Below are 141,264 nucleotides of genomic sequence, written 5' to 3' on the forward strand. Positions count from 1 at the left end.
CCTGTGCCCCCATACTCAGCAGTCATCCCGAGGAGTCTGGTTACCTCTCCCTTCTCAGCTCTCCCAGGCTCCTCTGCATTTTGGAAATGTCCCTTCTCTTCTTTTTGTTTTTGTTTTTTTGTGTTTTTTTTTGAGACTGAGTCTCACTGTGTCTCCCAGGCTGGAGTGCAGTGGCTCGATCTCGGCTCACTGCAACCTCCGCCTCCCGGGCTGAAGACTTTCTCCTGCCTCAGCCTCCTGAGTAGCTGGGATTACAGACACTCACCACCATGCCCGGCTAATTTTTTTTTTTTATTTTTAGTAGAGACGGGGTTTCACCATGTTGACCAGGCTGATTTTGAACTTCTGACCTCAAATGATCTGCCCGCCTCAGCCTACCAAAGTACTGGGATTACAGGTGTGAGCCACTGCGCCCTGCCTCCCTTCTCTTCTTGAAGCTCCTAAACCTATTGAATTGAAAACCACACACAGTAATGTGTGTATGAGAATCACATATTCCCCATTGGCAAAATCTGTGAGGAAAAGATTGGTGAGCTTCAGAACAGAGAGAGCCCTTGGAGAACAGGAACCCAACTCTGTTCTTCACAGTTGGGGAAACTGAGGCCCAAGGAGAACACGTAACACAGAGAAAGGTGGCTGTTCAGTACCACCTGTCTCGGATGGGCAGACTGATCAGGCCTTCACTCTGGGGGATGACATGGGAGCAAAGGGTGGCCGAAGGCTGGGAGTGGAGGCTGTGGCACCGGCTTGTGAGTGAGGGGTCTGCACCATGATCTGTGAGGTGTTTCCTCTAAAATCTGGCCAGTAGATCACCCACAGAGAGAAAAGATTGAGCTTTGGGCTCCCAGGCTGCCATGGTGCCTGACTTTAGGTCATCACATGTGGTCTAGTGAATAATACCCATGGAGTTGTGCAGTACACAGCCTGAGCAGCCAGTCATGGCTGTGCCAGACTTGTGGCATGGCTTGTGTCAGACAAAAGCTGAAGGGAGGCAGTGAAAGGACTTTCACACTGCCAGGAGAATCCAGGTACAAGAGAAATTGTTACCAGGGCCCAGAGAGGATGAGATAAATCTTCAGAAGGTGAAATCCAGATGGGTTGTTACCAGCTCTCAATCTCTAGGGGAGATTTCAGTTACACAGACAGGAATCATTTATGGTGGCACCGGTCTAGCCAGCGACAGGGAAGCTGGGGGCAGGGGTGGGGAGGATTCAGAAGCTCTGTGTAGGAAGGGATAATTTACAGGACAGAGCTACCCAAGGGGCAGAGAGGCCAGTGAGTGGCTTGAGACAGTGAAGGCTGGGTTTCTCTGGGAGATTGGCCCTAAAGGCTAACAGAGTTTGGATAGAAAGGTGGCCAGGGCCGGGTGCAGTGGCTCACACCTCTAATCCCAGCACTTTGGGAGGCCAAGGTGGGTGGACTGCTTGAGGTCAGCAGTTCGGGACCAGTCTGGCCAACTTGGTAAAATCCCGTCTCTACTAAAAATACAAAAATTAACCAGGCGTTGTGCCACGTGTCTGTAGTCCCCGCTACTTGGGAGGCTGAGGCAGGAGAATTGCTTGAACCTGGGAGGCGGAGGTTGCAGTGAGCCGAGATTGCGCTACTGCACTCCAGCCTGGGCAATAAAGTGAGACTCCATCTCAAAAAAATAAAAATAAAAAGAGAGAGTAAGGTGGCCGGGGCAGGCTTCCAGGTGGGGGTAATGGCTGGAACAAAGGCTGGGGGGATGGAAGGGGAGAGGCACATATGGAAGTGTAGAGGGGTTGCTAAGGGTAGGGATGGAGGGTGGGCAGGAGGTGCCCAAGAGTAAAGAAACCTGAATGGCTGGAGTGGAAAAGTGCAGAGGGCTACAAGGAACTCCAAAGAGCATGAAGGCAGGAGTGCTGTGATAAGACTTGGGTGTTTCGACAGAGCCCTCTGGCTGGGACGCGAGGGCTCCTGGGAAGCTGGAGAGAGGCCAGTCTGGTGGAGCTGCCTTTGTTGGGAAGGGTTGGTTCTGGTTCCTGCCAGCCACACTGCCCCTCCCTTCCCGTCTACCTCCCTATGGCCCTCCCTCTGCATCCCAAAAGGCTGCCCCTCTCCCCCCGCTGGGAGAATGTCAGTGGGGGGCCCCAGGTCCCCAGGCTACATTGGAGCAGAGTGAGCAGCCTAGAGGGTCTTGACACTTCTCAGGGTGGGGCAGGGATGTCTGCAGAGACAGGGCTGAGGCCACAGGGCTGGGCAGCCCAGGCTGGAGGAACCAGTTTATTCTACTCTCAGGTGTTGGCCTCTGCTCTGAGGGCCATAGCTGGCAGGCTTCTGTGTAGCAAACCTAGTAATTTGAGTCAGTAAAATACTGATCTTACAGTGTTAGGATGGGAGGGAACATTTCCAGAGACCATGTTCCAAGTCCTCGTTGACAATGGGTCACTGAGGGCCCGTGAGGGGCAGGTATTTGGCCAACATCACAGAAGGTGATGGCAGAGCCTGGGTTTCCGGAGTCTCTGTTTGGACCTTGCTCTGTTGAGTCAGCCTTCTTTGGGGTCCTCCTGGAGTGCGGCGTGTGTTCTTACATCCTCCCAAAGCCAGACCTTCTCCTGGACCTTTTACTCTGTGGCTTCCAGGGACAGGGACTAGTGGATAGATCACTCAAAGGAGGAAACATCTGGAAGCTTGGAAAGGGGACCAGAGCAGATTTTTTTTTTTTTTTTTTTAAGATGGAGTGTCACTGTGTTGCCCAGGCTGGAGTGCAGTAGTGTGATCTCGGCTCACTGCAACCTCCACCTCTCGGGGTCAAGCGATTCTCCTGCCTGAGCCTCCTAAGTAGCTGAGATTACAGACACGTGCCACCACGTCCAGATAATTTTTGTATTTTTAGTAGAGACGGGGTTTCACCATGTTGGTCAGGCTAGTCTTGAACTCCTGACCTAGTGATCCTCTCAAAGTGCTGGGATTACAGGCATGAGCCACCACACCTGGACAATGCTGGGATTCTTAAATCTTTGGGGAGGTGCCAGGGGATTTGAGGCATGACTGAGAAACACTGGGGTACTGCATATCCTGGGAAGGGCATTGCATTCTGCAAGGAGATGGAAAACTCACCTTCTGTGGTCCCCAGTGGAAGTCTATGGTCAAATCAGACACCAGCATCCAGACTCCAGGCTTCTCAAAAGCTTTCCTGGGCTTCCCTGGAGTCTGGGATGTGCTGGAGCTGGGACGTGCCTCGTGTTCCCATGCAAATACCGCCGGCCTCTGTGAAATCACCTGTCACAGCAGCAGACCTGGCAGGTCCCAGCCTGAGATGTTTGTTGCCTCTAAGTTCTGAATGTGGTGTCCTTGTTTGAGCCAAGAATGGTGCAGCTCAAACAGAGAGGTTCCACCTTAAGCCTGTGACCCTGGACCTGGAACCCCTTATGTACCATTTGAGGCTTCTGGGACTTCACCTGTGTTTGGAAGTCCAGTGTGGCCGGACACTGAATATGAGGACTTGGCTGGACAGTGTCACTGCCCCAGCTACTCGCCTGTGCCACGTCTGGGTCAGATTGGCCAGAGCTGTGATGTTTTCTTACATGCATCTTCATATATTACAGCACTTCATGGCTGGAGGAGGCCTGGTGATCTCTCAGTTCTACCTGTTAAGCAGGTCGGGAGATGGACACCAGAAAGGCCAAGGGTCCTTCTCTGAAGTCCGGCATCATTTATCCTTCAAGGACAGAGAGTATGAACTTTCAGAGACCATGGAGGCTTTAGGGATTGGGGACTTCCTGGTAGGACCCAGCTGCCTTCCAGGAATTCTGAGATTCTAGGATCAGAGTTCTCTGCTGGGACCGATTTGGCTCATATCTTACAGCAGCTTTCAGCATGCTTTTCTGTCCAATGGCTCAACAGCATCTCTGAGGCAGAGCCAAAGTTATTCCCATTTTATGAACGAGAAACTGAGGCCCAGAAGGGTTAACTGTCTACTTCTAGATTCACACATAAAGTTAGAGGCAAAGCTGGAATTAGAGCTTATGTCTCTTCTATTCTCAGAGTCAATTTTCCTGGGACCTCACTTGTCTAATAGCAGAGCCCTGGCTCTGCCACTGATTGACCTTGAACCGCCCCCTTTGGCCTCAGTTTCCTTATCTGTAAAAGGGAAAAGGAAGAGTATGGGGGTCAGGATGGGCTTCAGGCTCTATCCAGCTCCAGCACTGCTCTCTCCTCTTCAGTGGCCTCCCTGGCTGGAGGTTTTACTGTGCCCTGAAGAGGCCTTGCCCCATCTCAACTCTGACCTTGCATTGATCCTCCCAGACTTGAGGGTCAGTGAACCAATGGGGAGCTGAGGACTTGGACGTGGAGAGCTCGTGCCTCCTGGCAGGCCATCATCATTTCCTCTGCAGCCAGGAGCCCGGAAGGAGGTGGCCAGGGTCCCCGCGGGGGAAGGGCTCGGTGTGGGAGGGGGGAGGATAGAATGCGTAACAAATGAGTTTGGAAATCAAATGAGATCTGAGCTCCCCACCCACTCCCTCAAATCTCTCTCCACTCTTTTCTCTTTTAAAATTCCTGTTTTCTAAAGAGAAAGAAAATGCTCAATTGCACCCGCTTTTGCAAACGGAATAGGAGCCTTAGTGAGTCACTCCGGAGGTAAATGCCACCTCCAGGGCCCCACGTGTGCCTGTGGAGGCCTGCACAGCTGTGTGGCCACCAGCCCCCACAGGGTATGGGTGTGGCAAGGGTAGACAGGGCAGGAGGAGCCTCCTGTCTGTTCATGACTCTGAGGTGGGAGCTGGGTCCCAGCAGTGGTGCCCCACCCAGCCCACCTGCTTCCCCAGGCTCTCCCACAGCTGCATCGTGAGGCTCACATGTTCATGGGGCCACAGCTCAGACTGGGCCAGGCTGGAAGCCCGTGTGGTCACTGCCAGCACTTGATTTGAGGCTGGAGATTGGGTGCAGGGTGTGGTAAGTTGGGGTTCAATCTGTGGCTGGAGTTGGCACAGTGTGAGTGACTTTGGGGCTCCAAGGGATATAGTCCATGTGGCCAGGGCTCGCAGGGGGCTGTGGAGGGGGTGCATCTGCCTCTGGAAAGCAGGCTTCTCCGGTTTTGTGAAGCTGCTCTCTCTAGGTGTCTTGGTGAAGCTTTTCTCCAGGGCTGGTGAGCAAGACAGCTTGGAGTGAACCACCTACCAGGAGAAGGTTCCTGGGGGTGTTGGAACCCTCATCTCTCTTTGGGAGGGTCAGCCTGTTTATTAGTAGACCTGGGACATGGGAGGCCAGAGAGGAGGTGTTCCTCCTCCCAGATGACCCATTATTCTGGAAGGAGGGGAAGTAGCCGTCTGTTAGCTGGGAGCAGGGATGCCAAACAAGGGTTGAAAGCAAAAATAGAAACGTTGGGCTCTGTCTGGGAGGGGCGTTGAGTTCTGGTGGATCCAAGAGGCCTCTTCTGAGCTGTCAGCTGCTGACACGGTGTTTGCTTGGCTCTGGGTATTTGCAGAGCACGTCACGTCCTGCACTCCTGCCGTCCTCGGGGAGAGACCTAGGTGTGCAGGATGTGGGGCTGTGAGCTCTCGGGGCTGGCAGCTGGAAGGCTCTAGCTTGTTCTAGAATCTGTCTTTCAGAGATTCTGAGTGTCTGTGGCTTCCCATCACTCATGCGCCGTTGACCTTTCCTGATTGTTCTGGATTGGTCCAGATTACCATCCTCGACAGAACTCCTTCTGGCCCTGACATAGCTCCTGGGGCTTCTTTCTCTTCCCCTTGCTCCTACTTCCTGCCCCCCATGAGGCTAGTCCCAGCCGAGCAACTCTGGAGTCATCCCTTGTGGTAAAAAGCCATGTTCAGCTTTCCCATTACTGCCCTGTTCGGGTGTGTGTGTGTGTTTATCCCTTGCAACCTTTGTGTTTCCTTCTTGAATAGTATAATCTGGAGCAGCGATGACAGCATTATCCAGCTCCGCCTCTGAGGCTTTGGCTTGCAATTCCTGGCACCGTGCTTTGGCACCAAATGGAGGGGTCTGGGGGCAGAGGCAACCTTGGGCCCTATCTTTGCTCAGTTGCAATCCAGGAGTGGCAGGTGATATGAGTCGAATCACCTGCATGGGGTCACATTGGCTCTTGCTGGCATGAGGTGGGGAGCTACTACCCTCCTGCTGTTTGCTCCAGGCTCATGGCAGCCTTCGATGCACTCGCCAAAATGCTGGTCATCTCATTGAGGCAGTGGTCTTTGAAAGAGACCCCAGTGTCCTTTGAGGAGTCTGATTCTAACCTGGCCTCTTGTTGCGTGGGTTGGTGCCTGGATCTGGAGACCCTGTTCTCCACCGTCTGCAAGGGGGTCCTGGGATGATGGGAAGGAACGCCTCCCTCTGTCCTGTCTTTTGGGTTGCCCTTCTGGGGAGCCTGTGGGTGGCAGAGCCTGTCATGGCACAGTGGCAGGTGCTACAGGGAACTCGTTTTAGAGGGAGGAGAGAGTCTCCTCCTTATGGAACAGGAGTCTGGCGGGACATAGGGGGGACAGCTGGGCCTTGGGAGAATTGTTCCAAATAATTCTGAACTGTTGGGAGCCTAATTGGCAGAGCAAATGAAAGTACAATAGATAGCCAAAGCTATTAATCACTAATTATCTCCTAAATAAAGTAATTAATGGGTATTTAAATAGCATACTTATGACATACCAGCAGGTCTTCAAAAAGCACATTTTTCCCAAAGCAACTGGGTTGGCCAACTGGGCCCTGCTTGGAGACCCCCCTTGCCCCTAGAAACAGGCGGCGTGACAGTAGGAAGTCGGTTTTCTTCTTTTAGCTTCAGTTTTCTCATCTGTCAACAAGAATCCTGACTGACTTCCCTGGGCTATCATGAAGACAAGAGGCAGCGGAGGCTGTGGAAATCCCAGGCAACCGTATGCAATGCTGTACAGATTTGAGATGGAGTCTCGCTCTGTCACCCAGGCTGGAGTGTAGTGGCACGATCTCAGCTCACTGCAACCTCCACCTCTTGGGTTCAAGCAATTCTCCCTGCCTCAGCCTCCCGAGTAGCTGGGATTACAGGCGTGTGCCACCATGCCTGGCTAATTTTTGTATTTTTTAGTAGAGTGAGGATTTTGCCATGTTGGCCAGGTCTTGAACTCCTGACTTCAGGTGATCTGCCTGCCTCGGCCTCCTAAAATGTTGGGATTACAGGCATGAGCCATGGCACCTGGCCTCTACAGACTTTAGAGTGAACATACCCTTCAAGTTACTTGATACAAACCCTTGGCTGTGCTGGGTGCCATTCTGTGGCCAGGGTTAGGGCTTAGTCTGTGGCTAATAGTGTTGTTGGTCTGTGACTGAGTCAAGCTGGATCTGTGGTCAGGCTCATGGTGTGGCTTGAGACAGGGGTTGTGGCCTGGCCTTTTCCAGGGTTATGACTCAGTCTATGGCCGAGCTGAAAGTTGAGGCTGACAGGACATAGTGGGGACAGCTGGTTGACGTCGAGATTTGGGCCATGACTAGTGTCAGACCTGAGCCACTCTCTGGACAATTCTGCAACCTGAAGTCAGCCTGAGTCTTGGAGTGCATTACCCATGGATGGATGGACTGGCCTGGTTGCCCTGGAAGGTGAATTTCTTCCTGGGTCTTTTAGGATGTTGGCTTCAGATGCTGGGTACTCCAGCAGATAGACCCTTCCAGGGCTCCTGGCGTGTCCCCTGAAACAGACAAGCACATGAGCTCATCGGTGGCACATATAGCAGTTTGGGAGATCGTTAGGACATGTTTCTATAGCAACCAACCCCCAACCAGCACTGGTTTCCTTCAGTCATGCATTTTTCTGGAAGCAGCTTCTCCTGGCCTCTCATCTCTCCCTGGACAGCCACTCTTCAAGGCAGAGGATGGGCTAGCTGGCCCTGGACTGGTCTGGCCTCCAAATTCACCCTGATCCAGAGAGGAAGCCTGAGGACATTCCCTATGGGATGCTCCCCTGAGAGAGGTCCTTGCTAAGATCGCCCCTGTGCTGGGCCACCCTGAGCATAATGAGAGTCTTCTCTGTGCCCAGCCCTGACCTGGCGAAGGATAGGGGCCTGGAGAGGATTCCCACCAGATGTCTGCCCAGGGAGAACCCACAGCCCAGTGGGGCAGGCAGGCCTGGACCCAGTCTGCGAATAGGTCCTCTGAAGGGCACAGACACTGGACATGAAGGGAGCACAGAGAAGGCAGGGGCCCAGCCTGGCATCAGGGGCCAAGAAAGACTTCCAGCTGGTGCTTCAAGCATCAATAGGAATTGGGGGTGAGATGAGGGGAGAGAGGGCATTTCAGGCATCAGGACCTGCAGGAGCAAAGGCCTGGAGAGGAAGAGGAGTGTGGTATGAAGGCCTTCCCAGTGGCAATGTGTTGCTGAAGCCCAGGCTGGTGGAAGGAGACACTGGGAGGGGAGAGCAGCTCCTGGTCTGTAGTAGTTCAAGTTTAGGAGGCAGACAAGGCAAGAGCCAGGGATCTGTGATGGAAGGGAGGAGAGAGGGATTGGCTCCATGAGTGTGGGCAGGGGCAGGCATTTCCAGCCTTTGGGGAGTGGAGTGGAGAGGCTCCCATTCCAGGGGGCTGAGAAGAAGGAGAGGGGCCTGCCCTTGGAAGCTGCCCTCTCATTTCTCCTGGGACGGCCCCTACGTATGAAAGAAGCAAAGAAAAGCCCTTGGAGAATCACAGTTTATTATTTTATTTAACACACCCTTTTATATCACTGATGGCGTCTCAGGCACTCTGCTAAACCTCTTTCAAATGTTTGTTCATGTAATCCTCACTGTGGTACTACGTAAGCCCGATTATCCTCCACCTTTCACAGAGCAGGAAACTGAGGCATGGAAGGGTTTGTGCCATTTAGTAAGATCACAAATTGGTAAGTGGCAGAGAACTGGGACTGGAATCAGCCCAGGAGGGAGAAGGAGGCAGAGAGGAGGTGGGCCTTCAGTCACCTGCCTGTCTGCGGGAGCCTCGCCCAGGCTGTTGGAAGCGCTGTACTCTACATTCTGTGTTCGGACCCCAGGGACCCCAGGGCAGAGCTGAGAGCACTGAAGTGTGATTCTGAGTGTGTGTGTGTGCATGTGCATGTGTGCGTGTGTGTGTGTGTGTGTGTGTGTGTGTGTGGCTAAGCTCTACATGTGGGCTCTGGGTTCTACATGTCTATGGGGCTCTCACTGCCCGTGGGACATCCCGAGGCCTGATTATTTTCAGCTGCATCAGCTGCCAGGAGTTAGACCTGATGCTTGTGCTTATAGAACCTGCTGTTCTTGTGTGTGTTTGTGTGTGTGTGTGTGTGTGTGTGTGTGTGTGTAAGAGAGAGAGAGAGTGAGACCATTCAAATGAGCCTCAGCCTTGCAGCCAGGCACTGCTCTCACTCTTGGCTCTTCTTTTCTGTTTTTTATTTTATTTTTATTTTTGTGAGACAGAGGCTCACTCTGACCCCAGGCTGGAGTGCAGTGGCACCATCATGGCTCAATGCAGCCTCAACATCTCAGGCTCAAGTGATCCTCCCACCTCAGCCTCCTGAGTACCTGAGACTATAGGCACATGCCACCATGCCAGGCTTATTTTTTATTTTGATGTTTTTGTACAGATGGGATCTCATTATGTTGCCCGGGCTGGTCTCAAACTCCTGGGCTCAAGCAATCCTCCTGCCTTGGCCTCCCAAGGTACTAGGATTACAAGTATTTGCTGCCATGCCTGGCCTTCCGCTTCTCTTCTGAGGCACAGATTGCTTAAGTCCATCCAGCATTGGCAGGCCGCAGTTTCTGATAGAGCCATAGGCAGGGCTGGGCATACAAGCTGTGGCCACAGGCCAGGAGGTGCAGGTGCCGGCTCAGTGCTGTGCACCCACCAGGGCCTTGCTCAGGGGCACTTGTTCCTCCCTGGAGGTCTAGGAATTGCACGTGTTATTTGAATATCCCTGGAGCTACAGCTGCCAGCAGACACCCATGTGCCCTCCTTTGCCCTGATGATCCTTACTCTTAAGAAAGTTCTAGATCCAGTTTTCCCTGTAAATGGCTCGATTATTTTGGCCTATGTCTCTCTCCCATCCTCCCACCTGCCCCAGGCTGGCCAACCCTGCCCACCCTTTCCCTGAAGGCTCAGCTTGGCTTTCCCTCCCCCGGAAACCCTCTGGGCGTCCTCGCCAGTCCCTGCCTCTGGGAGGTGTAGTTCCCACTGGCCAAGGGACAGAGCGGGTGCAGAATTTCTCACGGGCCAGGCCAGGCTACCTGCTCCTCTGTTCCTCCTGTGCTCTGTGCAGGGAGCATTGTAGGGCTGTGACCCCGGGGCTGGCACTTCTGAGGGCAGGGACTGTTCCAGTTCAGCTCTGTCCCCTACTCCTTCCTCCTGGGCACCATCTGGCCCAAGATCTGGCCCAAGAAGCATCAGCCAATACCTTTGTTCTGCATCTGACTGTCAGGGTACTCCTCACTGTGAAATGTCTTCCCCATCAGACGGGGCTCCTGAGCACAGGGGTGGCATCTCCCTTCACCTGAGGACTCTGTCCCTGGGCTGGGGCTGCTTGGGGTCCCCGATATAGAGCAGAACACGCGTAGGAGATGCCTGTCCATCTGTCTCCCTGTCTGTCTCTATGTCTGCTATTCCGATGTCCCTGGGTGGGAAGGATGGCCAGGAGGAGCTGACGACCTGAGCAGAATCTTTGGCTGCACCCATGCTAGGGAGGCCCAGGCCCATGACAAGGTCTAGGAGACCACACTGGACCTGAGGTGGTGGGTAGGGGGGCCAGGAGAGGGAGTGGGGATGGCTTCCAGCAGCCCCTCCCACTGAAGGGCCCAGCTCAGAGCTGTGCTAGCATTGCTGGGGTGAAGGGTCATTTTTTTTCTCTTTAAATTGCTAGGAGAAGATTTGGGATATTCCGCTGTTTTTTAATCCTGACTTCAGATTTTTAAATAAATTTGGGGCTGGGTACAGTGGCTCACTCCTATAATCCCAGCACTTTGGGAGACCGAGGTGGGTGGATCGCTTGAGCTCCGGAGTTCGAGACCAGCCTGGCTAACATGGCAAGACCCCGTCTCAATTAAAAAATGAAAAATAAAAATATAAGTAAATGTGGTAGTGAAGGTGGATGGAAGGAGGGCCTTTGGGAGGAGGTGGGCTAGGACTTGGAGGACACAGGTAGACCTCTGAGGCCATGGGGAGGGCCCCTGGCAGCTGCCTGGAAGCCCCTCAGGTAGGCTTACCTTGCCTCCATCCTTGGTCCTGTAACTGACAAGGCCACCATTTCCAAGTGCCAGGCAGTGGGCTGGATCTTGGGGCTGATCTCATTTAAATCTCCTAGCAGTGGGGTAAGGATTATGATGCTCATTTTACAGATAAGACAAGTGAGGCTCAGAGAAGTTAGCTTGCTTCAGGTCCTAGATTAGCAAATCTAACAGTGCACCCAGATTTGTGTTTTTCCAAAGCCCCTGCTCTAACCTCTGCTACGTTTTCACCCATGGCTGGAGCTGATTTGCTTGTGTGTGAGGGCGAGAGCGAGAGAACTATGGGAGTGTGCACGCATGGTTCATAGGAACAGTATTAGGAGGGGGGTGGCAGGTTGGTAGGCTCACGCTCTCCAAGGAATGTAGACACGCACAATAGCCATGCAAACACAGGGACAGATGCCCATGTAACACTAGACACCTCTACACAGGAATGCAGACATCCATTTGGATTACCAGGATATCCAGACACTGATTTGTAGACCTGATGGGCAGATGGTTCTAGAAGTGGGACAGCTGGGGGGCTCAGCTGTCCCACTTCTAGAACCATCTGCCCATCAGGTCTACAAATCCTGATAGGACCCCCTATCAGGTCCATGAAGAGCCAGGGGCAAACCTCTGGCCCCTTACCCAGCTGGCCAGCAGCAGGTGGAAGGGTTGCTATTGCCAAGAGAGCAGGCAATGGAGAGAAGAGGAGACTGAGGTCCCCTGCCCTGCGATCTTCTGCAGAGCAAATGCCTTCCTGAAACATCCCTGAGCCTCCATTTCCTTAACTGTAAGGTGGGGATTCATTATATCTGCTTTGCTGGGCTTGGTTAGGATGACTTTAGATAATGTCTCAAAAGCAGCTAGCAGACTGTCTGGCATGCTGTACTCGCTAAGCAAATCATTTTTATTCATTTACTTGTTTCTCAAACAGTTGCTGGCCCTCTTCTGTGTGGGACCTTGTGCTGGACCCAGAAAATGCAGACAAGTGCAGGGCAAGGACCTGCCTCAAGGATGCTGCTTCTGAGCCTTTCCCTCACTGTTCCAGGGTCCTCATGCCCACCTGCTCTGACTCTCAGGAACCTATGTGGCCTCTAGCACATCTGACTGGTGGTCCCCTCTCCAGGAGATTTTCTGACCCTCTTTGGCATCTGTATTCCCCTCCTCTTGAAGTTTGCAGGTGATAGAGTCTGGGCTGTGGGAGGAGCCTTAAAACTCACCTATTCCAAGCTTCCATCCATGACAGGTCATACCTTACCTAGTCCGGGTCCATTTCCTCTCTCACCTCCTCTATTCCTGTCACCCTTCAATCATGGCTCCAGCCACATGGATTTCTTTCTGCCCCTTGGACATACCAAGCTCATGTGGGAATTTACCCTTGCAGTTCCTTCATCCAGGAAGGCTGTTATCCATGGATTCTGCCCTGTCCATCCCACACATGGATGTGCATGAGCACACGTGCAGACACACACATACCCACACACACATGCTTAGCATGTCTGGTTTTTCTTATTATTCAGGCCTCTGCTCACTTGACACCTTTCCACAAGGGTCTTTCCCTTGAACCCCTCCTGAGACACTGCCCATTGCTTTTTTCCTTCTTGGAAATATGACCTTTGTTGTTTGCTAAACAATCTGCATGCTGGAGGAAGAGATGCAGGGAGCAGTTCCCATATCCCATCTTAACAGTCGTTTTTACTGATTCTTTTTCTACAAGTGTATATAACTGAGGTTCCGCACACCCCAAAACCTTTCCAAAAGTTGGGCTGGGAAACCCCTGCTGAAAGGAAGGGAAGACAATGTTTCCAGTATACATTTAAAAATCAAGGCAGGGGCCGGGCACGGTGGCTCATGCCTGTAATCCCAACACTTTGAGAGGCTGAGGTGGGCAGATCACCTGAGGTCAGGAGTTCGAGACCAGCCTGGCCAATAAGGTGAAACCCCATCTCTACTAAAAATACAAAAATTAGCTAGGTGTGGTGGGGGCAGGGTGTCTGTAATCCCACTATGGAGGCTGAGGCAGGAGAATCGCTTGAACATGGGAGATGGAGGTTGTAGTGAACCGAGATTGTGCCATTGCACTCCAGCCTGGGCAACAAGAGCGAAACTCTGTCTCAAAAACAAAATAAAACAAAAAAGCCAAGGCAGATGTGTGTTTTGAAACCAAGTAGAATAATAATAAACAAGATAAAATATGCATTTGAAAAGAAATTTAAATATATATTTTGACCACAAAAGAGAGTCACAATAATAAAAGGGAGACACCGTGTTAGTTCAGCATTGGTAACTACAGTAGGTGACAAAATTCTTTTGATGTCTGAGGCTGAGTTTCCCCACCATTTTCTCCTCGTGGATGTACAGATCTGCAGGTTCAAGCCTGTCTATTCTTTAGGCTGTAATTACCATATAAGAGACACTGGAGGAAGGAGGACATGGTGTAGGAAGGGAGAGGTTTTAGGCTGAAATTATCTTGGTTGTTTATTTGACCCGGGCTGGCTTTTCCTTCCCTGCCTGCAGAATGTAAGCATTCCTGTCCTTTTACTCCCCACGGTGTTCCCAGTACCTAATATAGTGTCTGTGGAATGAGAGGCTCCCTTTGATGCCCACCAGCCCCTTCCTTTTCTGCTCATCTGTAGCTGAGAGAACTTGCTCCCTCAAATGGAGCTGAGGGGCCTCCCTGTAGCCTTTCCCTCTGCCCTAGACCTCCCCCTAAGACCCCTGCACATGTCATCAGAGAGAATGCCTCTGCCTTTGTTCTTAGATGGATCTAAACTGTGCATATATAAGGTCACCATATAGAGGAGCCTCTTACTGGGCTCTTGCTGTTCAAACTCAGGAGCCAAATGGATCCAGATAAATCCTCAGCTGACTCCATTGCTACTTTTTTTTTTTTTTTTTTTTTTTTTTGAGACAGAGTCCTACTTTGTTGCCTGGGCTGGAGTGCAGTTGATCTTGGCTTACTGCAACCTTCGCCTCCCAGGTTCAAGTGATTCTTCTGCTTCAGCCTCCAGAGTAGCTGGCATTATAGGTGCTCGCCACCATGCCAAGCTAATTTTTTGTATTTTTAGTAGAGATGGGGCTTCACCTTGTTGGCTAGGCTGGTCTTGAACTCCTGACCTTGTGAATCGCCCACCTCGGCCTCCCAAAGTGCTGGGATTACAGGCGTGAGCCACCGCGTCCGGCCTCTGTTGCTACTTAAACTCTTTCTGCTTACTATCTAAAACTCCAGAGGTGAACAGACGGGGATAATAGGACTTTCCTGACTATCCAAATTCTTACTTCTTAGAAATGGAATAGATTTGAATAGCAAGGGATATTTGTATATTAATATAGCACATTCACATGGTATGTGCAAATATAGTAGGCATGATAGATCTTATACCTTTGGTATCTGTTGATTGAGAAAACATGCAGTTAATATAATTCAGGAAGAATTTTAAGTGATTGTATTTTTTGAATCACATAAATTTTTACATATGATTTATGCCTAAGTATTCTGTGTGTGCTATTGTTAACAATATTATCATTTTCAAATTTCAGTTCATTTATTGTATCTAGGAATGCAATTGACTTTTTTTTTTTTTTGAGATGGAGTTTCACTCTTGTTGCCCAGGCTGGAGTGCAGTGGCGCGATCTCAGCTTACCACAGCCTCTGCCTCCCGGGTTCAAGCAATTCTCCTGCCTCAGTCTCTTGAGTAGCTGGGATAACAGGCATGCGCCACCACACCCGGCTAATTTTGTATTTTTAGTAGAGATGGGGTTTCTCCATGTTGGTCAGGCTGGTCTCAAACTCCCGACCTCAGGTGATCCTGCCTGCCTCAGCCTCCCAAAGTGCTGGGATTACAGGCATGAGCCACTGTGCCTAGCTCACAATTGACTTTTGCATACTGATCTTGTATCCTACAATCTTGCTATACTCAGCAGTTAGTTCCAGTAGTTTTTTTTAACTTAGATTTTGTAGAGTTTTGGTTTTCTGTGTAGACAATCATGCCACCTGGGAATAAAGACTATTTTATATCTTCCTTTCCAACCTGTATCCCTTTCATTTCTTTTTTCTGTTCTTATTGCAATAGCTAGAATACATTTGGAAAATAGTCCTGTATCCGTGTTAGGAACACAGTTATGGTGCATCTGGACTCTCAGACCCCTTGCTTGAGGGCCCAAGAGTGGGACATCGGCCCACAGTGGTCGAGGCAGGGGATCAGAACCTTAGGGAATCAGCCTTGTACCTAGAGGTGACTACTGAGTTGGTGCTCACTGTAACCTCTGTCCTTTTGATGTCTAAGAATGTGTTTTGCACTGGGCTCCAAGCCATGGAGCACAAGCTGGGTGTGTGTTTGGGAGTTTGTGGTGGGACAGGTAGGAATGACAGGCAGTGTGTCCCTGCATGGTGTGGGCTGGCCCTCTCCCTTCAGTGGCAGTTTATGCTCTGGGATCTGGACTCAGGGCAGGGAACAGTGCCAGCATCCTGCAGGGTACAGGGTGTGGCGAACTGGGACTGCAGCAGGTATCTCCAAGGACTGCACCGTCAGGCTCACCTGGCAGTGTCTGGGGAGGATGTCCACCTCCCGCTTGTCTATTGACAGCTACTGCATGCCAGGCGGGCTCCTCAAATATCAGTCAGAGTAGAAGAGTTTCAAAGGACAGTCTCTGCCAGGATTCTCACTGTACAGATGGAAAAACTGAGACGGGGCGTTGCTGATACAAGAACGCAGGTCTCTCTGGGGACAGGGCATGTGTGCCTGGTAGCCGGGGCCGGTGAAGTGTGAGCAGAAGTGTGTCATTTCTGGGCAGAAGCATTTCAGACGAGGTGAGGTTTTCTGAGCCATTCTCCCCTGCTTGGCCAGACCTTCATGTCTCCTTTTGGGCTGGTGACATCATAAGGTGGTGGCGCCTTTGAGTGACCGCAATGAGCAGAGCTCCCTTCCAACCTGTGTGTGAGTGAGAAATAAACCACTGCTGTTTAAACGTCTGAGCTCATTTGTTCATACAGCAGATCTCCCCCTCTGCTGACTGAGACGTGACTTGGCAAAGTCATCTTGGCAAAGGCTCATAATTACCACCGGCCTCAGTTTTAGGACGTGCAAAATGGGCATACTCATTCCTGCTCTGCTGAGCTTACACAGAGAGGTTTTTGAGCTTCAATGAAGGCACAGGAGAGGGAGGGCGCTATGGGGTCTGAGGCCTTGGAGGGAGAAGGCGCAGATGTGCAGGATGCTAACTGGTCTTTAGTCCAGGGGGGTCTTGGATCACCTCCCTCATACTGGGACACCATCTCGGGCTTGGTTAACAGATATGTTCCCTTTAACAGGTGGCCCTCCCCCGGGCGGCGGTGCCCCCTGGCACCTTCGAAATGTCCTCAGTGACTCTGTGGAGAGCTCAGATGATGAATTCTTTGATGCCAGAGGTGAGTGAACCCCAACCTCACATCACTGGCTGGGTGACCTTCCTAGAAGCCCAGATCCTCAAGAGAATCCCGATTAGGGGTTCGCATCCCTCACCACTCAGACGTGGTGTCTGCAGCTCCACATTCTGTACTTACCCATCCTGTGAGCGTGCCGAGAGCAGGGGTTCAGCATTCATCTGTTCGCTATTTGATATATTTGTTGAGTCCCTAACATGCTGGGAGCTCTGCTAGGTTCCAGGGATCCTGCAGCAACCAGTCAGCACGGTTGCTGCTCTTCTCAAACTTACAGCCTTGCAGGAGAGGCGGACATCCAAGAACGGCACAGACAAATACAATTATGAATGGGGAGTGACGCCGCCAAGTAAAAGCGCCGACTGTTGGCTGGGTGTGGTGACTCACGCCTGTAATCCCAGCACTTTGGGAGGCCAAGGCAGGCAGATCACAAGGTCAAGAGATCAAGACCATCCTGGCCAACATGGTGAAACCCTGTCTCTACTAGAAATACAAAAATTAGTTGGACGTGGTGGTGTGTGCCTGTAGTCCCAGCTACTCAGGAAGCTGACGCAGGAGAATTGCTTGAACCCAGAAGGCAGAGGTTACAGTAATCTCGCCACGGCACTCCAGCCTGGGCGTGAGACTCCATCTCAAAAAAAAAAAAAAAAAAAAACAGTGCCGGCTGTTATAAGAGAGAAGTCAGAGGGGCACCGAATTTAATGTGATGAGGAGGTAGTTGACACCCTCTCTGCAGAGCTAAGTAGACATCAGCAAGGTGAAAAGAGGAAGAAAGAGCCTTTTGGACAAAGGACACAACAGGTGTGACGGTCCTGAAGTAGGAGAGACTAGAGCATTCCAGGAACTGGAGGGAGGCCGAGGGGAGAGGAGGTGGTGGGCAGTGGGGAGGGGGTGAGAGGAGATGCTACATGCACCTGTGATCCCATGTGACTTAAGATCAGTCTCAGCCGGGCACGGTGGCTCAGACCTGTAATTCTAACACTTTGGGAGGCCGAGGTGGGCAGATCACTTAAAGTCAGGAGTTCGAAACCAGCCTGGCCAACATGGTGAAACCCTGTCTCTACTAAAAATACGAAACATTACTTTGTATTTTGGTGTGGTGTGGTGGCAGGCACCTGTAATCCCTTCTACTGAAGAAGCTAAGGCAGGCGAATCACTTGAACCCAGGAAGCAGAGATTGCAGTGAGTCAAGAACGCGCTGCTGCACTCCAGCTTGGGTGACAGAGCAAGACCCTGTCTCAGAAAAAAAAAAAAGGTCAGCTAACATGGTGAACCCTGTCTCTATTAAAAATACAAAAATTAGCTGGGCATGGTGGCAGGCACCTGTAATCTCAGCTACTTGGGAGGCTGAGTCAGGAGAATCGCTTGAACCTGGGAGGCGGAAGCTGCAGTAAGCCGAGATTGCACCACAGCACTCTAACCTGGGTGACAGTAAGATTCCGTTCTCAAAAAAAAAAAAAAAAAAAAAATCAGCCTCATAGACGTAGATCCAGAGTGTTAGCAAGACTGTTGCCAGTGTTCAAGTGAGAGAGAGCGGGTGGGGAAGTGTCCTCTGCATCTCATCATGGCCAACCCAACGAGACATAGCAAGGGGCACTGTTGACACTGGGATTGGAAAAAGGGGCATCCAGTGGGGTGGCATTTCAGGCAGAGATCTGCCTGAGCAAGGCTCAGAGGCATGAGCACCCACTCAGGTGTATGGGCATGGGAAGGTGGAGTCGGTCTGGAATTGAGCAGAGAAAACCCTCCCCAGCCATGCTCAGCTGGGCTGCATGGGAGTCGGGGAGAAGCACCAGTGTCCTGCTCCACAGTCCAGGACAGTCCCCGGCTCTTGCTTGGCCTGCGTGACTCCACTCTGGGAAGTCATCGTATTTAGGGAATTGACTGACTCCTGAGACCAGGCCGGCTTTGAAATGCCTGGCAAACAAGGTCTTGGAATAGAAACAGACTACATGCTGGGAAGACATCTATACCTGGAGCAGGGCACTCGGGATGTGGTCTCAGCCATGCTGTCGACTTGTTCTGTGACCTTGGCAGGTCTTTCACCTTCTCTGGGCCTCAGTTTCCGTATCAGCTCTGCACCTCCAACAATGGAGAAGACTCAGTTTGGGTGATTTTCAGGGAAGCGTGGCTGGGAGGCGGGGAGCTGTCCTGACTCAAGCCTTCCTCTTCTTGGCTTTGGGTGGGGAACCCCTTGCCTGATGCCAGCCCTAAACCAGCCCATTCGGGGCCTGTCTCCCATGGGCATCTGATTAGAGTGGCTGCCGGGGCTGAATTTCTCCATAGCAACTAACCCGCAGTGAGACAACAACGGCTTCAATATTTTGATGCTTGGAAGACTTTCATTTAAAACATGCTTGCAGTTCATCAGGGCTCTGCATTCCGAGCTGACGACAGAGGCGTCTGTGGATGGTGCGAGGGTCAGCTCTATCCCTTGGGGCCCCGCTCACCTGCTGTCCCTGAGAGCAGCTGCAGTGCTTCCCACAGCTGACAGTGTCTCCCCGGCCGCCTCAGCTGTCCCCATCCTTTCCTCTTCATCTCATAACTTGTTCTGTCATGAAATTGGCCCCACTTCTCACTCCTATGGTGCTGGTGGCCCTACCTTCTCTGTCTCATCATCTCTCCTTCTTTTTTTTTTGTTTGTTTGAGATGGAGTCTCACTCTGTTGCCCAGACGGGAGTGCAATGGCGCAAACTTGGCTCACTGCAACCTCCACCTCCCAGGTTCAAGCAATTCTCCTACTCCAGCCTCCTGAGTATCTGGGATTACAGGCATGAGCCACCATGCCCAGCTAATTTTTTTTTTTTCAGTAGAGATGGAGTTTCACTATGTTGGCCAAGCTGGTCTCAAACTCCTGACCTCAAGTGATCTACCCACCTTGGCCTCCCAAAGTGCTGAGATTACAGGCCTCCCAAAGTTCTGAGATTACAGGATAATTTTTTTTTGTCGTATTTTTAGTAGAGATGAAATTTTACCATGTTGGCCAGGCTTGTTTCAAACTCCTGACCTCAAATGATCTGCCTGCCTTGGCCTCCCAAAGTGCTGGGTTACAGGCATGAGCCAGTGTGCCCGGCCACCTCCTTTTCTTCTCCCCACTCTTTCGGTATCCCAGACTCTCCCCTGTTTTCCCCATCTTCTGCCTCTCCACACACCCTTCAGGACCCTGTATCTCTGCCTCCTCCCTCCCATCTGCCCTCTTCCAGAGCATCTGTATTCCTAAACCACAGGATCTGCCCTACAGGCTGCTGAGACCCTCTTTAGTTCTGATTTGCTAACTCCCAACCTCCTTTCCATTCCTCCCTGGACCAAGGCCTTTGCGTGTTTCCTTGGCTCAAGCCAGTGAGAGGTGAAGCCATCCTTTCTCTTTGTCCCAGGAGTCTGGTCCAGCACAGCCCAGCCAGATGCTCTGTGTCTGGGGCCAGCCCTGGGCTTCTGAGCGTCCCTTGAAGGGCTGCTTCCCTGCCCTCTGCTCTCCAGCCCAGGCTGAACCCTGACCTTAACCTTGGGTGTGGTCTCTGTCCTCTGCTCGAGCAGGGCCTTGCATCCTGTGGCTTCAACAGTTTCAGCTATAGTTGTGGTGGGGCCAGCACCATTAAATCCAGCCCCACACAGACATCCTGCACCAGAGCCTTCAAAGCTCCCTGGGTTTCCCCCATGAACCTCTCAGATGACTCCTTGGCTGCCACAGATGTCCAGTCCGGTGATTCCTCCACATGCAGAGATCTTCACAGATGACCTTCTCTGTGTCTCCCTGCAGAGACCAGCTGGGCACTGGCAGCCAGCTCCTGTGCTTCAGGCTGCCCTGGGTGCAGCCTTCTGTCCCTGGGAGCTCCCTCATGTGCTCCCTCCTCTGCCTGTAACCCCTGTCATGGTTCCCCACCCCTGCCCACCTCAGCTAATACAAAAACGACCAGAGGAATGAGAAACCAAGTGGCGTCTAAACTGGAAGAAACTGCATTGCTAGAATCAGCACTGACCAGGCCTGGGAACACTGTATCTCCTTCCTCTGCAGTGCACTAATGGGAAAACTGAGGCCACAGCACAGAAGGGACCTCCCCAGCTCACACATCAAGGTGGGAGTGGAGGGGATGGAACCCAGGAGTTTAGTGTCCAGGTCAGTCCTTTCCCTTTGACTTGTTACTGACATTGGGACCATCCTCCCTCCTTTGCAGCCATCAGCCCCAACCCATTGGCCCAGCACTGGGGTTCACCTGGTGAGGTGAGAGGCTCTCAGAGCTCATGGTCTGGGAGCAGAGGGAAGTCCTGGGTTCTGGGGTCTCTGGTTGTGTATGGAAGGCATGGGAGGGATTAGGGGACAGTCAGGCAGGAGTATGGAGCTCTCTGGATCCATAACAACTGGCTAGGGTGCCAGCTTCTCCGGCTAAGGTGGCAGGCCTGGGGCTCAGGGGTGATTAGATGCTGCAGGATGGGCTATGGGGTCCAGGCTCCCAGATTCAAAAGAGGTGCCATTCCTTCTCCTGTCGAGACAGGATATCTAGGGGGCCATGGCCCAGCAGTGCTGAGGTTAGAAGATGCAGAGTAAGGGAAAACCCAGAGTGGCCAGAAGGGGCTGTGGCTTCCAACCCAGAACAAGCCAGAGCTGGGAGGCCCCTCTAGGTTTTTGAATCTAACACCTCCAGCTCACTTTACAAAATGAGAAATGGAGGCCAGGGAACCTTGTTCAGGGCTACACAAAGAGGCAGAGCAGGAGCTAGAATTCAGCCGCATTCGTTTACTCTTTCAGCAGTATTGATTGTTAATCTGTCCATCAAGTGTCAGGCACTCTTCTAGGTGTGGGGGATATAGGAGCAAGGGAATCCTGCCCCAGCCCATGCAGCTTATAGTCTAATGGTGGTGGTGGGTGACAAATAGGAAGACAATATACAAGCAAATAAGTTTTATTAAGAATTACCATAAATAAAATAACACAAAGGAATAAATGCTGCACCAAAGAAGATACATACCTGGCAAGTAAGCGTGTGAAAAATGCTCCGGCCGGGTCGGCATGGTGGCTCATACCTGTAATCCCAGCACTTTGAGAGGCTGAGGCTGGTGGATCACGAGGTCAAGAGATTGAGACTATCCTGGCCAACATGGTGAAACCCCGTCTCTACTAAAAATACAAAAATAGCCAGGCTTGTTGGCGGGTGCTTGTAATCCCAGCTACTTGGGAGGCTGAGGCAGAACAATAACTGGGAGGCAGAGGTTGCAGTGAGCCAAGATCATGCTGCTGCACTCCAGCCAGGTGACAGAGCAAGACTCGGTCTCAAAAAAAAAAGATGCTCCACATCATTTATCATCAGGGAATGATGTCATTATTGTAAATCAAAACCACAATGAGATACCACTACCTACTTGTTAGAATGGCTGATTAAAATAACTTACCAGGATGTGGAGGCATTGGGACTTTCAAACTCAGCTGGTGGGAGTGAATGATGGTACAATCATTTTGGAAAATCTACTGCAGCTGCTTAAGAAACTCGTCATACTTAACTACCATATGACCCAACCCTTCTGCTCCTTGGCATTTCTCCAAGAAAAAGAAAGCATTTATCCACGTGAGGACTTGTTCATGAATGTTCCCAGCAGCCTGATGGATTACAGCCCCACCACTGAAAACAACCAAATGGGCATCAGTGAGTGAGCAAACAAATTGTGGTACAGTTAAGAAGGAACGGACCGCCGATATATGCAACAATATGGATAAATCTCAAAATAATCATGCCAAGTGAAAGAAGTCAGACTGGAGCAGAGTACATCCTGTATGATTCCATTTATACAGAAGTCTAGAAAGTGAAAACGAATCTGTGGTGCCAGGAGCAGATCAGCGGTCGCCTGGGGATGGGGAGTTGGGGGAGGAGGGATCATCAGGGGCAGGAGAAAGCCTCTAGAGGGGATGGGTCCTTGTTCACTAGCTTGGCTGGGGTGATGGTTTACAGGTGTGTATGTATGTCAAAACTTACCCAACCACGTGCTTTAAAGGGGTGTAGTTGATGGAATGTCAATTGTACCGCAGTAATGCTGTTTAAAAAATGGAGACTTTCCCCACCATATAACATAAAGGATGTGATAGAGTGACTGCGTGGCTGCAGGAGGGGCCCACGGGTGTGGCCCTGAGCTGAGAGCTGAGTCATGAGAAATGAGCCACCTGTGGGTCTGGGGGGAAGAGTGTTCTGGACAGTGGGAACAGCCAGCCCAAAGGATTTATGGGAGGAATTAGCTTGATGAACTTTCTTTTTTTTTGAGATGGAGTTTCACTTTGGTCACCCAGGCTGGAGTGCAGTGGCCCGATCTCAGCTGACTGCAACCTCCACCTCCTGGGTTCAAGCAATTCTCCTGCCTCAGCCTCCTGAGTAGCTGGGATTACAGGCACACATCACCAGGCTTGGCTAATTTTTTTGTATTTTTGATAGAGATGGGTTTCACCATGCTGGCCAGGCTGGTCTTGAACTCCTGACCTCAGGTGATCTGCCTGCCTCAGCTCCCAGAGTGCTGGGATTACAGGCGTGAGCCACTGCACCCAAGCTTGGCATCTTTGGGTGGCCAGAGTGAGCCAGGGAGGCAATGGCTCAGTGCTGTGGGTTCACAGCCCCAGCAAGGAGAGAGAGGGTGGACTAGACCCAGTAGTCCATATTGTGGAAGGCAGAGGGTATCCTCTGGACATGCTTTCCTGGCCAGGCTCAGGATTGGCCCTGGGTACCCCTGTCCCTGTCCCAGAGAAGGCCAGAAATGCAGAACTCAGAATCTCTAGTGCAGGATGGATCCTCAAAATGGAACCATGCCTGGACCTTGAATGAGCTCCTCATTGCAGAGGATGAAGATGGCTGGGTGACAGGTAGTCTGGCCAGAAAGCCATGGGTAAGAAGAGTGTAGTGGACCAAGGAGGATTCATTGACCTGTTGAAATAGCCCAGATTTCCTAGGGTTCCTGGCTGTGAAATGCTAAGTTCTAGAGAGAAAATGAGACTGTCTTTTGAAGTCTTCATCCCTGAAAGGATACAAGGTTGGGATTAAAGCGGTCATTATGGCATTGGGATTTGGGATTTGGGATTTGGTTGTATATGTCAAGCCTAGGTCACTTTATCTTCTGTTTTTATAGCAAAATGTGTGTCTTCATTTAGAAAATATCAGATGCATCCTTAACTTTAACCTTCTACTTAGATGGAAAGAACACTCCAGTTAGAGCCACCAAACATCTAGGTACAAATGAAGGTATTTTCATGAAATTAACTGCTGGAGATAGTGTTATTGGAAGTGCCTTTAATTGGCAGGATCTGAATTCTTGGCCCAGCTCTTCCCCTGAGGTTCTGCATGGCTGTGGGCCGGTGACACAGCTCTGCACCTGTAAAATGAGGATGCTGGGCTTCACCTCACAGGCTCTGCCAATGAGGCTCCCAATAGCCTTGCAAGGCTCTGTTGGCTGTGAGGTCCGGGTCCATTCCCTCACGTGAATGGGAATACTTCTTTTCTTTTGGTTTCCCTACCTGCTCCAGCATCTAAATAGCCTTCCCCCCATGAATATGCATAAGTGGGCCAGGCCCTGACAGTTGCAGCGACAAATGCCATCAGAGCCAGGAATGGGGTGGGTATGGTGGTGGTAGTGGTGGTGTTGGAGCTAGGGTTTATTGTCAGGGGTCATCTGGCACTAGGTATCTGGATCAGAGCAAAGCACAAGACTGTCTTCGTCTGCAGGGCTAAGGGGATCATCTGAGCTAGAAGCTGAAGGAGTCCACCTTTCTGCATTTACACCCCTGTCTTCTATGTCCTTGGTTTCTTGCCCTCTCAGTGCCTAGCCTGGCTGGTCCTCCCATCCACCACTCCCCAAGGTGAGAGGCTGAGGCCTGAGGAACTGGGCTCTGTGTTGCAGAATCTGCTTGTGCCTCCAACTCCTGGTTTCCCATAGCAACTGGGAGAGGAAGGCAGTGCAGGGCTAAATCATCCCATTTTGCAGGCAAAGGCTCAAAGTCAGGGCCAGGTCTCACAGAAAATGAGGGGCACATGCCAAGCTTTCTCATTTTGATCTGAGCTTTCCCTGTGATCACTCAGCCTCCCGGGAGTTTCTGACCCCAAGGGTGAGGGAAGGGGGAATAAGTAGAAAATTATATGTGTCCCCTGGACCTTAGAGGACCAGGTTTTCATGCTGGTTGTGTCACTGACTGGCTGCTGTCTGATCTCAGGCAAGTCTTGGGTCTCTGAGCCTCAGGTTCCTCATCTGTAGAATGGTAGGGCTAGAATTGTTTGTCTCCTGGAGGGAGTGGAAGGATGTCACTGTGGGAAGCTGTGTGATTATTCCTGGGCCTAGGAGCCATCACAGAAGCAAACCACAGGTGTGCCACGGTCCCCACTCTCCCTCTCCCTTTTTCCCCATTGAGGGAGGGGAAATGGAAAAGGGGATGCCACAGAACCAACCCCAACACGTCTGGGGAGGGGCTGTGTGGGGACTGCCCCTTGCAAGGAAGAGAGTTCTGGTATTGACTGTAGGTGGGCCATGGGGGCACACGTGGTAGGCAGTGCAAGGTGAAGGTGAGCAATCTGGTGGCCCAGAGCCCCAGGCAATGCATATCTAGATTCTTGCAAAAATCCATGTTGTGGGCCTGGTGATGGGTGGTACTGGATGGGCCATCTGGAGAATGTGACCAAGCCCTCGCTTCCATGAGCTGGAGGTGAAGCCTTCCTGGCATGGGACAAGGAGATTCTTTACTCTGGAATCCTGTCAAGCCAGTAGAAGCAGAGACCCCAGAGTAGGAAGAAAGGCTTTCCTTATGGCACTGGAGGTTGTGCCTACAGGAGTATAACCAGGCTTTGATCAGCGTCAGAGTCAATCTGTGGTTGAGAACAGGTCTGTGGTGACAGTGGGTGAGGTTCAGCTTGGAGCTTCATCAGAGCTGGGTCAGGTCTCAGCAGGGTGAAGTACGTGCTAAAACTATGTCCACAGCAGAGGTCACCAGGATGAGAATTAGCATGCAGGAGACAGTCACCAGAAGGTGAAAAGCAAAATCAATAACCAGGACATTTATACAAATGAGTGCGGTGTGGCCTCCACAGTTCTTGTTGGAGGCATGTCCTACAATGTGGGAAGCAGGGCAGAGACTTCGAGCCGAACCTGCAGCTCCCCTCTTTGCCTGAATGGCTCCAAAAGGAGATATTGCTGCTGCTGCTTCCGTGTGTGTGTATGTGTGTGTGTTCTTGTTGTTTCTCAGGGGACAGGCCCATTATTGCCAGAGTGAAGATGTAAAGGCTGAGTGTGGGAGAGAAAGCATGTTAGGGATTTGGGGGAGGTGCACAGAGCAGCAGAGAGACAGGGATGGGCGGAGGGGCAAGGGAGTGTGAGAACGCCAGAGAAGGTACAAGAAAGCAGAGAGTGAAAGGGAGCAGGAGGGAGAGAGGGCCATACACATGCACGTATGCACACAAGCACGGACATACATGCACACAGACACACACATGCACACAAGCGTGCATATACACACATGCACACACATGCACACACATTCACACACATGCACACATTCACACATGAACGCACACATGTGCACACACTCGCATGTATGCATGCCCATGCATGCATGTGCACACATGCACACACTCATGCCCATGCACACACTCACATGCATGTGCACACATGCCACACATGCACACAATGCACACACATGCACACAGGCATATGCACATACTCACGTGCATGTACACATATGCACACATGCACACACACATGCATCTACACACAGGCACACACAAGCATGTGTGCACACACTCACATGCACGTGGATACACGCATACACACATTGCAAGGGAGAATGGGGACCAGAGGGAGAACACCCTTAGGGAGCAAGGGGCTGGAGAGATCCTGAGGACAGGGACCCAGGGAGACAAAAGAGAAATTCTTAGAGAATGAGAGAGAGCAAGAAAGAGACATACCCAGTCAGATAAAGTGAGACCCAGAGAAGGGATAGAGAGAAAGACCTTGAGGTGAGAAGAGAGCAAGGCAGTGCATATGTGTTCCACCCAGAGAGGGGGATGGATATGGCAGGCAGCACTGGAGAGCCTGGGAGAGGCCAAGAGAACTACAAGGACCAAGAGAGACACAGACCCATAGAAAGGGATCCAGAGAGCTCTAATCTGAGTGGGACAGGGCCAGATATAAAGCATGAGAGAAGCATGGTGAGACTCTGGGAGAGAAATATATTTGATCAGAAACAGACAAAAGATCAAGAGCCAAAGATGGAGCAGGGTTATACCGGTGATTAGGAAAAGAGAGGAAAGAGTCCTGGGCCGTGCAGGAATAGGCATGCTCAGACCTCCAGAGCCCTGGGAGACCCCACTGAGACAGGACTTATGGCACTGTAGAAAAAATGGGAACTAGGATGTGCTGAGCACCTGCTGCATACCTGGCTCTCTCAGCTTAAGTCAGAGGCATTTCTCTCATGTTTTTCAGAAAACTGGATTCCAGCAGGAGGGAGGTTGTGTCTCACCCTGCACACAGTAGGTGTTCAGAAATCTATTCACTGTAGATTGAATGCTAGAATGAACAAATGGATAACTCTGTGCTTAAGTAAGTGAACCAGGAGACAAAGAACTCAAGGTGGTAATCAGGCTGATGCTGATGACCTTACACTGGAGCTGGGCTAGAATGTCATAAAGGCAGACAACAGCAGGATTGGAACCAAGAGTGAGTGTAGGGCATAGCACCCATGCTCCTGCTGCTGGTGGTGGTTGGTGATACCATCATGTGATAGCATCTCAGTCTGTGCTTTTACTGTGTTGGGGGAACTCTTATAAACACCTTACCTGCATCCTTTCACTTAATCCTCACAGCAATCCAATCACATAGGCACTACGATGATATCATTTTTTAGATGAGGAAACTGCAGTTGTATTGCTAGCAGATGGCGGGTCCAAGATTGAAAGCCATCTATCAAACTCCAGAATTGAGCTCTTAACCTCTATAATTCTGCTTCCCCAAGGATAATACCACCTTATATTTGTTTATAGCACCTCGACTTCTGTAGTGTTTTCAGATGCACTATATTATTTGTCCCCACAGCAGGTTGCTATAAAGAGCTATAGTTATTGTTGTTTAAAAGATAATAAAGCAGACACAGTGGTGGAGGGTGTGCAGAAGCACAAATCTCGCATGCAGCAGAGAATCTGCCCTGGAACCTGGTGAGGGCTCTGTCCGGTATGCAATGCTGTCTACAGGTATAAACCAGTTCCCAGATGGAACACACCAGGCTCAGGAAATTGTCCGAATGTGTGTGGTGCCTGGATGGAGTGTGGGCAGCCAATACAGGATGTCCAGGGCAGGCTATCAGGGTGGCAGGATTTCAGGACTCTTGAAATAGTATATCTGGTTTTGGATCCTGGCTCTAGCCAGTGACCTTGGGCAAGAATTACTCAGCTACTCTGTGTCTGTTTCCTTGCCTATGAAATGGAGAGAATAATAATTGTGCCTTTTTTGTATTGTTATAAGAATCGAGTTAATATTTGTAAAGCACTTATAATAATCTCACTGTGTATCAAGGATTAGATAAATGCTGTTAAGTAAATCAAATAGATAAATAAAATGAGCCAGTAGGAGCTGTCCTAGCCAGAACTGGGGTCTGCTCCATTGAGCACAGTGAATCAGAACTCTGGACAGCTCCCAAGGCTTCAGATCCGCCATATTGATTCCTTCTGCTAGGTAAAGTTCTTTGGCAGTGAAATGGATCTCAGCCCTTTATCCTTATTATCATAAGCTTGGAGATTGTCCTCAACACCCTTTGATGTCTGTTCTGTGAGGGAGAGCACAAAGCTCTTCACCAGAAAGACACATCTGTTTTCGGGCAAACTGTGGGGAGGAGAGCACGCATGCCTATGGGTTTGTTCTTGAAGAAATGTCCCTTTGTAGGATGAGGGATGGTACCAGATGTGTGTATCAGATGTGTGGTACCCAGGACTTGTGTTCGGTGTGGTTGTGGAATAATAGCCCCACTGATTTCTCCCAGAGGAATAACTATGCTCAGACAAGGAATGAACAAGGATAGAGACAGGGTTAAGGGGAGGAGTGGGAGAGAATGGAGGCATTAAGAGGGTCATAAGGTTCAGATGGGGGCTAAGGGTTCCATACAGCTCAAAGCTTGCTTAGATCCAGAAGGTTTCTTCTCCTCCAGTTACTCCAGAGCTGCTTCTGGAGCACACAAATCCTCATCCACTCAACTCCTGATGGTGAGTTACTTCTCATGTGAAGAAATCACCATGATGACTGTCATCTATGAGCACCTCTGTACCAAAACCTTTACATCCATTGTCTCATTTAATCCTCACAAGAATTCTGTGGCTAGATCCATTTTACTGATGGGAAAATTGAGGGTCAGAGGAGTCATTAACTTAAAGAAAAACCGTTTGCAAATGACAAGGTTTTGCCCTCTCTTCCCAAACACACTGACTTTCAAGAGGTACTGCTCTCAGTGCTAGGAATGGTACTTTCTATGGAGTTTCAGCCTTTTCATTACTTTCTTTTGCTGTAGCATGTGGAGGCCCATTAGTGCCCCTTCTTGCAATGACAAATCTCTGACAATCTTGTAACCATCTAGCTACAGATGTCTTCAAGAATTGAGGTCTACCTCACTCAAGGAAGAAACAGGACAGTAGAAAATGCACCTCAGACAGAAGCTCCTGATAGGGATGCCTATCCCTAGACACACCTGCTCATGCTCACCTCTGCTTCTTCCCACAGAGGAGATGGCTGAAGGGAAGAATGCCATCCTCATTGGGATGAGCCAGTGGAACTCCAATGACCTCGTGGAACAGATGGAGACCATGGGGAAACTGGAGGAGCATCAAGGTGAGATTCTGCTTCTCTCATGACCAGAATGTGCACATAGGTGTATTGCAGGGTGGGCTGTAGGGCTGGCGGTTGAGGCTGGGACTTGGGTCTTCTGTGAAGAGTCCATCTGCCTGGGTATCTTCCTCATAGCATCCCTGAATTCTGCCACCTACAGGAACTCTCATGGGGACTTCTGTGGGGTTTTCTATGGCAGAACAACTCCAGGGTACTTCAACAGAGCTTCCTTTGTCCATAGAATGACCACCCCAGTGGCATGGGTCATTCATGACAGGTGCCTGACTTTGAGCAGGGACAGGAGCTGAGGTCTAAGGGGAGAGAGGACAGCAGTGAGAATCAGAATTTCCTTTGGCTGAGTTGTTGAAGAAGGAGTATGTGGCTGGGGATTAATCCAGGAGGCTTTCTATGGAGAAGAGTTTTGACCAGGAGTATGATCAGCCTACAAAGCAGGATGATTTTCTTCAGCATCCATCTTTCCATCTGTTTGGCTATTGTTCATCACTAACAGGTTTGTTGAGCACCTACTGTGTATAAGTTCTTGGCAGGAGTGACTAAAGGTGATTCATCTGAGGCCTCTGTCTTGTGATGTGTGACACAGTCTAAGTCAAGACATATGGGATCAGGCTTAAGCTGATGGCTGTTAGTTCAGAGGGGAGGGGCCTAACTTTCAGGAGGCAGGAGAGGGGATCCTGGAAGGGCTCCCGACAATGAATCAATGGGACAAGGCTTTAAAAGGCAAATGGACAACGTGGCTGAAGAGTTCATAAAATCTGAGCTAACATATTGGGAAACTGAGCCTCCGAGATCCTCAGCTGAGGACTGTATTTGATTATGTTGCAATGGAGTGAGAAGCAGAGCCAAGGCTAGAACCCCATCCAGGATGCAGGGTGCTAACCTCTGTATCTGTTCCCCTCAGGTTGGTTTCTTCCATCCCTCCCTACACACCCCACATACCACACCTCCTGCTTTATTTCTTCCTCATCTTCTCCTTCCTCTCTTGTTCCCATCATTTGTAGTGATGCTCTGGGCCAGAGTTGCCGAGTGGGCAAGGCCCACTCTCAGGAGGTGTTGATGAGATAGTCCTGGCGCAGCCCACGAGAACAACCATCTTGGCAGCTGTCTTGGTGGTGACCACCTTGCCCTATTCCTGTTTCTTTTCTCATGCCCATCCCTGCCTCCTTGGTTCAGAGCTCTCCTTATGCCAGAGCACCCATCCTGAGAAATGCACAGGCCTGATATGGTCATCCCATCTAACCAGCGAAGAACCCAGGCTCAGAGAAGCCACGTCTTGCCCAAGGTCCTCCAAGCTGGTGGCAACATCAGGCTCAGATCCCTGGTCTTCTGATTTCCAGGCCAGGGTTTCACCTCTCATACTGGACTAAGGCTTGGCACAGTTCTGGGCCCTAACAAAGTCAGGCTTGAGGAACCATGAGTCTTAAAGGAAAGACACCCTGTACCACTGTCCTATCCACAAAAAGTATATGGGGGAGCTCTGAGTCTGTCCCCCAAGGCCAGTCCAGAGACAGCTTCCCAGTGTTCATAGCCATGTATCTGCCAGTACGTCCTTTGCTGCTCTTTCCTTCATCCCAAGAACCCCAGAGAGGGCCTAGAAGGGGTCTTAGATCCTAGGTCCTGCCCCACGACAATGCTTGTAGCCTGGAAAAGACAAATCTGGATTGGTACCACCCATTTGGCCATCCCCTTCCCATTCCCCACCCCCACTTGTCTGCTAAAGAATGTATGACTCAGACCCAGTGTGAGCTAAGGGCAGTCAGTCATGTGAGCCAGAGGCAGAGTGAGCTGGGAGGGCACGGGAGGGCAGGGGACAAGGAAGCACAGGGGGAGGTCCAGGAGAGAGGCAGAAGCTGCAGTGTTGGAGTCAGAGAGGCCTGAGTTTGAACTTCAGCCATGCCACTCCATAGCTCTGTGGTCAGGAAAAGTCCCATCACCTCTCTGGGCTTCCGTTTCTTCATCTGCAGAGTGGAGGACTAGTGAAAAAGCTGTGAGGATTAAATGAGATGATATTTGCAAAGGCACTCCATAGCAGGTCATTCTTATAATGATGGAATGGGGAGAAGCATGACCGGTCTTGCACAAATATTTCCTGGTGCTTATGCATGATTGAATTAACGGCAGTGCTTGCCTGAGTCCAAGGGCTGGTGCTGTTTCCTCCCAGTACAGAACAGAGAGCAGGAAGAAGAGAGGAAAGAAGGCAAGAGGAAGACGAAACCAGTGGGATTTCCAGCTCCTTCTGAGTCCCATTCTAGTATGGATTCATGACGTGAATTCTCACAACAGGACAGAACACACACATTCATTTCAGTAATCATTTATGGAGCCATTACAGGGGCTCGACCCTGTGCTCAGTGTGGGGAAACAAAGACAAGCAGGATGGCCTTGTCACTCCTTAGAAGCTCGCAGCAGAGTGGAAGCAACAGATCAGAGCCAGGGGTTACTATGCCGTAAGACAGGCTGGGTGAAGGCTCTGAGAGGCTCTTGGGGAAAGGAAGATCCGTGAACTCTTCCTGGAAAGGGATGCAATCAAAATTGGTGGCATAGACAGAGCATATCCTTCTGTCTTCTTCAAGTTTCCTGCCCTTAGACACAGGGCTCATTCCAGGGGCCTCCTGTCATGCTCGACACCGTGGCCAGTCACACTGTCTCTATGCATGCTCCACCCACCTCAATGACCACTCCCTGGTCTATCTCCAGCCAAGATCTTTCTTCTGGGCTCCATACTCATATTTTTGGTAGCCTCCTGTTAACCTCTACCTGGATGTCCTAAAGACTCCTTATGTTCCACAAATTCCAAATAGAGCTGACCTTTTTCCTTTTAAGCCTGAATTCTGTTTTGTGTTTCACCTTTTCTCTCCCTAACCATTTACATCATATGTTTCATCAGCACTTTCAGACTGCTCTCATTCCTCCAGTTCTCAGGGGTGCTAATTCTACTCTGTGTGTGTGTGTGCGTGCGCGCGACTGTACCTCATGGGTTTTGTTTCTCATTTGTTATTGTGAACTCATCTTTTCACACATACCTCTCTCCTTTTTTGGGGGAGTCTTGTATGCCCTAGGTTGGGAAAATATCCTCATAGAGACCAGCCTTGTGTTCTTTTTTGCCAGGCCTGAGTGTTTCACTGATCTTGAATATTTTATAGGCTAAATTTATAGTTTAGAGTTTCCATTCTACATGGGTGGTGTAAATTTAGACCCTACACACAGAAGTGGCACAGGCTTAGGGTTTTAATTACTCATGTGTGAATTTTCTCTCTCACTGTCTGTGAATGGTTTCTTTGCTGCTTCCGCAAAGAAGGTTCTTTTTTTAAGTTCCTATAAGGATGGAATAGCCCATCAAGGATCCCTGCTATAAAGTGGGTGCCACATCGGCTCCTTGCCATCCGCAGGCTGAGGTCAGGTTGGTGGAGTTCACAATGGCCTGACCTTGGAGCTTCTCCCTTTATTCATCTGACGCACGAGATTCTCAGATCTCCTCTATCTCAGCTTCTGCTTTCATCTCCAGGTTCCTTTTTTTGTTCCTGGCACTGTGTATTATACATTTTTTATTTTAAGCTTTGTTATATATTTATCTTTTTTGGCAATATATTGCCCAGTACATATATATATGTATGTATATACACATATGTATGTATATATTTTTAATGGAAAGGGATCCTTTAGCACCAGCTGAACACCCAGAAGTGTGTTATTACCATTATTTTACAATTGTTCAAATATTATTATTTATTATACTATTATTTTGCAATTGTTTTCCTGTTATTTTTATTTAACATTTCTTATTGTAGTAAAATATGCATAACATAAAATTTACCATTTTAACAATTTTTATTTTTTTGAGACAGAGCTTCACTTCGTCGCCCAGGCTGGAGTGCAGTGGTGCATCTCGGCTCACTGCAACCTCCACTTCCTGGGTTCAAGTGATTCTCCTGCCTCAGCCTCCTGAGGAACTGGGATTACAGGCACGTGCTATCATGCCCAGCTAATTTTTGTATTTTTAGCAGAGACAGGGTTTCACCATGTTGGCCAGTCTAGTCTCAAACTCCTGACCTCAAGTGATCCGCCCACCTCGGCCTCCCAAAGTTTTGGGATTACAGGCCACCACTCCTGACCCATTTTAACAATTTTTAAGTATACAGGTCAGTGGCATTAAGTCCATTCACACTGCTGGGCAACCATCACCACCATCCAGCTCCAGAACTTGGTCATCCTCCCCAACTGAAACTCTGTACCCATCAAAGACCAACTCCCTAGCTGGGCACAGTGGCTCATGCTTGTAGTCCCAGCACTTTTGGAGGCCAAGGCAGGTGGATCACCTGAGGTCACGAGTTTGAGACCAGTCTGGCAAACATGGCGAAACCCCATCTCAATCAAAAAAAAAAAAAAAGAAAACCAATTCCCCATTCTACTTTTCCCATCTCTTGGTAACCACCATTCTACGTTCTGTCTCCATGAATTTGACTTCTCTAGGTACCCTACGTAAGTGGGATCATACAGTATTTGTCCTTTATTTATTTATTTTTAAAAATTATACTTTAAGCTCTGGGGTACATGTGCAGCTCATGCAGGATTGTTACATAGGTATACACATGCCATGCTGGTTTGCTGCATTCATTCCCCTGTCATCTACATTACATATTTCTCCTACTGGTATCTCTCCCCAATCCCTCCACCCACTGCTATCCTTGCCCTCGCTCTCACACCCCCCAACAGGCCCAGGTGTGTGATGTTCCCCTCCCTGTGTCCACCTGTTCTCATTGTTCAACACCCACCTATGAGTAAGAACATGTGGTGCTTGGCTTTCTGTTCTTGTGTCAGTTTGCTGAGAATGATGGTTTCCAGCTTCATCCATGCCCCTGCAAACTATGTGAACTCATCCTTTTTTATGGCTGCATAGTATTCAATTGTGTATATGTGCCACATTTTCTTTATCCAGTGTGTCATTGATGTGCATTTGGGTTGGTTACAAGTCTTTGCTATTGTAAACAGTGCCACAACAAACATACGTGTGCATGTGTCTTTATGATAGAATGATTTATAATCTTTAGGGTGTATACCCAGGAATGGGATTGCTGGAACAAATGATGTTTCTATTTCTAGATCCTTGAGGAATCACCACACTGTCTTCCACAATGGTTGAACTAATTTACACTCCCACCGACAGTGTAAAAGCATTCTTAGTCTGGCCTATTTCACTTAGCATAATGTTTTTGAGGTTCATTCCTGTTGCAGCATGAACCAGCACTTTGCTCCATTTTGGGGCTGGGTAGCTTTCCATTGTATGGTTATACCACATTTTCTTTATCCATTCATTTGATGATGGATGTTTGGGTTGCTTCTACCTTTTAGCTACCATGAATAATGCGGCTACAAACATGATAAATATCCACCTTATTTCTTAAATTTGTTGTCATTGGAAAAAGTCAAACACAGCAAATAAAACCAAAGTCTCCTTTAATTATTCCTTCAACTACAGACCTCCTTGAAGAGTTGATTAATGTAGAGGGTATCTCTAGAGGTAGACAGTATTAGACATGAGTGCTGCAACCTACCTCTTCCCTCATATTTTTTTTTAATAAAAGGAAGAAAGAAAGAGAAAGAGAAAGGGGGAGAGAGAACGGGAGTCTTGCTCTATTGTCCAGGCTGGAATGCAATCTAAAAATATGTATTAAAAACCTCTTTTATGCCAATAATTGTGCTTAACAGCAGATACAGGAAGGAATAAGGGAAGAAGATAACAAACAAACAGCCAACCAATATTTCATTTAAGTCTGTGAAATGCTATGCAAATGCTGAAGAGTGATTTACTTCCAATTATGTGGTCACTTTCAAAATAGGTGTGATATGATACTGAGAAAAATGTGTGTTCTGTGGACCTGGGATGAAGAATTCTATAAATATTCACTGAGTTTACTTGTTCCAGGTCTGAGTTCTAATCATAGATGTCCCTGTTAATTTTCTATCTCGTTGATCCATCGAATATTAACAATGTGGTGTCAATGTCTTCCAGTATTATTGTGCGGGAGTCCAAGTCTCTTTATAAGTTATTAAGAACTTGTCTTATATATCTGGGTGCTCCTATATTGGGTGCATATATGTTTATGATCATTGACTCCTGTTGTTGCATTGATCCTTTTACCATTATGTAATGTCCTTCTTTGTTTCTTTTAGTCTTTGTTACTATTAAAGTCTATTTTGTCAGAGATAAAAGTTACAATTCCTGTTTTGTTTTGTTTTGTTTTGTTTTTGCTCTCCATTTGATTGGCGAGTCTTCCTCCAATGCTTTATTTTGAGTCTTTGTGTGTCCTTGCTTATGAGATGGATCTGGATACAGTGTACCAATGGGTTTTGACTTTTTATTCAATTTGCCTGTCTGTGTCTTTGATTGGGGCATTTAATCCATTTAGTTTAGGATTAATATTGATATTTGTGAGTTTAATATTGTCATTTAATGCTATCTGGCTATTTTGCCCATCAGTTGATATAGATTCTTCATTATGGAGATACTCTTTACCTTTTGGTAAGTTTTTGGGATGACTGATACTGGTTGTTCCTTTCTGTGTATAGTGCTTCTTTCAGAAGCTCTTGTAAAGCAGGCCTGGTGGTGATGAAATCTCTGAGTGCTTGCTTGTTTGCGAAAAATTTTATTTTTCCTTCATTTATGAAGCTTAGTTTGGCTGGATATGAGATTCTGGGTTGAAAATTCTTTTCTTTGAGGATATTGAATATTGACCCCCACTCTCTTCTAGTTTGTAGGGTTTCTTCCGAGAGATCTGCTGTGAGTCTGATAGGCTTTCCTTTATGGGTAACCTGACCTTTCTCTCTAGCTGCCCTTAGAATTTTCTCCTTTATTTCAACCCTGGTGAATCTAACGATTATGTGACTTGGGGTTGCTCTACTTGAGGAATATCTTTGTGGTGTTCTCTGTATTACCTGGAGTTGAGTATTGTCCTGCCTTACTAGGTTAGGAAAGTTTTTCTGAATAATATCCTGAAGAATATTTTCCAGCTTGGATTCATTCTCTTCATGACATTGAAGTACACCTATCAAACGTAAATTAGGTCTTTTCACATAGTCCCATACTTCTTGGAGTCTTTGCTCATTCCTTTTTACTCTTTCTTCTCTAATCTTGTCTTCTTGTTTCATTTCATTAAGTTGGTCTTTGACCTCTGATATCCTTTCTTCTGCTTGATCAATTCGACTGTTAGAACCTGTGCATACTTCGCGGAGTTCTTGTATTGTATTCTTCAGTTCCATTAATTCACTTATATTCCTCTCTAAATTGTCTATTCTTGTTAGGATTTCGTCAAACCGTTTTTCAAGGTTCTTAGTTTCTTTACATTGGGCTAGAACATGTTCTTTTAACTCACAGAAGTTTCTTATTATCCACCTTCTGAAGCCTAATTCTGTTAATGGAATGCACTCGTTCTCCATCAGGCCTTGTTCCCCTATTGATAAGGAACTGTGAGCCCCTGTAGAGGGAGAGGCATTCTGATTTTGAGTATTCTCAGCCTTTTTACACTGGTTTCTTCTCATCATTGTGAATTTATCCACCTGTTGTCTTTGTAATTACCGATTTTCAAATTAGGTCTCTGAGTGGATGTCAAACTTGTTGATTCCCAGTGCCAGAATCTGAGCAACCCACTGCGCCAGCTGAAACAGCGGGATTAAGATTCATGGTGCTTTTCTGCCTGGGAATCTCCGGTCTGGCTTCCCTTTTGAGTCCCTTTTTCAATCAGCTGAATGGGTGACTCTGCCTTTCCGGAGCTCCAAACGTTGACCAGAAGGGGACCCAGTCCTGTTTACTCTACACCGAGAACAGCTGCACCGGCCACAGGAGTTGCACTGGCGACCCATGGGGCTCCTCTGCTGGGAATCTACTGGTCCGTGAGCAACAAAAATTCGTCTGACAGTGTGGCGTCCTCTCGCTTCTCTGCGCTTTCACTGGGAGCTATGATCCTGAGCTGCTAGTAATTGGCCATCTTGGATCTCTCTCAAGATCTTGGAGAGCTTTTCATATAAGTATATATAGATTCACTTTGTTCTCTTTATCTATACCGTAGTATCCTCTACCATAATTTTACCATAATTTATTTAACCATTCTGTAGTGATAGACATTGGAATCTTTCATTATTATAAGAATGCTTTATGGGTTTAAAGTATAAGCATTGAAAATTACAATAGATACTGTCAAATGGTTTTCCAAAAAACAGTGCAAATTTATATTTGCACACCAACCATGGATTAAGTTAGCTATTTCACCACAATGTGTTACCAGATTTGATGTTATCAAACTTCAACATTTTATCTAATAGCTGGGTGGAAATGTTTTATTGTTTTGCTTTGTCTTTACCCAATTTCTAGTGAATCTGAATATCTTTTCATAAATGTGTGAACTAATCCTATTTTCTTTTTTTCTGATTTTTTTTTTGTATTTTGAGATGGAGTCTTGCTCTGTCACCAGGCTGGAGTGCAGTGGCGCAATCTCGGCTCACTGCACCCTCTGCCTCCTGGGTTCAAGCGATTCTTCCGCCTCAGCCTCCCGAGTAGTTTGGACCACAGGTGTGTGCCACCATGCCTGGCTAATTTTTTTTTGTATTTTTAGTAGAAATGGGGTTTCACCACGTTGGCCAGGATGGTCTTGATCTCTTGACCTCGTGATCCACCCACCTCGGCCTCCCAAAGTGCTGGGATTACAGGCGTGAGCCACCGCACCCAGCCTCTGAATTTCTTAAAGATAATTTTTGCCCATATGCTATTGAATTGTTTATCCTTTTTACTGGATTTTAGGAGATCTTCATATATATCCTGGATGTAAATTATTAGTCTGCTATGTATTTGAAATATTGCCACTTTGCTGATATTTCTTATTGGTTCTAATAGTTGCTCAGTTTATTCTCTTGAGTTTTTTCTAGTTAGAGAATCACATCATTTACAAATGTTTTTTGTTTTTTTTTGGAAAAGAGTCTGCTGTGTCGCCCAGGCTGGAGTGCAGTGGTGTGATCCTGGCTCACTGCAATCTCTGCCTCCCAGATTCAAGCGTTTCTCCTACCTCAGCCTCTTGAATAGCTGTGATTACAGGTGTGGGCCAGCACTGGCTAATTTTTATATTTTTAGTAGAGACAGGGTTTTCACCATGTTGGCCAAGCTGGTCTTGAACTCCTGACCTCAAGTGATCTGCCTGCCTCCACCTCCCAAAGTGCTAGGATTACAGGTGTGAGCCACTGTGCCCAGCCTCGTTTACAAATCTTAACAGTTATATTTTTTGCCAGTATTTAGTCTCTTTACTTATTTTTTCTTTTAAACTACATTGCATGGGATCTCCGGGTCAATGCAGAGTGACAGGAGTGGTAGAAGGCTTTCTGGTTGGAGGCTGACTGTAGCGCTGTGATGGAAATATTCCAGTGTTTTACCAATAAGCATGACCCTCATCCTATGATTCCAGAAATATTCTTCATCAAGTTGAAAACAATGAACTTCTGAAGGTTATGTCTTCTTCCTCATTCCCCTCAGTGTTTATTTGTATTCTGTCCCCCTCCCTCCATCTTTCTCTCTTATTTGTAGTAAGTTTTGCCAAAGGCTTACCTATTTCAATGGTCTTTTCAAAGAAATGGCTTACTTTTATTAATCAGTTCTATTGTCTACCATTTTCTCTATTTAGTTTTTATAAATTAACTTTGCTTTTATTTCATTAGTTATTTCCTTCTACATTTTTTGGATTTATGTTATTTGTGCTTTTCTAATTCTAGAGATAAGCTTTTTAATCTTGTTTTCTAAATTACACAGTCACAGTTCCCTTCCAAGGGAGGGTCCTAGTAAGGTGTTTACCCATTACCTCTTTTTAGGGGATAATCTTTTCCTTAAAGGGGGCCCCCGAATTGTATAACCTTCAGTCCCCACAAAACCCACATCCAGCCATGTTGGCCACGTTCCACAGGATTTGGATAAGTAGCCCTCCCACTGTCCGTCACGTCTAAGCAGTTCAAAACCTCCATGTTTCTTCTCCTTACCCAAAAAGCTGTTTAGAGCCATGTACGAGAATCCTGACAAATAGATTTTTTTCTTGTTAATTAGCAGTTTTAATCCACTCTGATTGGACAATGTGACCCTAAAGTGATATCTTTTTGAAATTCTTTGTCTAAAACATGGTCTTGAGTGTGTGTGTATATATGTATATAAGTTTTTATGAGTTAAAAAATATATACATTATCTATACTGTATATGTTGGATTACAAGTTCTCTATCTGTTAAAGATATTATCAATACAGTTTTCTTTCTCTTTCCCTTTTTCCTGTTTTTTATTGACACAATCAAATTTCTTATATACCTCCTTTTTCCGTAGTTCTAGAAATTTACAGTTTTAGCACACATTTAAAAACTGGAATTTTTGGCTAGGCACGGTGGCCCATGCCTGTAATCCCAATACCTTGGGAGGCCAAGGTGGGAGGATTGCTTGAGACCAGGAGTTTGAGACCAGTGTGGCTAAGATAGTGACCCTGTCTCTACAAAAAATTAAAAACTTAACTGGGTATGGCGGCATGCACCTGTATTCCCAGCTATTCTGTGGGCTGAGGTGAGAGGATCACTTGAACCAGGAGGTTGCAGCTGCAGTGAGCCATGATTGCTCCATTGCAACCCACCTAGGTGATAGAATGAGCCCCTGTCTCAAAAAAAAAAAAAAAAAATTAAAAATAAACCTAACACTTTCTACCAGGGTTTGGATTAAGTCAGTAGCTCCTGAGCAGGAAAGGACGTTTGTCCCCTTTTTCTTCCTTCTCTTCCTAACTCCCCAGCTCCCCTGGCCCCTGTCCATTTGGTTTCATGTTGTCAATTCTTATCTCAATTTAATGATAAGTTTTGCTCCTTTTAGGGAGGGTTTTGTTTCCTCATCATGGTGGCTTTGGCAGTGATAACTCCTCTGCCGCCTCCTCCTCCTTCTCGTTCTTTTTGGGTTAAGTATTTTGAGCTATGATTTATATTCAGTAAAATTCACCCTTTATAGCAGACAGTTCTCACTTCTACTTCCTCAATTCCCTGACTTCCTCTTGGATTTGCTTTCTCTTTTCACCAAAATATCTCCACTAGTAATTCTTTCAGGTAGGGACTGTGGATAGCAATTTTCTAGGTCCTTGCATTGCTAAACACATCTTTATTTTGCTTGCTCATTTGAATGCAAGCTTATCTGCCTCTATAATCACGTTCCCAACTATCTCTGCAGCTATTCCTCCATGGCCTTCTTGCATTTGTATTGTTGGTGAGAAGTCTGAGATAAATTTGATTCTCGTTGCTTTGTGGGTAATCTGGTTTTTACTCTTCCAGAAGTTTTACGTTTTTCAATCTTTTTTTTTTTTTTTTTTTCAATAGAGACAGGGTTTCACCATGTTGCCCAGGCTGGTCTCAAACTCCTGGCCTCAAGTGATCAGCCCACCTCGACCTCCCAAAGTGTTGGGATTACAGGCATGAGCCACCACGCCCAGCCTTTAGATTTTTAAATCCCTATTCCTTGTATTCTGAAATTTCAAGCGATGTTTCTGAATAGGTTTTTGTTGTGGAGGTGGTTGTCATGCCTCACCTGGTTGTGCCCTGGCAGTACTGTGAAATTTTCTTTTCGTTGTTTCTTCAAGTATTTCTTTCTCTGTTTTATCCTTCCAAAGACTTTTCTAACCACATGTCAACTTGTTCTTCTTATTCTTATTTCTTGGTCCTTGGTGGGTTATGAATTTTCTCTTCATCAGTTTCCATTCTGCAAGTCAGCTCTTCTATATTTTGTTGTGTTTTGTTTTTAGAAATCGGGTCTCATTCTCCTGTCTCAGCCTCCCAAGTAGTTGGGACCACAGGCATGCACTACCACACCTGCCTAATTTTTTGTAGAGACAGGGTCTCGCTGTGTTGCCCTGGTTGGTCTTGGACTCCTGGGCTTAAGTGATCCTTCCACCTCAGCCTTCCAAAGTGCTAGGATTATAGGTATATGTCACTGTGCTATGTCTGGAGTTTGTTTGTTTGTTTTTTAAAATCATCTTTTCATTTTCATGTGCTCTGACTGATTCTTTTGATTAGCAATCTGATCTTAATTCATGGAAGCATGGGCTCATGCTATGTTTTTTAAAGTCTCCTTCTGCTTATTTTAGAACATTTCAGAGTTTTCTGGTAGGTTAGAGATGGGTGGGAATAACTACACACTTGAGATTGGATTATTCAGCCTAAGATAATAGGTGAGATTACGACACAGAGCAGGAGACATCTTGATTCTAACGATCTAAGGAGTTGCACAGCTGCCATTAACACTATTCAAGTGAAGTAGGTCTTGCCAAATTGTTTATTTTACTGAGATACAGAGTCTCACTCTGCCGCCCAGGCTGGAGTGCAGTGGCACGATCTCTGCTCACTGCAAACTCTGCCTCCCAGGTTCAAGCAATTCTTCTGCCTCAGCCTCCCCAGTAGCTGAGATTACAGGCATGTGCCATCACACCCAGCCAATTTTTGTATCTTTAGTAGAGACGTGGTTTCACCATGTTGGCCAGGATGGCCCCAATCTCTCGACCTCATGATCTGCCCATCTCAGCCTCCCAAATGCTAGAATTACGGGTGTGAGCACCATGCCTGGCCTGCCAAATTCTTTTTTTAAAAATTGAGATATAATTTATACCATGAAACCTACCCTTTTATAAAATGTACAATTCAGTGGTTTTAGTTTATTCATGAAGGGATGCAACCATCACCATTGTCTAGTTCAATAATATTTTCTTTTCTTTTTTTTTTTTTTAAGATGGAGTCTTGCTCTGTTGTCCAGGCTGGAGTGCAGTGGTGCAATCTCGGCTCATTGCAACCTCTGTCACCTGGGTTCAAGAGATTCATCTGCCTCAGCCTCCTAAGTAGCTGGGATTACAGGCACACGCCACCCTACCCGGCTAATTTTTGTATTTTTTTAGTAGAAATGGGGTTTCACTATGTTGGCCAGGTTGGTCTCCAACTCCTGACCTCAAGTAATCCACCCACCTTGGCCTCCCAAAGTGCTGGGATTACAGGCGTGGGCTACTGCACCTGGCCTGCCAAATTGTTTTTTAAAAATTGAGATATTATTCCCATACCATAAAACCCATTATTTCGTAAAATATACAATTCAGTGGTTTTAATATATTCTTGAAGGGATGTAGTCATCACCATTATCTAGTTCAATAATATTTTTTTTCTTGTTTTTTTTTTGGGATGGAGTCTCACTCTGTTGTCCAGGCTGGAGTGCAATGGCGTGATCTTGGCACACTGCAACCTCTGCCACCTGGGTTCAAGTGATCCTCTGGCCTCAGCCTCCCAAATAGCTGGGATTACAGGCACACACCACCACACTGGCTAACTTGTATTTTTTTAGTAGAGATGGGGTTTCACTATGTTGGCCAGTCTGGTCTTGAACTCCAGACCTCAAGTGATCCACCCACCTCCGCCCCGCAAAGTGCTGGGATTACAAGTGTGAGCCACCAAGCCCAGCCCAAGAACATTTTCACTGTTGCAAAAAGAAACCCCATACCCATTAGCAGTCACTCCCCTTTCTCCTTTCCCTGGCCCCTGGTATTCATATAAATGGAATCAAACAATATGTGGACTTTTGTGTCTGACTTCTTTCCCTCAGCATAATGTTTTTGAGATTCATCCATGTTGTAGCATGAGCCAGCACTTCATTTCGTTTTAAGGCTGAATATTATTTCATCGTATGGATATGCCATGTTTCGTTTATCCCAGTTGATGGACATTTGAATTGTTTCTACTTTTTGGCTGTTATGAATAATGCTGTTGTAAGTATTCATATGCAAGTTTTTGTGTGGATATGCTTTTGATTATCTTGCTGATATGTATAGGAGTGGAATTGCTGTATCATATGGTAATTCTGTTTAACTTCTTGAAGAACTGCCAAATTCTTTTCCAAAGTAGCTGCCCCACTTTACATTCCCACTAGTAACGTAAAAAAATTCCAATTGCTCTGCATTCTTGTCAACACTTGTTACTAGCTGTCTTTTTGTATATAGCTGTCCTAGCAGGTGTGAAGTGATGTTTCATGTTGGTTTTGATCTTTTAGTCATTTCTGTAATGACTAATGATGCTGAGCATTTCATGGTGGTTTTGATCATTAGTCATTTCTCTAATGACTAATGATGCTGGGCATCTTTAGATGTGCTTATTCATCGTTTATCCATTGTTTATCTCCTTTGGGGAAATGTCTACTCAAATCCTTTGCCCATTTAAAATTTGGCTTATTTGTCTTTTTATTGTTGAGTTGTAAGGATTCTTTAATAAATTCTGGACACCAAACCCTTATCAGATAGGCTTTCTCCCATTTTGTGGGTTGTCTTTATACTTTTTTTTGATAATGTCTTTTGGAGTACAAAATCTTAAAATTTTGACAAAGTTTGGTTTATGTATTTTTTTTAATAAAAAAAATCCTCTGTGCTTTTGGTGCCAATATCTAAGAAACCATTGCCTAATCCAAAGTCTTGAAGATTTACCCACATGTTTTCTTTGTAAAGTATTATAGTTTTAACTCTTATATTTAGGTCTTTGATCCACTTTGAGCTAATTTTTGTGTACGGTGTGAGGTAGTTCTTTTGAGTGTGATTAACCAGTTTTCCCAGCACCATTTATTTAAAAGACTGTCTCTCTTCCATTGAATTGTTTGGGCAGGTTTGTCAAAAATCAATTGATCATAGAGATATGTGTTTATTTCTGGACTCTTAGTTCTATTCCACTCATGTATATATGTCAGTATGCCATACAGTCTTGATTATTGTACACCTGCAGTAAGTTTGAAATCGGGAAGTGGGGGTCCACCAGCTTTGTTCTTCTTTTGCAAGATTGTTTGGCTACTCTGTGTTTCTTGCACTTCCATATGAATTTTAGGTTGGCTTGTCAATTTCTGCAAAAATGCTACTGGGGATTTTGATACAGAGTGTGTTGACTCTGTAGATCAATTTGAGGAGTATTGTCAACGATATTAGTTGCAATCCATGAATGTGAGATGTCTTTACATTTATATCAGCCTTTAATTTCTTTCAATGATGTTTTAAAGTTTTAAGTGTGTAAGTCTTGCACTTGTTTTGTTAAATTTATTCCTGAATATTTTGGTGTTTTTGATACTAATGTAACTGGAATTGTTTTCTTAATTTCATATTTAGACTGATTATTGCAAGTGTATGGAAATGTAATCAGTTTTTGTATATTGAGCCTGTATCTTGCAACCTTGCTGAACTCATTTATTAGTTTTATTTTTGGGGGGATTCTTTAGGACTTTCTATACATAGGATGACATCATCTTCGAATAGGTAGTTTTACTTTTCCCTTTCCAATCTGAATAGCTTTTATTTCCTTTTCTTATCTAATTTCCCTAACTAGAGTCTCCAGGATAATATTGAATAGAAGTGATGAGAGCAGACACCTTGTTTTATTCCTGAACTTAGGGGGAAGGTTTTCAGTCTTTTACTGTTCAGTGTGATGTTAACTATGAATCTTTTGTTGTTGTCCTACATCTAGTTGATGAAGTTCCCTCCTATTCCTAGTTTGTTGATTTTTTTTTAAACCATAAAATGGTGTTGGATTTTGCCAGATGTTTTTTTCCAGACATGTATTGAGATGCTCATTGATTTGTCTTTTATTCTATCAATATGGTATATTACATCGATTGTCCTGCTGAGCAGTCTGGAAAAATAAAAAAAAAAGAATATTACATCGATTGATTTTCACATACTGAATAACTTTGCATTCCTGGGATAAATTCCACTTAGTCCTTGACAAATCTTGTCATCTCACTATTCTTTTATGCTTGGGGTTTATATATCTCTTCCAGGATAATTTATACTAACAATCAATGAGCTGTCATTTAAGGAATGATTTACAATCTAGATTCTTCTTGTTCTTAAAGCAGACTTAGTGTCAGCAAGGCCACATTCTTGTTGACAGGAAGGAAACAGTCACTGCCTGGGTATCCCTGATTAATTTCTCTGCCTCTGTCTTTCCAGAGAACAATTTTTTCCTATCATTCACCCCTGACTCTGGTGTATGACCTTGTATCTAGATACATGCTTCTCAAAGAGTGGTCCCTGGACCAATAGCATTAACATCTCTTGGGAATGAATTAGAAACGTGACTTTGGGGGTCATATTTCTAGACCCCTAGACCTACTGAATCAGCCAAACTCTGGGAGCAGGGCTCAGAATCCACATTTTAACTAGTCCTGTGATTCTGATGCACACTAAAATTTGAGAGCCACTAATGACCATGATACTAAGTTGTTTGAGGACTCCACAAGTGCACTTCCCTGTACTCTGCTGCCTTCAGTCACTGAGCTGAATATCGTCCTTCCACATTGTTGGTTTTTTTCTAATCCTCAGTAATGTTTGTGTGTATGCCAGTTAGTGTTTGCAGTTCCCTGTCAGCCTATCTCTGAGTGATAGTAATATGTCCGTTCACTGAAACCTGCTGTCATCTAATTATTGGGGAAGGTAGAAAATGTTGCTGGTGCGAGTTGAGCCAGTTGCTTCTGCTTTATTCCTCTTGGGTATTTTCAGCCTTCCATGGTGTCCTGTACCTCAGACACTCATCCCTTCTTACACGTGGGGACAGATGCTTTTGCTTGGCATAAGCAGATGTTAGGGAAGGACCAAGACACCTGGATCCTCTACTGTGGAAGCCCATACAATTGATCACGAGCACTTTCTTTGCTTCTGTATTTTTCACCCATGAGCCTGCTGTTCCTTATGCGCTGCCTCCATCACTGCCCACAGATCTTTCTTTCTTTTTTTTTTTTTTTTTGAGATGGATTCTTGCTCTGTTGCCCAGGCTGGAGTGCAGTGGCACGATCTCGGCTCACTGCAACTTCCGCCTCCCAGGTTCAAGTGATTCTCCTGCCTCCCATGGCTAATTTTTAAATATTTATAGTAGAGACGGGGTTTCACTATGTTGGCCAGGCTGGTTTCGAACTCCTAACCGCATGATCCACCCATCTCAGCCTCCCCAAGTGCTGGGATTACAGGTGTGAACCACCGTGCCTGGCCAAGCCACAGACCTTTCTTTGCAGGCTTGAGGTTATGGTTTTCTTTCTCCTGGGCTAGCTTTATGGGCATTGTCCTTTGCAGTCACACAAGATTCCACAGTTAGGAAGATCACACACTTGATATTCTACCCTACTGTCTCCATCTTGAAATTTTTAATTAGTTTGAACAAAGGGACCCACATTTTCATTTTACACTGAGCTCTGAAAATTATGTCACCTGTCCTGCCTCCCTCCTTAGATCTATCTGCCTTTTAACTTTTGGGGATTCCACACAGTTTCTGTTCTGCTAAGGACACTTCTCCTTTTACAGTGCTACTGAAGATTAATTCACATAAAAATACTTGATGTCATTTTCTAGGGATCTGGGGGAGGAGAAAAAGACTAGATCGTGTAGTCAGTTTACCGTCTTTATCCAATCCTACCATGATGCTTCTAAAATAGAAATCCAGTCCTATCATTCTGCCATGAAATTGGCAAGAAGGTCTTTGTTGCCTGCAGTATGAAGTATAAATCCCCCAGCCTGGCACATAAGGCCATCCACAATGTGGTTCCAGCCTTCCTTCTAACAATGATACATTTCCAGACTTAGTAAGTTCCCTATCACTACAGGAATCAAACAGCCCTGCAACAGCTACCATGAGGGACAGAAAGGGGCTGTCAAATTGTTGCTAAATCCAGTAATCTCAAGGTTATCTCTGACTCTGATATTCACGGCTTCCTGGCCATCCCTCCTCTCCTCTTCCACCCGCCCTGTGTCCTAGTCAAATGGCCAGGGGGCTGCTTGCAGAGAGACCCATGAGCTCATGTGGAGCTCGTCAGTTTCCTGCCTTTGCCCCAGCTCCTCCCCTGACTTCATCTCTAGCTCTCACAATTCCATGCACTGCCACTGGGAAGGCCCCTTGATACTCCAGCCTCTCCCACACTGCTGTCCTCATGCCCAGTACAGCCGAGTCTGTCCCTTGCCTGTAGCTCGGACCACTCTGCTGACAGTTGTGCTCTTTTGGGTGTGTTCCTTTCCTCCTTGTCTGAGCCCAAAGCTGCGAGGGGCTCCTTGTGCATTCATGCACCTCTTCCCTCACTTATGCGTTCAATGCACAGGAATGGGCACTGACTCTGCGTCAGACCCTGTGCTGGTCACCGCTGGGGACACACAGATGACTCAGAAGTGGATGAAGAATTGACCAGCTCCCAGATGGGGGTGGGACAGTGACAGTTCAGTGAGCTAATTGCTCTAACAAGATGGGAAGCAAGGCACAGAGGGCTCAAAGAGGAGGCAGAGCTGGAGCTGCCACAGGATGCGCTAAGGAGGCTTTGCTGTGGTTGGGACAGACCACTGAGGGGAGAGGGAGCTGCAGGGGCAAAGGTATGGCAGGAGGTATGGGGAGCAGGGAAATTTGGGGAGTTTGTCCTGACAGAGGTTGGGGTGTGAAGCACTGGGCTGCAGGTGAGGTGGTCTTGGAGAAGAGGCGGGGTGGAAAAGCTGGAGATGAAGGCCTTGAATGCCAGACCGAGGAGTCGGAGCCTTCTCAGGAGTGCCCCTGTGGATCCACCAAATAGTTTAAGTCGGGGAGTGAAGAGCGGCTTTTTAGAAAGATTATTCTAGAAGCCAACGTGGAGGAGAACAGGAGGGACCAGCGCATGAGCGTACGGACTTACGATGGGCCAGGTGAGAGGGAATGAGCTTGGGTCTTTATCTGAAGCTCAGGGGAGGCTCCATGTTGGGAGTGCCCTGAGCAAGATGGGGTGTGTGCAGGTCTTTCCTTCTCAGCCCGGCTTGATGAGCAAAGTCACTAGTCCAGCCTGGAGCCTGGCTAGGGTTCCCAAGGCCCAGTAAGGGGAGAGCCCAGGGCAAGTTCTGGCTTCAGCTGCTCCTGTCTCTGCTCCAGAGGGGTTGTCCCTGACACTTTCTGGTGTTTCAGGAGGAGAATTCCCAATTCTTTATTCCCCAAGGCCCTGTCTGTCTGAATCACTCTCCCAGCGGCCACACAACAGACGAGATGATGCAGCTCAGCCTCCCAGGGCTGTGTGAGTTCAGGACAGGCAGGATTCGTGGGACCAGAGCGTGGGGTGGGTGACAAAACCCCTGCTTTCCTGGTCCCTATCCCTCTCCGTGTAGCCCATCCTGTCTGCAGGAGTTTCTGGCAGCTCCAGCGCTTGAAACAAGCTCCAGCAGAGGCAAAGCTGTTGGGCCCATGAGCCCTGGAAAGCTCCAGGCTAAGTGGGGTCTCATTTAGGCGGCAGCTGAGCCAGCTGCACAGTTGGTTAATCACCCTCGTCCTGGGAGCCTGCTAAATCAGGAAGCCAGGTTCATACCGGCTCCTTCTGGCTGGCGGTTTCCAGCGAAGATGGAGCTGGCCTAGGCTTGGCAGGGAAGGCTGGCTTCCTGCTGTCTGGGCCCCACACTTACCTGGTCAAACAACAGGCTTGTTCTCGGTAGCCTCCCCAGCCCTGGGAACCCTTGGATGCCTGGCTCAGGCTGTGTTGCAGGAGAGGCAAAGCCCAAGGCAAACATCAGCCAGTCCCCAAGCCTCTGGACGCATCCTGTCTGCACCCCTTGCAAATGTCCTCTTCTCTGCTCCCGTCCTCCTCACCCCCCAGCCCCTGAATTGTGGCAGCCTTCCCTGTCCCACGCCTTCCTCCTCCAGGAAGCACCACCCAGGCTGCCTGAGCCGTCCTGGGAAGCCCCTGCTCTAGAAAGCCCCCAACCAATGTGGGGCAGGGTGAAATTGTGGAAAGAGCCCTTGCCACTATTGGGGCTGTCCAAGGGACTGGATCTCAACGATGGGGAAGTGACTTCATCCCGCTAAGCCTCAGTGGCCTTATTGCGCAGGTGTGGAATCTGGTGATTTCATGTGCAGGAAAGCACTAGGCAAGCGAGAGTGTACCTGCATGCCCAGGTACAGCCTTCAAGGCTTGCGCAGCTAAGGCCACACTCACGGCTGGCTTGGAGGAGCCCCAGAGCTTGGCCCCCACCTCCTTTCTGACATTTTCCCTCTGCTTACGCATGTGAAGCCTGTGTACTGGCATTTCAAGGACACTCACCTCCTGGCCTCTTCTCACCTGGGTCCCTTAGCTTCTTCCGGCCTCTGCACTCTGCATCCCCAGCTGCCCCAGCTCTCATCCTTGCCCACCTCCCCACCATGCATTCCTGCCTCGGGACACCCTGCCCCGACTGAGTCATATTTACTCCCTGGTAATGAAAGTATTGGATAGTGTGGAGAACTCATAAACTGTCTGTGAGGAGCAACTACGGGCCTGGCATGAGAATCTGGAAGTAATGACTCAGACCTGGCCCCTCCCTGCGCTGGAGTCCTCCCCTCCTCCGGGTCTGACACAGAGTAGATGCCCAAGAAATGCCAGAAGCCTCTGTGTTACAGTCAGGGCTCGTGGCCAGTGCTCCAGAGGGTCCCAGCTATCGAGTTTACTGTTCTGAAGTCTGAATAGTGTTATCTTCAAGTTTGTGGGGGGTTTTTTGTTTGTTTTGTTTTGTTTTGTTTTTGAGATGGAGTCTCACTCTGTCACCAGGCTGAAGTGCAGTGGCATGATCTTGGCTCACTGCAACCTCTGCCTTCAAGGTTCAAGTGATTCTCCTGCCTCAGCCTCCCTAGTAGCTGGAATTACAGGTGCACGCCACCACGCCGGACTAATTTTTGTATTTTTAGTAGAGACGGGGTTTCACCATGTTGGCCAGGATGGTCTCGATTTCTTGACCTCAGGTGATCCACCCACCTCAGCCTCCCAAAGTGCTGGGATTACAGGCGTGAGCCACTGCACCCAGCCAAGTTTGTGTTTTGTAAGTGAAGTCTGATGGGACAGTGCATATGTGCAGGGGACTTGGTAGGCAGCTCTCACATGGTCCTGCCTCCTGCCGCCTTGAAACCTCCTGGGATCTTGGCCTTCTGCTCTCCTGGCCTCTGGCTTCTCGGCCCCATCTCCCCAGCTTTCTTCTCCCTGCCCCTGCTGGCCTCTCTCCAAGCCAGAGCCCGGGTGCAGGTAGGGCTGAGGTTTGGTGCTCATATTCCACCATGTCTTGGGGCAAGGCAGCCGTCTCCACCCTGGGCTGGCAGTGCCATAGAACATTCCAAGGGTAATTCAGAGGGAAAATACTTCTCACCTAGTGCATTTCAGCGTGGAGGTTACAATACTCTTGTCTACCTGGATTTGGCCATCTGCCCTGGGAGGGGCAGAAGCTTGGCTCAACTTTCCAACTGTCACTCATGGCATGGTTTGTCGACCCAGTGGCAGGAGGGGGAACCTGGGTGCAGGTGGGGCTTGTGTGTGTGTGTGTGTGTGTGTGTGTGTGTGTGCACGCGCGTGCCAAGCTAAGGAGCAGGGGCCCTGGGGCCCTGGGAGGTCCTGCACTCATCCCTTAAGTATTCTTGGGCATGAGGAAACACAGTGTTTCTTTGTTTGTTTTTGAGATGGAGTGTCACTGTCACCTGGGCTGAAGTGCAGTGGTGTGATCTCAGCTCACTGCAACCTCCACCACCCAGGTTCAAGTGATTCTTCTGCCTCAGCCTCCTGAGTAGCTGGGATTACAGGTGTGCCCCACCATGTCCAGCTAATTTTTTTGTATTTTTAGTAGAGATGGGTTTCGCCATGTTGGCCAGGCTGATGTCTAACTCCTGACCTCAGGTGATCCTTGCACCTTGGTCTCCCGAAGTGCTGGAATTACAGACGTGAGCCACCGTACCCGGCCTGGAAACACAGTGTTAAGTTGCAAGTAGAAAACACCATGACAGGTCTTAGAGCACCCCCAGAAAAAAGGGAAAATGTCGTATTTTAGTACCTTTAGCAACATTTTTTTTTTCTGTTTGAACAAGGGACCCTCCATTTTCTCTTTGCAGGGGGCCTTCCTAATTATGCAGCTGGTTTTAGCTAGAGTATGATAGAAAAAGCAGGAAGTTTGGATTTGGAAGCATCTGCAAGTCCCTTCACCTCTTCAGACCTTGGATTTCTTATCTGTAGATGGGCTTCCTTCCCAAGGCCATGCTCTCTCGCACCCCCACTTTGCCTTGAACTTGGCATTCTATAGACATGATCTTGCTGGCTGCTTGGAATGCCCTGCCATTTTCTCTACGGCCAAAACTCAAATCTCTGCTCTGGCACATGCTTCCTTGGGGTCCTCCGTCAGGATGAGTATTTCTCCCTCCCTCTCTCTCCGCTGGCCTTGCCTCTCACTGCAGTTAGCGGTGGCTGTTCTGCACAGAGGTGTTCTTGCTTTATACTCACACCGACTTACTCATTGCTACAGTCCCTAGCACAGGGCTTGGCCCGTAGAAGGTGTTTTTTTGAATGCATGTCTTAATTTCTCTGCTAGGCCCCGGTTCTGCTGGGTGGTTGAAGCTGACTTTCCTTCTTTCTTTTTTTTGGAAAGGAGTCTCACACTGCCACCCAGGCTGGAGTGCAGTGGTGCGATCTCGGCTCATTGCAACCTCCGCCTCCCGGGTTCAAGTGATTCCCCTACCTCAGCCTCCCAAGTAGCTGGGATTACAGGTGCCCATCAACATGCCTAGCTAACTTTTTGTATTTTTTTAGTAGAGATGGGGTTTCACTATGTTGGCCAGGCTGGTCTCAAACTCCTGACCTCATGATCCGCCTGCCTCGGACTCCCGAAGTGCTGGGACTACAGGAGTGAGCCACCACGGCTGGCTGAAGCTGACTTTCTTTGGGGGGCACCGAAGTGTCATAGGCCTTGGGTGGTGCTCAGATCTGATGCTGGTCTTTGCTCCCTGTCTACCTGGATGGGGCCATCTGTCCTGGGAAGGGCAGATGCTTGGCTCAACTTTCCAACTGTCACTCACAGCATGGTTTGTCGGCAGGAGGGGGAACCTGGGTGCTGGTGGTGCCTGTGTGTGTGTGTGTGTGTGTGTGTGTGCACGCGCGCGCCAAGCTAAGGTGTGTTTCTGTCCACACCTGTGCTGCTCTTGCACCTGGGAAACAGTCTGTGTCCACCCTATCGTGCTGTGTGGGGATGGCTTTACGAGGGTGTCCAGGTCTCTGTTCTCTATCTGGGCCCCTTCTTGGGCCTAGGCTTTGTCACAGGCCCTGGACCTGGGGAGTGCTGTGAGCTGGCATCTAACATTAGTCATTGATTTTCTCTATCTGGCTCCACCTGGGATCATGATGAAGACAAAAGGGACAAGGTCTTACATCAATTGTTAGAAGTAAACAAGTAAATAAAACAAGAATCAGGGCTGGGCGCGGTGGCTCACACCTGTAATCCCAGCACTTTGGGAGGCTGGGGCGGGTGGATCATGAGGTCAGGAGATCAAGGCCAGCCTGGCCAACATGGTGAAATTCTGTTTACTAAAACACAAAAAATTAGCCAGGTGTGGCGGTGGGCACCTGTAGTCCCAGCTACTCGGGAGGCTGAGGCAGGGGAATTGCTTGAACCTGGGAGGTGGAGTTTTCAGTAAGCCGAGATCACGCCACTGCATTCCAGTCTGGCGACAGGGCGAGACTCTATCTCAAAAAAACAAAACAAAACAAAAACCAACCAAGAATCAGAGCAATCCTCACTTATTGAATACCTGTTATGTACCTGGCTGTGTTCTGAAGGCTTTACATATATATATATTTTATGTTTTATTTTATTTTTTGAGCCTGAGTCTCATTCTGTTGCCCAGGCTGGAGTGCAGTGGCATGATCTCAGCTCACTGCAACCTCTACCTCCCAGGTTCAAGTGATTCTCCTGCCTCAGCCTCCCTAGTAGCTTTGGGATTGCACATGTGCGCCACCATGCCCAGCTAATTTTTGTATTTTAGTAGAGATAGGGTTTCACCATGTTGGCCAGGCTGGTCTCAAACTCCTGACCTCAGGTGATCCGCCCACCTCTGTCTCCTAAAGTGCTGGGATTACAGGCATGAGCCACTGTGCCCAGCCAGCTTTACATGTATTATTTAATATCCACAGTAACCTTCTGAGGCAGGTACCAGTAACATCCCCATTTTATAGATTAGAAGACTGAGGCTTATACAGGTTGTGAAACTTGCCCAAGGGTCCATGGTTCATAAGCGAAGAAACTGGCATTTGAATCCAGGTAGCCAATCATAATGCATTGCCACTCAAGGCCTTTCAGGACTTTGAGGTTCTTAGAGAGCACTGGATCCTTGCTATTTTGTAGGAATGAGCCCAGAGAGGGAGAGTGACATGCCTCATGTCACACAGCGGGCCAGAGGGAGCCTGAAACAGAGTCAGCCTCCAGCCTCCAACTGTACGCTCTTCCCACTATTTACCCCTGCCTGTTTTTGAGAGAGCCCAGGGGACAGGATCCCAGGATTCAGAGGACATGGGCCATGAAGGCTGCCCTGGCAGGCAAAGGGCCAAAGCAACAGGGTAACAGATTCTGATGGACACATCTGGAGAAGTTTCATATGGGAGGCAGGCATGGGGTCAGGAAAGGAGTCATCCACCAGACCCTGGAGTGTAGGTGGCGGAGATGGAGGAGCTTCCTAGACTGGAGTTGCCATTGGGTCCTGCAGGGGAAGAAACGAGGTAGCTTCGCATGGGGAAGGGTTCTCGAGTCCCTAGGGGAGACCAGGATGTGACTTTGCTTTGTGCCTTGGAACCCTTCCTTAGAGAACTGGGGTCCTAGAGGAAGCTGCAGACACGTTTTGGGAGGGGACTTCTGGGGAAGCTTTGGTCCTGCGGAGTGTACAGTGTTTAGGAGTGGCCACAGGAGGTGTCCAGGGGGCAGTAGGATGTGCAGATCCAGAACTAAGGAGAGAGGCCTGGACCAGAGGCAGAGCCCTGGCAGTGGTTTGTGGGCTTGGAGTTCACTGCTGACCCTCAGAGGAGAGAGTGAGTATAGAGAGGTAGGCAACTCCTGGGAAGCAGCTGCTTTATAGAGGAGGGAGGAGACAGAGGTGGAAAGGCCCGAGGAGGCAGAAGAGCCAGGCTGTGCTCTCACCAGGCATCAGGTGTGGCATGCAGAGCCAAGGGCTGGGTCAGGGTAGGGCAGAGCAGGGCATGAAGTGGTGGGAGATACCTCTGTCCATCCCAAGCTCCAGAGTGAGGGGCAGAGGCAACTACAAGCAGCCTCCCTAGGAAATACAGTGCCTGGCAACAGTGGCAGGGATCTGCTCATAATTCTTTTCTTTTTCTGCAGGAGAAGGGACCGCGCCATGCACATCCAGCATCCTCCAGGAGAAGCAGCGTGAGTCAAGCCTGACCCCGTGGGGTCATTTCTTCCCCTTGGATGGGTCCAAGCTTATTGGAGCCTGGGAGGGTGGCAGGATCCCTGTCATCTTTCTACAGGCAGGACCAGAGGGTATGGGGTCACCCAGCCTGAGTTTGGGCCACTCTCTACCCCATGAACTGAGCCCTTAGGATTCCTGAGTTCCTATCACTGGGCAGCTCAGGCCAGCTCACATCCTCCTCTCTGGGGATTCCACAGGGCCAGAGTGAGGGGTGGAGGCTGGTAGGTTGGGAGCATGAGCTCAGCAGAGCAGATGAGATCATGGCATGGGGACAGAGAGAGGAGGACAGGAATGGAGAACACCACCCCCATGCCCATCCCCTATGGGCAACACAGCTTCCAGGAACCACTGATGGTCTCATGGTGTCAGTCACCATGACACCATGTTCAGAGACACCTCATTCATGGATGTGCCAGGGGTGACGATCCTCAGTATTGCTCCATGAAGAGGCCGCCTCTCTGCAGAGCCTGTGGCCCTATGGTGGAGTCCTTGTCCTCTGTGTTATACAGGCATCTCCAGATTTCCTTCCCCTTGTGTTGTCTCAGAGAGATGAGCACAGTATTGGACCCAGGAAAGACTTGGTCAAGATGTGTCCATTTGCTGATATAGTGACCTCAGGACGCTTTCTGGGAGGACTCAGTGGCCAATGTCTGGGCCAGATGTCTTTGCTGTTGGTGGTATTGCCTTTCACATGTGGCTGGGTTGGGAGAGGAGCCCATGTGTGTTTGGGGCAGGGTTGTGCTCAGAACTTTCCTGACTTCTCTCTCCTGCTCCTTTGATCTGTGGTTGCAGCTTTGCAGGGGGATGATCAGTCCATTCTGCCCACCACCTCCCCAGGCTCAGGCCTGTGGTCGCTCTACAAGCTCTTTCATCCCTCAGTTTCATCTCTCAATTGCTAGTACCTGAGATGGAGGCACCTGTGACACCAGCCTTCCTGTGGCCTGGAATCTAGCCTTGAGTGGGTGCACAAGCATCCCCTGTGGGAGAATCTTTCTTTCTTTTCTTCCCTTGCTCTGTCACCCAGGCTGGAGTTCAATGGCGCAATCTCAGCTCACTACAACCTCTGTCTCCCAGGTTCAAGTGATTCTCCCACTTCAACCTCCTGAGTAGCTGGGATTACAGGCTCCCGCCACCATGCCCAGCTAATGTTTGTATTTTTAGTAGACATGTGGTTTTGCTATGTTGGCTGAGCTAGTCTGGAACTCCTGACCTCAGATGATCTGCCCACCTTGGCCTCCCATAGTGCTGGGATTACAGATGTGAGCCACTGCACTCTACCTAGAGAATCTTTTTCTGCTTCTAACATTCAATGGAAATTTCATAGACAAAGTCCTTCAGGGGCCGGTGGGTGTGAATGTCTTTGTCAAGGGCACCCCAAGGCCCAGGCCACAGGGGCATCAGGCCATGGAAAGGGCAGGGCAGAGAGAGGGCAGTTCTCTTTCCTGAGGCTTGTAGGTGTAAGGAACTGAGCTCAGCACAAGGGGACCGTGTTAAAATGCACCTGCGGGCCTTAATGTACAGAGGTGACTGAGCATGTGGAGAGGCTCACGTCATCAAAAGATTTGTCTGGGTACAGTGGCTCATGCCTGTAATCCCTGTACTTTGGGAGGCTGAGGCAGGTGGATTGCCTGAGCTCAAGAGTCTGAGACCAGCCTGGTCCACATGGTGAAACCTTGTCTATGCTAAAATACAAAAATTAGCCGGGCATAGCAGCATGCGCCTGTAGTCCCAGCTACTCAGGAGGCTGAGACAGGAGAATTGCTAGAACCTGGAAGGCGGAGGTTGTGGTGAGCTGACATTGCGCCATCGCACTCCAGCCTGGGCGACAGAGTGAGACTCCGTCTCAAAAAAAAAAAAAAAAGATTTTCAGCACAGGTTTCAAGAGATGGGGGCCACACCACCCAGGGCCACAGGGGAAGCACTGGGTTTGGTCAGGAGACTGAAGAGCCAGGAATCCAACTCAAGGCTGGATTCCAAGTCATAGGAAGGCTAGTGTCATAGGCGCCTCTACCTCAGAACAGCAACTAAGTGAGGAAAGAGGTTGGAGAGCGGCCGCCGGCCTGAGCATGGGGAGGTGGTGGGCAGAGTGGACTGGGCCCCCCAAAGCTGCAAGGCCCAGAGCCCTTGTTGGGTTTTCTGCAGAAAAGGCAGGGCAGAAAAGGAGAACCATGTAGGGCTGGCTGATTTGCGTGTTGGGGTCTCTGGGCTCTAGGGCTGGTGTCTCAGTGTCTGGTAGCTGGCCCTGGGGTGATTTAGGGCCAGGGAAATATTGTCTTGGTGGGTGAGAGTTAGACAGAGAAGGTGGTTAGGGATATGGGTTTGGGATGGGCTCATTTGCCTGTGAAAGGTACCCTGAAAGGGAGTGGTTATTACCTCTAGGAATTAGCCAGCCCTGGGAGGGGCTGTCTCTTCCTGGCTGGTGAGGCCCCCGAGATGTCAAAACATTGTAAAATAACAAGCACGATTAATACAGGGGTGTCACCACATTCCCCAGGAATGCAGGAGAGGAGAAGAACCCATCATCTCCCCTTCTGAACATTTAGCCAAAGGAAACCACAGAGGCAGCCCCGAAGCAAAAACAGCCACCCGACGCGGGGCTTGTCTCCAGGATGCCAAACCACAGCTCCGTTTTCCACAGACACAGTTGAATTGATGAGATGTTTAGTGACCTCTGGACCTGGCTGAAAAAAAAAGTGTGTTTAAATAGAGGCAAAGTCTTTTTTTTTTTCCAGTTACAGATTTTAGTTAGAATTCTATTGCTAAAAGTTGTCATCAAATTCTGCTCCTTAAGAATGTTCCTATTGGACTGGCCGTGGTGGCTTGCATCTATAATCCCAGCACTTTGGGAGGCCAAGGCAGGTGGATCACAAGGTCAGGAGATCGAGACCATCCTGGCTAACAAGGTGAAACCCCGTCTCTAATAAAATTACAAAAAATTAGCCTGGCGTGGTGGCACATGCCTGTAGTCTCAGTTATTTGGGAGGCTGAAGTTGGAGAATTGCTTGAACCCAGAAAGCGGAGGTTGCGGTGAGCCGATATCGTGCCACTACACTCCAGCCTGGGCTACAGAGCGAGACTCTGTCTCAAAAAAAAAAAGCAATATTCTTATCAGGCCAGGAGCAGTAGCTCATGCCTGTCATCCCAGCACTTTGGAAGTCAGAGGCAGGTGGATCACCTGAGGTCAGGAGTTTGAGACCAGCCTGGCCAATATGGTGAAACCCCATCTCTACTAAAAATACAAAAATTAGCTGGGTATGATGGTATACACCTGCAATCCCAACTACTTGGGAGACTGAGGCAGGAGAATTGCTTGAACCCGGGAAACAGAGGTTGCAGTGAGCCAAGATCCCGCCACTGCACTCCAGCCTGGGTAACAGAACAAGACTCCATCTCAAAAAAACAAAAAAGAGTGTTCTTATTTAGCAAAGAATGACATCATATATGCAGATGAATTTTGGAGCTGAAATGGTACCTTGGAGGTCGTCTAGGTTGGGGATGCCCAAGTGAACCCAACATTTTCAGCAGTGAGAAAAACAATAATACTGTAATGTGTTTTTCCATAATGTTGAATGTATTCAATAGAGAGGACTCCTTTTCACATAATTCTACAATTATGTCCTGCCTGTTTTTGGCATTAAAATGCTTTTTCTTTTAAGAAACAATGGTGATGATCGATGGTAATGTGTTTGTTTATTTTTAGTGCAGTATTGGCAGAAGAAAAATCTGTGACCTGAATTAAGAAAAGAATAATAGCCATGCCTTGCATTTATAATGGTGCATTTCCACATAAAGTATACTTGCATGCAAATTATCTTATTTAATAGTTCCACTGGGTTTTTGAAAACCCACTAAAAACAAGTTTGTGAGGTGGTAAAAATTGCCCTGGAACCAGGAGTCAGAAAATCCTGGGACTGGTGTGATGGTGTCTGGGATTGCGGGGTGGTAAGGCCTCGGTCTCACTCAGCTTCTCTTGTTTCGTAGCTGTGACATTTTGGGCAAGTTACTTGATGTCTCTGAACCTCAGTTTACTCAGTTGTGGAAAGATGACCATACTGTCTGCTTCTTAGAGTTTCTGAGGGCACCAGAGATGATATACGTGAGATCCTAGGATCCAAGCAGGGTGGATAGAAAGCGTCTGATGGTTCTCACCTGTTATCGGACAATGTGCCTTGGGAGCTGGAACACCTGGCACACGTGTGACGATGCATCTTATCAATGGAGCTCTCAGTCTTTCCAGTGCTCTGTTTGTCCTGTGGCTGCCTCAGTTGCTATTGTCACAGCAGTGGCTCCTCAAGCGTTGGAGTCCCCAGAGAGGAGGGCATGAGCCGGCCAGAGAGCACTGGGCCTCTTGGGTTGGGAGCATGGGGAGGGAGACCTCCATGGGTCTCTCAGGGCATGTGCAGGTATGAGGTTGCAAGGCCTTGTCTGCAGCGGCTATGCCGGGAGGGGTGTCCTGGAGGAAGGACACTTTCTTCTTCATAGCTTCCCCAGCCTTCATCGTGCGGTTGGACAGGCTCGTAGCCTGCTGTCACTGGCACGAGCCTGATATTTGAAACCAAACTATAGGAAGCCAAGGGAACCATTGTGTGTGGGGCACACAAGGGGGGCAGAGGAGAGAGAGGGCCTTGGACTTGGGGGAGGAGATCTGGGCTCCCTCCTGCCGAGTTGCTGTGCAGTCTCAGCTGCTGCCTGGGGTGCATCAGTCTGTACATGGAGTCCCTCCTGGGTCTGACATTTTCAGGGTCTTCTGTTGCCACATATCTGTCCCCGGCCTCCTCTGTCTGTACCTGTGTTTCTGCCCTGTTCATGCTGCTCCATTAGCACAGTGACCATTTCCAGAGCGCTTCCAGTACACCTGCCATGGTGCTGGCTGTAGGGACCCAGGGAGCTTACGTGCTTCCCTTGAGCCTCACTCCTGTGCTTCCCTCCAGTGTGAATGGCACCATCCTCCATGAATCCAAGCCAGAAACCTTCTAGACTTCTCCATCTCCGTCACCATCCACTGTTAAATCAGCCTCTCCTAGTGCCATTCAACCTCCAGCAGTGCCCTGAGACCCACCCACTCCTCTCTGTCCCCATCCCTTCTCTAGTTCAGGCCCCGTCTTTTCTCTCCTGGACCATTGCATCCTCCTCTGCACTGGCCTCCCTGCCTCCCATCTCACCTACTCTGGTCCTCCTTTCAGAGTGTCAGAGAGACCTTTGGAGGAGGAAATCCTGATCCTCACAGCTCCTGCCTCCCCTCCCACGGGGAGCATGAACCTTGCCTCCATATGACCTTACCCGCCCACTTTACCCCCTTCCCTTCCACACTGACTCTGGGAGGAGCATGGACTCTCTAAGCACAGTTTTCTTATTGGCTAATTGGGAAGCCCGAGCATCCCATCCATTCCTGTGGAGGAGACAGGCAGCTCCTCTGCGGCAAATGGTGGGAAGGACCAGCGTCCCTCTGGACCCCGCACTGTTGGCATCTGCCGTTGCGGCTCCATTCAGGGATGCGGGGATCGCATGCGCTGAATCCATCAAGCACAGCCCACCTCTCCTGCTGCAATCTGCCACCACCATAGAAGAGGCAGAGGGTAGAGCTGTTGTCTCAAAGGGGCAGTAACTCACCTTCCTCTGCCCACAGCCCCATCCAGGAACGTCTGGTGGGAGGAGGCGCGGACTCTCCCAGGAGACCTGCGGCTGCCTCACCCTGTCCATGCCTCTCCCTTTCAGTCTCAGCAGCTCCACCAGGTGCAGGGTAGGAAGTGCGAGTTGAGAGGAGGCTCCCTCTTCCCCACACCCTGCAGGATGGGTTGAGGGGCACATTCTACAGCAGGAAGAACTGTCTATTGTGGACCTCAAAGTTGGACCCAGCCTGTGTGGATGACAACAGCCACCTGACACATATGACCCAAACCCATGCTGGTCATCTCATGACTTTGCCAGGGCCAGTGCCTGGCATCAGCTGCAGGGGTGGGAGCAGCAGGCAGCTGTCCCAGGTGCGGGGAGGGTCTTCCCACAGCCACATCCACACATTAAAGCAGGTGCTCCGTGGGGCTCTGAACTTCCTCTCATCCCTAGAAAAAGACCTGGCAATGGTCCACAGAGTCTCAACTGTAGTCCCAGTCTGACCCTTTATCTTCATCCTCTACCGAGCCTCTCTGCTAGCCACCAACTGAGCCCCAATTTATCCCCAGCTGGGTCCTAACTCCAACCACTGGTTCTGGACTGAGCTTGGGGCCTCGGCTCAGACACAGAGATGTAGATGGCCCAGCTCACCTCTCCCCATCGTGGGCACATGGTTTGACCTCACACCCCACTGCCTAGGGTCAGCGACCAGAGGAACCGCGCTGAATGCCCTGACCAGCCACCAAAGGGCTTCCCTTCCCACATATCCTCAGCCCCTGGCCTCCCCAACAAGACCTCCTGACAGAGGATGCATGAAGCCCCTTGCCCACGGCTGGCCTCTCCACTCCTCTGCCTAGTAACTGGGTCTTTTCCTGGCCTGTGTGGGCAGCTTGCTGAGCACAGCTGCAGATGGGCTATATTTAGCCAGCTTTAATGAGCACAGGGTGGCAGACGTCCGCCTTGGGAGCACTTTTCTTGCATGTGTGTGTGTCTCTGCTTGGCATGTTTCCTTCTCACTGTGTGTGTGTGTGTGTGTGCCCTTGCACTTGTGTGTGTGTGCATTAGCGTCTACGCCAATGCAGTGGTGCATTCACTTTCATGAGGATGAGTGTGCGTGCGTCTCTGTGCGTTTATTCAAGTCTATCTACGAAGCATCTGTGCTTTGCTTGGACACGTGCAGCTTCTGACACTTATAGGGGTGCAAAATGGGAACAAATTATTAGTTCGCTCACCCATTTGTTTAAAAAATATTTAATGAGCACCTTTATATGCCAGCATCGTGATCATCTTTGGGGATAAAATAGAATGAAAACAAACTCAGTCCCAGCCCTTAAGGATCTTGTCATCTGGGAGATGGAGGAGGGGAAGATAATAATCAAATAGTCATAAAATAAAAAGCATGAGGATTAACCCCAGGAATGAGAGGACCATGGGGCTTTTGCAGAGGGGACAGTAAGAGAGGAAGGCCCCCAGCCAGAAGGAACACTGAAGTTCCTGTGGGAAATATTTAGGCACAGGGCAGTGTAGAGAAGCTCCAGGTCCGGGGAGCAACACGTTCAGGGACTCTGCAGTGAGAGGGAAAGGGGATATTTGGAAACGGGTTGAGTTCAGGGAGGGAGGGGCGAGTGTGGGAGAGTGGAGCAGTAGATGGGGGCTTGGTCAGGATGGAGGCCTGGAGAGGGGTGGCGTGGGAGGAGGTGATGGGATTTGCATAGAGCACTCAGGGTCCAGTCCGTGATTCCATCAGGGTTCTAGCAGGAAACAGGAAGGCTCACACAAACCACAGGTGGAGGAGGGCTTAGCAGAGGGACTTTATTCACAGGTGAGTGAGGCTTTAAGGAAACCAAGAAGGTATTGGCAGTACCCTGGGGCTGCTCCCACCCCTGAAGGAGAAGAGGCCAGAGAGGCCTCCGCATGAGCTGCAGCCTCCAGCAGAGACCACCTTACAATGGCCCGGCATGGAGGGGGCTCCCTCGCCCCAGTTCTCCTCCTGGTGTTTTCCATTGGCTACACCCAACCAGTAGCAAGGTGACCTTGGGGCTGAGTTGGGCAGAGATGGGGCACTGTGGCTCTGGAGGGGCAAAGGGAGACCTCGCTGCCCAGTCTACTTACTTCCACGTCCTTTTGTTTGTTTTTGTGTCAGCCACTTTGAGTCTGACTGTGCATTCCCATGCAGCTGTGCCAGTGAAGGACTCCTCCTCTGTGTGTCCAGGGGCTTCAATTTCTTCCTTCTCCTGCCATCACCCCAAAACTCCAGGTCTTCCCCACACTCTGGGGGTGGGGGGAAGGGTGTCTGCATGCATGCACACGTGTGCAGGGAGTTCTTCCTCCACACCAGAAAGCATGAGGACCCTGGAACCCAGCCTGGTGGGCCCTTTGGTCCTGGGCTTGCAGCTTCTGGCCTAGGGTTCAGGCTCTCTGGCGCCTGGGATGGCCAGGTCTTCTTATGTTGTTCTCCATCTTCCTGGAGTTGCAAAGGGTCCCCTGCAGAGGACTGTCTCCTCCACTTGGGGCCAGGGCTCAAGGATCTCTTTTCACCCTGAAGCGTTCTCTGTCTCCTCAAATCTTTTCCTCTTGGGAACAAAAGAGCTTTTGGAAACAAAAGCCAGGAAGCTCTGCCACAAACCTTCCCAGAGGCAAAGGAGCCAGAGCTGGGAGAAAATATAAACTGGTATCTTAAAAAAAAACACCCTGCTACATGCACTTTAAAAAAATTCTTATTTTTAATCTGTCTTTGGAGTAGGTAGCACATGTACATGGTATAAAATGCCTCCCTCTCCTGTCTTCCACCTCACACAGTTCTCCCTAGAAGCAAAGATTATAACTAGTTGCTTAGATTCCATTTCAGAGATAATCTCTGCATACATGAGCATATCCATACAAATATACATATATATATACACACACATATATTTTTTTTTGAGATGGAGTCTCACTCTGTTGCCCAGGCTGGAGTGCAGTGGCATGATTTCGGCTCGCTGCAACCTCCGCCTCCTGGATTCAAGCAATTCTCCTGCCTCAGCCTCCCAAGTAGCTGGGATTACAGGTGCCTGCCATCATGCCCGGCTAATTTTTTGTATTTTTAGTAGAGATGGGGTTTCCCCATGTTGGCCAGGCTGGTCTTGAGCTCCTGACCTCGTGATCCACCTGCCTTGGCCCCTTCAAAGTTCTGGGATTACAGGCGTGAGCCCCCGCGTCCGGCCTATGTATATTTTTATACCTACACCCTCACACAGATGGGAGCACACAGTTCTTTTCATCGTGCACCTTGCTTTTCTCAGATGCTGATGCTATATCGTGATTGTCTTACTAGCTCGGTACACTTAGAGGTGAGTTGTTTTTTTCCATGGGTATATGCGATTTCACTGTGGTACAATTTATTTAATCTGTCCCATACTGGTGGACATATAGGTGTGTCCTGTCTTTTGCTATTGTAAACAGTATGGCAACGGTTAGCATTGTACATAAGTCCTTTTGCACATGGGCTTGGAATTGCTGGGTCAAAGGCATTTTGTGTTTTGAATGACATTGCCGAATGGCGCTTGACAGAGGCTGTACTGATTTTTACTCTCACCAGCAATGAATGAAGAGAGCGTTTTCCCACACCCTGGCCCACAGGGTGTCATAACTGCCAATCTAACAGGTGGGGGAAAAATATAGTTGTCTTAGGATAATTTCAATGACCCTTCCTCTAGGTTAGCGTTCTAAGGTTGAGCACCTTTTTCAGACTTGTAAGAAACACTCCCAGTCCCTGTGCTGGAAGCTGCACACACTTGGCAGGGATTCCTGTGCAGGAGTGCGTGGGCTGGAGTGTGCTGTTGCATTCCTTTGTGTTTGTGCTGACTTCCAGTCAGGGCTAGAGTGGACAGCAGGGTCCTTAGGGGTTAGGGCCTAACAGTCTAAGCAGTTCCTGCTCCTCATAGTAGTCTCTCCCCACTCTTTCCTCCCTGCCAAGAGTCACCCTGAAGAGGCAGGGCTGCGGCGTGAAGGCATTAGTGAGAACAAAGAGACCATCCCTTTCTTACTCCCTTCCTTCAGGACGATGAAGAGCCCTGGCCTGGTGACTTGGGTTCAAGCCCTCCACTTATATCCTGAGAGAAATCGCTTCACCTTTGCAATCCTTGGTTTTCTCATCTTTAAAATGGGGAGAGCACTCCTGATCTCATAGGATGAATGTGAAGATTGCCTGAGCCACTGGATGGGGACTAGAAACTCAGGACCAATCTTAGGAGGGCTGTGTTTGTTGCAGAAGAGTCTGTAGGGGATACCAGGGTTTGCAATGTCATGTCCCTTTAGCATCACTGTGTTATGGTGGCAGAGTTTTCTCATGGTTGTATATCTGGAAATTTCACTGGGTCTGATTCAAGATGGCACCTCTGATCTGAACTGGGATCCTCCATGAGATCTAAACTAACCCCGTGTTCCCTTGGGGTGTCTAACAGCATGTTCTCAAGGGACAGGGTTTGGGGCATAGGCCCTCGCAAGGGCCAGGCCCTGGTCTGGGATAGTGTCTCTGTGAAAGGCTCACTGGCCTATTGAAGGTTTGGACACATTCCATTGGCCTCGTTAGTTGGATGAATCCAGCCAGACACGATTAGATTCTGACCCTAAAGGGTTAAGGAGTCACGGAGGGACCTCAGCCTCCAGCTCCCCACCCCCCATGAAGCTTCCCTCCCTAGCACCCTGCTAAGTGGCCACTTATATAACTTGCTTGTCTAACTTCAGTAAAGGAGAACACCCTGTCTCCAGGTCAGCACGGATCACTCTTGAACTGCTGTAAACATTTCCTAAGTTGTGCTAAAACTTGGAATGACTCTCCAGAAACCACCCCAACTCCTACTCGTCCTGGCTCTGCCTTCTGCTCCCTTGGCCCACACAAGGCTCAGCATAGATTTGCAGGCAGCCACTGTATCCCTTGGAGCCGCTCCTCTCCAGGCTGGGTCTCTCGACCTCCTGAGCCCTTTCTACAGCTTTCCTGCCCTGTTATTGGGCATCAGACATACCCTCGAGGGGGGCTAAGCTGCAGGGACAGGGCAGGGATGTCCCCTTCTCATTTTGAATGGAGATCTCTGGTTTATGCAGCCTCAGAGGTTGAGAAGTAACTGTGGCAGTCCCATTACCCTAACTCGGGCTGTTTGTAGCATTTGGTCATGTGACTGATCTTGGGCACATGACCTAGGTCTTTATCATGTGACCTGACCTTGGTCACATGATCTACTCTTGGTCATGTGATCCCAGGTGCCTGTGAGATCTTTGAAGGCAGGCGCTGTATCTGACTCGTCTTGCTGTTTTCAGCCCTGACACAAGTTTGGGCAATAACCAATAGGGTAGGAATCGGCAAGTGGTATCGAGTTTTGTTTTGTTTTTTAAAGCCCCTGGAAAGCTTACTTTATTTTATTTTTTTTGAGATGGAGTTTCACTCTTGTTGCCCAGGCTGGAGTGCAATAGCGTGATTTCTGCTCACTGCAACTTCCACCTCCCAGGTTCAAGCGATCCTCCTGCCTTGGCCTCTCGAGTAGCTGGGATTACAGGCACACACCACCACCCCTGGATAATTTTTGTATTTTTAGTAGAGACAGGGCTTCACCATGTTGGCCAGGCTGGTCTCGAACTCCTGACCTCAGGTGATTCACCTGCCTTTGCCTCCCAGAGTGTTGGGATTACAGGTGCGAGCCTCTGCACCCAGGCTTGAGTTCATTTTTAACCCAAACACAGAATCTTAATTCACTCATCATGTTCCACATTTATTCTTTCTTTCCACAAGCATTTTTTGTCCTTTTATATTCCCTCATTAGCCTGTCAGCTCCCAGAGGGCAGGACAGCATTTCACACCTTTTTCTTTTTAGGGTTTATATTGACTCAATAGGAGGTTGCGGCTGGTTTTAAAACATTCCTTGCATAAACATGATACATACTTGTATTATCTGTCCAATAAACCTTCATAAATAGTTTTAAACTAAAAGAAATAGGGACTCCTTAGAGAAAAATTAGAAAATAGAGGAAAGTAGAAAGTAAAAAAAAAAAAAAAATTGTCCATTGTCCCAGTATCTAGAGAAAATCACTGTAAACATTTTGGTGTGTTTCCTTCTAATATGAGACCCCAAGTTCCTTCCCCCACCTCCCCACCATCATTTAGATTGTTGTTTTTCATTTTCTGCAAAACGAGGGACTGGGAACCTGCGGAGGAGGTGGCCTGCAGTCTGGCTGGTGAACAGGGTCAGTGGCTTTTTTTTTTTTTCTTTTGAGACAGAGTCTTGCTCTGTCATCCAGACTGGAGTGCAGTGGCATGATCTTGGCTCACTGCAACCTCTCCCTCCCAAGTTCAAACGATTCTCCTGCCTCAGCCTCCTCAGTAGTTGGGACTACAGGCACGTGCCACCATGCCTGGTTAATTTTTGTATTTTTAGTAGAGACGGGGTTTCACATGTTGGCTAGGATGGTCTCGATCTCTTGACCTCGTGATCCGCCTGCATCAGCCTCCCAAAGTGCTGGGATTACAGGCATGAGCCACTGTACCTCGCAGGTCAGTGGCTTTTAAGTTTCATTCTGTGGAGCCTTCAGGAACTGCCTAGGGACAGGGATGTGCTGAAGTGAGGAAGGTGGGCTCTGGGCCCCCCAACCTGCTTCAGCCAGAGCCAATTCACTTTCATCTTTGCAAATTGGGCTCCTAAGAAAACTTTCATTGGCTAAAAATTTCCCGTTTTAAAAAACGTTTTAAAACCATCAGAAGAAGGCCCGTCATTTTTCCAGCTTCATTCTGTTCCATGGACATCTGCTACTGGCCGTTGGTCCCCACACCTTCTGTGTGGTCGCAGGTTCCCATTCATGAACCCACATTCCTTGAGCTCCTGTGGTGAGGGCTGTGGGTTCCTTAGATAGTTTTTATTCTGCCAGTGTGCTCCCTCCCCAGATGCCCTAAGCCCTTGGCATTCCCTTGAGCTTCTGGTACAGTGTCTATGCCACATGCTATGACACAGGATTAGGGAGCTGATTGGTTAGGGAGCTGGTTCCAAGGGAACCTATCAGAGCTCTGGGAGCCCCTCCCCTCCCCTCCCCTCCCCTCCCCTCCCTTCCCCTCCCCTTCCCTTCCTTTCCCTTCCCTTCCCTCCCCTCCTCTCCCCTTCCCTCCCCTCCCCTCCCCTTTTCTTTCCTTGATGGAATCTTGCTCTATCTCCCAGGCTGGAGTTCAGTGGCACAATCTTGACTCACTGTAACCTTTGCCTCCCAGGTATAAGGATTCTCCTGCCTCAGCCTCCCAAGTAGCTAGGATTATAGGTGCCCATCACCATACCCGGCTAATTTTTGTACTTTTAGTAGAGATGGGATTTCACCATGTTGGCCAGGCTGATCTTGAATCCCTGAGCTCAAGTGATCCGCCCACCTTGGCCTCCCAAAGTGTTGGGATTACAGGTGTGAGCCACCACGCTGGGACCTACTGCTTCCTTTTGTAAGGGCCCTCAAAGCATTTATTAATTTGCCCCAGAACTTGCCTAGGAATTAACACCAAGCTCCCTAGTTGGAATCAACCACTTTGAAAAGCAAAGTGAGATAATAATTAGCTGCTTGTGGTTTTTTTGGTTGCTCTTCCTTTCTCCAGAGCCTCTCAAAGTGACTGTGGGTCCCCTTCAAGGTCCTAGTGCCTGATTCTGCTGGGTCTGGAGGCTAGCACTCACCGAGGGCACTCATGCTTGGACTCACAGACTCTCAGGCTGCCTGACTTTTACCAGGGAATGCAGGCAAACCCCTCCTTTTGCCATGGTTTGCAAAGCATGTCTGAGGTCACCCTCTGAGTAGGGTGTTTGTTTCTCACCTGAGGACTTGATCCATGGCCTGTCTCCCCGTATGTCTGTGTGTGTCCTTCTCTCCTCATGTGTGTGTCATGTGGGCTCACCTGGGGAAGGGCTGTGGTCTGAGCCCCCCATCCATGCTGCTGAATGAGGGAGGTTCTAGTTCTTCCCAGATGTCATCTAGGTGTATGGATGGATCCCACATCACAGCAAAATAGTAGAGCTTTTGACTCGGTACTGTGGTGCACACCTGTAATCCCAGCACTTTGGGAGGCCAAGGCAGGCAGATCACGAGGTTAGGAGTTTCATCCTGGCTAACATGGTGAAACCCTGTCTCTACTAAAAATACAAAAATTAGCCCAGCATGGTGGTATGCACATGTAGTCCCAGCTACTCAGGAGGCTGATGCAGGAGAATCACTTGAACCCAGGAAGTGGAAGTTGCAGTGAGCTGAAATTGCCTCACTGCACTCTAGCCTGGCGACAGAGTGAGACTCCGTCTCAAAAAAAAAAAAACAAACAAAACAAAGCCTTTGACTCCCAGGCGTGGTCAGGGTGGACTTGATGGGATCCTTAGGGGATAGGTCCTAACAGTCTGAGCAGTTCCTGCTGCTCATAGTAGCCTCTCCTCACTCTTTCCTCCCTGCCAGGAGTCACCCTGAAGAGACAGGGCTGAGGTATGAAGGCATTAGTAAGAGCAAAGAGACCATCCCCTTCTTACTCCCCTCCTTCAGAGTCCTGGTGACCAGGGATGGTTTATGCAAAAAAAAAAAAAAAAAAAAAAAAAGGATGTTTCCACCCATGCAGGAGCTTCCACTAGCTCACAGAGGATGGATGAGATACTTTTGTAGCTACTTCTCAGGCTGTGCCACATGGTCTCAAGCTGGGCCCAGCTCTGCTCGGTTGACTCCAGAGGTGAGTAAGAGGGGTGGGAGTGACTGCCAAGGATGGAGGGGAAAACTGAGTGCTTAGCTTTAGCCAGGGGGCCCTCAGCATCTGCCTCGGTGGACCCCAGAGGTTGGTAGCAAGAGAGATGGAGACAGCTATGCTCCCCAGCTGAGCTGGGGTGATGCTTTGCTTAGGGTGCTGAGCGTGTGGGTGATGACCTTGGCTTTTGTCTCAAGAGCAGTGTGGCGCATTGGTAATTAGAGGGGATGATCACGATTTGTACCTCTCCAAGGCTGTGATTAAGCAAAAATAGGCTCCATTCTTCAGGCATCAGGAGCAGCCATGGTGAGCGGGGTGGACCACCTATCCTGATGCGGGGCTAGCAGGGTACTGGGAGCTGGCACTGCAGGAGCTGTTGCAAAGCCTGTCACAAAACACTCTCACAGAAACAGCTGTGGGCTCACCCACCCCAAATCCGGGCACTGCAGGGACCCAGCCTGAATAGGGACATGTACATGGAGATTAACAGAAAGTGGGAAGAAACAGGCAGCCTCATGATGAGGTCCTGGGGTCCCCTGCATGTGGCTCTCTACCCCTGAGGACCCCCTGCCAGCTGCTCTTGTCACCAGAGGCCCTGGGGGAGCCTCTAGGGGTGTTATTATAAAGCCCAGGCCAGAGTCTTCTAGAATCTCCAGAGGTTCTCACATACCGGTTCCCATGAGTACTTTCAAGAAATGTGCTTCTCAGTGGATGATGCTTCCCTGAGCCTGATTTCTCCTGGGGGTTTAACGGCACAGAGATGTCTCACGGGCTGTGTGCAGCCTAGGATCTTCCAAAAGGTTTTCACAAAAATGCCACCCTAGGCTCTGAAAGCTGATAAACTCTATTCTCAAGGGTCCCACAGTCTGATGGGGAAATAGACAAGTAAGCCAGGACCAGTGCAGCAGACTGTGGGATAACCATCTTTGCCTAGATAGATCAAAGACAGCTTTCTAGAGGCGACGGCAAAGGAGCAAGGTTTTGCAGGACAAGTAGGAGATTACCAGTCTGTAAAGGGAGGAAGGGCTTGCAGGCACAAAGGCAAGGACAAGTGAAAGAGTTATGTCTCGTGGGTGAGTCACAGCCAATGGCCTCAATTATTATGGTAGGAATGTCTGGCTTTTAGAAGAGCACAGACCGGTGGGCAAGGTACTGGGAAGGTGGCCTGTGGCTGCCCCTGCTTGTCTCCAGGGGCCTTTGCTAAGACGAAGACAGGAGATGTGCCTTTCCGTGGGGAAGCTCTGGTCCTGTTAGTCAACTCTCAAGGGGCCAGAATCTGAATCTGGCAGGCTAGATCTCCCTTCCTCCATCTCTCAGAGCAAAGCATTCCTGGCTTTTGTGCATGGAAAGGAAGCAAGGCTCTGTCCCCAAACAGCGTAGGAGGCGACACTCTTCCTTCCTGCTGGGGAGGAGGGAGGGATACTGAGGACATTCCTGCCCAGTCTCTGGCCTGTGGCTCCCGTGGCTCCTATCCCTGCTGAACCAGGAATGGCTTCAACATCAGTGGTAGCCAGGATGCAGCAGTCGTCCACCAATTTGATGCCCGAGGCATCACAGGGGTCCTGAGGGAGCTGGCTCCACACAGATCAAAGATGTAGGTACTCCTTGGCCTTTGTAATCAGTGAGGGCGCAGGGTCCAGCCCCCACCTAACAGAGGGCATCATGCCCAGGAGACAGCAGGACCCTCATGTCTTCCCTGCAATGTATTTATAGCCTTGCCATAGTAATTTGTGGCAATCACAGCATTTAATCCTGTAATCACACTGCAAACAGGCGCCCAGCCCAGCAAGGCTGAGGAGACTGCCAGGGCTCAGGGAGGAACTTGGCACCAGGGCAGGCAAGTGTGGAGGCGGCAATGTCCCCATCAGCCCATCTCGTCAGCTGTGGTCCTGGCTCTGTGCCCTGGATGTCCCCTGGATAATGATGATAATAACAATAGCAGCTAACCCACGTGACACTTCCTGTGTTCCACACCCTGTTCTAAGCGCTTTATGCCTGTGAACTCATCTCTCCTCACCACCACCCCACAGGGTAGCTGCTATATTATCCCCATATTCCAGATGAAGAAACTGAGACAGGTCATACAACTGATAAGAGCCAGGATGTGATCCCAGGCATTCTGGATCCAGAGACCGTGGCTTTGACCACGCACCTCCCAGCCCTAGAGCCAACCTCAGCCCTGCCCTCACTCCTGGTTCCTCTGGACTCGGAGCCTGCCCAGAGCCGCACGCAGGGCTGCACACACCATGAAGCGTGGGTGCTTTGTCTCGGGGAGCCACACTCAGACTCTCTCCCTCCTGGCGCTATTTCATGTGGTGGAAAGGGCTCTGGCAGCGGCATACCTGGGCTTTAACTTTTAAGGTGCATGGGGCAAGTGACGTAGGTTGTTTGAGCCTTGGTTTGCTCTTCTGTAAAATGGGGCTACTAACAAGATCATTCAGACTCAGAGAGTAGTTGTGGGGACTGGACAGGATGAACCATGTAACACACATAGCGCCCAGGACATAATAAGTGCTTAATAAAGCTGAGCCGTTACTGTTGTGTTATCATCCTGTCCTGAGGGGAGGGCCTGGGTCTCTTCTAGCCAAGCCTAGGGCAAGGTCTTTTTTTTTTTTTAATCAATCATACTTCAAGTTCTGGGGTTCATGTGCAGAACATGCAGGTTTGTTACGTAGGTATACATGTGCCATGATGGTTTGCTGCATTAATCACCCCGTCATCTACATTAGGTATTTCTCCTAATGTTATCCCTCCCCAATCCCCCCACCCCCTACTATCCCTCCCCTAGCCCTCCCACCCCCCAACAGGCCCCGGTGTGTGATGTTCCTCTCCCTGCATACATGTGTTCTCATTGTTCAACTCCCGCTTATGAATGAGAACATGCAGTGTTTGGTTTTATGTTCTTGCATCAGTTTGCTGAGAATGATGGTTTCCAGCTTCATCCATGTCCCTGTGAAGGACATGAACTCATCCTTTTTTATGGCTGCATAGTATTCCATGGTGTACATGTGCCACATTTTCTTTATCCAGTCTATCATTGATGGGCATTTTGGTTGGTTCCAAGTCTTTGCTAATTGTGAACAGTGCTTCAATAAACATACATGTGCATGTAGAATGATTTATACTCCTTTGGGTATATACCCAGTAATGGAATTGCTGGGTCAAATGGTATTTCTATTTCTAGATCCTTGAGGAATCACCATATTGTCTTCCACAATGGTTGAACTAATTTACACTCCCACCAACAGTGTTAAAGCATTCCTATTTCTCCACATCCTCTCCAGCATCTGTTGTCTTCTTATTTTTTAATGATTGCCATTCTAACTGGCGTGAGATGGTATCTCAATGTGGTTTTGATTTGCATTTCTCTAATGACCATTAATGATGAGCTTTTTTTTCATATGTTTGCTGGCTGCATAAATATCTTCTTTTAAGAAGTGTCTGTTCATATCCTTTGCCAACTTTTTGATGGGGTTGTTTGTTTTTTTCTTGTAAATTTGTTTAGGTTCTTTGTAGATTCTGGATATTAGCCCTTTGTCAGATGGATAGATTGAAAAAATTTCTTCCCATTCTGTTGGTTGCTGGTTCACTCTAAAGATAGTTTCTTTAGCTGTGCAGAAGCTCTTTAGTTTAATTAGATCCCATTTGTCTATTTTGGCTTTTGTTGCCGTTGCTTTTGATGTTTTAGTCATGAAGTCCTTGCCTATGCATATGTCCTGAATGGCACACGGCAAGGTCTTTGATAAGTTAGGAATTAGGAAGGGGAGCCTTGCCAGTGGGAAGAACACTAGGAAGTGCTGGGCAGAGCCAGGCCCCAGGACAAGTTTTCCTCCTCCTCCATCATTTCCGAAACGATTTCCTGTCTATGTGGGCAGCAGCTCCAAGCTCATAAAGCAGTTGCCCTTTGACCGGGATTGTGTCTGTGAGGACAGAATATTTCAGAAACACTCTTCACTGCTGAGAAAAGCTGCTCATTTGCAGTTCTCTGTAGAGATCCCCTCACCCTTGGCAGGGTGCCTAGGGTTGCCCTCAAAGCCCCTGGAAGGACCCTCCCCAGATATGACTCCTAGAGGGGAGCAGCAGGCTCTGGTGTGGTGGTGGCGGGGGGGCTGTGAAGAAGGCAAGGGCCAGCCTCATCTAGAACCTTTGACCTTAAGAGATGAGCCAGTTCCTCCTCACTGAAGACAAACAGGTGGTTCAGCTTGGGTGTAGATTTTAGCCACACACAGGAGATAGTATCCATCTCATGGGGGAGGAGGGAGAGGAGCTGAAGGCAGCCTGATGGCAGGAGGGAGTCCTCAGAGTGGCAGGAAGCATTTGGGTGGGGGCTCTGGGGTGGCTGTTGGATGCCTTTGAAGGTTCTCCACCCAGGAGTCCAACCAGTGTCATGACATTCAGGAGCGCAGGTGTTAGATCAGGGGTTGACAAACATTTCTGGAAAGGGACAGATAATAAATATTCTCAGCTTTGTGAGCTGTGAGGTGTCTGCTGCAACTACTCTGCTACTGTAGCACAAAAGCCACCTGCCATAGACAATATGTAAACGAATGAACCTGGGTGTGTTCCAATAAAACTTTATTTACAAAAACGGGCAGTGGGGCAGATTTGGTCCATGGCTGTGGCTTACTGAATTCTTTGTTAGGGAAATGAGAGCTCAGGGAGGGCTGGGAGCCAATAAGGACTTCTTGAAGGGGGAGGTGTTGATCCCAGCCCGCTCAGAGGAGCAAGGAGAGATTTCTGCCAAAGGCCAGCTTTACCCCAAAGCTCATGGGTGATGCCAAGAGTGTTTCAAATGCCGACCTTACCTCTCTGGGAGTCTACCTTCCCTGGAAAGTGGTCCCATAATTCAAGTCTGTATTCTCTCTCTGATAACTTCAAACAGATTTTTGGTTTTTTTTGAGGTGGAGTCTTGCTCTTGTCACCCAGGCTGGAGTGCAGTCGTGTGATCTCGGCTCACTGCAGTCTCCGCCTCCCAAGTTCAAGCAATTCTCCTGCCTCAGCCTCCCAAATAGCTGGGGTTGCAGGGGCGTACCACCACACCCAGCTAATTTTTTTGTATTTTTAGTAGAGATGGGGTTTCACTATGTTGGCCAGGATGGTCTTGATCTCCTGACCTCGTGATCCACCCACCTCGGCCTCCCAAACTGCTGGAATTACAGATGTGAGCCACCATGCCCGGCCAGATTTTTTTTAAGGATTTATCTAGCTGAATTAGGGTTCTCTGGAGAAAAAGAACTGAAAGGATATACACACAGATGTATCAAAAGAGATTTATTATGAGGGACTGGCTTTTGTGATGATGCAGGCTGAGAAGTTCCCTGATCTGCTGTCTGGAGGTTGGGAGGCCCAGGAAAGCCTCTGGTGTGGTTCCAGCCCGAGCCCAAGGGCCTGAGAACCAGGGGAGACAAGGGCATGAATCCCAGTTCAAGTCCTAAGGCCAGAGAACCAGGAGTGCTGACTGTGAGGGAAGGAGATGGAGGTCTGGGCTTGAGAAGAGTGAGTCCTCCCTGCCTGCATCGCTTGGTTCTGTTCAGGCCCTCTACGGACCACATGGTACTCACCCCCACTGGTGAGGGCCAGTCTCCTTCACTACCGCTTCAAATGCCAATCTCTTCTGGAAACACGTCACCGATAGACCCAGATAACATGTTTTACCAGCTACCTGGGCACCTCTCAGCTCAGTCAAGAATTGGTGCATAAAATGTGCCTTCACACCAGTTCTTCTGGTTGTCCTCAGCGGGCGGCTTGGCTCAAATCACCGTCCATAACTGGAAGTGGAAGTCCTCAGTAGGTTCTCACGCTATTGCTGCTGATTGAGTTGAAGAAACGCAGGCTAGTTCCTATTGAGGTGAAGAAACTCAGGCTAGTTCCTATCGAGGAAGCCTCTCCTTTCAGGAGCACCATCCAGGATGGCCCTACTCTGCTGGCCTTCCTTTCCTTATGAGGAGAAAGGGTTTCATGTCATGTTGGTTTCTGAGGTGGGGCCTGGTTGGGGTGACTTTCCCTAGCTCCAGACTGTAACTAACCTGAGCTCAACTATGATGTAAGCCAAGGCCTCACCTTTAGGGCCAGCTGGGCCCAGGGAGTGTCTGGTCGCTTTGGGGAAGCCTGGACATGCTGAGCTCTCCTCTTTCCCTCTGCAGGAGAACTGTACCGGGTTTCCTTGAGAAGACAGAGGTTCCCCGCCCAGGGAAGCATTGAGATCCATGAAGACAGTGAGGTGGGCTGGGTTTCGGGGCATGTCTGGGGCCATCTCAGAGGCCAGGATTTTAGGAAGAGCCCTTGGATAACAGGCAGCCTCGTCTTCTTCCAGCTTTTCATCTGACTGGCTGTGTGACCCTGGGCTGGTCCCTGTCCTTCTGGGCTTTGGGTTCCCATATGAACAGGAAGGGTCTCTTGAGACTCCTTCTGGCTCTGACATGACTCCTGGCAGCCCGTGCCCTTTCCTCACTCTGAATGCACCAGAGGTTCTATCACATAGATGGGCGTAGTAGAGCTGAGACTGCCACTCAAATTGGAGCTGAGACAGGCTGGATATAGTGCCTGCTTCTCTGGCCTCAGTCTCCTGTGTGTGTGTGTGTGTGTGTGTGTGTGTGTGTGTGTGTGTGTGTGTGTCCCTGTCCCTGTGTGCCTCCCCCATCGCCAGCCGCCTCTCTTTCTCTATACCAACCGATGCGGCTCTCAGGAAGGCTGCCCGCAGCGCTCCTGCAAGACACACGTCCTCCTGCTGGTGCTGCATGGGGGCAACGTCCTGGACACTGGCACCGGGGACCCATCCTGCAAGGCAGCCGACATCCACACCTTCAGCTCCGTGCTGGAGAAGGTCACACGAGCCCACTTCCCTGCTGCCCTGGGCCACATCCTCATCAAGTTCGTCCCCTGTCCTGCTATCTGCTCTGAGGCTTTCTCGCTCGTCTCTCAGTGAGTCAATTTCTGCTTGGTTGGGGCTGGATGGGTGTGGTGGAGGAATTAAGTAGAGGGGCTGCCTCCGCAACATGGACCCTGTGGGCAGGTGGGTACCTGCAAGCCTTCTCTGGGATGTCAGATCCTGACGAAACACAAGCATCCCTGGTGGAAGGGGCTGGGAATTGTCCTCTGCCTGGGCCTGGGTGTGCTGGGGCCCCCATGAAAGCTCAAGCCATTTCCTGTGGTGTTCAACAAGCCTGATCTATTTGGCCCAGACCAGGACACTGAGTGTTGAGAGGTTGGGCACTTTCCCCCATGGTGGCCCAGCCAGTGGAGACAGGAGTCACACTCGGCCACACAATTGCAACCAAGTAGGAATTTGAAAAACACAAACGGTGTTTCTCCTTTGCTCTCACACTGTAACAGTCAACACAGAAGATTTCTGGGGCCACATGGGAGGGGCTGTTTCCTTACACACCAAGCAATCAGTTCTGCTATGGGCACCAGCTGGGTGCCCTCCAATTCAATCCCGCCACTGTCTACCTGGAGATAGCATCAGATCCCACGGGGCGAGAGCTTGGTCCCACACACTGCCCCAAACTTCTGACACTGAGAGCATGCCCCAGTTTGTTTTACCTGTGCTTCTGACGGCCTGGCTTCAAGTTGGGGTTCTCACAACCCTGTCACTGAGTTCAATTAATTGCTAGATCGGCTCACAGAACTCAGGAAAACGCCTTATCATATTTACTGGTTTATGATAAAGGAGGCAGATGAAGAGATGCATAGGGCGAGGTATGGGGGAAGGGGCGAAGCTCCCCTACGTGTGTGACCCTCGAGGAACCTCGACGTGTTCAGATGGCTGGAAGCTCTCCTGTCCTTTCGGCCCTTTAATGGAGGTGGCATTGGCTAGGCATGACTGACAACAAAGAAATGTGGTTGGACAACAAGGGTCTCAGACTCAGCCCGGGTAGGGAACCCAGCAGGGCCTGTCTGTTCAGATTCTTCTTGGCCTTCTCTGTAGCATTCCCTCCTCCTGGATATGGAGTAGGACTCCTTCTGAAATGAAGGTCTCATGACCTAAATCAGACAAGGGAGATCAGAGAATTTCTTTACAGCCAACTGCAAGACAGAAAGGTCAGGGAGAGTTCCTGCCTGGGGAGAGAATGAAAGGAGGGCAGGAGAATGTCAGAGGTCAGAGAGAGAGAGAGACAGACAGAGAGACTGATTCTGTTTTCCAAGGCCTGCTCCTGAGGCCTAAAGTGCTCCAACATTATAATAAGGGATATAGGAGCCAGGAACTGCGGACAAATCCTACCTATCTATCTATCTATCTATCTGTCTATCCCTCCATCCATCCCCTATCACTCTATCCATTATCTATCCATCCACCCCCTGTCACCCTATCATCCATTATCTATCTATCCAATTTATCTATCTATCCCTCCCTCTATCCCCTATCACTCTAGCCATCTATTATCTATCTATCCCTTCATCCATCTCCTATCACTCTATCTATCTATTATCCATCTATCGCCTTCACCCTATCCATCCATCCATTATCTATCTATCATCCATCCAATTTATCTGTCTATCCCTCCATCTATCCCCTATCACTCTAGCCACCTATTATCTATCTATCTAATCTATCTATCCATCCATCCCCATCACCCTATTCATCCATCCATTATCTATCCATCCCTTATCAATCTATCCATTCAACCATCTGTTATCTGTCTGTCCTATTTGTCCATCCATCCATCCATCCCTATCACTCTATCCATCCATTCATCCATCCATCTATCTACAGTCAGTCTATCTATCTATCTATCTATCTATCTATCTATCTATCTACCTACCTACCTACCTACCTACCTACCTACCTACCTACCTACCTCATAGTATCTCAGTGCTGTGATGGAGGAGGAACAGGACATTGTGGGCTCTCTGAGAAAGGCCAGAGAGGACTTCCTGGAGGAGTGACTTTTGGGTGTACATATCTTGGTTAAGTGTGTGGCCTCTCAGGCCAGCCTGGGTTTGCATCCTGGCTATGTGACTGGGGGAAGTTGTTTCACCTCTCCCTGTCTCAGTTTCCTAATCTATGCAATGAAAGTAACCATAGCAAGTAACCTCTCAGGGTCGTTGTGAAGATTCTGTGTGCTAATGTGTGTGAAGCACTCAACACAGTGTCCAGAACGTAGAAAGCACATGGGGATGCTAACCTTGGGGATGCCAGCTTTGGGGATCTAGCCATGGGGATGCTAGCCTCAGGGATTCTAGCTGTGGGGATACCAGCCTTGGGGATGCTGGCTGTGGGGATCCAGCCATGGGAATGCTGGCTGTGGGGATACTAGCCATGGGGATGCTAGCCATGGAGATGCTAGCCTCAGGGAGACTAGCCATGGGGATGCCAGCCATGGAGATGCTAACCATGGGGATGCCAGCCATGGAGATGCTAACCATGGGGATGCCAGCCTTGGGGATGCTAGCCGTGACTCACATCATCTTCCTCCTGGCTGGAAGAGGGGCTCTCTCTGCAGGTGGAGAGTCGGCTGGGGAAGGAGACTTCCAACTCCCAGCAGGGAACCCAGCTGGTGGGGAGAAAGGGAGAAGGATGGTGTGCACAGGAGGGCTGGCTGAGCGCTGTGCAGCTTGCTCAGTGCTGATGCTGGCACATCCACTGTGGGCCCTGGTACCTGTGGGGGACAAACTGAGTGACCAGGGGACCTCCAGGGTATGGGGCCTCTGGGAGATCCACCCACTGTTCCAGGCCCTGAGGGCTGCAGCGCTCCCCTCCTGCCTGTCCTGTCCAACTAACTAAAGGTGCATGCCTGGGGCTGGGTGGATACCTGGATTCTCAGCAGTCATATGTGCAGAAAATGACCCAAATGCCTGCAGGGCCCAAATCCTGTAGGCGTTTGGCAGATCACTGGGGCTGGCAGCTGGGAACTTTCAGTTAGGGGCAGGAGGGAGGCCACTGCACCTCTATTCTGCCTCTCCCCCTCACAGGACCCCACCAGGGACTTGGGGCTGCTGCAGAGCCCAGCTGTCAGGCAGGGCCCTCATACCCTGGGGCTCTGGGGCTGGGGAGAGTGGGAAGAGGTCCCCAGTAGGATGCCAGGCATGTGGGGTACACTGCACTCCCGATTCCCCAGGAGAATGGGAGCCAGTGTTCTCAGCCAGATGGGGTTCTGAGGAGCACTCAGTGCGGGGAGGGCTCAAGTCCCCCATCCTGGAGCTTCCAGCTGATCAGAAGAGAGCATGGCCAACCCCCTTCCCTTTCCTGGGGCTTCCTTTTCCCCCTCTGGATTCAGGGAAAGTCAGAGACTCTGATTTATCTGCGTTCCTTGGACACCAACAGGAATTGCGGGCAGATCTCCATCTGAGTTGGAAGGAAGGAAGGAGATGAGGTCCATAGTTCTGCAGTCTGGCTAATTGCCCAAATCCCTGGTGTGATTCTTGTGAAACTGTGAGATGTCCATGCCTCACCCCAACAGTGGCTGATTCAGGAGGGAGGCGCCCTGGAATCTGCATCTCCAACACCTGCTCACTGCTGAGCTGGTGGCACAGTGCGTTCCCTTGTCACTCTGACAGTCCAGGACTTTACTCTGCTAGTTCATCCTCCATCTCAGGAACCCCCTACCTGCCCCCAGGACATCTGACCTCCAGAGCTGGGTCACCCCTATCTCCAGGAAGATGGATGACTGGGCCATTGATGGGACCAGCAGGAGGGAGCTTACTTCTCCCCCAGGCAGCTCCTCGCCAGGGCCATTCATCACACTGTAATCACGACTGGGAGGGAGCTCTTTCTCAGCTAATTAAAATCTCTCCGGCTGCAATCGAGGCCTGCTTCCTCTAATTTGTGTTCTTTGGAGATGAAGAATGGCTGACAGGGCCAGCCTTGTACACCACGAGGACTCTGCCGCCTGCTGAGAGTGCCTGGGCCCTGTCACCTGCCCCAGAGTCTGTGGAGTCCCAGTGGGGTCTGCACTGGGCTCCATTAGCCTGAGCTTGGGCTAAGGGGGAAGGGCAGGCTCTGGGCAGGGGTGGAGAGTTCCCAGCCTCCCTCTGTGGTCTTTTCTGACCAGCCGGGTCCCACAATGCATCTGGGTCAGAAGCCCCAGGGAACAGAAGCGGAGGTGGGGGCAGGCAGGGGCAGGTTGCTCAGAGGCACTGGTCTCAGGTGCGTCTGAGCTGCTCAGAGAGGGAGGGATTTCCTAGTGGGAAGGTAGGGAGTTGAGGGCACCAGTGCAAAGTCTGGACAATCTGCTGGCTGGACACTCTTGGGCAGGCTCTCAGCCCCCTCTGGGGTCCCAGAACTTTCTGCAAAGCTGATGAAAGCTCCAATCTTCTCCCAGTGACACAATGAAGACATCCTGTCTGCAGCCATGTGCCCAGCTCCAAGCTATAGCCAAAATGTGGACCCCATGCCTGGCATGGCCTCTATCCTCCTTTCCCAGCTTCTCCAAAGCCTTTCTTGAGGTCTAGTTCAAGCCCCACCTCCTCCAGGAAGTCTGCCATGATGATATGTTCCTACCTGTTCCACACTGGCTCCTCAGCTGACTTCTTCCTCTATGACTGGGGTGTCCTTTGGGGCCATGTGTAAGAGGGCAAGAGAGCTCTGCAGTCACAGGGACCCCAGGGCCCACACCCATGGCCAGCACAGGAAGGACACACAGGGAGACAGTGTAGGCTTGAATCCTCTTCCTCGCTACCCGCACTGCCTGTGCTCTGTGTCACCAGGCTCCTGCCTGGGTCCTCCTGAAGGGTCCTCAGCCCCAAACCTGCCAACCTGCCCAATCCTGGCTGGGCTCACCTTGGGCCCCCTGTCTGCAGCCTGAACCCCTACAGCCACGATGAGGGCTGCCTGAGCAGCAGCCAGGACCACGTCCCTCTGGCCGCCCTTCCCCTGTTGGCCATCTCCTCCCCGCAGTACCAGGATGCTGTCGCTACCGTCATCGAGCGAGCCAACCAGGTGTACAGAGAGTTCCTCAAGTCTTCCGATGGGATTGGCTTCAGTGGGCAGGTAGGACAGCCCGCCCTTCCCTCCTCTCCCCTCCCCTGTTCTGGCCCCTGCCTGGGAGAGGCTGTAATCTACTGAAAGGACCAAGGCCAAAGGACAGAGGCGGCTTTGGAGAGCTCTGGGTTTGCCCTCATTTTACAGATAGAAAAACTGAGGAGGGCAGCAGTCTGAGTTCTGATTCTGAGCCCATGCTGCTCTCTAGCTGAGGTCTGACCCCTGATAGTAGCGTACTCCCCGTCCTTGGGCTGACCTGGGCCAATGTTAGCCCTGACCCCCCAGTTTGAGCACTGCTTCCTAATTGAGCTCTCTCAATGGCATCCAAGGACGAGTTTCTCATTCTCCTGAGGGGAGGCAGCAGCGCTCTGGCCGGGTGTGGGTGTACAGGGTCAGCCGTGGGCAGGCCCACAGTCCCAGCTGCATCTCTTCCAGGTGTGTCTCATTGGGGACTGTGTGGGCGGCCTCCTGGCCTTCGATGCCATCTGCTACAGTGCGGGGCCCTCCGGGGACAGCCCTGCCAGCAGCAGCCGGAAGGGGAGCATCAGCAGCACCCAGGTGCGGCTGGGGTGCAGGACTGTGGGCGGGGCACACCTGTGGGATCAGGGGCCGCCCCTTGGGGAGGTAGTGCTGGTTCTCCATGTTGGCACCACGACATCCAGGTTACAAAGAAGTATATCATAATCTGGCCAGGCGCAGTGGCTCGGGCCTGTAATCCCAGCACGTTGGGAGGCCGAGGTGGTTGGATCACTTGAGGTCAGGAGTTTGAGACCATCCTGGACAACATAGTGAAACCCCGTCTCTACTAAAAATACAAAAATCAGCCACGTGTGGTGGGCGCTTATAATCGCAGCTACTCAGGAGGCTGAGGCTGGAGAATCACTTGAACCCAGGAGGCAGAGGTTGCAGTGAGCCGAGATCACGCCATTGCACACCAGCCTGGGCGATAGGGCAAGACTCCGTTTCAAAAAAAAAAAAAAAAAAGGAAGTGTACCCTAATCCTACAAGAGTAGCAGGGGATTATTACGACAGGTGTGGAAACTGAGGCCTGGAGCAGGCTGAGTTGGATTTGGCTCCTTCGACAACCGTCCAGCATCCCAGCTGGAATGTCAGTTCCTGTGGGTGTAGGAGAGAGCCCGTGCCTCAAATCCTGCCGTTATTGTGATGTGGCTTCCTTGTGTCTTTGGAAGAAGTGTGGCCCCTCATATCTTAGGATGAAGGGGCTGATTTGCGCTTGTGGGAGGAAACAGAGCCCAGAGTCTCCTGTGACAACAGTCTTGTGCTCTCCTGTCCCCTACTCGGTCCCAAAGGACACCCCAATTGTGGTGGAGGAGGATTGCAGCCTGGCCAGCAGCAAGCGTCTCAGCAAGAGCAACATTGACGTCTCCAGTGGTTTGGAGGATGAGGAACCCAAGAGGCCGCTGCCGCGGAAACAGAGTGACTCCTCCACCTATGACTGTGAGACCATCACCCAGCACCATGCCTTCCTCTCAAGGTAGCCCCCCCCGTCCCCTTCTGGCTTTCTGTCAACGCACCCAGGAGCATGAAGACCTTGGCTCAGAGTCAACTGGGAGGGCGGTCACCAGTCATATGTCCCAGGCCCTTCCATGGGTGCCCATACATAAGCATTGAAATGCTGGGGCCAAGGCCACTTGCCATCAGCCCTGTACTGAGACTCTGTTACCTGCTCCCTGTCCCTGCTCTGCTCTGACTTGCAGAGAAACTGGAAACAGTAGTCTTTTTCTGAGCCTCAGCTTTTCTTCTGAAGGTAATGGTGCCCAGCCTACCTCACGGGATGGTTTTAAGAACCTGGTGGAGGCTGGGCGCCATGGCTCACGCCTGTAATCCCAGCACTTTGGGAGGCCGAGGTGGGTGGACCACGAGGTCAGGAGTTTGAGACCAGTCTGGCCAATATGGTGAAACCCTGTCTCTACTAAAAATATAAAAATTAGCCAGGCATGGTGGCGGGTACCTGTAATCCCAGCTACACAGGAGGCCGAGGCAGGAGAATTGCTTGAATCTGGGAGGCAGAGGTTGCAATAGCTGAGACTGTGCCATTGCACTCCAGCCTGGGTGACAGAGCAAGACTCCGTCTCAAAAAAAAAAAAAAAAAAAAAGAACCTGGTGGAATACTGCTGTGACTGTGGTTTGTGAATCACCCCAGGTGTGTGTTGTTATCATTTCTCTCAGGGAAAGAGAGGGCCAAGTAGGTCAGGAGCTTTCTAGGGGTCACACAGCCAGTGATGGAATAGCTGGGATCATCATTCTGGTTTTCCTATCCCTGGTTCAGTGCTTTCCGATACAACACACTTTTGTTTGAGGGCCAGGGAGGTCCCTCTACAGAACTGTCTACCCTTTAACTTTCTAGAAGAGGCATGTTAATCAACATGGGCTAAATACGTTATCTGCACATTAATTCAACTTACAAATAGCTATTGAACTTGGACTCAAATTAGAGGGAATGTCTCTTTCTTTTTCCTCTGCTCCTCAGCTCTCTTCTTCCTTTCTTTCTCCTTACTCCTTACCCAAGTGATAAGTATCAGAGATCATTACAACATTTGGAAAATACATCATCTCACCACCCAGAGGGAGGTACTGTTAACATTGAAACTATTTCCTTCCACATGCTTTAAGATAGTTTTACAGCCGGGCGCAGTAGCTCACGCCTGTAATCTCAGCACTTTGGGAGGCTGAGGTGGGTGGATCACGAGGTCAGGAGTTCGAGACCAGCCTGGCCAATGTAGTGAAACTCCATCTCTACTAAAAATACAAAAATTAGCTGGGCGTGGTGGCAGGTGCCTGTAATCCCAGCTACTCAGGAGGCTGATGCAAGGGAATCACTTGAACCCAGGAGGCGGAAGTTGCAGTGGGCCAAGATCGCGCCATTGCACTCCAGCCTGGACAACAAGAGCGAAACTCTGTCTCAAAAAAAGAAAGAACCCTTCATATTGTGATCTTTTCCTGATACAGTTAAAAATACTTGATAAATATTCTTAATGGCAATATAATATTGAGTAAATGGATATCAGTTTATTTAATCCCTGTAATTAGGTATTTTGGCGGTTGCCAATACCTTACCACTATAAGTAGCTCTGCAGTGAACATCTTTGCACATAAACATTAACATGTATATTAGGATGATTGTATTTGGATGGATTCCTGGAGGAGGAATTACTAGGTCAAAGGCTCTGCACATTTACATCTCTGAACATTTAAAGCCCCGCTGACAAATGATCCTTTAGAAAAGCAACTGCCTTCTAGGGAGGCTTGCAAGATGAAAAATCTCAACCTTTCTGGTTCATCCTTGAAAAATCCTTTAGGGGAGCCCCAAATTTGGAGAGTGATGAGAAGTTGGAGGCTTTCAGTAGCTGGTCTGACACAGCCAGCTTTCCCCTCTGGTGTAGGGACAGATGGTGGTTTCTTTGGCAATTAAGTAGTTGGCGTGTGTCTAGGGACCATGCTGTACGTGAAATATGTATTGTTAAACATCAGAGTCATCGCCTCACTGTGAGATGCTCACACCGTGAGAGGCAGGCGGGAGTGCAGGGACTGAGGATTCAGCTTTGCAGACTCGCTCACTCCTGAGGTGGGCACTTGTCCACACCATTCCAATCGCTCTTCCTTTTTGCTTTGAGTAATAGCAAAAATAAATTTATCGATCTCTTACAATGTTCAGAAATCCTTCTCAGTGCTGCTTTATTATTATTATTATACTTTAAGTTCTGGGATACATGTGCAGAACGTGCAGGTTTGTTACGTAGGTATACATGTGCCATGGTGGTTTACTGCATCCATCACCCTGTCATCTGCATTAGGTATTTTTCCTAATGCTATCCCTCCCCAACCCCCCCACCCCCTGCTATCCCTTCCCTAGCCCTCCCACCCCCCGACAGGCCCCGGTGTGTGACGTTCCTCTCCCTGTGTCCATGAGTTCTCATTGTTTAACATCCACTTATGAGTGAGAACATGCAGTGTTTGGTTTTCTGTTCTTATGTCAGTTTGTTGAGAATGATGGTTTCCAGCTTTGTCCATGTCCCTGCAAAGGACATGAACTCATCCTTTTTTATGGCTGCATAGTATTCCATGGTATATGTGTGCCACATCTTTATCCAGTCTATCGTCGATGGGCATTTGGGTTGGTTCCAAGTCTTTGCTATCATAAAAGTGCCACAATGAACATACATGTGCATGTGTCTTTATAATAGAATGATTTTATAATCCTTTGGGTATATACCCAGTAAGGGAATTGCTAGGTCAAATGGTATTTCTATTTCTAGATCCTTGAGGAGTCGCCACAGTGTCTTCCACAATGGTTGAACTAATTTACACTCCCACCAACAGTGTAAAAGCATTCCCCAATAGATCTTTCTAAAGTTTGTTCTCTAACTCAAGTATTTTAGTTGCTTTGCATTCACTTAATCGACAGATACATCATGTGGTCCCACTGTCAGGTTTTCACTTTAAGCTGTAGCTAATGCTGGCTGGAAGGTCCTGATTCTCAGCGCCCTACTCTGGGTCTGTGGCTGAACGTGACTTGGACTCTTCCGGGGGCAATGGGCACCTGGGTTGGAAATGTTTGGAATTCTGTGTGTCTCACATTTTTCTCCTTAAGCCCTGCTTCATCTACAGGCTGGGGCTGGCAGTGGGGAGACCAAGCTGTTTGCATCTGTGTATGCGGGTTGCCTGGAACAGGAGTTAATGATGAAAGCCTGGATCCCTGCAGAACTGACGTTAGCCAGCTGGATATTGGGCAGGCTGGGCTTGTCTGGTACACAGTGTAGGAATCCTCCACATGGCCATCACAAAGCCAGTGTGACGAGGCAGGCCTGCCTGTGTGTAGAATGCTCAGACACCCCCACGGGCTCAGCCTGTTTTTGTAAGTAAGATTTTATTGGATCCCAGCCACGCATATTTAAGCGCTGTCCATGGCTGCTTTTATGCTGCAATGGCAGAGGTAACTAGATGCAATGGAGGCCACATGGTCCATGAAGTCTGAAATATTTACTCTCTGGCCCTTTGCAGAAAAGGTTCATTGACTTTTTTTTTTTTTTTTTTTTTGAGACGGAGTCTTGCTGTGTCGCTCAGGCTGGAGTGCAATGGCGCGATCTCGGCTCACTGCAACCTCCGCCTCCTGGGTTCAAGCTATTCTCCTGCCTGAGCCTTTTGAGTAGCTGGGATTACAGGCACATGCCACCACGCCCAGCTAATTTTTTTGTATTTTTAGTAGAGAGGGGGTTTCACCATGTTGGTCAGGCTGCTCTCGAACTCCTGACCTTGTGATCCACCCACCTTGGCCTCCCAAAATACTGGGATTACAGGTGTGAGCCACCGTGCCCAGCCCATGGACTACTTTTCTAGCCAAATATCAGCCAGGCCTTGGTGGCCAGTGCTGACTATAGGTGGTGTGCAGCTGGTGGACTGGACTCAGTCCTGTCCCAGAGATGGAGGGTGGGGCACTTGGTGCTCAGAGTTCAGACTGTGCCGCTGAGTGAAGATGCCTGTATTCTCAGTCCTTCCCTAACCTGCCCTGCCCTGTGTCCCCCTCCCTTGCAGCATCCACTCCAGTGTGCTAAAGGATGAGTCTGAGACCCCAGCGGCTGGGGGACTGCAGCTCCCCGAGGTCAGCCTGGGCCGCTTTGACTTCGACGTGTCCGACTTCTTCCTCTTCGGCTCACCACTGGGCCTGGTCCTGGCCATGCGGAGGACGGTGCTGCCTGGGCTGGATGGTAGGGAGGGTGGGCGGGGGCCTGAGATGCCTGTGTGCCACTATGGCCACCCACTGTGTTAGGGCCTCAGAATGAGGACAGTGGAGTCGGGGATGGGGGCAAGGAGGGTCACAGAGTTGGGATAGGTGGAAAGAGAGGAGAGAGGGTGGAGCAGAAGGGGGAGAGAGGAGCAGCTTCCCTCCTGACATGGGGCAAAGGTGAGGCAGCTTCGGATGGATTTCACTGTCCCCATCAAGTGCCCTTGGCTGCTTTTCTGGTGGTCATGCCCTTTGGGGAAGAGAAGCTATAATATTCACCCTCTTGCCTCCCACTGTCTCCTCCTGTGCTGGGGCAGCCACTGCAGCCAGGTTGGTCACTGCCCACCCCTGCATATCCCCAAGCCCTCCCCCACCTCAAGTGCCTTTGCTCATGCAATACCTGCAAACCGTTTTTTTTATTTTTTGAGACAGAGTCTTGCTCTGTTGCCCAGGCTGGAGTACAGTGACGCAATAGAGATCTCGACTCACTGCAACCTCTGCCTCCGGGGTTCAAGTGATTCTCCTGCCTTAGCCCCCCGTATAGCTGGGATTACAGGCACCCGCCACAATATCCGGGTAATTTTTGTATTTTTGGTAGAGACGGGGTTTCACCATGTTGGTCAGGCTGGTCTCAAACTCCTGACCTCAAGTGATCCATCTGCCTCAGCTTCCCAAAGCGCTGGGATTATAGGCATAAGCCACTGTGCCTGGCTAATACCTGCAACCTTGAACACCTTTTCATGTTCCTCTAAAATGCACACACCAGGCGACTGACACCAGCAGGCATAGGGTCGGGGAGGGTAGCAGTGACTCCAGGGTTGGAAGCACACACCGTCTGATACCGCAGGGCATCTTGGGTATCCACAGATCCATGCTTTTAGCCAAAGCTTACTGACGAGCTGCAGCATGGAACAGATCAAGTGGGGAGGGCTCTGGTAGAACTGGAGGCAAGAAGACAGAACCCCGTGGCTGCCATCAATGTCACAAACGAACCCTAGGGCTCCCTGGATGCTGGAGGGTCCCAGTCCCTGTTCTAGGACAGGGAGGCCCACGGAGGAGGTGGAGGCCTCAGTGGAGACACCTGCTGGTCAGCAAGAGAAGTGTTCCACCTGCTCCGGCAAACCGGGAACTCTCTCTGGCCGCAGGCCTGGGAACTGAGTGTGTATAGCCCTGAGGCCTGCGGAAGGGGCAGCTGACCTGCCTGAAGGAACCTGGGCTGGTTTCCTACGTCAGGTAGTAACTAAGTGAAAACTGGAAGAATTTAAAGGAGTTGCCCCGTGGAAATGGTGGAGGGAGGGCCCACAAGGAGAAGGGGTGGTTTGAGCAAAGGCGCAGAGAAAGGAAAGCTGCAAGCCCGAGGCGGGATGGGCAGGTGTGCACCGAGGCTGCAGTGCTGGGTGCCCATCATAGCGCTCCGGGGGGGGGGGGGGGGCGCGATTGGCAAGACCTTAAATGACAAACTGAAGGTAATGGCTTTGTTCCCATGGGGAGCAGAGAGCCCTGGGAGGTTCTTGAAAGGGAAGTAGGCTGCTCCAAGCTGCACTCCAGGGAGCCTCCTAGGGCCCAGGGAGCAGGTGCTAGAAAGGGGCTTCCTTCTGTGTCTTCCACTTCCTTCTGTGTCTTCACCCCAGGCTTCCAGATGCGCCCTGCCTGCAGCCAGGTCTACAGCTTCTTCCACTGCGCAGACCCCTCTGCCTCTCGGCTGGAGCCGCTGCTGGAGCCCAAGTTCCACCTGGTGCCCCCTGTCAGTGTGCCCCGATACCAGAGGTTCCCACTGGGTGATGGACAGTCCCTCCTCCTCGGTAGGTTCTTGCAGGCAGGAGAGTGTGTGCTGAGCTGGAGGTGGGGTCCCAGCCCCGTGGCACCCAACACTGGCCTCTCTGGTCCAGCCCCTCCAAGCACTCAGTGAGTAGGGTGACTCCCCTGAGCAGGGGCCCTGAGAACAGGATAGCCAACTTCTCTGTCCTCAGAGTGGCCCACCTGTGCCAAGCACCTGCTCCGTCTGAGGCATGTTGGGACTCAGAAACCCAGGCTCTGTCCCCCATCGGGCTCCCAGACGCACTCCTGTTGCCAGGGCTGGCGTAACCCTTCCTCACCCCTAATTCAATGGAGCCTTTGTTTCCAAATCCCTGCCTGCCTGGAGCTTCAGCAGGTAGGCTGGGCTGGAAACCTCCCTCCCCAAGGGGCCCTCTTAGGTCAGGGGATTCCTCTCCCTCCCCCGAGGCTATCCTAGCTCCCAGGCTGGAGTCCTCTTCCCTTCCAGAGGCGGCCTCAATCCTTTGTGGTGCGGGGGAGGAGTTGGATCAGAGAGGACAAGGTTATGAGTCACCCCTGGGGCCTCAGCTGGTGCTTTTGGGGTAATGTCCCAGAGGCTTCCTCTGCAGCTTCACTGCGTAACTCATAGCTGCAAGGAGGTAAATGCAGCAATGTGCTATGGCAACGGGGTCCCTTGAGGCCCGGGGGGCTGGTGGGGTGGGCACAGTGAGAGGGGCAGGTGCCTGCTGGGCTGGCACAGTGAGAGGGGCAGGTGCCTGCTGGGCTGGCAAGTGAGCAGTGCCAGGACTGGCTCCTTCCAGTGCGCAACCTCCCACCCAGTATAGGGCTGGCACCGAGTGGAACCTCCCACCCAGCATAGGGCTGGCACCGAGTGGGCGGCTTTGCTGGAGACACGTGACTCAGCCTGACCTTGAAATTCCCCCTCCAGCTGATGCCCTGCACACCCACAGCCCCCTCTTCCTGGAGGGCAGCTCCCAGGACAGCCCGCCTCTTCTGGACACCCCTGCCTCGCCCCCTCAGGCCTCAAGGTTCCAGCGCCCAGGACGGAGGATAAGCGAGGGCAGCTCCCACAGCGAGAGCTCAGAGTCCTCGGACAGCATGGCACCCGTGGGTGCCTCCCGCAGTGAGTGAGGTCCTTTTGGGGCCCTGCCTGGATTTGGGGGAGGGAAACCTTCCTCTGGGTGGTTACTGGGTCACTGCTAGAGCTGCTGAGGGCAGGCCCTAGGGTGGGGAGAGGGTGGAGGACGTCCTGGGGGCTGCTTCTGCCTTTAGAGAGCTGAGGTCTGCTGGTGGAGACCTGGACATCGGTCCAAATCCTCACTCAGGCCCCAATCTGAGCTCTCACCTCAGAGGAACCTTGACTTCTGACCCGGACAGAGCCCTGAACGGACCCTGGCTCATTTCAGAGCTCTGACCTTGAAGAGAGCACAGACCCCTGGCCCCTGACTGGGACTGAGCTTTGACCTCAAACAGAGCCCTGACCTCTGACCCTGGATAGTGCCCTAAACTCTGACCCTGGACAGAGCCCTGACCTCTGACCCTGGACAGAGCCCTGACCTCTGACCCTGGACAGTGCTCTGACCTCTGACCCTGGACAGTGCTCTGACCTCTGACCATAAAGGAAGTCTTGAACCCTCCAGACACAGACTCAGCCCCAACTTCAGACAGAGCCCACTGGGAACTGCCATGAGCGGCAGCCCTGGGTGAGACTGTGGACGTGTCTGTGGCTCTCCTTTCTGGGCACGGGCTTGGAGTGCACATCTTAGGGGATGGCTGGTGGGTTTTGGGAAGGAGAGAGGAAGAGCAGCACATTTCCCAGGCTTCCTTCAGGCCAGGGGGCTCCAGCCCAAACCTGTGCCCCGCGTGATCCTTCTGCCACCCGTCTGTGCGATGGAGACCCCATGTCCCTCTGGTTGAGGCCCGGGCCAGCCACGCATCCTCACCTTCCTCTCGGACCCACAGTCACAGCCAAGTGGTGGGGAACCAAGAGGATCGACTACGCCCTATACTGCCCTGATGTCCTCACGGCCTTCCCCACCGTGGCCCTGCCCCACCTCTTCCACGCCAGCTACTGGGAGTCCACGGATGTGGTCGCCTTCATCCTGAGACAGGTACTGCTGCTGCCATCATGGGCCTGCCCACAGGACCCGAGGGGGTGCCGCCCTTCTCTGTCTTCAGAAGAGGCTGTTCTTGCGCACAGTGTGCAAGGGTGACAGTGTGAGGGCTTAGTCCTCTGTGAGTGCTGCTGCAAGGGATAGCAGGGACGTGGTGGTCCCTGGAGAGGCATGAGGAGTCCGAGAGTATTTTTTGAGATGGGCGTATTACGCCTATTTGGGTGCTAAGGAGAGTGGTCTAGCAGAGGCAGTGTAGTCAGCGCTGCGGGATTGAAAGGAGAGCATCACTGGAGCAGCGTCCTCAAGAAGCACAGAGGGGCTGGGATCAGTACTCATTCCGGTCTTAAGGAAGGGCCACCTGTTGGGCCAGGCATGGTGGCTCACGCCTGTAATCCCAGCATTTTGGGAGGCCGAGGCAGGTGGATCACCTGAGGTTGGGAGTTCAAGACCAGCTTGACCAACATGAAGAAACCCTGTCTCTACTAAAAATACAAAATTAGCCGGGCGTGGTGGTGCATGCCTGTAATCCCAGCTACTCAGGAGGCTGAGGCAGGAGAATCGCTTGAACCCGGGAGGCGGAGGTTGCAGTGAGCGGAGATTGCACCATTGCACTCCAGCCTGGGCAACAAGAGTGAAACTCTGTTTCAAAAAAAATAAAAGGAAGGGCCACCTGTTGTAACAGGGAAGGCAGAGCGTGGGGACAGATACAGTTGGCTGCCAGGTTTGGGCCCAGGGGCAGAGACTTCTCTCAGGAAGGGAGCCAACTGGGAGACTACTCTGGCCTCAGCTTCCAGGACAGGAGTGCAGGGACATGGGTCCTGGGGTCTGCAGCCTCCTTGGTTCCAGGCTGTGAGGTTGGGGGGTGGCAGGGGCAGGGCCCAGCTGGCCACATGCTGGTGGGCGCTGACACCCTTGGAGGGAGGCAGAGGAGCCAGAAGGCCTGACCAGGGGGCCCTGCTTGGCTCTCGGCCAGGTAATGCGCTACGAGAGTGTGAACGTCAAGGAGAGTGCCCGTTTGGACCCCGCGGCCGTGAACCCTGCCAGCCCCCGAGAGAAGTGGCTTCGTAAGCGGACCCAGGTCAAGCTGAGGGTGCGTGCATTGCTGGGGTCACATACAACTGGGACTGTGTCCTCTGGGAGGCGGGGCTGGGCTGGGGGCTGGGGCATCTGCATGGCAGGTCAGCACTTCGATTTGCCCTCAGAGCTTGGCACCCGAACAGGCTGCTGGGACTCACACTCAGGTGAGGCCCAGGCACTGCAGCTGCAAAGTTGTGTGAGTTACTTCCCCATGGCCTGGTTCCACAGTAGCCCTTAGGGCAGAGGTCCAAGACACTAGGGTTGGCGAGGAGATACCAGTTATAGAGCAATCGCTATATGCCAGACTGCGGTAGATGTGGACTTGAATCAGAAAGAGTCCTGGCGCTCAGCCTCACTTACTGTAGAGTATGGCCTGGTATGATATTTGATAGAGGGAGGCACAGATTAAGACAAAGATGGAAAGAAGGATTGTCAGGGCAAATCATTCAGGCCTTCTCTGAAGAGGTTCCTCTGTGGGGTATTGAAGGATGAATAGGAGTTTGAGGTGCATATATTTATTGATTCACTCAGCAAACGATCATCAGTGCCTACTCTGTGTCAGTCATTCTGCTATGGAGTGGGGTATAGGGTTGTACAGACACAGCCGTTGCTATGGTAGGCACCTCCAGTCTGGTGACAAGACCAGACATGGACCCCAAGAACAGTCCTAGAAGGTGGAAAGAGATCAGTCCTTCATGAATCAACTCTTTTTTGGTAAACATATTTATTGAGATAAAATCCACATATCCTATAATTTACCTATTTAAATGGTACAACTCAGTGGATTTTAGTATATTCACAGATGTGTGCAACCATTACCACAGTCTGTTTTAGAACATTTTCATTACCTCCAAAAAGGTCTCTAGCCTTTAGCTGACACTCCCTCGCTTGCCCTGAGCAATCAGGAACTGACTCTGTTCCTGCAGATCTGCCTATTCTGGACATTTCATTTCAATGAAATGATGTCATATGTGACTGTCTGTGTCTGGCTTCTTTCACTTAACATACTGTCTTCAAGGTTCATCCACGGGGTTGCTGTGTCGGAAATTCCTTTCTGAGGCTGAATAATATTCCGTTGTATGGAGATGCGACGTTTTGCTTACCCATTGGCTCCCTGATGGACATTTGGGCTGTTTTCACCTTTTAGCTACTCTGAATAATGCTGCCATCAACATTCGTATATGTTTTTGTGTTTTTCATTTCTCATATGTTTTCATTTCTCTCGGGTATATGCCTAGAAGTGCAATTGCTGGATCAAATGGTAACTCTATGTTTAATCGTATAGGGAACTGCCAGACTCTTTTCCACAGTGACTGTACCATTTTACATTCGCACTAGCAATGTGTGAGGATTCCGATTTCTCTACATCTTCAGCAACCCCTGTGATTATCTCTCTGTCTGATTCCAGTCGTCCTGGTGGGTGTGACAGGGCATTTCATTGTGGTTTTGATTGCATTTCCCTAATGACTAGTGATGCGGCATCTTTTCAGGGGCTTATATTCATGAACCAGCTGTTCCCTCCCCCAGACAGCACACCTGGAGGGAAGCCTATGTTCCCTACTTGGTTGAGTGTCTCCAGGGTAGGGCCCACAACCTGTTTATCTCAGGGACCCGTGCAAATGAGGTGTCTGTAGATATCTGTTGGATTGAATTAAAATGTGTGGGAACCAAAAGAAGGCCAAGAACGTATCTTTGAGGAGTCCGAGGAATGCTTCTTGGGGAGATGATCCTGAGCCTAGTCACCTAGTCATAGTGAATGGGTTGGAATGAGGGGGAAGAGGGCCGGGGATGGCACCTGGAGCCAGTGTGGGAGTGGGGTGGTGGTGTGAGCAAAGGCCTGGAGGCTGCTGCAGAGCCTGGCAGAAAGCACCAGAAGGTGTGGACGGGGAACAGTGGGAGACAAGCCTGAAGAGGTGGTTCAGGCAAGGCTTAGAGGGTTAAGCTCAGGGTCTGGACTCCACCCAGAGGGCACTGGGGAGCCAGGGGGGTGTTAATAGATCTGTGCTTTATGTTGTTTTTTTTTGTTGTTGTTTTTTTTTTGAGACGTAGTCTCGCTTAGGCTGGAATGCAGTGGTGTGATCTTGGCTCACTGCAACCTCTGTCTCCCGGGTTCAAGTGATTTTCCGGCCTCGGCCTCCCCATTAGCTGGGACTAAAGGCACATGCCACCATGCCTGGCTAATTTTTTGTATTTTTAGTGGAAATGGGGTTTCACTGTGTTAGCCAGGATGGTCTCGATCTCCTGACCTCGTGATCCACCCGCCTCAGCCTCCCAAAGTGCAAGGATTACAGGTGTGAGCCACCGTGCCTGGCCAGATCTGTGCTTTATAAAGACAGAGTCTCTTGTGCAGGGACTGCCTTTGAGTAAGGAGCTCAGTTAGGAAGCTATTAGCAGCACCCGGGCCATGTGGTTGTAGGGGAGAGAAAGAGGTGGCCAGCACAATAAAGGAATGGTCACTAGATTGAGAGACGGGGTCTTGGAGGCCAGGCTGGGAGTCAGGGCTGGTAGGGGCCAACACAGGCCTGCAGAATGAACTGAAACCAGAAGTGAAGAAGAGTAGGGATGTTGGGACAGTCACAGATAAAGTGATGCTGTGTCCAGGATTGCTCCAGGATAATACCGGTGGGGCTGGGGAATTGGGCAAGGGGAGAATGAAACCAGGAGGGCCGTGAGTTCGTTGCTAAGCGGTAGAGCAGGTGCCGGGAACACAAGGCTTTGTTACACTCTTCTCTCTATGCTTGAGCATTTGAAATTTTATCTAAAAAAAAAAGACAGATGGTAAATATCTGTTGGATGTGAGCTGTGATGTGGAAGAAAGAATCAAAGGTGGCCAGGCAGTTTCCAAACCAGGCTTCTAGAGGACAAGGACAGGCTGTGAGGCCGGTTGTCCCCTCAGGGCCGAGCAGAGTCAAAAGCAGAGAATGTACAACAGCAGGAAGCCCAGTGCTCCTTGAAGACGGCATTAGGGGGACTCATGCTCTGTTTTTCTCACAATTTCCCTGGGACCACATCTCTGAAGCTCCAGCGGAAGTGAGTAGGGAGACATGATTCAGTGGGCTTATATGGCTCTGGCCAGTCTGAAGAACACTGCGATGATACAGCAAGGTTCAGCCTCCCTTGCAAGGGCTGAGTCGGCTTCTTTCTGTCCTTCCAGAATGTCACAGCTAATCACCGGGCCAACGACGTGATTGCCGCTGAAGACGGCCCCCAGGTCCTGGTGGGGCGGTTCATGTACGGGCCCCTCGACATGGTGGCTCTGACTGGAGAGAAGGTACCCGGGGCTGGGCATCCCCTCCTTGGCAAGTCCACCTGCACCGGGTGCCTCATGGAGCCATATGGCATGTGGAGTGAGGGTTCCAGGGGGGCCAAGATGCCTGGGGTGGCTGCACAGGGCCGGAAGCCACTCGCCTGCCTGGGCAGGCCAGGGAGGGCGAGCAAGGAGGAAAGGATGGGCTCAGAGCATCCAAGGATGAAGGAGGAGCCAGGGTGGCAGGAGCCAGGGAATGCCAGGCAGGGACCTTAGCCCAGAGCTCCCCCGCCCAGCCCCTCTGCCAAGCCTGCAGCCCCTCAGCCTTCAGGAAGTCCCGATTCCCTTCACTGCCGCAGGTGGACATCCTGGTAATGGCAGAGCCATCCTCAGGCCGCTGGGTACACCTGGACACGGAGATCACCAACAGCAGCGGTCGAATCACATACAATGTGCCGCGGCCCCGGCGCCTGGGGGTCGGCGTCTATCCTGTGAAGATGGTCGTCAGGTAAGACCCAGGGACCATTCTCATGGGGGTTTCTCTCTTTTCCATGGCCCTTCCAGCCAGGCCTGTCCAGAAGATGGGGTCCTTGAGGCTCCTTTGACCCCCATCTCTGTCTGCGTGGACAGAGGTGGCTGGGAGAGGTCACCAGCTGTGGCATCAGGAGATGCCACCCAGGTGCTCCCTGACCTTGACCCACCCTGAGCTCTGACTGCAGCTACACGCTGACCTCTGGCTTCAGGCTCACATCTGACCCTGACTGCACGGCTGACCATAGGGAGGTTCCTTTCAGGGGCGACCAGACCTGTGCCATGAGCTACCTCACGGTGTTGCCACGGGGCATGGAGTGCGTGGTGTTCAGCATTGACGGGTCCTTTGCGGCCAGCGTGTCCATCATGGGAAGCGACCCCAAGGTCCGGCCGGGCGCAGTGGACGTTGTCCGGTGAGTGCCGCCTTCCATGAGAGATCTGTCTCCCTGGGGGGCAGGAGCCAGCAGTCCTGGGGGAAACACATTGTTTTTCTGATTTGCCCTGGGAATTCTGTTGCTCTCTGGGGCTGTGAGCTGAGAAGTCCTGGCTTTACCTCTAATAGTGATTTATTGAGCGTCCTTGGGAAAAATCTCTCCTGCTTTCTAGACTTCAGCTTGTCTGTTTCTTCCTCTCTCCCTCCCTCCCTCACTTCCTTCCTCCCTCTTTCAATTCCTTCCCTTTTCCTTCCTCCTTCCCTCTCTCCCTCCACTCATGCATGCATCCACCACTTTCTGAGGCCCACTGTGGCCAGGCTGTGTGCTGAGCACTGATGCAGAGTGAGCTCCTGAGTTGGAGGAAACTCAGTCAGGTGGGGAAAATAAGTCATAGGCATGAGAAACTGTAACCCAGGACTCCAAGTGATCAGAACCTTAAGAGTAGGAAGATGCCAGGCACTGGAAGTTCTTGGGGGCTGGAGACTCACCCCAGTGACAGTGATGGCTTTGGGGAGAGAAGAGGTAAAAGGGAGTTCTAAACCTGGAATGTTCTAAACAGGTAAAAGCAATGGAGAGCTGGGACATGCCTGTGAGCACGTCCAGCACAGATATCTTGGTTAAAGTACAAGGACATAGAATGTACTACGTGCCTGTAATCATGGCATATTTAACAGCTACCTAGGATAGGGCTTGACAAAGAGTTATTAGCACACTTATGATTTATTCTTTAACAAGAAAGGAAACTTTAAAGATGAACTTTTTTACTTCCCAAACCAGGGCTTGTCCAGGGGCAGCAAAGCAGCTCTGGGTGGGCTGGGAGGATCCCATATGCAAGGGCAGTGCAGGGACATGGCCACAGAGGCAGAGAGAGGCCTTGAGGCCCTACCTCAGGGCCCTGGGGACCTGGAGATGCTGTTATGCAAAGGAGTGCTGGGGTTAGATTTGCGATGTACAGAAATCACCATGCAAACACTGCAGAGGATAATAATAAAGCCAAGCACACCAAGCACACCATCACACCATGCATGTTTGGGATTAATTCCTTTCATCTTTAGGACAATCTCATGGGGTGGTTAATATTATTATGCCCATTTTACAGATGGGAACAGTGAAACCCTGGGAGACTGGGGAGGGCTGAGTAATCTGCCCAGGGTTATGTGGCTCAGGTTAGATGCTGGTAGGAATGGTGGGGGAGGGAAAAAGCCTGCCCAGAAGGCTTTTGTAGTGGCCCAGGAAAGAGATGGGGCCCGAGCTATGAATGAGAAGCATGGCTTCAGTGACACAGCTGGGGAGGGTAAAGAGCCTGGTCTGGTGAAACCATAAAGCTTGCTCCCTGGAGGAGGAGAAGGGAGGGAGGAACAGGGAACAGGGAGGAATGAAAGGCACCTGTCTCTGGCTCTGAAGTGGCTGTGAGCAGGGGGGCAGGGGTGAGGAGATGAGTTTGGATATAGGCATGCGGCACCTGCAGGGCCATCGAGGGGGGATGTCCAGGGCTCAACCCGGAGAGGGGATTCAGGGTCCCCCGTGTTCTCTCCAGCATGCCTCCGGCTTGTCTCTCTGGCGTCTCAGGAGGGCAGCTGTGGGCAGGGTGGGTTTCTGGGCATTGGGTGCCCTGTGCTGGGCAGGGCTGGACCCTCCTAATGCCATCTCGCCAGGCACTGGCAGGACCTGGGCTACATGATCCTTTACATCACGGGGCGGCCGGATATGCAGAAGCAGCGGGTGGTGTCATGGCTGTCCCAGCACAACTTTCCCCAGGGCATGATCTTCTTCTCGGACGGGCTGGTGCACGACCCGCTGCGGCAGAAGGCCATCTTCTTGCGCAACCTCATGCAGGAGGTGAGTGTCCAGCCTGGGGCAGGGGCAGGGGCAGGGGCAAGGGCTGCTCTGCGGCTTGAGAGCGTGACCCACCTCCCCACCACCGCCTGCCTTCCGACCCTCCTCTCTACCACTCCTGCCTCCCTCCACCCGGGTGGGGCTTCACAGATGTGCAGTGTGCAAAGCCCATTCCCGTGGATCTCACTGCGTCCTCCAGCAGCCCTGAGAGGTAGGTATTAGTCTCGTCACTGATAGAGGAGAAGGGCGAGGATCCAGAGGCTTGCCCTAGACCTGAGTCAGACTTTCATCCTTTATCTCCTGACTCTCTACATCTGGCCATTCATCCAAAGGACATTTAAGTGTCGATTGTGTTCCTTACGCTGTGCTTGTTGGAGCTGCACAGAGACAAACAGAACGGGGGAGAGGAGGCAGGGATGTTCTTTTCGTGACCCGGAGCTATGGTTCCCTCTAGCAGCACCTGGGAACTCAGAAGTGCAAATTCTCTGCCTCGTCCCTTCACAACCCTCTTAGATCTACTCAATCAGAAACTCTGGGGAGGGGCTCAGGAACCTTTTCACAAGCTCTCCAGGGAATTCTGCTGCACAGTAAGATTTTGAGAATCCCTGACCTAGAGCAGAGCAGGAGTTGACAACCTGTGACCAAATCCAGCCCATAGACCGTTTTGATGTGATTGTGAGCTGTTGTCTCCATCCATTTCAAATGGATGGAGACAATCAAAAGAATGGTACTTCATGACATGAAAATTACAATGCATTTCAGTGTCTCTAAATAAAAAAGTGTGATTGGAACTCAGCCAAGCTCATCTGTTTACATACTGTCTATGATTGCTTTTTGCAATACAACAGCAGAATTGAGTAATGGTGACACAGTGCGAAGCCTGAGACATTTACTCTCTGGCCTTTCCAAGAAAAAGTCGGCAAATCCCTGATCTAGAGGAGGAAGGACATGTAAATTGACAACCACTGGTATGTGGTTGAAAAAGACCCTTTTAGCAAACAGAGGAGAAAGGACTTGGGTTTGGCCAGGGAGGCCAGGGAAGGCTGCTAGAAGGTGGTAACTTTTGAGCTGAGTCTTGAAGGATGAGTTTGTCAGGTAGACAATAAAACAGCCTGTGCAAAGGCACAAAGGCAGGACAGAGCTTGGGAGGTTCTCAGAGCTGCAGGCATCCGGGATTGGGGTAAGTGCAGGCAGGGTTAGACCCAGGACAAGTGGGAGCTGAGCCCTCAGAGGTCATCAAGGGCCCAAACTTGGCAGATCCTGAAAAGCCTGGAAACCAGGCCAAGATCATAAACTCTCTGCTGAGGGTAATAGGGAGCCATGGAAGAGTTTAAAGCAGGGAAGTGGCAGTGTTTAATTTGGCTTGTAGAACAATCCTATTGGTGGCTGTGTGGAGAAGAGATTGGGAGGGCAGTTAGGGAGCTCTTGCCCAAGCAAAAGACAGGAAGACCATAATCCAGGCAACGAGGACCACAAGATGGAGAGAAAAGAAGGGACAGGATTGGGAGGTGGAATTGTTAGGACTCAGGGATGCTGGGATGCAGGGAGTGAGGAGTTGAAGATGCCTGCGCTGGGTGACCAGGAGGGATCCAGGTGCTGCACACCTGACCAAGGTCTCCATGGAGGCAGAGCCTGTCCGTTCTGCTCACCAATACAGCTTCTGGATTTGGGGGATGATACCCCATGGTAGGGAATCAATAACTGTTGGTAGAGTGAATGAATGAATGAATGAATGAGTGGATAAGAGGGGACACGAGAGGAGGACCAGGCTAGAGGGAGATGAGCTCAGCTGTGGATATGTCAAGGCTGCTATGGCCATGGGACCTGATATGGCTTAGGGGAGGTCTGGGCTGCAGGTGGACACTGGGAAATAGACGCACGAGACAGATCAGTGGAGCCACAAGAGGGGAGGCGAAGCATGAGAAGAGGCTGTGCTGGGCCTCCAAGAGCAGGACAAGGAGCAGCTGAGGAACCAGGGGGAGAATGAGAGGAGGAGGAGGGCCAGGAGAGAGAGGCTCCAGGTGTCTGGAGGAGAGGGGTTCAAGGAGACAGTGTCCCTCTTGCCAAGGGTGTGGGATGCTGTGAACTGCCCACTAGACAAAGATTGACCACCAGATGACCTTGGTGAGGAAGGGACACTTTGGAAGGACAAGGGGGCAAAAGTAGTAGAATGAGGAGCAGAGAAGGTGGGTGTCAGCTGGGAGGTTCATGAGGAAGGTAGGCAGGGTTGCCAGAGCTGGAGGATCCAAGTTACAGGAGTGAGCTCAGGTGAATGAGAAGGTGGAAGGACCAGACAAAGAGAGGCTGCTCAGTCCTCTGAGCCAAGGGCCAGTTGAGAATAAACCAACCATTGAGGGGAGGGGCAGTGGGCTGAGGAAGCCCTCTCCTTGGTTCGGCATCGAAGGCAGTCACCTGCAGGATGGGGTAGGTCCCAGGGAAGGACAGGAAGAATATGGAAGGTGAGAGCTGCATGGCTCTGCAAATTTCTTTAGCAGCTCTTGGTGGGCAGCGTGTACAAACAGACAAGGGGGCTGGTGGAAAAGTTCCAGGGCTGAGATTTGGCCGGGCAGGTGTGGGAGGAGGATGAAGGGGTGAGAGACCCTGGGGTGGAGGTAGAGGGCACAGGGATGCCACGGGTCCCTCAGGCAGGATGAGGAAGGGGCAAGGCAGGAGGGTGTTGCAGAAAACACAAGCGACGGTGAGGCTGAGAGCAGCAAAGTGGGGCTGGCGGAGAAGTGGAGGGGAGCCGGGGGGCAGAAGCCTTGGGTGGAGCGGACATGTGGAATTTCACAGTTTGAGGGGCAGGTTCTGAGTTCGGTCCTGGAAGTGATGGCCACTGCCGTCAAAGAAGGTGCAAAGCTGCGAGGCTGGGTGGGAGGTGGTAGGTCCTTCACGTCACTTGGATTGTGGGTCCTCCCAGCGATGGTGGGACTTGGGAGGAAGGAAAGCTGTGACCCAGGACCAAGTCTCCAGTGGCTTGGGAAGAGCATGATCGGAAGAAAAGAGGATGACATTGAGGGGAGGCACACAGTGAGGGGCAGCTGTGGGGCCAGCACCTCACAGGAGGAGGTAGTTTGATCCGATTTATCCCCAGGAGAGGAGGGGAGGGTGATGGTCTGGAAGTGCCCCTGGAGCAAGGCGGATCTTGTGCAGTTGTCTGAATTGAATTGGGGATTCTGGGAAGGTCACGTGAGAGGCATTGGGCAAATGGCAGACCCCAGTGTGGAGCAGTGTGGACGGCACAGGATCAGGAGCCAGGCAGAACCGGCCTCCCGTCCTGGCCCTGTGAGCCAGAAACCTGGAACTTGATTTCCTTATCCACAAGGAACACTTTGCTTCATTGTTCCTTAACCAGAGTGTGCTGCTGCTGGAGGGGAGGGGTCGGTAAATGCTGTGGTCACGCCTGCTTACCAGCAGAGCCCTGCACTGGGCCTGGGGTGCAGGGAGGGGCTGCCACTCTGGGGGTTCATTCCTGATACAGGGTGGCCCCATGGCTTGGAGTCTACCAGAGTGTACATAAAGGGTCCCCAAGCAGGGGCTCCCCGGGGTTGGCTTGGGAAGGCTTTCCAGGGGGTGGACTGGCCTCACTCTCCCTCCATGGCCTGCCCTGTATTTCAGTGCTTCATCAGAATCAGTGCGGCCTATGGCTCCACGAAGGACATCTCCGTCTACAGCGTGCTGGGCCTGCCAGCCTCCCAGATCTTCATCGTGGGCCGGCCCACCAAGAAGTACCAAACCCAGTGCCAGGTGGGTGGAGGCTGGGCTGGAGGTGGGGAGTTGGGAGGGAGGTCAGGGAAAGGGATGGAGGGTCATTCATTCATTCATTCATTCATTTGTTCATTCCCCCATTGGCTCATTCATTTATTCAACAAACACTGCTGGCTGCCTGCGTTGGGCCAGGACCAGTGTTGGGTGCAGGGGAGAATCCCAAGTGGAGTCAGATGCAGCATTCTTCCGTGCAGTGGGGAGATGGACACATTTGCAGTTGGTGACAGTACAGTGTAGCAAGTGCCATGATGGATGATGGGGAGCACAGGGAATTGTGGGGCCCTGGAGAGGGGCCGCTAACTCAGACTCCAGGGCGCGGCTGGATTTCGGGAATTTGAAGGAATGGTCCAGGAAGGGCCTGAGATTGAGAAGAGTATTTGTGGCAGAGGCAGCAGCAAAAGCCAAGGTCAGGAGGTGACGGAGAACATGTATATTCTGGGAACTGCCAGTGACTCAGCTTGGCTGCGTGGGACGTGAGCTGGGAGGAGGGGGAGGAGGCTGGAACGGTCAGTGCAGCCGAGATGGCCTGTGTGGGGACTCTGTCAGAGGGTGGGATGGACAGGGGCATGAGCAGGTGTGTGATTCAGGAAGCTCCCTCAGGCTGCAGGTGAAAAGAAAAGCCGAGAGGGAGCTGAAGAGAAAGCGGAGGGTCTGAGAGGAATTTTTTGGTGGGAGATGGATTGGATTTGGTAATGCCCAGATCAGATGTGCGGGATGAGAGAAAGGGAAGGCGGAGGACAGCGCCTTGGTCTGTGGCTTGGGTGACCATGTAGGACGTGACAGTATTGGAATCACACAGCAGGGAGAAAGGAAGTAGGGGACCTCCCTTTGGGGCATGTCAAGTGCGCGTTTCCTGAGAGTGAACTGCGGGTAGAGGGCCAGGAGATGGTGGTGTCTCAGAGTTGGGAGCTCAGAGGCCCGACTACTCACACTCTAAAGTGCATGGGCATCACCTGCGGATCTTGTTGACATACACATTTTGATTCCATGGGACTAGGGTGGGGCCTGAGGTTCTGCCTAACAAGGGGCCAGGTGGTGTTGATGCTGCTGGAGTCCATGAACCACACATTGAGTAGCGAGGTTCTGGACACAGCCGGAAGGACTAGCAAGGAAGACAGTCATGGGGCTCAGAAAAGTGACAAGATGCATGGAGAGGCCACGTGACAGGAGGGACTTTGCGGGATTCTAGCCAGCCAAGTGACAAGGATGGGCACTTCCCTACCATCAAGAATCCAGAGGCCAAGCACCGTGGCTCATGCCTGTGATCCCAGTGCTTTGAGAGGCAGGAGGATTGCTTGAGCCCAGGGGTTCAAGGCCAGCCCTGGCAACACAGCAAGACCCTGTTTCTACAAAAAATTAAAAAATGAGCTGGATGTGGTGGCATGTACCAGTGGTCCCAGTCACTCGAGAGGCTGAGGCTGGAGGATTGCTTGAGCTGGTGAGGTTGAAACTGCAGTGAGCTGAGATTGGGCCACTGCACTCTAGCCTGGGCAACAGAACAAGACCCTGTCTCAAATAAATAAATTAATTAATTGAAATAAAATAAAATAGAAAATCCAGAGGAACCGGTGTGACCCATGGGTACGGGGAGAGGTGCCGCTTTTCCAAAGCGGGATGGGGACCCTGGAACAGTAAAGAGCTCCTGGCTTCCCCAGGGGTTCCTTAGAGAAGCTGGAGGCATCTCGGTGGGGTGTTCCCAGGAAATGATGGGGACAGGATCAGGATCAGAGGCCTGCCCCGCCCCTCTGCCTGACTCCCATACCCTCCCCTCCCTTCTTCTTCATGCTCTCCCCTCCCCTCCCTTCTCTCTCCTCCCCTCCCCTCTCTCCCCTCCTCTCTCCTTCCCTCCCCTCCTCTCCCCTCCCCTCCCTTCTTCATGCTCTCCCCTCCCCTCCCTTCTCTCTCCTCCCCTCCCCTCTCTCCCCTTCTCTCTCCTTCCCTCCCCTCCTCTCCCCTCCCCTCCCTTCTTCTTCATGCTCTCCCCTCCCCTCCCTTCCCTCCCCTCCCCTCCCCTCTTCTCCCTTCTCTCCCCTTGTCATTCCTCCCCCCTTCCCTCCCCTTGTCATTCCTCCCCCTTCCCTCCCCTCCCCTCCCTTCTTTCTCTTGCTCTCCCCTCCCCTCTCCTCCCTTCTCTCCCCTTGTCATTCCTCCCCTCCCCTTCCCTCCCCTTCCCTCCCTTTCCTTTTCTCCCCACCCCTTTCCTCTCCTCCTTTCCCTCCCTTCCCTTCTCTCCCCACCCCTTCCTGCCCCTTCCTTCTCTCTCCGCCCCTCCCCTCTCTTCTTTTCCCTTCCTTCTCCTCCCTTCTCCCTTTTCCCCTCCCCTCCCCTCCCCTCCCCTCACCTCACCTCCCTTCTTCCCTCCCCTGCTCCTCCCCACCCTGCCCCACCGCCCTTTGCAGTTCCTGAGTGAGGGTTACGCAGCACACCTGGCCGCGCTGGAGATCAGCCACCGCTCGCGCCCCAAGAAGAACAACTCACGCATGATCCTGCGCAAGGGCAGCTTCGGGCTCCACGCGCAGCCAGAGTTCCTGCGGAAGCGCAACCACCTGCGCAGAACCATGTCCGTGCAGCAGCCCGACCCGCCCGCCGCCAACCCCAAGCCCGAGCGGGCCCAGAGCCAGCCCGAGTCCGACAAGGACCACGAGCGGCCGCTGCCCGCGCTCAGCTGGGCGCGTGGGCCCCCCAAGTTCGAGTCGGTGCCCTGAGGGGCGGGCTGTGCTCAGAGTAGGGAGGGGGCGCCCAACCAGGCTGCCTGCGGGGACTGGAGGGGCGGCCCTCTCCCCGACACAGGCGTTTTCCTGCTTTTCCCCTCCCGTGTCTGTCCAGCAGTGTCCGAGCAGAGCGGGGAGGGACCCTGCCCGGCCTCGGGGTCTCCCTGGGCTGCGACGGGATGAGATCCAGGGGTCTCGATGCAGCCGTTGCTGCCTCCCATGTGCCTGCGACCGCACGCCCGAGTAGGGTTCTTGTTTGTGTCATCCTGGGGGCAGGCTTGCCCAGAGCTGGAGCGTTTGGGCAAAGTCGACCATCCTGAGTCCCCAGGCTTCACAGTGAGCTGGGCTGGCCCTCAAGGGGCAACCCCAGCCCTGGGACCCAGCGCCGCTGGCAGGCACAGCTTCTCGGCTGGTTTGTGGAGGCGTGAGTGGCATGTGTGCCCGTCCTCCCTGTGGCCCTGGGTCTTGTTTGGGTTGGCGCTCTTATGGCAAGATGGCCACTTTCTGGGAGTGAGAGCATATCCCCTGGCTCATCTTAATGCCGTCTCTGTCCACAGTCCTGGGGAGGTGGAGTCTGGTGCTGACGGTCTGTCCTGTGGCTGTCCATTGTCCCCAAACACCGCCCCCCACTTGTCCTAAGTGTCCTCACCATTTCTCTGTGGCCCTGGGGGCCAGGGGTTCCTCTTCCCGGAGCCCTGCCTCATGCCCTCCCTCGGGAGGCTGCAGCCTTGGGCTCCGGCTCAGCTGGGCTGGCTGTGAGCCCCTGAGCTGGTTGCTTGCCCTTTCTGGACCCCTTCTGTTATTGGAGGGATCCCCTAGCTGAGATTGGTGTGAGTCTTTGACTCCAGCGTGTCATGGAGTTTGGCCCCTTGAGGTTTTTCAGGTCTAAGGGCCCCTCAGAGTGTCCTGTGACCCATGCCTTTCACACAGCCTGGGAGACAGGGTCTGGGTGGGTTGGGAAGGAGAAGGAGGGGCTCTTAAAAGAGCTGCTCTGGGCCGGCTGGGAAGGGATCCCTACTCCACAGAGAGGCGCAGTTGGTTTGCCTTGCACTGATGCCCAAACTGGGTGTCCCAGGGACAACCCACCTCCATCTCCGGCCAAATGATCTGGCTCCCCCTACTCCCAGCTCTGCCAGGACCCATTTATCCTATTTGGCTCCTGGGGGCATAAAGCAGAGATTCCGGGGTTCTAGGAGGTTCCTCGAAGTTTGGCTCCAACTGTTGCATTCTCTTCCCTTTCCCCTGCCGCTCAGTTTGTGCCCATACTCTCCTCCTGGGTAGTCCCCTGAGGTCGGCAGGTCTTGGCCCTTCTGGGGCCCCTAAAGCCGGCCCAGGCCCTCCTGCTGCTGAGCCTCGGCCTGGGCATTGGTTTCCTGCATTCCCTGGCCCCCTGACTCCCTGGCCCAGGCCCACACCTGCTGTGTGGGGCTGCCCAGGTGGCCTCTGAGCCCCCATGGGCCACCTCTGAGGCCGGTCCCAGCAATTTCAGACGTCTGTATCCACAGCAGGCATCTGTGTCAGCTCAGTGTCGCTTCTGCTCAGTGTCTACCTCTCTTGGCTCCCATGCAGCCAATGACGCTGCTGTTGGGGGCAGCTGGCACCACTGTTGTGAATTGGCTGGCAAACTGGGTGCCCTCCTGGGGCTGGAGGGGTCTGGGCTCCCAGCCCCCATCCCTGCTCTCTCCACTAGAAATGTGTCTTCAGTCTGCCAGCTCTTCTGCTCCACTTCTGGCGTTGCCTCCTTCACTCTAGCCCAGGGCTGCTGGTGAGTCTGTGGGGAGGAGTGCAGATCAGCCTCAGCCTCAGCCTCCTGTACGGTCCTGCCTCCTGGCTGTTCATAGGTGCCCATCCCCCCTTTAACATTTCACAGTTCTTGGTTTTCCAAAGGCACCAGCTCATATGGCATAGCTACCCCAACCCTAATCCTTCCCAAAAATATTCTGATTTAAACTTGGGCAGACTTAGTCTGATTCTTGAAAACTCTTACCATTTCCTTTTTGCAGAAGCTACTGATTACTCTAAAATGATAAATACTTAGTATGAGCTACTTTGCTCCCAGTTAGATTCCCTCTTCCCTGAGAACCCCAGGCTAGGTGAGAGGTTGTGCGGGTGGTGGGGGAGAGAGAGAAAGAGAGAGAGAGAGAAAGGAAGACAGAGAGAGTGAGCACACATGGGCCAGGATCCCTGGGGAATTTGAAGTTAGTGTGACCCGGGTTCTATGGCTCTGGGGGTCAGAGCTGGGACAAGGACCCAGCAGAAGGGCCACCACCCCTTTTGGAAGCAGTTCTGGCTCCAAGCAGGTAGGAAGATTGTAGCTTTGACCGACAGTGCACACATGAGATGCTGACGGTGTACAGTGAGATATTGTGAACACAGTTGGAGCTGTAGTTGGTGTGTGAACGTGTGTACATGCGGTTCTCTGTAGTGGTGAGACAGCGTGTGTTTCAGTACAGCTTTCACAGCAACTGTGTAATGCATATATGCACTTTCTATCCTAGTGGTTTGTTTGGTTTTGTCCATCTAGTGAAGTTGGAGAAAAAAAGAAGCAAGTTGTGTTGTTCTCTGGAGGGGGTGCCGCTGCCTCTCCTTGAGTAGTTCTGTGACCCCCAATCCAGCTGTTTTCTAGAGAATCTTTCTAGCTTCTGGTATGCCTGCTTTCCGGCAGCTGGACCAGATCTTCCCGCCTTACCAAAGCTCCTTGTTTCTTGTGTGGCATGTTTGTTCCCGATCTGGCGGCTGTCGTGGCTGAGGGTCTGCCTGCCACCTTCCTTTACCATTTGCCCTGTTGGGGTTCAGGGTGCATCCTTAGCCCAGGACCTGCTCTTCCAGCATCATGGGTTTTTTTCCTAAAGATCTCAACGGCTCCCGTGGGCTCTGTAAAATATTTTTTTAAAAAGCAGACTCCTTTCACACATTGGGATGAACGGCCCTCTTTTCTGGGTGCTGGGCTACAGCAAACGAATGTGTTTGAATTCTAGTATTCCAGAGATTCGTGGTGGTGGGTGCTCTGGAAGAGGCGAGGCTGGATCTCATGGTTTTTAAACTGTATTTTTACCCCTTTGGGACCCGTAGCTGTGTCCTGGAGTCGTTCATGAGGCACGAGAGTCCTCTGCATCCTCACTCTCCCACCCAGCCCAGGTGCAGCCCCAGGAGGGGGGCCCTGACCCCGCCTTAAACAACCAACTTTCCTACCGAATCCCATCTGGGGGGGTTTGGGTGCAAAGTGCCCTGGAAACCTATTGTCTTTTGGCTCAGCCAAAAGAAACATCCCCTCCTTCCTTTCCTTCTAGGCTTAGGGAAACTTTCTTAAAAACCACAGTTAGGGTTAAGTCCAAGCCCTGATGTCTGACCTGGGTTCTGCTCTCCTTGTTAAGAAACTAACAGGCACTTGGGAGGAAAATTTGAATTTGACTCCACCCTCTTTGGGGCAAAGGAGAAGCAGGTGACACCAAGGAGGGGCAGGCCAGAGGAAGGCGACTTGTGCACAGGGACCCCCACCCTTGGACCCTGCTGTCCTTTTCTCTTTGTTTACTTGGTGGTAGCAGCCAGCCTGACCTTGTCTGTGGTCTGACTGTTCCTAAGTGTGTAACTTTCAGTATTATCTGTGACAGATGGTTCCATGGTGAAAAAGGTTTATTATGTTCTTTATGGCTGCCTTGTACAAAATCCGTTAGAAACGCTAATGTAAGATACCAGATTTCTAACAAGACAAAAACGGCATTATGGAGTTAAAAGATTTTTACAACTGGTCTTGATTTTGATGTGAGCTGGTTTTTAGCTCTCAAACGTTGTCACTTAAATAAAAACCTTATTTGCCTTTACAATGTGTTTTGCTCTGAATGAAGTTGGAAACCTTTCCCCTTATACATGTTTTCCCTGGGGTGGGACTTGGGGGCAGGCTGGCTGGGAGCAGAGGTAGATGAGGGCCAGACCCCAAACCACAAATCTATTGCAGAGTGGTGTGGGAGGGCGGGGGACGTTGGAGGTTGGCAGTGAAAGGGAACAGATGTCAAAGGCAAACAGTCTTTATTATGAGAAAGCAGTGTTATCTAGGAAATTCACACGCTGGTTTCTTTCTAATAAAATGACAAAGCAGATTTCTTAAATAATTTACAAAGGGCAGAAATTGCTCTTGAACAGGCTACCCCTCCCGGCATACCCACAGCACTCTGCATCGAGCATATAAATAGGTACCTGTGAGCCCAGGGTCTTAAGCCTGGAAATATCTCCTATGCCTTCCTCTGAGTCCCTGGTAGGGAAAGCAGGGATGAGAGTGGGGCCCTCAAGAGCCTTGGCGCCGGAAACACAGACGGTGAGTGACTCTGCGGATGACTCTCCCAAAACCAGACACCTGGGTACACGGCTAAGAGCTCTCAAACGTTGGATGCTAGCACTTCACGTTACAGATGAGGCAAATACAAAGCTCAAAGTCAGGTGTATAATGAGTTTCTAAGCTCAAGAGTCCCTGGGGAAAGCAGAAGGTACAATTCTCCCCACCTCTGCAAGACACTCTCCCCAAGACACTCTCAGGCTATGGCTGGCAGTCACCGATGGGTCCAGATGTGGCTGGAGCAGGGGGGCTCCAGGCCCCTTGTTAGTCAGGTCCTCATTAGCAGGGGCCCAGGGGTACTGATGACTCCTGGGGACTTCCTCCAGGAAGCACATGGGGAAGCACAGATGTCCTTGGGTGTGAAGCCTTGGTGGTCAGACAGGGCTTGTTTCCTGCAAGACAGAGCTGCCTTTGTGCCCCTCACTGTGCTCCAAGTAGGAGAAGCAGGGATGCCTTTCCCTGCTCACTGCAGGGTGGGAGGTGCTGGAAGGCGGCTGTAGCTACTCGGGGCCCCCAGCATGCTCAGTTAGTGATGGGGGTCAGTGAGGTTAGCTCTGACCTCAAGTAGCAGGCAGATACTACCGACTCTGCTGTGCTCATTAGGTCTCTGGGCTTTTTCTTTAACTTGCTCATGCGTAAGGTGGAGGAGGACATTGAGAAAGATCTCGGGGGGTGGGCATTACCTGCAGGCACTTCCTCAGCCATGAATGAGAGAGACGATGTCACCACTAGAGAGAAGCGGGGGGATGGATGCCACTGGGTGTGGTGGGCTCTGAGAGGGCCCTCCCAGTCTAGGCTAGATAAGATCAGACCCAGCCTTAGAGCCCATCATGGCCATTATACAAGCAGAATGGGGAAACAGCCCTAAGTTAGGAGACATCCAGAACCGAGGCACTGCCCCCAGGATGGGGTCATGAGCGGACAGACCAGGAACTCCATAGCAGTCATGTTGCTTTTCCCAATTCCATAGGCAGGGAGGGCACAGAAGAGCCATGGAGAGTTCTGGAGGAAGGGTAGGCTTTTCAGGAATGGAACCAGCCACATGTGAGGTTCCAAGTGATGGACAAACATGGGGGCCCAAGGCCCAGAAGACCCCACACATTCAGGCTGCATCCTTTACCATCACCCCAGTCCAGGTTTTTATCTCTTCTTGTGTTTGAGATAAGGGAGACTGAGGCCCAGAGAGGGGCAGAGACTGGCCAGGGTCACACAGCAGGTCAGAGCAAAACCAGCACCTGCCTGCAAAGAAAGCTGGAGGGGCCCTTCCGGCCATTGCACTTTGAAGCATGGGATGCCAACTCACCTCTCTTCTGCCATGATGGCTTCATCTAGCTCTTGGGACAGCTTCTGAAGGTGCTGAATTCCCGCCCCCACAGGCTCTAGGTCACTGTCAGACTCACTGAATGAAAGAAAAACCCACACCAGTGACTAGTTGGAAACCCCTGATGGGGCTCATACCAGGGTCTGGTCTGTGGGCCTGGATGACCCTGGTGGGCTGGGCTTCACTCTAGACCCTCACTCCAGGAAGTGACCTCAGAGCGAAGAACAGAGAGATCAAGATCCATGAGGCCGAGGTCATGGGCAAAGGATTTTGCAGTTTCCCCACTTGGAAACTGAGCCTCAGCCCTCCAGGTAGCGTCAAAACTTGCTTTTGGGCTCACTAGGAGGCTTGGGTGGATGTGATTGTGTCAGAGCTCAGCTCAGCTCTTCCTTTACAGACAGGGAAACTGAGGTCCTGAAGGATTGATTGTCTCAGGTCCCTCACTGGCTAAGGGGGCAGAACTGGATCAGAACACAGATGTGGAGAGTATTTTTGAAGTGTTCACAAGCCTTATTTTAGCCTCCGGGTTTGCTCCCGCACTGTGCAAAGCCACTCGGTCACTTAAACACGCATCCTGGTGACCACCTGCCATGATGCAGGCGCGGCGGGTAGGCAGCCTTCCCTGGGAGCCCCAAGATGGGAACAGGAAGCTAGCTGCCAGGGTCTGCGGACTGGGATGAGCTTCACCCTCTACCCCACACCGGGCCAGTTTCTGGGCCTGAGAACTAGAAGATTCTTCAGGGCAGGCCAGCTTGATGGGTGGGGCAGAACATCCAGGTGATCTCGACCCCAGCCTTTATTCCTCAACTTCCTACAGGATGTCCCCCATGCTAATCACCAAACTCCTCCAGACCTCCATTTCCTTACCTGTCAAACGGGAAAAACAGCCCAAAGCTACTAGACAGCCTTAACTAGCACACTACATTTCCCCCTGTAGCTCTGTGGGAAAGTTGAAATAAAACCCTTAGGAATAATCCAGTTGTTGTTTTGTTTTCTCTTTTTTTTTTTTTTTTTTGAGATAGAGTCTCACTCTGTTGCCCAGGCTGGAGTGCAGTGGTGTGGTCTCAGCTCACTGCAACCTCTGCCTCCCAGATTCAAGCGATGCTCCTGCCTCAGCCTCCCAAGTAGCTGGGATTACAGGCATGCACCATCATGCCTGGATTATTTTATGTTTTTAGTAGAGATGGGGTTTCACCATGTTGGCCAGGCTGGTCTCCAACTCCTGACTTCAGGTGATCTGCCCGCCTCAGCCTCCCAAAGTGCTGGGATGACAGGTGTGAGCCATTGCGCCCGTCCTGTTGTCTCATTTTCTAATGAACAAATACATGCGCTGGATCTCTGCTAAAGCAGGACACCCATCTAACAATAAGAATAATAATTACACGCTGTGACTCCACTCAGGGTGCCCCTGGGGCCCAGTTAGTGCCTAGGAGGTCAGAGAGCAGGGATTGTGCCCAGGCTAAAAGGCCACTAGCCCCAGGGTGAGGAACTGTCCTACTTGCCTGGGAGAGCAGAGGGGCTCTGTAGAGGAGTAGGGGCTCCAGAAGGCTGCCTCCTGCCTCGACCGCTGTAATGGGTGGGCACATGAGCCCATCCAGGCAGAGAGGCAGTGATGCTCCTTCTCCCAGGGGTCTGCGGTTGAGTGGGTAGGGGCGGCTCCAGACAGCCGGGTGCTCTTCTGGCTCAGGCTGTGAGTTGGGGATCCACTGCCGTTCTGTGCCCCTCTCTTCCTCCTCCTGGCCTTCACCTGGGTCTCCACCAGCCACTTGGTGCCACTTTGACAGGACTCCTGGATTCTCTGGAACAGGCAAACGGAAAGGTTAGCACAGACAAAACCAATGGTGAGGCTCATGACTTTAATCCCAGCACTTTGGGAGGCCAAGGCGGGCAGATCCTGAGGTCAGGAGTTGGAGACCAGCCTAGCCAACGTGGCAAAACACCATCTCTACTAAAAATACAAAAAAATTAGCTGGGCATGTTGGTGGGCACCTGTAATCCCAGAATCCCTTGAACCCAGGAGGCAGAAGTTACAGTGTTGCAGTGAACTGATATCACGCCACTGCACTCCAGCCTGGGCGACAGAGTAAGACTCTGTCTTGAAAAAACAAAAAACAAGGGTGAGCTACCACCACCCCTAGACCCACCAAGTGTCCCGTAAATACAGGCTGCTGTTAGTCTCCAGGGTGAGGGATGTGAATGACTCCTCGTGGAATGAGTCCATGGCAGGGACCCAGTTCAGAGCTTCTGGATATGACAGCAGCAGTCAGCAGCAGGATGACCCCCACCTAGTGCATGGAGCCTGTTTGTCTAACTCTCCTTCCAGACACAGATTGACCCAATGACTGTAGGGGAGGGCCCCAGAGAAGAGCAGGCCAGCCTGCCTACCACCCCCGGCATACCAGGAGAGCGTTTGTGTGGATCACGCAGTTAGGAGATCGAGACCAGCCTAGCTATCACGGTGAAACCCCATCTCTACTAAAAATACAAAAAAATTAGCCAGGAGTGGTGGTACACGTCTGTAATCCCAGCTACTCAGGAGGCTGAGGCAGGAGAATCATTTGAACCTGGGAGGCAGAGGTTGCAGTGAGCCGAGATCGTGCCACTGCACTCCAGACTGGGCAACAGAGTGGGACACCATCTCAAAAAATAAAAAAAAGTTTCCAAATAAGGACTAACATTTGGCTCAGACAGCCCTCTGCAGAGGGTCTAGAAATAGCCACCCTCTCCCCTCATCTTCAGAATTCCCAATGAGACACCGAGGAGAAACCGCTGCAGTCTCCAGTCCTCTCACTGAAGGTCTATTCATCCTAATGGCTTCTGTCCTTCCTAAGTGACCCCTCTACACCTCCAGCTCTGGGTTGAAAGATGCATCCCTTAAAGGGCCCATAGAAACTTACATCCAATATAAGGATGCCTTCCTGCCAGCACCTCTCATTTCACAGCAAATCTCTAATCAACCTTCTAGGCAGTTCCTGAAGTTTATCCCCTTCAAGTCCAGACCCTTAGGCCCCTTCAGGAGCTTCTCTGCTTCCATTCCCTTCTCCATTATGTAGCTAAAGGGCAAATTCTAATATGCTAATTGACCATACTTTCCATTGTTTTAGAATCCTACGGACTCCTGATCACTCTCAGGAGAGTCTAAGCTCCTTTACATCCTTTCTCCCTGCTCTACCTTGCCCTGTGTCCTTTGCTCATTCCCAGACTAAAATTCTGGCTCTCCTCAGGAGTCCACGGCCGAGTGGACAATCTTGTTTTCCCTCAGCTCCAGGCCTGGACTTGCACTATTTCCCTGCCTTAAATACCCCTTGACCTTCGCTTCCCTGAGTGAACCCTGGAGTCACCTCCTCTGGGAAGCCTTCACCGACGAAGCTTTCGTTTGGTGAGCCCTCGCTATTGGCCACTTGCTTGCAATTTCCTATCACGTACAGCTCTTATCACCTGGTAGTGTGAGCATCCGTTCCTCCAAGACATGCTTTCCTTCATTCATTCATTCATTCATTCAACTATTTGTCGAGCACCTATACATGCCAGGAACTATTTGGGATGCTGGGGAAACAGCACTGAACTAACCAAAGTCCCTGTCTTCATGGAGTCTATATTCTTGAAGGCTCCTTGAAGGCAGGAACTGTCTGGCACCAAGGAAACCCTTCATAAAAAAGATGGTTAGTATTGTCGGTATTACCTGGGACATGGCACCCAAGGCACTCTTAGCTGAGCGAGCTGCTGCCTGGAGGCCCTGCTGCCCTGGCTCCGGGGTTTCCAGGCGTTTCCAGGAGGGGCCTGCGCGGAGGTTGAGGTTGACGGCTTTCAGGGGCAGCCTCCTTTGGAACTGTTTGCACAGGGACCCCAGGGCCCCGGAGGAGGTCTCCTGATGGCTGGCCACAGGCTGCAGCTCCTTGCTGTCCTCCAGCTGCTCCTGGTGCCGGAGAGATCTCCGGCGCACGGAGGTCCCCATGATCTGCCACCGAGAAGCCATCTGCCTGGCCAAGTCTTTTCTGCCCACTACACCCTGGGGAGGAGGGCAAAAAGCAGGTCAGCAAGGCATTCCCCGTCCCCATTCCCAGGCCCCACAGGGACCCTGGGCACAGGGGAGGAGATGGGATGCAGCAGGGTGGTGGGGGAGTTGGCAAGTGTGGGTGCAGAAAGGAAGATGCTTCCTGGAAGAGGGGTCTCGGGTCAGCAGCATTTCTGCTGTCCTGTACTTCAAATTTCCTAAACAGCTCTCTTTTCATCCCAACCTCCTTCCTCTCTCTGCCTCAGGCGAGGAGGGGAGGCAGGATCAGGACACTCCAGAACCGATCCTCAGCGCTGGGCCCAGGACACGATTACCATCTCCTTCACCAGCTCGGCTAGACCCAACGCACCCCCGCCCAGACCCTGGCCTTCCCACCAGACGGCCCCCCGACCCATTCCGATCCGACGCCTGAGGTACCCAGACGCACCCCCACGCCGTGCATGTCCGAACCTGAGGCCCTCCTGCTCTGAGCGGAAGCCCCACCACGGTTCCGCCCGCACTCACCCGACACCAACGCTGATTACACCCGAGCACAGCTGCTTCTCGCCCACTGCAGGCGATTTGAAACTCTGCGCGGCTCCGCCCCAGCCCGTCCTCACAGCTGATTGGCTCCGTCCCCGGCCCCGCCGCCGCGCCGGGCATCCGATTGGCTCCCTCTCTCGCGGCTGCAGATGCTGCGCTCGGATTGGCCCAGGCGTCCCCATTCATTGCTCCGGCCCCTGCCCAGCCTCCTGCCTCGTGGCTCCCGGCTTTGTAACCTGCGTTCAGCCCGCGCCACCGCCCTCGAGGGCCCAGCCCCCGCCCCCGCCCATCGCACGCCGGATCCCCTCCCTGGAGCGCGCACAGGTCCAGCCTGCTCTGACCCATGGGGTGGAGGCGGAGGTCCAGCGACCGAGACCTCCTGGCTCAGGCTCCAGGCCCCGCAGCCGGCAGGGACTCCCGCCCATCCCGCCAAGGGGCCTGGCTTTTCCTTCTTGCTCAGTGGTTCTTTCAGAAGGAGCCAGGGGCTGGCAGCGCGGAGCCCTGGGTTTTCCAGAGACGTTTTCTTTCAAATTTCCCTCCTGACCCTCCCTTCCTGTGACAAGACACTGCCCCTCTCTGGGTTCCCCATATTCGCCATCCACACTCCGCCCACTTAGAAAACGCGTCCTGGAAGTGGAGATGGACCAGAGGGTACCCGTCTGCCCTCCTCCCTCCCACCCCGGCTCCCTGCCCCCGCCTTGCCCCATGCATCCCTCCCTCCCTCCAGCGGAATGCCTGCCTTTCCTCTCCTCCAGCGGAATGCCTGCCTTTCCTCTCCTTAGCATCCAAACAAAATAAGCCATTTTAAAGCTCTCTCCAACTCATCCTTCTCCTTTCGGTGACCTCAAAGCAGCGCTGCCCAATCCCCCGGTTGGTTTCTTTGTTACTTCTATCGCAAAAGAGCCTGAGATGATGGTTCCTTGAGGCTCTGTCTTCAACCCTCTTCGTTTCTGGGTGATCTCATCCACTTTGGCCTCAGTGATTTCCCCCCAGAGGATGATGATAAGGACGATGTGTATATCACACTTAGTATGCACAGGTCCTGGTGTTTCAAACAGTTTATTAACTCATCTGACCCTCTGCTATGGTTTGACTATGTCCTTCAAATTTCAAATGTTGGAAATAATATAATGCCCAAATTCATATATGGGTGGCATTTTTTAGACATATAAATTATTTATTCAAGATCACTCCTATTTAGCTGTAACTTTGTATCTTTAACAAATCTCTCCTATTCCTTCCTCCCACCTACTATTCCCAATTTAGGTGAATATCAGAAATATCATGTTAGATTAAAAAAAAAAAAGCAATATGCAGACCAAGTATGACACCATGTAAGTTCAAAAGCAAAAAACTAAATAATATGGTTTAGGAATATACAGACACATTTGTGGACAAAGCTATTATGGAAAGCAGAGGAATTGTAAGCACCAAAATAAAATAGGTAGTCATTTTTGGAAGGGTGACAGGAGAAGAGGATGTATTGAGGAAAGGGCTCAAAGGACTTCAAAGGTAATGTTCCATTTTGTAGGCTGGGTGGTAACCACATGGATGTTTACTTTCTTCTTTTTTACCCCCTTTTAGACAGGATCTGGCTCTGCTGTCCAGGCTGGCGTGCAGTGTTGCAATCATGGCTCACTGCAGTCTCAAACTCCTGGGCCCAAGCAGTCCTCCTGCCTTGGATTTCAAGCATGAGCCACCTTGCCTAGCCTTTATTATTCTGTAAATCAAATATGTAAATAATTTTATATGTATCACTTTATATATGTGTGTATACACATACCTGTGCATATAGTATTTTGTAAGTATGAGCTACTTTGTAATTTTCTTTAAAAAATTTTTAAAAATTGACAAGTATTAAACATTTATGGGGCACATAGTGATGCTTTGATACTTGTAATGTAGAGTGATCAGATCTGGGTAACTGGCATATTCATCATCTCAAACATTATCATTTTTCTGTGTTGGGAACAGTCAATATCTTCCTTTTAGCTATTTGAAACTATGTATTATTGTTCACTCTAGTCATCCCACTTTAGCTGTAACTTTGTATCTTTTAACAAATCTCTCCTATTCCTTCCTTCCACCTACCATTCCCAATGTTTAGTATGTTAATGAGGTGAGGTCTTTGAGAGGTAATTAGCATTAGATAAGAGCAAACAGAGGCCAGGATGTGGTGGCTCAAGCCTATAATTTCTGCACTTTGGGAGGCCAAGGCATGTGGATCACTTGAGGTCTGGAGTTCGAGACTAGCTTGGCCAACATGGTGAAACCCTGTCTCTACTAATAATACAAAAAAATTAGCTGGGTGTGGTGGTGCATGCCTGTAATCTCAGTTACTCGGGGGGCTGAGGCAGGAGAATTGCTTGAACCTGGGAGGCAGAGGCTGTAGTGAGCCAAGATCGAGCCATTGCACTCCAGCCTGGGTGACAAGGGCAAAAACTCCATCTCCAAAAAAAAAAAAAAAAAAAATAGTCAAACAGGGTGGAGCCTCCCTGACAGTACTGGTAGCTTTAAAAGAAGGGGAAGAGTGACCTGAGCTGACAGGAAGAAGGGGAAGAGTGACCTGAGCTGACAGGCACACTTTTGCCGTCTAACCATGCAATGCCTTCTGTCATGTTACGTATGGCACAGCAAGAAGGCCCTTGCCAGATGCTGACCAGATGCCAGCGCTATGCTTTTGGACTTCCCATCCTCCAGACCATAAGCTAAGTAAGTGTCTTTTCTTTATAAATTATGCAGTCTGTGGTATTCAGTTATAGCAACAGAAAATGGACTAACACCCTCATTGACCTACACTTGATGAGGAAACTGAGAATAGAGATTTGCTGGGGCCCAAATTTCACTCAGTCTACACCAGGGCCAAGGATTCAAACTTCATCAGTCTAGGACTAGGATGTCTGTGCCTAACCACCATACCACACTGCCTTTTCTCAGCCCCTAATACCTCCAACCCCAGCTTGGGCCTCTCATCTGACATGTATAGCCAACTACTTCCTGGGTCTCATCTCCTCTTGGGTGCTGCAGGCATCTTAGATCTACATAACCTAGCTAAAGTCACCTTGGTCTCCTCGACTCTCCTTCTCCTCCCCCATATTCCCTCTCTCATGTCTTTCCAAATTGTATCAAATAGGTGCCTGTGATCGATTAAGCACTGTGCTAAAAAAAAAAATGGGCCACAAAGGTCAACAAAGTAGATGCATTCCTTACCCTCACAGAGCTCAGATCTAGTGTGTGGGGAGATACAGACACGAATGGATCAAATAAACAGTAATCAATTAATCAAAGAACTATGCAAAACGTATGTTATTTAAAGCTGAGACCAAGAGAATGAGTTAACCAAGCAAAGAGAGAGAGAGTGTGTGTGTGTGTGTGTGTGTGTGTGTGTGTGTGTGTTCTTCTTGACTGAGAGAACAGCATGTTTAAGGAACAAGCATTCAGTATAAGAGACCCAGCCACACACACACATGTGAACTGAAACAAAAGTTTCATGACACAATACTTGACTATGTGTAATATGCTCTGAGATTTTATTTTCTATTTTATAAAAAAATAAAAAAAAACCTTGATGGTTACAACCCACTACATTTATTTTACAAGGGTCACTAATGGGGTATGGGTTGTGGTTTGCAAAATACTGCTCTAGTCTGCCTGTTCACTTTGTTACTACAGTGAAGTTGTTTATCAAGAGTCAGAAATGCTTGCTTTCAAACCTGTTTACGACAGTTGTATTTGTTACTGTAATTAAGGAATTTAATTATGTCTTTTACCAACGAAATACAAGGGGTAAGAGTTGTTGTTTCTGTGAGAACTAGGCTGAAAGTGTAAGGAAGACTCCATGAAGGTGAAACACTTAGAAACAAGCAACGTCTCTCAAACTGGAGTGTCTTATCACAATTGTCTCTCCAGTGCTTGTCATGTCACAGGCATCCGTAATCATAGCTGATATTTTTTGTGTCTTCACTATGTGTCAGACGCTCTGCTAAGTGCATTTATTTTCTTTCTTCTTTCTTAATCCTCAAGCAATTCTATGAAGTAGGTACTATTTTTATTTCCATTACAGGTGACAAAAGTGAGATGCAGCTATGTGAAATATCTGGTCCAAGATTGTGTGGAATGTCAGGACTGGAGCTTAAATCCAGTGTCTGACTTCAAATCCTGAATTCTTACCCTTAGATGACATAGCTTCATTGAGTATCTGGGATGAAACAATGAATGCATGCATGCATAAAGACGCCCTCCCTGCTTGGAGCTTTCCACCCTCTTCCCTCACTCAGAATGGTAACTGGCAGGCCAGGTTAATAAAGAGGAGTCTCCATGGCAACAAGTAAAGGAGGAAGAAACATTTTCTTTTGAATGAGAAGCTTTTCCCTTTTGCCTTCCATGGAGTAGTGGTTGGAGGGAGGGAAGGAGGCTGTACTCAGGGGAAGCAGGCTCCTAGTCCAGAGGTTGGTACAGGGGTTTCTGTTCTTGATAAGGAGGAAAAATCAATCACTTGTTCCTAGCAGAGGCTTAATCCAACATCACCCTTGCCTCTGTTGGGGACAGGGATGAAGGAGGTGCTCCAGCCCTGCTCTCCAGGGCTCTTTGTCCAAAAGCAAAGATTCCACCAGTTTCCTTGACCTCCTGGAACTGTCAATTTGATGGAAGACACAGAAATTAAACACATCATTGTAAACAGTTACAATTGTGGAAAATACCATGAATGTGAAGTGCTAGGGAGAAGTGAGCGGGCATAAGGGAGATGGAGAAAGTGACTGGAGCTGGAGGTCAGGGTTGTCTTCCCTGAACGTGTGGTGTTTTAAGTGAGGAGCTAGCGGGCCACTGTTGGGAGTCTGGAGCATTGACAAGTGTTAGGACTGGCGAAAGCCTGGGCCAAAAGGGTAGGGCTGAGATCGGGGGCTGAGGGTAGGGGATAGGGTGGCAAGAGACAGGGTCTGTAGGCCAGAGAAGGAGTTTAAAATTTGTCCTGAAGGTGGTAGCCACTCTTTGCTGAATTTTAAGAGGGCAGTAGATTACTGGAGTGGTATTTTAATAAAGTCCATGAGGAGACTGGTTTTGGAGCTGCTTTTTGTTGTTGTCGTTATTGTTGTTTAGATGGAGTTTTGCTCTTATTGCCCAGGCCAGAGTGCAATGGCATGATCTCGGCTCATTTGTTGGAAACTGAATCCTCAAATTCATATGTGGATGACATTATGGGTGGGGTCTTTGGAGGGTAATTAGGATGAGATAACATCATCAGGGTAGGGCCCATGATAGGACTGGAGGCTTTACAAGAAGAGATAGAGAGACCTGAGCTGATGTGCATGCTCTTGTCCTCTCACTGTGTGATGCCTCCCACCGTGCTATGATGTAGGAAGAAGACCTGATGCCTCCCACCATGTTATGATGTAGGAAGAAGGCCCTCACCAGATGCCAGCACCATGCTCTTGGATTTCGCAGCCTCCAGAACCATGAGCTACATAAATGTCTTTTTTTTTTTTTTTTTTTGAGACAGAGTCTTGCTCTATCACCAAGCTGGAGTGCAGTTGCACAATCTCGGCTCACTGCAACCTCCGCCTCCTGGATTCAAGCAATTCTTCCACCTCATCCTCCTGAGTAGCTGGGACCACAGACACATGCCACCATGCCCGGCTATTTTTTGTATTTTTAGTAGAGATGGGGTTTCACCATGTTCGCCAGGATGGTCTTGATCTCTTGACCTCGTGATCCGCCCGCCTCGGCCTCCCAAAGTGCTGGGATTACAGGTGTGAGCCACTGCGCCCGGCCTATAAATGTCTTTTTTTAAAAAAATAAATTATGTAGTCTGTGGTGTTCAGTTATAATAACAGAAAATGAAGTAAGACTGGGGCCAAAGGGTTTCTGGAGCATCAGTCTGAACCCTGTGGCCCAAGCCCAGGCACAGACCTGGAGTGAATCCTCATCTTCTCAGCAGGGAAACCAACCCCCCTGGCATCAGCTTCAGCATCCCCTTTTCTTCTCACCCCCACCTCCCCCAGTCAACCACAGGCTACGTCTGTCAGTTCTACTGTTTAAACATCTCTGCCTTGTGTGTGTGCCCTTTGACCGTCTACAAAGGGAAGCAACTGAAACAGTGGGAGAGTCTTAAGAAGGTGAGAAGAGACGCTATTGGATCTTTTTCTCCCACTGTGAATTATATCACCGATAGAAAACTGCCTAAGACAAAATCTAGTGCAGTGAATACAGTGAGTTCTTAATGTTGTCAACAGATGTTTGAAAACCGACTTTAAATGAAATGACCTATAAGGAAACCACATTTTTTTTCTAATCAACATTATAACGAAATGATGACGTTGATTGAAATGATGTTATTTGAGGACCTGGTGTATGTCCTTTCACTTCCAACTGCAGTCTGCAAGAACCTAAAAGGACATTAATGAGGACTTACTGTACTTATAAAGCCAACACCCATGTAACCATCACCTAGGTCAAGGGTGAACATTGCCAGTATCCCAGAAGCAGACACTTGACACCTGCAAGTGGCAAGTGTGTTCTCCCTCTCCCCTTAGATTTTTTTTTTTAGATGGGGAAGACTCCCTCTGTTGTCAGGCTGGAGTGCAGTGGCGAGATCTTGGCTCACTGCAACCTCTGCCCCTCAGGGTTCAAGCGATTCCCCTGCCTCAGCCTCCCGAGTAGCTGGTATTATAGGTGCACACCACCACACCTGGCTAATTTTTGTATTTTTAGTAGAGGCAAGGTTTCACCATGTTGGCCAGGATGGTCTCAATCTCCTAACCTTGTGATCCGCCTGCCTTGGCCTCCCAAAGTGCTGGGATTACAGGTGTGAGCCACCTGGCCTGGCTACTCCTTAAACTTTTATGGTTATCACTTTTATTTTCCTTTGTAGTTTTGATATGGCTCCGATGACTGGAGGAACTCCAAGGTTCTTGGTCTTGTGCCAGTAGGATTAACAACACGAACACACAGGCAGTGGTTTTAAGGAGTAAAAAGTTTAATAGGCAAGAAAGAAGGAAGGACGAAGAGAATAGCTCCTCCATACAGAGACAAAGGGAGGGGGGATTTGAACGAAGAGAAAACCTCATTTGGCAAAAAGTGGCTGCTTCTATGAGGAGGTGGGAGGAGGTGGTGTCTGGTTTCCATAGGGCCCAGGGGATTGGTTTGACCAGGTGTGTCATTTACATAGTCCGAAAAAAACCTGGCCCTCCCACCTTAGCTCTTTAATATGCAAATGCAGGTCACCAGGATGTTCTGAACACATGGTGTTTTCTGGAGAGGGCCATGACACTTGGTACACCTGGTGACAAGGAATAGACAGCAGGAATCGCCATATGAGTGAACCCAATTTCTAATGGCTGGTATTTGCATATCAAGTTTTGCCAGCCTGGATCTTTAAGCAGCCTTTTTCTGTCAGAAAAGAGATGGTGGCAGGGCGCCATGGCTCACGCCTGTAAGCCCAGCACTTTGGGAGGCTGAGGTGGGCGGATCACGAGGTCACGAGTTCGAAACCATCCTGGCCAACATGGTGAAACCTTGTCTCTACTAAAAATACAAAAATTAGGCCATGGTGGCGTGAGCCTGTAATCCCAGCTACTCAGGAGGCTGAGGCAGGAGATTCCTTGAACCCAGGAAGCAGAGGTTGCCGTGAGCTAAGATCATGTCACTGCACTCCAGCCCAGGTGACAGAGCAAGACTGTGTCTCAAAAAAAGAAAAAAAAAAAAAAAAAAAGAAAAGAGATGGTTTGGAGGGTTGCTTTTAATTGCAGGGAAATTTCTTCGGAGAACCTTTACCCTTACTATCTGCCTAAAAATTATTTCTTAATAACTCCTATATTAGTTTTCCTAAGTATCCATTTTACCTACGCATGCAGACCTCTCTAGGTTGCCGCGTCGCTGGAGAAAGGATGGAAGAGAGGAGGGGAAGGTTTTCTGCAGCCTTCCACCTTCCAGGGATGGAGATTGGACCCTTAGGGGTCTGGCCAGTATTCCCTGGCCTTGACCAGTTGGCCCAGTTTGGTCTCCTCTATGCCAATGGCTCCTCATGGGAGGCAAGACTTTCAGGGGTGCCGGATTTCAGGGTCCCATTCACTGCTGCCAGCCTCTCAACCTCCCTTGAGAGGGAGGCAGCAGAGGTCAATTTTCCCATTTCAATTGGAAAATGCAGTTAAGTAAACGAGAGACACTCAAGGCCAAAGGTCAGTAAATAGGAAAGGGTCAGCCCCTTGAACTCAGCTGTATCTGGCTCAGTCCAGTCCTCCTCCTTCTTCTCGTTTCTTCTTCCTTCTTCTCCTTTTTTTTTTTTTTGGTTTGGTTTTTTTTTTTTTTTTAGACACAGTCTCATTCTATCGCCCAGGCTGGAGTGCAGTGCAGTGGTGTGATCTCAGCTCAGAGCAACCTTCATCTCCTAGGTTCAAGCAATTCTCCTGCCTCTGCCTCCCAAGTAGCTGGGATTACAGGCACCTGCCATCTCTCCTGGCTAATTTTTGTATTTTTAGTGGAGACGGGGTTTCACCATGTTGGCCAGGGTGGTCTTGAACTCCTGACCTCAGGTGATCCACCCACCATGACTCCCAAAGTGCTGGGATTATAGCCATGAGCCACCACACCTGGCATAGTCTAGCGTTTTTATCTTTCCCTGTAGCAGGGTCCCTTCCCTCTGCAGCAAGTGAGCCTGGTGTCAGGAACAGAACGGTTTTGCAGAGCTGAGTCCACCACCCTGAGTGTGGAGGCGAAGGAGCTTGAACTGGCCACACGATGGTGCCAAACACCAAGTCTTAGTATTTTTGTTTGGCAGCCTGGAAGGGCGTCCCGGGTGCCCTGAATGCACTCTGCCTGGTTCCCAGAGCACAGGGCTAAGGCCCTCCAAAGAGGAGGGAATACGCACCCTCCCGCAGCCAGACCTTGCTGGGGAGGCAGGAGCGGGGCTGGGGAGGGCACTCAACTTTACCCAAACCCACCCCGCCCTTTGTTCTCTGTCTTCCTTCCCTCCCAAGCCAGAAACTTGTCCCCTCTTCCCTTGGGCCATCATCGCAGGGCCTCCTAAATGCATATCCTGGGGAGGGGAGGGGGAACAGGGAAAGCAGGCAGGTGGCTGGATGGCAAGGGCCGCTGCTGCCCCATCTGGCCTGGGGTCCTCAGGGGCTTAGAGTCTGGGCTGAGCCCAGGCCTCCCGTCCTTTTCCCCTTCAGTGGCCTCCAGGCCTCTCTCCTGCTCACTCCTCCTCTCCTGCCTTCTTTAAGAAAGCTCGGGGGACCTTCTTTCTTCTTGAGGGGGTGCAAAACCCAAGCCTAGCACACCCCTGGCATGTGTCAGGCAGGGCCCCAGAATCACTGGAAAGAGTGGTGGATGGGGTAGGAGGAGAGGCTGCCTGCAGACCACAGACCCGCGTGGCTCTGATGAGAAGCGGGGCGCCTGGGACACCGCCCCACTGTCTGCCCTCCCCCGCCACTCCTCCCTGCTGGGCAAATCCCAGCGTCTCAGCTGCCTAAGTGTCTTCCCCGGAGGTGAGATTATCTCAGCCTGTGCTGGACACCGCCTTTTCTCCTCCAACTTTTCCTCCTCCAACCATGGATGCCGCTCTGCTCCTGAACGTGGAAGGGGTCAAGAAGACCATTCTGCATGGGGGCACGGGAGCGATCCCAAACTTCATCACCGGATCTCGAGTGAGTGGGGCCCCTCCGGAGCAGATAGGGTCCTCCAGAGCAGGCTTCCACGTTCCAGGTGTGCCCCAAGGCACTGTAAACAGCTTTCAGCTTTGCCCCAAAACAGCCCGGCAGCCCCAGCCCTGGGCCTCCCAGCGTCTACGTCTTCACGGGGCATTTTTGGTACTTTGCAGATTCCACTTTTAGCATGAGCTGAGGGGAAGGACTTTTAGGAATTTTCTGGACGAAGAAGAAAGGGGGCCTCAGGGGTCTTGGCATTTGTCCCCAAATGTCTGTTGGGCTTCCCTGGACTGAAGGGTGTTTCTGTGGGCTTGTTTGAGGAAGGATTTCCGGACAGGCAGGGCTGTGGGGAGTGGAATGGGGTCCATAGGGAGGGGGTGGGCTCCTCCTCCCTGGGGGATGCAGGCAGTGTGGAGGTGCTCCGGGGATCTGAGGCATCTGATGGGGTGAACTGAGTGAGCTGACCGAGGACACCTGGGAGTTGGTGGCCGGGAGGTGGCTTCTGCCCGGCCTGGAGAGATGTGTCTAGAGCGGAGCGCGCCGTCTCGGTGACCAGGTGATCTTTCATTTCCGCACGATGAAATGTGATGAGGAGCGGACGGTGATTGACGACAGCAGGGAGGTGGGCCAGCCCATGCACATCATCATCGGGAACATGTTCAAGCTGGAGGTCTGGGAGATCCTGCTCACCTCCATGCGGGTGCGCGAGGTGGCCGAGTTCTGGTGCGACACCATCGTAAGTAGGCCCTGCGCCCAGTTCCCTGGGGCTGGTCTCTTCCGGGCTCACCCACCCGCTCTGGGGGGCTGCTGTGTTTCGGGAAAGCTGGGACTGAAACAAAGCCCTGCAAAGCCAATCCTGCAACCTCATTCCCCATTGCTGTGCGTGTGAAGATGGAGGGAACAAGGCCCAGAAGGGGCGACCCGGGCCGTGGCTGGCTGGTGGGGTGTGGGAGCAGGGCTAGGCCCAGCAGGAGGGAGCCGGCCGCTTCACAGTCTTCACGTGTGTGTGTGTGTGTGTGTGTGTGTGTGTGAGAGAGAGAGAGAGAGAGAGAGAAAGAGAGAGAGAGAGAGAGAGAGACAGAGAGAGAGAGAGAGAGAGAGGAACAGAGAGGGAAAGGGAGAGACAGGGTCTCGCTCTGTCACCCAGGCTGGAGTGCAGTAGTGTAATCGTGGCTCACTGCAGCCCTCAACTTCCTGGGCTCAGGTGATCCTCCTACCTCAGCCTCCAAGTAGCACGCCACCACACCTGATTTTTGTGTATTTTGTAGAGACAGAGTTTCTCCATGTTGGCCAGGCTGGTTCTGAACTCTTGGGCTTAAGCAATCCTTCCAACTCGGCCTCCCAAAGTGCTGGAATTATAGGCGTGAGCCATCATGCCCCGCCCAGTCCTTGCTTTTTATACAGCGTGATTCAACCTGGAGATTTTTTTTTTTTTTTCTTTTGAGAAGGAGTCTCACTCTGTCGCCCAGGCTGGAGTGCAGTGGCACGATCTTGGCTCACTGCAACCTCTGCCTCCCTAGTTCAAGTGATTCTTCTGCCCCAGCCTCCAGAGTAGCTGGGATTACAGGCAGGTACCACCACACCCAGCTAATTTTTGTATTTTTAGTAGAGATGAGGTTTCACCATGTTGGCCAGGATGGTCTCAATCCATCTCCTGACCTCGTGATCCACCCACCTCGGCCTCCCAAAGTGCTGGGATTACAGGTGAGAGCCACTGTGCCTGAGCTAGATCTGGAGACTTTATAGAGTATGATTAGACCAGCATTGGTCACTTTTTTGCCCTCCTCCTCACGTTGCAAGTTTCCCCTCTCTATTTATGGCACTGCGTAAGTTACTCTTATAAGTTAGCTTCCTTGCCTTATGGCAACACCCACTGACCTTTAGGCAATGTTTCTTATGGGAACTTTCAAACAAAAACAAAAGTCAACAGAAGTATAATGCACTTCTAAGAACCCATCACCCAGTGCCAGCCACCATCAACCCATGGCTGGTCTTGCTTCGTCTTCCACCCCACCCACTTCCCTTCCTTGTCCTGCATGGTTAAAGTAAAAGCCAGGCACCATATCACTTCATCTGTAAATACTAAAATTTGTATCTTTAAAATATGAGGATTTTTTTTTTTGAGACAAACTTTTGCTCTGTCACCCAAGCTGGAATGCAGTGGTGCAATCTCAGCTCACTGCAACCTCCATCTCCTGGGTTCAAGTGATTCTCCTGCCTCAGCCTCCCAAGTAGCTGGGACTACAGGCACACCATGCCTGGCTAATTTTTGTATTTTTAGTAGAGATGGGGTTTCATTATGTTGGCCAGTCTGGTCTCAAACTGCTGACCTTCTGATCCGCCTGCCTTGGCCTCCCAGAGTGCTGGGATTACAGGTGTGAGCCACTGCATCTGGCCAGATATGAGGATATTAAAAAACTTGACCATGACATTGTTATGAAATCTTTTAAAAACTCCAGTAATTCCTTAAAGCCATCTAATATCCAGTCACTGTTAAATTTTCTCTGGTTGACTCCTCTTTTATTCTTTATAAATGAATGAGTTTGGTTTGTTTAAATCAACAAACAAACAAAGTCCCTGCATAGCGCTTTGTTGCTGTGTCTCTCAAGTCTATTTTTATCTATAGGTTCACCTCCTTCTTTTCTTCTATTCTTCCTTGACATGGATGTGTTGAAGGAATGGGGTCATTTATCCTGTACAAGTCCCACATTCTGATTTTCCTGGTGCTTTATTCCCCATGTTTTTGATAAATTGAAAGCTGAGTCTAGAGGACTTGATAAGATTCAGATTCTTTTCTCTCTCTCTTTTTAAAAAAAATCTGCTATGGATGATACCATATACTTCCCTTTGAGAGAAGTCCATGACACCTACTTGTCTTACTGTGACGTTAAGAGTGATTGGTGAGTGTGGGTGTTGATAGCCTGATCCATCCATCCCAAAGCTACCCCTAGACTTTCACCATTGGTGGCAGATACCTAGACTCATTATTTCATCAGAGGCCACTGACCTTTTAAATGAGCATTTCGGGGACAGTTTGAACCTGTTCTGTCTTTTATTAGTTGTGTGATCTGGGGAAGTCCCTTCTTCTGCATGCTACTCTATTCCTTCATTTATAAATAAACAAAACTCTAAGTTAAGGAGTTGTTTTGGAGATTAAATGATATAACATATGAGGGCAATTAAAACTTAGAACTATTATTTTGAGCTAGAATTTTTTTTCCCCAAGACGGAGTTTCACTCTGTCACCCAGGCTAGAGTGCAGTGGCACAGTCTCCGCTCACTGGAACCTGTGCCTCCCAGGTTCAAACGATTCTCCTGCCTCAGCCTCCTGAGTAAATGGGATTGCAGGTGCCCACGACCACACCCAGCTAATTTTATTTTGTATTTTTAGTAGAGACAGGGTTTCATCATGTTGAACCAGGCTTGACCTCAAGTGATCTACTCGCCTCGGCCTCCCAAAGTGCTGGAATTATAGGCGTGAGCCACAGTGTCCGGCCTAGAAAACATTTTGAGATTAACTTCTTCACTTTACTAATGAGAAAACTTAAGACTCCAAAAAAAGAAAAACTTGTAATGGCTCAAATAGGTTAAGAGAAAAGATCTGGGTGAGACACACAGTTCCCTCTTCATCCTGCACATGCTTCTCACAATGTCTAATAGAGTCGGGCTGCAGTACCATCCTCTGCCAGTAGGTGATCCCACCCAACATGTTACTCATTTCTTCATTCATGTAGCACATATTTGTTGAACATCTTTCCTTTGTACCAATCCCTGTGTTTTTCTTCCTTCTGATGTTTTTAACTTAAAATCTGTTTTATTTTTATCAAGTCAAGGCTTCAGAAAATTGGCTTCTTTGTGATTTTAGTGAGTTTAAAAATATATCTATTGACTTTGCTTAGAGTGAGGGACTCCTGTACTTCACGCCGTACGAGAGGCAAGGCTTGGCTGCCACCAAGAACCCCCTCTCCATAGGATACATGTTCATTAACACGCGACAGCTGAGTGCATAGAAGGCTGTCAATAAATTCTTGATTAGATGATTGATTTGTTGTTTGCAAAACCACAAGCTGTTGTCATTCCCGTAACATGGGCATGGCTTCTTGTTTCCTGTGGAGTCTGTGTTCCTTCGTCCACATTGATAGTCACATGAGTGCACTGCTCTTATCACAGGCTGAACTTTTTTTTTTGAGACAGAGTTTCGCTCTTCTTGCCCAGGCTGGAGTGCAATGGTGTGAACTTGGCTCACTGCCACCTCTGCCTCCTGGGGTCAAGCGATTCTCCTGCTTCAGCCTCCCGAGTAGCTGGGATTACTGGTGCCCACCATTATGCCCGGTTATTTATTTACCTTTTTTGTATTTTTAGTAGAGACAGGGTTTCACCACATTGGCCAGGCTGGTCTCAAATGCTTGACCTCAGGTGATCTGCTCCCTTGGCCTCTCAAAGTGCTGAGATTATAGGCGTGAGCCACTGTGCCCAGCTGGTAACTGTTATACCATAGTAACTATGGGTTTTCCCAATCTCCACACCCCTCCCATCTCCTCACCCCAGCCCATGGCTGCCATGATTGTGCACACGCACACACACACACACCTTCTAGAGTTATTTCTTCACCTGCACGCCCACCTCTTATCCATCCACCCACTTGCCCAGACATCAATTCATTCATTCTTCCCTTCAACCAATCTTCACTCATAATCCAGTCTTTCATCACTATACATGCATCCGTCATCTCCTATCTATGTCCTGTCATTCATCTATCTATCTATCTATCTATCTATCTAATTAGAAAACATTCACTGGGCACCTCATTTGGTCTGTGCTGTATGTTAGGAATGAAACAAGTGAAGCTTCTAGCCCATAAGGAACTTGAATTCTGGAGGGGCACACACCTAATCAATTGTAATGCAGGGTAGCCAGTGCCACAACATAGATAAGTGAGGGCAGTGTGCTTCGGGACCACAAAAGCACACTCAGCTTGCTTGGAGCCATGGGATGCCGAGCTGGGGCCTGCTGAGTCAGGGCCGGGGTGCTCCCTCCCTGCAGCAAGCTGGTTCTGGGGCTCTCCCTCCCTTGGTCCAGCTCTAATCCCAACAGGCTCAACAGCCATCTGCTCCTCTCTTCCACAAAGAGGCAGAAGGCATTTTGGGCTAATCCCAGCTGGTGGTGGGATGGGCGGGGTGACCTCTGTCTCTGTGCTGGTGACCTGGAGGCAGAGCTGAACTGCTGCACGGAGTTTCATCCGCTTCTTTTCCCAACAACATGTTGCATGTGGGGCCAGAACTGGGTCATGTCAGAAGACAGTCCAAGGAGATGGGTTCTCAGAGAGCCTAGTTGGGGAAATCGAGGCCCAGCATACATACAGCAGGACTCGCTAAGGCTGCACAGCTGATTTTCCCAGCCCTTCTTCATCCCAAGAGTGGCAACCTCAGCTCCCATTCTGGCTGAGGCTGTGATGAGCCAGACCTATATCTGCACTGTCTCCTTTAATCCCTACAGCAGCCCTAATATCAGACAGGAGCAACCCAGGGAAGTGGGCTTCAGAGACGTACAGAGACCTGGGCTCACTGCTAATCTGCAGCAGTTCCAGGATACCAAAGTGACTCTCTCGAACCCTGGAGTCCTGCTCCTTCCACTGCGCCACACTGCCCTTCCTGTCAGTCATAGGCTTTGCAGAGCTCAGAGTTTCCTTGTGGCAGAGATGTGTTACAGTGGACCACAAGGACCGGAAGAGGTAGCCAGAGGCTAAGAGCATATGGCTTCTGGAGCCAGGTTTGAATCCTGGCTGCATATTTCCTAGCTGTGTGACCTTAAGCAAGTTGCTTTGCCTCTCTGGGTTGTAGTTTCCTCATCTGTAAAATGGGTATAATAGTGCCTCCCTTCAGTTGTCCTAAGGATTAAAGGAGCTCATGATGGTGTAAAGTGCTTTGCCTGGCACACACTGAATCACAGTATTAGTGGCATAGTGAGGTGGCAGGATTCCTGCTAGGAGGGGCTCCGAGTGGAGGCCTTTTGTGGCCCACCTAGCTCTCAGCAGGTAGCCCAGATGCCATCTGTTTCTCTCCCCAGCACACGGGGGTCTACCCCATCCTGTCCCGGAGCCTGAGGCAGATGGCCCAGGGCAAGGACCCGACGGAGTGGCATGTGCACACGTGCGGGCTGGCCAACATGTTCGCCTACCACACGCTGGGCTACGAGGACCTGGATGAGCTGCAGAAGGAGCCTCAGCCTCTGATCTTTGTGATCGAGCTGCTGCAGGTGGGGCTTGGGGTAGGCAGGGCTGGAGGGCTGTGCCAGCACCAGAGAGGGACAGCGGGCATCACGGGCACCCCCTATCCCACTGAACACTGGACAGTGCCCTGTTTCTCTTTAGAGACTCAGAAAAGGTTCATAAACCACAGGGGAATATGAATTTGAAAAAAAAAAAAAGGCCTCTGCTTTTTCTACGCAAAAAGTCCATTTGGTGCTGGGCATGGTGGCTCATGCCTGTAATCCCAGCACTTTGGGAGGCCAAGGTGGTGGATCACTTGAGGTCAGGAGTTCGAGACCAGCCTGGCCAACATGGTGAAACCCTGTCTCTATTAAAAGTACAAAAATTAACCCGGCATGGTGGTGTGTACCTGTAATCCTAGCTACTCAGGAGGTTGAGGCACGAGAATTGCTTGAACCTGGAAGGTGGAGGTTGCAGTGAGCCAAGATTGAGCTATCGCACTCCAGCCTGGGTGACAGAGTGAGACTGTCACTAAAAAAGAAAAAAAAAGAAAAGTCCGTTTGGAACCAATTTTTAAAAATGTGACTTATTTTCATTTTGGAGGTATTTTACTTCAGTGCAATGGCACGATCTCGGCTCACCACAACCTCTGCCTCCCAGGTTCAATTGATTCTGCCTCAGCCTCTTGAGTAGCTGGAATTACAGGTGTCCGCCACCACACCTGGCTAACTTTGTATCTTTAGTAGAGATAGGGTTTCTCCATGTTGGTCAGGCTGATCTCGAACCCCTGACCTCAAGTGATCCATCTGCCTCGGCCTCCCAAAGTGCTGGGATTACAGGTGTGAGCCACTGTGCCTGGCCAGCATTTTACTTCTATTGGTTATGCACTTCCACTTTTTTTCCAAGAGTTTAAGATTATAACCTTCTCCTTCCTGTGGTTTATGGATTCAGACTTGGTTCTCAAGTGGTGGGAGAGGCTGCATGGAACTCCCCACATCCTCCCACCCAGAGCCCCAGAGTGATCGACAGCCCATGTTTGCGGATTGGTGGGAGAGGGTTAGGGCCAGGGTCAAGGTCACGTTGGGACTCAGCTATGACCAAGAACGAGGCTCAGCCTGAGAGCTATGTGGGTGAATAAAAATAAAATGAGAACTGTGTCAACGAAGGGCCTTTACAGGCTTACTGTCACAGTCAGCTGTGTGGTCTGTGCACTTCGCAAGGTGTACCGGCATCTCCTCCAAGGTGCTCATTATAGACATTATACATTGGTATTGCTATAATGACCATTTTCCAACAGATGGCAACAGTGCATTGTTCTAACAAAACGAGTATTCCTGACAATTTTCTTTTCCTTTTTGAGACGGAGTCTCACTGTTGCCCAGGCTGGAGTGCAATGGCATGATCTCAGCTCACTGCAACCTCTCAGGTTCAAGTGATTCTCCTGCCTCAGCCTCCTGAGTAGCTGGGATTACAGGCACGTGCCATCACTGCCAGCTAATTTTTTGTCTTTTTAGTAGAGATGGTGTTTTACCGTGTTAGCCAGGATGGTCTCAATCTCCTGACTTCGTGATCCACCCACCTTGGCCTCCCAAAGTGCTGGGATTACAGGCGTGAGTCACTGCGCCTGGTGACAATTTTCTGAATATTAGAAGTGAAGTGTCTTGAAGAACAGGCACCTTTTCCTTGTGTGCACAAAAGCACTGATTTAGGGCAGGGTTTCTGGCCTTGTTGCTTCTTTCCCTTGTCTGTATGCAATTGACCAGCAAGCATGACTTCAGGGAGATGTGCCAGGGCCCACTTTCTCTGGTCCCTGCTGGGGTGAGTCCCCTGGGGTTCCTTCCTCAATGACCTGCAGTTCCGGGGCCAGGTTGATGCCCCAAGTGATTACCAGAGGGAGACCTGGAACCTGAGCAATCACGAGAAGATGAAGGTGGTGCCCGTCCTCCACGGAGAAGGAAATCGGCTCTTCAAGCTGGGCCGCTATGAGGAGGCCTCTTCCAAGTACCAGGAGGCCATCATCTGCCTAAGGAACTTGCAGACCAAGGTGGGAGGCCACTGGCAGGGGGTGGGAAGTGGGGCTGACTCTGGGGGACCTGCCCAGTGCTGGCCAGGGTGGGGCGAGCGTCAAGCAGCAGCCTGAGGTCACGGCCGACCTTCTTTTTGGGCAGGAGAAACCCTGGGAGGTGCAGTGGCTGAAGCTGGAGAAGATGATCAATACCCTGATCCTCAACTACTGCCAGTGCCTGCTGAAGAAGGAGGAGTACTACGAGGTGCTGGAGCACACCAGTGACATTCTCCGGCACCACCCAGGTGCGCGGGGCTGGAGGGGTGGGCAGCAAGGGGGCACCCAGCCCAGGGCCACAGAGACACCTGTCACAACCTCCCTGGACTTTCCTTTCCACCCCACCAGGGCACCGAACTTTGGCTCCACCCAGCCGGGTTTCCCAGAGTGTGTTACTGAATCCTGGGTGATCGATGGGCAGTGCTTGGCATGGGGCCTTTTATTTTAATGTGTATTTGAATGCTTACCAAGGAAACTCACCAAGCTTGTGATTTCGGTGGAACAGTAAACAGGCTTTTAAAAAAGAGGGGCAATCAATATAGAGAAAAATATTATGTGGATACTAGTACGGGTGGTGCGAGGATATGGAGCCGCTGCTACTAGTATTGACTTAACACTCCGACAGCGCTCACAGTAACAACATCCAGCACTTGGCTCATCCGTCAGGCACAAGTCCTCTGCGTTGATTATCTCATTTAATCCTCATAATCCTCATAATCACCATATGGGGGAGGTGCAGAAAAAGGGTCTGAAGGTTATCTAATTTAGGGAGTGTCTATAAGAAAAAGAAAACAAAGTTAAGAATATAAAATCAATCATAGGGCCTTGGAAAGGAGAGGAGGAGGTACCGCTATTATGATCATCATCTTCATCTTACAGTTGGGGAGACCAAAGCACGGAGGGTACAGAGAGTGTAAGGATCATGGCACGGCTAAGGGTCTGTGGGCTGGTGAGTCCCAGCTGGGCGGGGGCTGCCTCTGAGGCTGGGCAGGGGGGCTGCAGCTGGATGCTCCCCACAGGCATCGTGAAGGCCTACTATGTGCGCGCCCGGGCTCACGCAGAGGTGTGGAATGAGGCCGAGGCCAAGGCGGACCTCCAGAAAGTGCTGGAGCTGGAGCCGTCCATGCAGAAGGCGGTGCGCAGGGAGCTGAGGCTGCTGGAGAACCGCATGGCGGAGAAGCAGGAGGAGGAGCGGCTGCGCTGCCGCAACATGCTGAGCCAGGGGGCCACGCAGCCTCCCGCAGAGCCGCCTGCAGAGTCATCCACAGAGCCACCTGCAGAGCCATCCACAGAGCCACCTGCAGAGTCATCCACAGAGCCACCCACAGAGCCACCCACAGAGCCACCTGCAGAGCCGCCCGCAGAGCCACCCGCAGTCACCTGCAGAGCCATCCCTGTCCCCAGGGCACCCACTGCAGCACTGACCCCCTGAGGCCCACAGCCAGCCTGGCACCCAGGCAGGGAGCAAGTGGCCTGGTCACTTCTGGTTCAATTGACCAGGATTGCGGTGTCGCTTTTTGAAATTTAAAATTAATCTTTGAAATCAAAGTCAGACATGCCTATGGTAAAAAAATAAAAAAATCCAAAGGGCACAGAAGAACTTAGGAAAGAATAAAAGTGGTTTTCTCCCCTACCTGTCCCATTCCTTCCATGCCGTGGTTTTAATTGACCCTGTTTTTTGTTCTTCTGGTAGTTTTCTCTATTTCCAAGTAATCTGTTTAAACCAGTTTCTCCACCTGTCGATTTTACCCCGTGTCAATGACAAATGAGGATCTGATGCTCTGATCCTTTCTCATCCTGCTACCCCTCCCTGTCTCTCCAGTTTGGATAGTTACATTTGCGGATCATTTCTTGGTTATTTTTGCAACTTTATGCAGGACACCTATAACTCTCTAGAATCCCACTGACTTTAATGGGTCTTGATGTAGGGTGAGCAAGCCCCAAAACTGGAGCTTAGCCTGAGTGGGTTCTTGGCTTCCCCCAGGAGAGATTTCAAGGGCAAGCCAGTTGGTAGGGCAGAAGAAAACAGCTGTGGCCGGGAGCGGTGGCTCATGCCTGTAATCCCAGCACTTTGGGAGGCTGAGGTGGGTGGATCACCTGAGGTCAGGAGTTTGACACCAGCTTGGCCAACATGGTGAAACCCCATTTCTACTAAAAATACAAAAAACTAGGTGGGTGTGGCGGCACATGCCTGTAATCCCAGCTACTCAGGAGGCTGAGCCAGGAGAATCACTTGAACCTGGGAGGCAGAGGTTGCAGTGAGCCAAGATTGCATCATTGTACTCCAGGCTGGGTAACAAGAGTGAATCTTCATCTCAAAAAATAAAAAAAGAAAAGAAAAGAAAGTAAAAAAAAGAATACAGCTGTCTTGAAGCTGCAGTGTTATAGCTTCATGACTGCCCCTGTAGGGAAGGGCTACCCCATAAGCAGAGAGCGGAAGTTCAGGGCAGTTCTGCAGTCAGATTTATACCCACTTTTAATTACATGTACATTAAGGAGCAGTTTAAACAACAATTTCTAGGGGCACTGGGCGCAGTGGCTCACGCCTATAATCCCAGCACTTTGGGAGGCCAAGGCGGGTGGGTCATGAGGTCAATAGATCAAGACCAGCCTGGCCAACATGGTGAAACCTTGTCTCTACTAAAAATACAAAAATTAGCTGGGTGTGGTGGCGCATGCCTATAATCCCAGCTACTAGGAAGGTTGAGGCAGGAGAATCACTTGAACCTGGGAGGTGGAGGTTGCAGTGAGCCGAGATCATGCCAGTGCACTCCAGCCTGGGTGACAGAGCGAGACTCTGTCTCAAAAAAAAAAAAAAAAAAAAAAAATTTCTAGGGAAGAAGTAGTAACTTCTGGGTCCTGGGGTCATTGTCATAAAAAAGGGCGGAAATGCCAGGGTGTCACCATGGCAATGGGAAACTGACATGGCACCTGGTTGGCATGTCTTATGGAAAGCTGCTTCTCTTGCCTCTGTTTTAGCTGATCTTCAATTTAGTCTGGTGTCCAAACCCTACTGCCTTCCTCAGTCTGGTGACCTCCTTCTGTGTCTGCTGAGCATGGCAGTGCTGGGATCTTCCCTTCCCACCTCTTCCCTCCTCTTGATCCTCCCTAAAGAAGGAAGAGTAGGAGGACGTGCTGTCACACCGATGACATCCTCTAGCACCACCCAGGTGCGTGGGGTGGGGCAGGTGGTGACGGAGTATCCGGCCCAGCACCACGTAGTCAACTGCCAAGGCATTCCTGGGCTTCTCTTCTGCCCCAGAGCTTGTCTCCACCCAGCAGGGGTTCCCCAGCACTAACTGTATCCCCAAAGTTCTGATGTACTTTACTTTTCCATCACCCCTGTTGTTAACATCTATCTTCTGCTCTGTAAGCAAAACTAAGTCTTCTGTGCTTTGTCCACAGGTTGACTCTAAAATCTGAAAATCAATAAACAGCATTTGTATGACTGTGGCCGTGTACGTGTTTTTCCGCAGGGCCTAGCGTGATGCCTCCACTGCATGGTTTTCTCTGTGGTTCCAATTTCATGACCCTTGGGCCACCAGAATGAAGGTATTTCTGGCCCTGTCCATTTTCTGTATATAGCTGTCCTACCTGCTGCCCTTTCTCTTGGGGACGAGCAGCGAGGGTCCCCCTCATTTGTGGCCAGAACGTGGCCTGTGGGCTCCCTGGTAGGATGGCGGTCCTAATGCAGCCCTGGCTCCTGCTTGTCCTGTCTGGCTCATCCTGTGTGGACATCTCCCCTTCTGATGCCTCTGGATGTTTGAAAACAGGAAAAAGGGGATAGAAACCAGAGTGCCCATAGCATGTGGTGGGAGATACGCTGGAGAGAGGGTGCACAGGGACCCTTGTCCTATCGTTATGATCCTCCAAAGGCAGAGCTGGGCCCACAGAACCACTGTTCAGGAACTGCTGCATCCCGAATCCCATCGTCGTCGAGCAGAGGAGGTGGGATGCAGACGTGGGGAGAGATGCAGGCAGCCTCCCCATCCAGGGCTCTAGTTGCTGCCTGGGCTTCTTTCTGCTCCCTGAAACCCAGCCTAAAGCAAGGGCCTGGCTGGCCAGGTCTGGGCGGGCAGTTGTAATAGGTTGCAGGGCCTCTCTCTCAAGGGCTTCTTTCCTCTAGATCCAGCCAGAATGCTTTGTTTTCAAGTTGCCAGCAGGGGGCAGCAGAGAACAAGCAAACAGGTCCCCGGGGCAGGAGATGGCAGCTTTGGGTTCCAGATGTGGTGGTTTTCCATCAGCCCTGACTGTCACTGACGGCTGCAGGTCACCAGGTCAGGCAAGCTGTGGACAGGGAAGAAGGCATTTAGAACCACGGAATGAGGCTGCCAACAAACTAGGTCCTTGGAGGCGACTCAGTCCCAATCCCTTGTACAGATGGGGAAATTGAGGCTTAGAGAGGGGCAGTAGATCCAGGATTAGCATCAGGTTTCCAGGTGTCTGGCCTGGGGCTTTTATTTTTATTTTTTTTGAGACGGAGTCTTGCACTGGGGCAGGCTGGGCACAATCTTGGCTCACTACAACCTCAGCCCCCTGGGTTCAAGTGATTCTCCTGCTTCAGCCTCCTGAGTAGCTGGAATTACAGGTGCCTGCCACCACTTGCAGCTCATTTTTTGTATTTTCAGTAGAGATGGGGTTTTACCATGTTGAGCAGGCTGCTCTCAAACTCCTGACCTCATGATCCGCCCGCCTCGGCCTCCCAAAGTGCTGGGATTACAGGCGTGAGCCACCACACCTTGACGTTTTTTTTAAAAACTACACTGTGCTGCCTCCTTCACCAGAGGCTTCACACGTGGATATGATGCATTTTTTAAAAAAGGAGAAAACGTGAAACTTGTATCAGGCAGTAGCCTGGGGCATGCCAATTGCCTTTGTTTGGGAGCAGCTGGAAGGGTCAACATGAGAAAGAACCTGTGTGGGTTTTGCAGCCCCCCCGTTTGGCCTGGCGTGTCCTCAGGAATCATTACGGGTTAATCGAGGCATTTGCTCCCAGGGAGGAGCCACCATTCTGACCTCTGGAGTTGACAGAGACCCTGAGACCAGGGAGTCCTTTGGGTCAGTAGTAAGGGGCTTAGTGGTCCGAGGGACACCCCTTCCCAGGGCATTGTGCAGGGGTAATCATTTCCCACAGTGGCTGTAGCAAAGTACAGCAAAATTAATGGCTGAAAACAACACAGAAGTATTCTCTTACCGTTCCCGAGGTCAGGGATTCTAAACTAGGTTGGCAGGGCAGTGTTCCTTCCAGAGCCCGGAGGGGAGAGTCCATTTTCTTTCCTGCCTTTTTCAGCATTTAGAGGCTGCCTGGATTCCTTGCCGCATGGCCCCTTCAAAGGCAGCAACGTAGTGTCTTCCACTCTGCATCCCTCTGCTTCCATCATCAGGAGGCTTCTGCAGGTCCCTGACCCTCCTGTCTCCCTCTGATAAGGACCCATCTGCTTACATTGCCCCCACCTGCTGGTTTATAGAGGCTCATCTCCCCACCTTAAGGCCCTTAATATAATCACAGCTGCAAAATTCCTTTGCTTAGAAAGTAACCTATCCACAGGCTCTGGGGATTCGAATGTGGGCATGTTTTATGGGGTGCATTACACAGCCCGTCACTGCCGGTGAGTCCCCGTGAGTCTCCGATCTGTCCTCTGCCTAGATGCTCTGTGTCCTGGAGGCTCAGCCTACACATGTCCCGGCTCCCGAGTACTCTGCCCTCACGCTGGGTTTGGCCGGCAGGGGGCAGCAGCATGATACCTGGTTGCAGGAGGATGGCACTGGAGCGTTTGCTTCCTGGATTCCCTCCTTGCTGGGCTGATGTCTGGCAGGGGTTGTGCTTTTTTACCTGTGGTCACAGCAGGTGTCCCGGGTCACAGCTCTCGCTGGTCTCCAAGCAGAGCCTCCTCTGGGTCCTGTAGCCTTAGCGCGGCAATGGCTTCCCACTCCCGCTCCTCCCCACTAGCTCCCACCATTCTTTGCTGGCTCCTCAATTCCTCCCCATCTTTATTCTGCCTCTGTGACTGCCCCGTTTGCATAAGCCAGCCACCTGTTGACTTCCAGTCCCTGCCTGAGCAGGTTATCACATCTCTGCCAGGATGCAGGCAGCAGAGGAGAGCCAAGCAGCTGAGAACACACACGGTGTCCCCAGTGCCTCAGGGGTGTGGGCAGAATTGGAACTTAGGCCCAGATGCCACACGTGGGCATTAGTGTTGGCATTTTCCAGCCTCCTGGGGCACAGCTGCCTCCAACACCCTCAGTTGATGCCCTCCATGGCAGAGCCACCTTCGGGGAGAAGTTCTAACCAGAAGTGTTAGAGAGTCTCTGCCTCCTGGGTTCAGGCAATTCTCCTGCCTCAGCCTCCCGAGTAGCTGGGATTACAGGCACGCGCCACCATGCCCAGCTAATTTTTTTGTATTTTTAGTAGAGACGGGGTTTCACCATGTTGGCCAGGCTGGTCTCAATCTGACCTTGTGATCCACCCACCTCAGCCTCCCAAAGTGCTGGGATGACAGGCATGAGCCACCACGCCTGGCCACCACTACACTGAAAGCCAGACTGAAGTAATGGTGTGTTTTTACAGTGGAGAGGGGAGGTTCCACAGCCACCACAGGGCATGGCGTTTGTGTGGAAGAGCAGCCGGGGACCAGGTGACAAGATGTCTTTGTGATGCAGTCCACAAGCCCATTGTAGTGTTGCCCTGACAGTCTCTCTCCGACTCCATCTACCTGCACATCACAGGCCACTCTCGGGCTGCCTGAGCTGCACGGTGAGTAAACTTCTTCCAGTTCCCTGCAAGGTCACTGTTCCTGTAGGGTCTCAACAGTAGTTTAGGGTGGAGGGAGCTTAGGATAGAGGGGCTGCCTGAGCCTTACCTGTGTCCCGATTTCTCCTGAATAACAGATCCTCACCATGTCAGCTGCCTTTGAGGACCCTGTGGCAGTCCAGGTTTGACTGCTCTGATAGCCAACATCTGCACGCTGTTTTTTTTTTGTTGTTGTTTTTTGTTTGTTTGTTTTTGAGAGAGAGTCTCACTCTCACCAGGCTGGAGTGCAGTGTCAGGATCTTGGCTCACAGCAACCTCCGCCTCCCAGGTTCAAGCGACTCTCCTGCCTCAGCACTCTGAGTAGTTGAGACTACAGGCACGTGCCACCATGCCTGGCTAATTTTTGTATTTTTAGTACAGATGGGGTTTCACTATGTTGGCCAGGATGGTCTTGATCTCTTGACCTCGTGATCTGTCCTCCTTGTCTCTCAAAGTGCTGGGATTACAGGCATGAGCTACCGCGCCTGGACTGCATGCTGGTTTTTAATCTTCCTCCCTGGGCTTGCCAAGTTTTGTACCTGGAGAGCCCGTCTTGAATTTCACCTTGATCAAACGGTCCATGAGTGAGGGGTCAGCTTGACCACCTCTGAGTGCTTGAGATGGGGGGACTGTGCCCTGCTCAGCCTCTTTCTCTGTTCCTCTCCCACTTGAGGTTTTAGTGAAAAGGTTAGGTAAACCCGCATTCTTATTTATGGCGGTTTCAAGTCTACAGAGTTCCTAGCCTAATTACAATTGCTCCATTACTTCAGGTATTCTCATTAGCGCGAGAATCTGATGAACAAAGAATCTCACCTTTCCTCTTGCCACCAATAAAAATATCATTTGAAGATGTAGTGGAGCATTTGTCTTTTCTCAGCAGTCTTGGGGCTGGCAGCTCTTACTGAGCGTGACAGTCTTTGGAGCGCAGAGGATTTTGCCTGCTTTGTTCACTGCTGTATCCTCAGTAGCTAGAATTATGCCCGACCCATTCTGGGGCTCAGAAATATTGACTGAATGAATCCATTTCTTTCTGAAAAACATGTTGCAATTCTTACAAGGGCAAGGGCCTTCAGAAATTGTCTAGTTTGGCCGGGCGTGGGCTCACACCTGTAATCTCAGCACTTTGGGAGGCTGAGGTGGGCCGATCACGAGATCAGACATTCAGGACCAGGCCGGTCAACATGGTGAAACCCCATCTCTAGCAAAAATACAAAAAATTAGCTGGTTGTGGTGGTGTGTGCCTGTAATCCCAGCTACTCAAGGAGGCTGAGGCAGGAGAATAGCTTGAACCTGGGAGGTGGAGGTTGCAGTGAGCTGAGATCGCGTCATTGCACTCCAGCCTGGGTGACAGAGCAAGACTCTGCCTCAAAAAAAAAAAAAAAAAAAAAGAAATTGTCTAGTTCAGTATCTTATACTGCAGATGGGGAAACTAATAAGCTTCTTCGCTAATGGCAACTTCAGCTGCGGGCTGGTCTTCCTCCACCTAGATGAGATTTATTAAGATCGCCAATCAGTTATCCCTATTTCTTGACAATATTTCACCGAGAGCAAAGCCCTGTTTCCTTAAACACTCTCCCAGGCCATATAACATCAGCCCAATCCTATAACAGGTTCTCCCTAGTACTCTCTTACTGGGACACCCATGGTTGCCATGATGTGTGTTCTCTCACTGCAAGTGCCCATGAGCCCAGTGGGTTCAACCAGAAGTGTGATCTGATGGTCTTTGGCTGAGGGGCATTAATCATAGTCTTGGTGGGATGAAGAGAGCCACAGTCAGCATAGCTCCCACCATTGCAGGTGTGATGAGAGCTTTGTGGAGGGCCCAGGGCACTGGAGGAGCATGAGTCGAGATGGGGGAGGAGCATGAATAAAGACAGGGAGGAGCATGAGTAGAGACGGGGAGGAGCATGAGTAGAGATGGGGGAGGAGCATGAGTAGAGATGGGGAGGAGCATGAGATGGGGAGGAGCATGAGTAGATATGGGGAGGAGCATGAGTAGATATGGGGAGGAGCATGAGATGGGGAGGAGCATGAGTAGAGAAGGGTTTCACCACGTTGGCCAGGCTGCTCTTGAACTCCTGACCTCAGGTGATCCAGTTGCCTCAGCTTCCCAAAGTGCTGGGATTACAGGCCACTGTGAGCCACTGTGCCCGGCCCTTCCTTGACATTTTCTAAGTGCCTCTTCTAGGTGCCTGGGCCTGGACAGGGGTCCTAGTGCCCTGTGGCCAGGGAGCCCCAAGACCAGACTG

The 141,264-nt window shown here is 50.6% G+C and overlaps 3 protein-coding genes across 4 annotated transcripts; 2 read left to right on the top strand and 1 right to left on the bottom strand.

Annotated features, from left to right (window-relative positions):
- The first annotated feature begins 16,490 nt into the window (after positions 1-16,490).
- Positions 16,491-104,120, top strand: PITPNM3 (PITPNM family member 3). The gene is made up of 19 exons (XM_021672728.2): positions 16,491-16,560; positions 29,287-29,394; positions 54,556-54,603; positions 75,113-75,189; positions 75,655-75,890; positions 80,709-80,898; positions 81,325-81,447; positions 82,200-82,384; positions 86,443-86,615; positions 88,264-88,434; positions 89,337-89,531; positions 90,371-90,519; positions 91,496-91,612; positions 94,754-94,870; positions 95,206-95,354; positions 95,641-95,790; positions 97,467-97,650; positions 101,266-101,394; positions 103,815-104,120. Exons 2-19 carry the CDS (start codon positions 29,292-29,294, stop codon positions 104,118-104,120), a joined length of 2,802 nt encoding a protein of 933 aa, XP_021528403.2. The 5' UTR covers positions 16,491-16,560; positions 29,287-29,291.
- A 4,015-nt stretch (positions 104,121-108,135) lies between these two features.
- On the bottom strand, positions 108,136-114,354 carry PIMREG (PICALM interacting mitotic regulator). Of its 2 annotated transcripts, XM_012460511.2 has the most exons (6): positions 114,297-114,354; positions 113,460-113,786; positions 111,280-111,575; positions 109,760-109,855; positions 109,140-109,184; positions 108,136-108,848 (listed from the first exon to the last, which is right to left on the bottom strand). In XM_012460511.2, exons 2-5 carry the CDS (start codon positions 113,751-113,753, stop codon positions 109,154-109,156), a joined length of 717 nt encoding a protein of 238 aa, XP_012315934.2. In that variant the 5' UTR covers positions 113,754-113,786; positions 114,297-114,354; the 3' UTR covers positions 108,136-108,848; positions 109,140-109,153. The 2 variants fall into 2 exon arrangements, with proteins under 2 accessions (XP_012315934.2, XP_012315932.2); XM_012460509.3 differs by lacking the exon at positions 109,140-109,184.
- Positions 114,355-123,781: 9,427 nt separating this feature from the next.
- Positions 123,782-135,674, top strand: AIPL1 (aryl hydrocarbon receptor interacting protein like 1). The gene is given in 7 exon segments (XM_012460512.3): positions 123,782-123,955; positions 124,512-124,691; positions 130,022-130,210; positions 132,031-132,207; positions 132,332-132,473; positions 133,245-133,605; positions 133,607-135,674. Coding segments are annotated over 7 exon segments (1,188 nt in total). The 5' UTR covers positions 123,782-123,859; the 3' UTR covers positions 133,650-135,674.
- The last annotated feature ends 5,590 nt before the right edge of the window (positions 135,675-141,264 follow it).

The sequence above is a fragment of the Aotus nancymaae genome, unplaced genomic scaffold (assembly GCF_030222135.1).
Source record: "Aotus nancymaae isolate 86718 unplaced genomic scaffold, 86718_ANA_hifiasm-v0.15.2.pri h1tg000072l, whole genome shotgun sequence".
Taxonomy (NCBI): domain Eukaryota; kingdom Metazoa; phylum Chordata; class Mammalia; order Primates; family Aotidae; genus Aotus; species Aotus nancymaae.

Bases quoted from the DNA above. Each gene is read 5' to 3' on its own strand.
- PITPNM3 (XM_021672728.2), top strand. From the start codon at position 29,292: ATGGCTGAAGGGAAGAATGCCATCCTCATTGGGATGAGCCAGTGGAAC. The intron at 80,899-81,324 runs GTAGGACAGCCC...CATCTCTTCCAG, and splicing joins GGATTGGCTTCAGTGGGCAG to GTGTGTCTCATTGGGGACTG. The intron at 91,613-94,753 runs GTGCGTGCATTG...CTGTCCTTCCAG, and splicing joins GGACCCAGGTCAAGCTGAGG to AATGTCACAGCTAATCACCG.
- PIMREG (XM_012460509.3), bottom strand. From the start codon at position 113,753: ATGGCTTCTCGGTGGCAGATCATGGGGACCTCCGTGCGCCGGAGATCT. The intron at 109,856-111,279 runs GCAAGTAGGACA...TCTTTCATTCAG, and splicing joins GAGCCCCTCTGCTCTCCCAG to TGAGTCTGACAGTGACCTAG. The intron at 108,849-109,759 runs GTGAGTTGGCAT...TCTGTCTTGCAG, and splicing joins GCCATCATGGCAGAAGAGAG to GAAACAAGCCCTGTCTGACC.